Source organism: Eutrigla gurnardus (genome assembly GCF_963514095.1).
Source record: "Eutrigla gurnardus genome assembly, chromosome: 7".
NCBI classification, from domain to species: domain Eukaryota; kingdom Metazoa; phylum Chordata; class Actinopteri; order Perciformes; family Triglidae; genus Eutrigla; species Eutrigla gurnardus.
The window spans coordinates 22,218,647-22,335,435 of NC_139921.1; the positions used below are offsets into that span (position 1 = coordinate 22,218,647).

Consider the following 116,789-nt stretch of genomic DNA (forward strand, 5'->3'; position numbering starts at 1 on the left):
TATTGACTTATTTGCATAGCGTTTGCAGCAGGACCTATTTTTCCCATAAGAAAAAAAAGGAGGCTGATCATGCATCCACAGCTGCGAGCCTCCTCTATGTGCTCATCGCTTGGACGCCACTGTATGTTTTTTGTGTTCATGTTTGCATTACGTTAGCCGGATTTGTGCACTTACATGGGCGTGTTTGCATCCATCACTCGGAGAATATGTGTGTGTTTTTGATGTATTTGTGCGTCTGTGAATTCCCCACCCTTTTTCCCTTCTTTCCTTTCTTTCACTCTCCCTCTTAATCAGTTGTTTGTGTGCGTCTGCTCTTGGTGAATACAGCCACGGGATAAACAGCCGCACGATAAAACAATTACAATTACGCACATGTGTGGGAAGACAGAGAGAGATGGAGAGAGGCTGAAAAAAAAAACGAGACAAACGAAGAGGCGGCAAAAGAACGGCCAAGAGAGTAAAAGGTGTGAGGAGAAACAGAAAGTGGAGAATGTGAGGGAGATGCATATCACTTTGGTGGCTCGTCTGGGAGGCTCGAGCCGCTCCCACGTCCCTCTGCTCTCCCTTAGTTGGACGACCCTGCTCCCCTCCGTCTGCATTGGGAGAAAGGAAACGGACGAAGGATTTACTGTTGGGTCCTGACTTGTACACATTCCTGGTGTTGTTTTTCTCCCCTCGGCCCCTCGGCCATACCAAAGGCCTCTAAAACAACAGGCTGTCAGGTTGTGACAGCTGGCTTCAAACAGCTCCTACAGCAGCCCTGCACCCAGGTTCCCAGCCTCACCATGGAGCTGTGTGTGTGTGTGTGTGTTTGTATCTGTGTGTGCACAGATGGTTTTATATATATGTGTGTGTGTGTGTGTGTGTGTGTGTGTGTGTGTGTGTGTGTGTGTGTGTGTGTGTGTGTGTGTGTGGTGGGTGACTAAGTGTTTGTTTGGTCTGTATATGTGGATGTATAGCCTGAGTGTATCTATCACTTTGAGATAAGTAGGACTTCAGTGAGACTTAACATTTAAACCCCTTTGGTGTGTGTGTCTGTGTGTCAACCTCACACACACACACACACACACACACACACCGCTCCTTATTCCCAGCGATGAGCCCAGGTGGCAGAGTGGCTTTGAAGCACTGCGAGCCTCCTCATGATTCCCCTGGCCATCCAGGTGTGTGTGGGCTGGCCCGTCTGTCTCAGGAAGAGAAGGCCCTTTTTTGTCTGAGCTTTGTCAACCAGGAGAACACCATTGATCCCCCTGATTCCCCCCCCTACCCAATCAACTCCCCTCCAGAGTGCTACCACACCTCCCCAAGCTTCAGATGTGGGGAGAAACCAAAGCTGTCTGGAGGACGGAGGGGTTCGGCACGGAGGCGTGGGCGGGGAGGAGGACTCCTCTAGGTGAGCAGGAGCAGCCCCTCTCAGCACCAACGGGAGAATTGTTTTCACTCCGCAGGTGCTCGCCATCCAAATGAGGTCACAGCTCAAGTGTGGCTCTTCAAAAGTGGAGGAAGGTCAGATTCTTTTCACGGGGAAACAAACACGCAGGCGAGCACATGTAGTGGATTGTAGTATGCAAACGATTCAAACATATTTATTACATACCGGTAAATATAAATGGATACATCAAGACACAATGTAAATATGACACTTTTAGTCACACTTAATAAGACAGTAGGCTATTTCGATTCGCTAAATCACAATTTCTAAATGTTCTCCTTTAGAATGCCATAAAGACTATGAACACAAACGCATGTGTTTATTCCCAATGCTCACATACTAACAGAATCAGACACACTTACTTTAACTGTAGATGAAATTAACATCGTTTCTGTATGTTGCCATTCCTCTTTATCTCTCTCCAACATTGGCCTCCATTTTTGTTCACACCAACGATGTTCGAGCTCTGATTTCTAAGTGATATAATCGTTTACAGGCATTTTCAAATGTGCATTCTGGATGCAGGTGATTAATAATTGAGTGTGATATTACGTATATTTTGTGGTATTTAAATGACAGCGATTACCAAACTGTACAGATGTACCGATTTCTTGATGTGATTGATGTGAACGTGTGCATGCCAAAGTAGCTCTGTGGGATCAAAGGCACACACACACACACACACACACACACACACACATACACCCTCTGAAAGATGAACTCAAAGTCAGATAGAAGCCCCTAGTGTCATTGTTTGTGCCTTTAATGGTCCCATGCAGGTATTTTCCTCATGACTTGCTTCCTATGCTTTTGAATCTCTCATTGTGTGCGTCCCGAGTCTTCCGGAAAGCCCCGTGATATCTCTTTTTTTGGTCTTTTCCACAGGTATTTGCAGTACAGTCACATCATGTCAGTAATTCCCAGAAAAGAGTATTGGTTTTGTCCTACTCTGCTTTTCGTAAAGGGTTGTTTGGCCAATTAAAGAAAAGAAAACCTCCCATCCATTATTCCAAGGTGAAGAATGAACTGTCAAGCTTAACTTTTAGGCAAACATTGATGAGAAGTCCTAAATTGTTCAGAATTGAAAGCTCTGTAACAGGCGAGTAGGTAAGCCTTGTTTTGAGATGAACCCTCCAGCCACCGAGGCAATATGCAACCTTCTCTGCGTGCAGCTTTGTCTCTCATTGACCGTTAAGTTGCGAGCGATTTCCTGGCTGTTTTTCACTACCCTGTTTTCACAAAAGAAAGTCATATATTAACTCGCTCCCCTGTCCATAAGGAGGTCAAAGTCCCAGGTCAGCTACAGTCTTCCTCTTGCTCATTGACACGTCAGCAGGGCAGTTAAAGTTCAGACAGGAGAAGGAGAAGAAAAAAAAAAAAAGGTACTCTTAAGTGTTTTCTGCAGTGATTGTACATTAAAATGTGTTTAGATCCCTGAAGTGCACTTTGGAAACTATAATGTGGAATTTGAAAACAATCCTCCGGGCCCATCTCTGGTCCGAACGCTGCTTTAGGCCCGATGCCACAGTGCAGACTGAAGTCACAATGGGAGACATCACAGAGTCACGGCCTGTAAATGTTAGCTTTAGTTTCTTTTACATCAACAGTTTACCCATCTCTAATTGGAACATGCCCCCCCCCTCCCTCCTCTTTCTATCTAAACACATAGGCGCACACGCGCGCGTGCTCGCACGGTGCGGCACGCACGTACACATCCAGCGGTGCTATGGGAACATCTGGAGGAGCTCATCCAATGCACAGACAAACGTTTCCTGGAGAGCACCGAACGAACCATCAGAGGGAGCTTCAAACAGCCCGCCACTGCTAACACAAACACACACACACCTCTCGGCTGGCGGAGGTAAAAGGCCAGATCAGATGAGCGGAGGGAACAAAGAGCGTCTCTTTGCGCTCCAAGGTATTGCAGCACTTATGGTTAACTCTCCGAGCACAAGGCCGGCTTTCTTCTCCGCCGGTGTCTCATCTACACATCCTCATATATTCGCCGCCCTGCCAGGGTCCCGGGACCCACCAGGACACAGAGAATGTCCAAGGGGGCTTCTCGTGAAACAGTGTCAGGGTCTCGCTGTCTGGCCCCTGACAAGCCCCCACAACAGCCAGATCGCAGTAGGGAGGGAAGATCAATATGATGCATGTGTATGTATTGAGTAATGGCTGAGATCAACGTCTGCAGAAAAAAAATGTGTTGTTACCTTTCATCCAGACTAAGAAAAGCATATTTTTCTGACCAAAAATGTTTCTTTTCAAAAGCAGCATTTGATAATGTCACTCTCACGTTTCAATGGCAACAGGAAAAACTAGCTGATAAGTTATGATGCTCATGTAATAAATGATCCGTGAACATTGTCAACATATTTCTGCTTTCTGGACATATTTAGTTCATGTTATTGTGTTTCATTGCACACCTCCTTGTAAGCAGTAAGGCATCAGCCATGTGTTTAAAAAGGGCAAAATAACTTGAACTGCCATTAAACTATTCACATCGAGTCATTTTAACTTCTAAAGGTCATCAGATGTAGGATTTGATTTAAAAAACACGATGTTCTCAGGTCCGTGAAGTATTTTAACAACAAACACAAGACCGTGTTCTTTTCATTATAATAAAGTCACTTTTAAAAGTTTACTCCTAACCCTGCCTGTCCATTTTTTCCCTCCTTTTCCTCCATCTCTCTCTGTTTCCCTGTCAGACGCCACAGAAAAACACCGTTTATCATTATCACCTCCTCTCACCTGAGACCTCACCTCTTGTCTCCCCTCTCGCTCCACTTCCTGACACCCCCTCCCTCCACCCGCTCGGCCCTTTCACCCTTCCTCTCCCCTGCCACTGCCCATCCCTTCACACGTTCTCTCCTCCCCTCCCTCCCCCTCCTCACCTCCCTACCACCTAGTGAGCACATTTCCTTGCTCCCTCCCTGCCAACAAAGGGGGGAAAAAAAGCTTTTACTCATTAGTGGATGACCCTTGGCCCTAGGCCACATTTTAAGAGGCTCTACTTGACTCCTGACATGGCCGTCAGCAATCAAAACATGTGCGTCGGAGCATATAGACCTGGAAAAAAAAAAGCGGCGTGTATGGATGCTTGGCCCGATGTGTGTGTGACAGCAGTCTGACAGGAGACAGACAGGTTCACTAACTGGAGCGCAACCTGTGCGGTGGTTGGCCTGTCCCCGGGCCGGACGCTGGCAGCCGTTACCCACGATGGAGATGGATCACCCTCTCGCTCTCTGTCCCGTTAGCAGCAGCAGCCCCCATTAGCTTTATCGCCGATGTGTGTGTTTATTCATTGGGAAAGGTGAAGGGCCCGGGCATAGCGTGTCAGAGTTGCTGCGTAATTGTGTTGATGCTTTTCTAATCGCTCGCAGAAGTTGGATGTGGTAAGCTTGTTTAAGATCCGACGTGTTTGTGTTTCTAATTTCGCGGGACAGGATGCGAACGCACAAACGGCGTTTCATCCCGCTCTCGGCCTCTCTCGCGCTTCCACACATTCTGGTTGATTATAAAAAGATTAAAATCACATACGGTCTTGATTCATCTGTATATTCACTAGATTTTTTTTTTTGCAAAATGGCAGAAAAGCAGCAAAAGAGTCCAACCTGAAAATGTGAGCTAACCCGAGGCTCTCCCCTGCCCCGGTCAGTCTTTTAATGAGGAAGCTGACAGCATATTCCCTAAGGCAGGGTGCTGCTACTGTAGTAATAGCCCTTCATTGCTGACAGATTCATGCACACTCGCCGTTTGATGTGGCTTTCTCCTTCTGCTTCGACCTCTGCTCGTCTGCTTTTGGAACGTTTTCTTCCAAGGAAAACGGGCCTTTTCAAAGGACAGCAACCGAGCAATTAAGGTCCTCTTTAACCTGTTTTACTGTGTGGTGACGTGACATACGTCTGGGTGTCTCTGACACTAATATAGACATGTCTGCTCCCAATATGGCAACAGAGGGCTGATATTTCTTTTTTTTTTGCGGTGGAATTTTGCAAACACAATATGATTCAGATTATCAATAACAACATTTCAAAATGCTTTGAAGGAAGTCGTTTATATTTGAAACAGAGACAAAGCGAGGACAGCCTTGGGGACTGTAAAATATTAGGGGGAAGGTTACATATTTATTTTTTAAAAACATTTCAGAAGGGAAGGTAATCAGAAAAATATTATTTTGTCAGTCCAGATTCACTCTACTTGTGATGTTTATTGCAAATTTTACAACAAATTCAAAAAGCTACACCACAGATATATATTGTCATATTTAATGCTCTTATAAAGGCTGTGAAAACACTCCCAGAGATGTGACGCAACATTTAACTGAATCGAGGCAGTCAGACACCCGATCTCATAAAGATCAGGCTTCAGCATTATCTGATCCAATTCATCAAAGTGATCTCATCCCTACTCATCTTATCTTTCCGTTCGAGCAGAAGCCCCTCTGCGCTTTTTGCGTAGCATCCTAATGCAGAAAGTTCACATGTGGTTAATGTTGTGAAACGTGGCGGTTCGCTTGAGGCAACAAAACTACTTGGTTAGGCTTAAAATTAGTAGACTTGTAGCGTAACTCTTCGTGGACGTATCATAATAAAATCACATGACCATTCTCACTGATTCTGCCGCTAATTTAATAAGTAATGCAAACATCCGCTGCATAACGGACCCAGTATAAGAAGACTTTTGTCAAAGAGTTTGCTGTTCGTGTCACATGAAAACTGCAAGTAAAGTTGACATTTTTGTCACGTCAGTAGTTTGTAATGTGAAGTGTTAGTGTCGATAGTCATGTTAGTATAAACCACGCTGTTTTCCTAAACTAAGTGGTTTTCTTGCCTCAACCTAACTTCCTGTGAGTCGTAAGTAGTCAAATTTAGTGAAACAGTTAAAGGATCCCTCGCTGTTAACACAAGGCAACATACAAATTAAGGCTACGTTTAAACGACACCGGTCTTGCTAAAAATGGGAATGTTTTCCTTTGAGTTTTAAAAAAAGTACTGTTTAGGTGTAACTTTTTTGAAAACCATCCGCATGCACGATTTGCAAAAACAAAAGTGCTGTAGTATGCATGCCAGGCCACTAGTTGGCAGTGAAACTTTGTAATAGATGCTGGAGTGGCGTATTTGAAAGATTTCACAATATACACGGTTTGAAAAGTTTCTGTTTATGCCCCACAAAACGGCGTTGTCGTATAAACAAACAGCCAGAACGTTAAAAATACTTGAAAACGTTGCCTAAACGGCCCCTAAAGCGATCGATTGTGTCGCCACTACTCTCTTTATAATCTGTAAAATCTAATTTTAACATACCAGTCCATCAGCTGACCCTGCATCAGCTGACTCAGATGAGCAGAGCAGACTTGAAATCAGTCACATGCAAAAGTGACGCTAGAGAGGATGTGGAGCATCATAGTTTGAAGCTTTTTGCACTGAGCCAGGTTGTATCCAAATAGATTTTCATTTTAAGTGAAATTCGGGCTCAGAGTCGTAGAACGGTCGCAGAACGGTCCTCCTTTCACTAGTTCTGTGGTTGTAATAATCACTTTCATACAGTAGCAACTATTTTAAAATTCACCATTTTGTCATAATTTCCACAAACATTCATATATTATTCCTACTATTTTGAGGTGGTCTTGCTTTTGACAAATTGGAATATATGATTCAACCCCCAAGCCAGTCATTTTTGTATAGTCCCCTAGCTGACTGGAGGTCAGGGCCCGGAGGTCAGGGTCGTGGTTTGGGGCCCGGAGGGACCAAAGCTGGACGGATAAGGAGGAAGTTGTCGGTGGAAGTCTAGTCTGGGGCCTGTCTTCACCAGTCCACCACCCAAACCCTGTATTTGGACAGGGTTTATTTTCAGCCTTCTGCATCGGTGTTAAACACGAAAGCCTGATACGTCCGAGCGCTGAGCAGCAACGGTGACATGTGGCCACCAGACTGCTTCAGAGCTTTTTTTTCTCTCCCCCTCCTCCTCCTCCTCCTCCCCCACACTCCTCCACTGCTCCTGCTGTTCCTCTGAAAACACTGTGTCCCATGGCATGAGCAAACACGCTCGGACCATCCTTCCTATGAACCTGTAGAATGGCGGGACCCCCTTCTCTGCACCAGAGACCCCGACCTCCTCCCAGCGTAACTCCAAACTGTTGAGACAACAAACCTTGAAGTTTGGCTTTCTGTGACCTTTTAAAGGTATTTTAATGGCCCTATCTCCCCACGATTGAAATATTTGGTGAGGCGAGGTAATTTTATCTCTGAGAAGTGGAAAACAGCCAATCCTGCTTGAATAGGCTACCCTCTAGTGTTTAAAGTAGAGAAACCACAGTTGCACATTGGTTATTCCTACGTGCAGTGACAATAACCTTATACGTATAAATCATCTATCCATCAGATTAGTTGTATTAGTTCCCCCCAGATGCAGAGGTGAGTCTCTGCCTGAGCCTTTCCTCGCCGTCACCATCCAACAGTAAACGTGTTTGCCTGATGGATGCTTTCCAAACATAGCTATTTACTCACATCCAAAATAGACAGCTCGCACGGAGACTGAGAAGCTCTTTCTCCTCTGGCCCAGTGTCAGTGCACAGTGGGGTCTGTGTGATGGAGTCAATAACGTGAGGGAGTAAAGGTCAAGCAGAGCATTGACATTGCATACGACATTATGTTCTATTACAAGTGAATTAAAGGGTCTGAGCATGCATAGAATTAGGGTTTTTGCACAGATATATTTTATTTAATATGAACAGTTAAATTAAATAATGTGAAAAGTGTCACGACAGATCTTCCGACTCTGCTTTTTAGCCCCTTTTTGTTCTTTGTTTTGATTTTCTGTTCCACAAGAAAATATAAATCCACATTTTACATGCCCTGCAGCAAACAGGACTAAAAAGCAAGATAGAAGATGGTTGAAACTATAACAGGGCTAATCTAACAAACCAAATGAACTACCTGCATGACTAGACACTTAAAATATATGCTAACTTTTAGGTGAACTGACCCTTGAAAGGCCTTCTCCTTTGTTAAAAAGTCCCACCTCTGCCACGATATGTTTGTGTCCCTGAATCCCAAATTCTCTTTGGAATGGAGCTCCTGTCCTGCATGTACTAATGTGCACCAGGTTCAAAATGTGAGTTCAAATGTACGTCTACAGCGTTCATAATGACAAAACACTGCTAAGATATATGTCAGAAATATATGTTTGCTTTGGTCAGTCTCCCATGGATGCTGGACGGTTGTGTCATAACCATCGAGTCTCAACTCTGGAACCAGGTGATGACAGCATTATTGTAGTTAGGTCCCTGAAGGGTTATGGTCAGTGTGTTAAAGCGTTATATAGGCCCTGATGGCCCCGAGAGGTGAGAAACGACTCTTTTCACCTGCTCTCCGCTCACCAACGGCGGTTTGTGTGAGGTCTCCGCCGAACGCTCTCCATTTGTCTCCCTCACCGCTGATAGCGGGAATACAGTAAATATTTGAGAGTTATTGCCGGGATCGGATTAATTACATGCAGTCTTGAGTTTCTGCAATGCCTCCTTTGTTCCCGGAGAAGTCACACAACATTAACAAGCTGTCAAGCTGTGAGCTGACATGGTTTGTCTCAGTGACTTGTTGTCGGTTTTTTGCCTCGGCGTTCTCGTGTTTCTGTGCCTCTGTGTGAGCATGGAGCAACTTTTTTAAGATACCACACGCTTAGAATCGGTGAATCTTCACGTCCTTGCATGTGCATTGTGTGTAAGTCAAAAGGAGAATAAGGGAAGGAGACAGTGACAGTGACATAGCATGGGAGAAAGATGGGGGGGGGGGGCATAGTGGTGCTTGACGAAAAAAAAAAGCGCTTGTACATAAATTGACATGTGCAATTAGGGAGATGTACACAGTCCCCCTGGTCTGTTTAAGATCTGGAATAGTTTCCTAACAGCTTCAAGATGCCCTGTTTTGGCTTTGGTTTCAAATCTAAATCTGGTTTGACCTAGTTGAATAATGCCGCTGGTGAAGTTCCCTCTGTTCGGAGTTGGCTCCGGTCCAGCTCCGTACCGTACATGACGGCGTAACACGGAACACGGTTTTGGCTCGGCTAAAATCTGACGAACGGCGGAGGAAATTCTGACCTTTTTGCGTGAATTCCTAACACTGGATTTTGCAAGGTGGTCTCAAACACTTTGGGGTTTTCTGTTTATATGGTGTGTAAGGGGACATTAAAACTGGAAGAGCTGAGGTTTTAGCTAGCATACTTGGCCTGCGACTTCTCAGAATGAAATGCTTTGAGGCGGCTCTTGCTCGTTTCTGACTTTGCCTTTCTGCTTTTTGTTCCTGCACCTCTTTCATTAAGCCAATACTTATACATACTAGTACCTTTAGCAGCGGCTATTAGCACTTCAGGACTCCGGAGTGGCATCTCACGGGTTAAAGACAGCTGCCAACATCTGTAGCTGTGGTTAGCTTTTAATTGTGAGGCCCAGCAAGTGAGCGAGCAGCATGGTGGAGAGGGGGCTGGCAGGCCCGCATATTTCAGCCGAGTGTTCACAGAGCAGCTTTCCGGCCAGCCATGTGGACTCAATGATGGCGTCCAGGGGTTGTGCTTGTGCTCCTATGAAATATTAAATCTGCTCGGCCCCCAAGTGTGGACAGACCACCTGCAAGCAAGCGTGGCGTGCGGCGAGCCCGGAGATCAGATGTCCCTCGGCAACGCACATGCACAAACACACACGTGTACTCACGAGGAAAGAAATATACTCGCCAATGTCCCCACACAGGATAAAGCTGTGGGTCTGCACATGCTTACACTAATGGACATAAACACATACAAGGAGGGGAAAAAAGCTGAGAACATGGAAACAGTCAAACTGATGTGGGAAGAGAGATCCCTATAAAAACATGTTCCCTGCATGCAATAAAGAGAATGAATATCTTTGGTGCATTTTGGTGCATGATGCTTCTCTGATATATAAAAATATTTAAAACCATGGTAAAGGTTAAATTCTCGTGCATTTAGCTTGGATGAAGAATAAATACAATCATCAAAAGCAGTGATGAAGAAGAACAAAAAAGAGTCAGTTCAGGGTCCAAAAAGAAACTTAAACCTACTTGGAAAAGCAGCCAAGAGGACGACGGGTGTTTGTCGACTGCCGTCCCCTTCAGGGCCTCGTTCATTTACACGTCGTGCAGTCGGTACTCAGCCTCCCCTCAGCTCCCCCGAGGCATCTCTGCCTGCCCAGATGTGCAGCTGTTTGTGTGGAGCGGCGATAAAAGCAGCTGGCCCAGCCTCCACATCTTCAAGATGAACAGAGGGGGTCGCCAATCTCCAAACATGTAGCTGTTGAGGAAGGCACCGACTGGCTCACATAATCCGATTCAATTCTCAAAAGGTTGTTTTCAAAGGTTGTTTTTTTAGGATTATGATTTCAAAAAGACTGGAAATATCCTAACTACTACTTTGCAACTGATTCACATTGTTGTGGTGAATAAACCGAACAAGCAAAAATGAAAATATAGAGTGAGCCTCATTTTTATGGACAAATCATAGACTAAACCAGATAAAGGACATTATTGCACACAAAAAGAAAAAAGAAATGCATTCAGGGCCCACTTACATTATAATATAAGCCTTGTTGTTTAAATAAAATAATGTAATCTTCCAAAAGAAAATTCCTTAAATATTCCTAAAAATCCATAAAGCACGATAACAACAATAATAATTAAATGTAACAATAATAATAATCTGAAAACTATTGCTAATGAGAATATTGTGAAATAATTTTGGTTTAAATGACTTCATGCCATGCAAAATAATTGATTTCTAAAAGTCAATATAACTTTAATGGGAGCAGTTTATGTCCCTCAGCAACCTCCTAGTCATTCCATGGACACCAGCGACATCCTGTGGTCATTTTCGTCAATGCAGCCTTCAAAATAAAAGTTTTTCCCACAGCTGCACATGAAGGGTCCAGATGAGACGCTGCAAGGTTACAGTAAAAAAAAAAATGTTTCGGGAAAAAAGGATTATAGGTGTCTTAGTTTTTTTTGATGAGTTTCCATAGGCTACCCTGTGTTATAGAAGATGTTTATGAGTGGACAGGTTTTACCAAACCACAGCTGCTCATAAGAACATGACAATCTAATTGACTGGCTGTTGTTAACAGGCTGCAGTGAGACATCAGATGAATAACATCTGCACACCAACCGTAAGTCAACTCATATACACAATATATGTTGCATTGATAAATGCTGTTTCCACTGTATCTAACTTTTGAAGACCACCAACAAGGAAACACCTCTAGTCGGATAAAAGGAAAGACTTTCAGTTTTCATCAGCATAATTTTTTCTCCACTGAATGTATCTAAAATCTTTAGTTGTTACTTTGCAAATTCAGATAATTAAATAATATACTATACGTCATTCTGAAAAGGGAACAATTATACTTTAATGAATTCAGTTTTCTTGTGACTTTTCCATGTTCAAGCTCTGATAAGTGATCTAAATGGCTGCAGGTGTTTTCACATGTGCGTTCCTGGTGCAGGTGACTGATAATGGAGTGTGGTATTTCAAAGGCAGCTGTGAGTTTGACTATTTGAACAAAACAAAAACAAAAAAACATTTAATGTACAACAGTTGCTTTTTGAAGGGGTTAAAGAAAATGCAGCATTTTAAAATCAGATTCACAGAGTGCTTGTTTCCTCTCTGTTTGGCCTCCATGCCGGGTGTGTGTGTGCCATCTGGTGTCACCCAAGAGATTTTCCCAAAGGGCATTTTAAAAAACTGCCAGATTCGCTGAATCTGTGAGCTGCATTACAATGTCGTGTTCATGTCACCACAAAGATAACGAGGGAATGTTTTAAGATTTATTCTTCATAAAACGCCTCACTGTTTTACTGTAGATTTCTCATCATGAATGACAATGAGGGACTCGCCCTCGTCGGTCACAAGGTGGCAGTAGAGGCCTGCTGGCATTTTACCATCTACCCCTAAAACTGCAGAGCCTCCCTGTGCACCTGCCTTCTCTGAGCCAAATGTACATACAGTACACTGTGTGCAGGGAGGAAGACAACTGGGTGTTTTATAATGTATCAAGGTCAACTATGTCCTAAAGGTCCTGACAGTAGCACAAAAATCTGAATCTGAAAATCTGCTTTAGTGTAAGTCCAGGAGACCAACAGTGTGGTTTCATGTGTGCTCTGCATGCTTTGTTTTATATGAATAGCTATATTAAAACAGAATGCAGAAGCCACCATTCATTGCTGCAGAAATATGCAGTCATTGACTTGCCCTTGGAATATATTTGTGAATGAACCCAAAGGCGGAGGAGACGAGGAGCTTTCCCTCTCCTCATTTGGATAAATGTCACGGATTACCTAACCAGTGAGGTGTGTGTGTGCGTGTATGTGTGTGTGTGTGTGTGTGTGTGTGTGTGTGTGTGTGTGTGTGTGTGTGTGTGTGTGTGTGTGTGTGTGTGTGTGTCATTCAAGAGGAGCTAAGGCTGTCGTTGTGTTGCCTTGGAGACTACAAATCAATAGCATCATGCAGTATCTTGTGTCCATTCCCAATGAGAGGGTTCAGTCCCTGCTGTCGTCATCGTGGCTGGGCTCGAGTCACCTGCGCTCTGATTGGCTCCCGCTGATAACGCGCCTGCCATTGAGGATTTTCTGGGCCGCGCGGAGAGGGGGTGTGTCTCCCGGCCGAGCGAGCAACACGCCTCCCGCATAAAAACTCAACACAGCTGAGGTGATGAGCAGACGCAACGAATTGTACCGAGCCGTGATTCGCGCTCGTACTTTGTCGCACAGTCGCTTTCGGTTTACGCGAAACGTGCCGCGCTGCCTTTGAAGCGAGAGAGAAAACACAACAAAGTAGCGAGAAGTCCGCGGCTGTCATTAGATTCCCCTAATCAGCAGAATTGACAGCAGGTGTGAATTCATGTCTGTATTTCCCCCGCAGATATACTGGTGAGTACTCGCGGCTTTGCCACATTGCTTGCTTTTGTTGCTTGGAGAGACAATTAGCCTCGCAAACCGAGTCTCTAAACAAGTACATTTGTTTGCCTTTGCACCTGACGGGTAAGAAGAACAATGGAGTGCTGTGTGTGTAGTTGTGGTTTTGTTTTTGCGTGGTGATTTCCCACAGAAGCAGCAACTCTTTGTTACACCCACTGTTGTTTCCTCTTGAGATTTTCTGTGCGGTGTTGCCCCTGGAATTGGAAATGTCATGGCACTCTGATTTTGGGGGGTGGAGAACATTCTAGGTCTCACCTTTTTTTTTTCTTTCATTTTTTCCAAAGCGAATGGTTGAACTAATGCCACTTTAGAACGGTAGTGCTACTTGGTCAGCTATTTTATTAAGCAATAAAATGTACTTTTTAAATATATATGTCTTTAAAACAAAGGATACACTGCTGTATTGCAGTGTGACACCATTCTTTGGTGTTAAATGCTGCAGGTGCAGTGAAATTGGAGAAGGACAGATGCACTCTGCCCCTATTAATTACTCATCAGTGACACGTTCACATTTCCTTCAGTGCCATAACTGGTTGATTTACTTTTTTTTTTGGCCGAGGAACAGGGAGTGCATCTTAGGCCATTTCAGTTCTCTTTATTTGTCGAATGTGTTCCTGTCTGTAGAGAGGATATGCAAGTCGCTTTGAAGCATTGTGTTGTGTGACTGCTGTTCAAACCTCAGCAGCCTTCTGTCTCTACCAGGAAGTTCACGCTCTGCCTCTTTACTGTAACCACACTTTGCTCCCTCGCCTGTGTATACTTACAGTAGATCTCTGCTTCTGTTCTGCAACTGTTATTCTATGAGAAATTAAGATATGATGACAGATATGTGACAAACATTGCATGTGTAGAAAACTTGGTCAAGAAGATTTTTAAGTCCCTCACTAAATGTACCATAAAGAACAGGGGTGGTAAATGCTTCATGATGTTTTCAGTGGCAGATTCAACCCAAAGGCATCTGGATTCAACCCCAGTTCATTCCAGCGGTGCTGCTGGGGGGTCTTGCTCAGTCCCGCACCACCCACATACCTGCAGAGCTGAGTGACTTGGCTTCCACCAGCCAGGCGCTTTTGCCCTTTTGCCACACACTGAGACTTATGGTGGTGGTAGTAAGACCTGTGTGGTGACAGAGGGGGGAACCAATGACGCAACAGGCATATTCCCTTCTAGCTTTTTGACCATTTGGGTTCTTGTCGGCACCCCTGCAGCACAGAGAGGAGCCAGCTTGGCCTTGGCCTTTTTATAGTCTTGAGACAGGTGAATGAACCTGGTGTCATGCTTCGGTAATACCCGTCAGTCTTCATGCTCTATTGTTACAGAAGGTGTGTCAGTTTCCCGTCACAACTCACTCTGTTGAAATGTCACTGCTGCCCATTATTGTATGACCAGCTCTTGCATGAAGTGAGCGCTTCTGGGAATCATGGTTGCTATATAATGAGGGTAGGTGCATGTTTTACAAAGCAAAATTGAGGGAGGCAGCTAAACCTGACTCCTCCACTGGGTCAGTTGTCTGCCGCTTCAGTGGTGGTAATCCACACGGGGTTGAAAGGAGAAAAGATCACCGTCTTGTCATATTGGGTGGTAGGAAGTAAGGCGATTTTAAAAGAAATGTAGTGGAAAGGATCATACATATTGCATACGTTAACAAGCAGTTTTCATTATTGATGCAAATTATTCTCAATTACTCACTTCATGGTAATTATTAAATTTGCTATCAAACAGCTTCTCAAATTGACTTAAAACAATTGCTGCCGATAACTTTGCTGATTACCTACTTACCGTTTAAAGGCCTAAACTCCCTCCACTGTGCGTTTTGCCTGGACCTTACATCACACTGTCTTGTACCTGCTGACCTGTGCTATGGCTGGTTGTGGCATTAGTAGCGGGCGGCATTATCTTGACTGGGTCAGGAGGTAAAGAGCTTTACCGTGATCTGCCACACCATCCTGACACGTTAATCGATAAAGGCCATTTGACTTAAAATGTGGACTCTTGTTGTGGTCCGTGCTGTTATGTCGTACAGGTACGGATTGCTTCCTTTCTACAACACTTAACGACTCCTCTAGGAATCAAGTATTCCACTCTGCGAGAGGGGCACACTGTTCAGCTCTTCCGCTGACACTCGAAGCCGTAATGGATGTGACTGTAGTCCGTGGATGTTTGTTTCCTCCCAGGTTGTTACTTGTACACCCCCATTTCCTCTTCATTGTGCCCCTTTTATGTTTTATTAGGCCGATGTTCTGTTATTCTTAGCCGAGCAGGATGTTTATACGATCCCCGAACAGAAATATGACTGGCAAGGCCTGAGTGTTTATCTTTCTTTCCCTTCCCCTCTCCTCCTCTGCTCAGGTCTTCACTGTCACTGTTCAGCCTTCCGTCCCCACCCAGACTGTGTTTTGCATGCCTGCCTCGCCCTCTCTGCATCCCACTCAGAGATGAAATGGGTTCAGCCCCAGCTGACTTTTTTTTTTTTCCACATCAAACCTTTCGTAGCCTTTGAGCCTCTTTTTCTTTTTGGATATCAATGTATTGTTTTGGTAAAGTGTACTGTCGTCATACTGTCATCTGAGTGGTTACTGTGTGGTGATTCAGCCAGAAGCGTTTCAATTTTCTCATTTTTAGAGCCCTACAGCCTGCTGTGAAGTCAGTGTTTCCTCACGAAAGAGATGAGTAGTGTGTGTAAATGTAGAGATGGAAAAAGTGATTGATGGATACCTTGCTATAGGGTTTAATGATCTCCTAGCTGAGTGACTCATGTCACGTTGTTCTCTCTTGCTCAGGATGAATTTGTGTTAAATGTGCTTCTTTGAGTCTACCTGAAGACTTAATTAGGTGTATTTCAGAATAGGACATCTATGTGATCAACAGTGCTTCAGAAAGTTGTAGACGCACAAAGTGAAAGCCTATAAATCCTGCAGCCTTTATTGGAAAAGTGAAGAGAAAACCGTCAATGACTTATTGCTTGTCAAGTCAAGTTTAAAGCTTAAATAGTCTTGCTTTACAACCAAATTAAAGCCTTTTTTCCAGCACAATTTGCCAGAATACAAGATGGTTTTTTTTAAATTTAAGATAATTCATGTTCCAGTAAACATGGATATTTTAGAGTATTGTACATGTCTATAAACATGGACAAAAATACAGAACTGTGATTTTCCAGAGTTTCATAATGTAATTGCAGATGTTTATTTTTGTAGGCTCTTCTGTCTTCAGAGGTTATTGATGGATAAATACGACTGGTGAATGGTAAAAATTAATTTGGTGGAACATGTGATTTATATAACCATTGCTTATATTAGAGCCATGTTTTAATCGCTACCACTGTATAATTATTTTTGATACATTCTGCTGGATCAAAAACAGTTTAAGATTGAAAGTAGGTCGAGTTAAGCCCACACATCTTTCTCTCTCCCCCCCAAAAAAACCCCCAAGCCCATTGAACCAGATAATGTGAGGATCTGAGCGAGCCTCTTGCCTCGTGTATTCTGTTTTCTTTGTTCTAAATAGCCGACCACACAAACCACAGGCCTGTGGCCACTCACCACAAGGCACCAGGCTTTAAATAGAGAGCGTGAGAAGGCCGTTAGCATCTTGTCTCAAGACGGCGTCTATGTCAGTCCTGCGACCTGCTTCACATCATTTTCTTTCTTTCTTTTTTTTTTTTAAAAGCTTTACTTTGACGATGCTGGATAGTGAATGCTCCAAACATGGATAAACAAACTCTTGCTACTTTAATCTAAAATGGAAAGTTTGGCCGCACTGTGATGGAACTGAGTGCATCAAGTTCCACCCCAGTCAAATACCACAGCACGCCCCCAGCGTGCTCTCACAATGACTGTGCTCTCTGGTAGCTAGTGCAAGAGCACATCATCCTGTATTTAGAAACGGCCACCTTATGCAAGCCACATCATGAGCTGTGCAGCTTTGCAGTGCATTAGCACAGCGCAGCAGAGCACCCACTGGGTGTTTGGGGTGCTGTGGTCAACATGTGCAGAGTATAAACAAAACAGTTTTAACATGTGCTGGTACAACAACCATTTAACGCTGACTGTGTAAACATATAAACAATTTAATTGACAATTGATATGAATATCATGGACCATATTTATATTGTACTTTTCTTCTTCTTTTTTTTTAAAGTGCTAAATGTTTCGCTTCTCTTGAGATGTCGGACCATTGTCACCACCACTGCACAGTATCTAATCTCTCTTCTTCCACTTTCATCCTTGCAGCCCAGTGTTTTTGCCCGGCCAAGATATGACTGAGGTGATGATCAACAGCACCCCCATGGAGGACATGAGGCTCAGCCCCAGCAAGGACAGACTCTCCTTCCAGGTAGGACACGCATGCATATGACAGTCAAACGCCACTTGTGTCCCAATTCCCAACCTGTATATTTGTATGTGGCATGGTGGTTTTATACCCGTTGTCGTCCATTAATTAGCATGACTTGGATAACAGGAGGGAGCACAATACATGTACAATATATAAATTCATAAGCCTTTAAAATATTGGCTTACTTTTTGTTGAATTGGAATGATCTCTTGCCAAGCTAAACTGATTGTATATCAAAAGACATAATCGTTTTGGAACAGTTTGACCCCGTTTACCATGAAGTGCTGATGTCAACCACGGAAGTGTGCATCACACTGGGTTCCCTCGACTAAAAGCCAATTTGGGTTATTGCAGGAAACTGGCTCTGTGGCAAGCACTAGTTTTGATACTTCACACATTTGTTCATCATAATCATTTTCACAAATGAACTCCACTTTGTTTACATGAAAACAGCACAAGTATACAACAAGTATAATGACTTTTGTAGTTTAAAAAGTACAAAACCTTCATAAATTCATAAGGGGTATTTATTGACATATTTTTTAATAAAACATGAAAATCTCAAGGTTCAGGAATCTAATGAATTAATGTAGATGAATTAATAAAGATGCTAAAAAATTCCAGAAATGTACATCCCTTAATGTGTATTCTCTGTTGAAGACATCAGCGGTTATGGTTGATCACACCTTATGACATGCAGAGGAAAAGTGTATTTGTGTGTTTGGGGAAACTAGAAAAGAGAGATGAGAGAAGCAGCCATCAGGTGGCATTGACAAGGTGTTGTCATCAGCTTTGTTTTACTGTCAGCTCAATGGGGCCATCCTTGAAAGAAAACTACTTAAAACACACAGCTGCTTGCTTATTTTAGTGCTGCATTTGTACCTAGTGTGGAAAAAAGGGTTAATATGTAACCATTTTACTGTAAAAGATGATGAATTTGTCTTGAGTAAAGATGCTCTATGGTTGTGGACAGGAAGTTGGCTTAATGGTAATTGAATCTGTATAACTAGTGAACCAGTTACCGCTGATGTCATAGGAACCAAATATTCTTGAGGAAGTTCCACCTGCCAAAGCTTTTACAACTCGCGGCGCTCAAAGTCAATTTCCTTTTTTAAAAAAGGGAATTAATTTCACACAAGATTAATATTCATTTTAATGAAAGGTATGTTTTCATGCATTCATAAACCCAATGCCATGCTGTTTGTAGATGTTGACTGAGAGGATGTAGACTGACCCAGAGGAAAAGGCTGGCTTCCTCTCTCCACTGTTCACACCCCAGCTGTGAGTTTGTCTGAGAGGGAGGGGAGAGACCGCCACTTCTCCCCTCTTTCCATCCCCATTCTGTATTTGTCACCTCGGCCGTTTGCCCAAGGTCTCAGCCACTCCTTTAGAGTAGCACTGTATGAAGCAGTGAAGTTGCCACTTCCTGCATTATGGGTGCCAGGGGCTTTGACAAAAATTGTGTCACCATTCAAATCCAGCTGGATCTATAAAAGGTATTGAAATGAATGTGACCCACTAGTGGAGAAGGATGAGCAAATGGTTACTGATTTATTGAATTATCATCGCAAAAGGCAAGGTCATAATTCAGCCATATAGTGTGCACCCAAGAAGATCCTAAAATAGCTTGTATTGTGTGGCTGGCTGATGTGTCGTCGCTTCCTGCCACTGAAAGTGAAACAAGTTATGACACATTAGCTAGGGGTCCAAAGGCAAGGTCATTTACTGCCTAACTCCTCTTGGTGCTGACGCACAGCGAGGATTGGTGATGCAAGCAGGAAACGGAGCTGCACACGGGCATCGGACATGAACAGACATGCATGCACTCGAAATGTAATCGCTTGGCATGGTTCTATACGCAGCTGTTTTTCAGAGAATTCAAAAGCTGCAGAAACACACACACATGCATGCTTTTATAACCTGACAAATTGTCACATTCACGAGGCATATTTATAGCTTTTCGTCTTTTTCCTCCCTTCTCATCTGTCTCCTATGGAATTCATGGAGACTTGGACACAGCTGGATCCCCTCTATCTCCTCTCGTCTCTCCTGCCTCATCTAATGCTTTCTTTCCACTGGGCTCTCTGCCCAGACAGCGACATTGCCCCCCTCCCTCCTCCAATGTCTTGGAAGTGAAATATGCAGGTCTAAAAATATTCATCCACTTTATCCAAACAACAGCAAAAAATGCTGTTCTTGGACCAGGAGTGGCAGGCTTTTTCCCCTGGGCCATTTCTCTGGTTCCTGAGAACAGAGAGGCTGAGGTTGATGTCAAATTGTGCCAGGACAGGCATTGCATGTAATCTCTCCTGTCAGAATGTCCCTCATGCCCTTCAGTTTAGATCCAAACATTTGAGCGTGGCATGCTGCGTTTACAAGCGGACATATCGGTCTGGATTTGCAGCTAACGCAGTTGATTTTCATGTTCTTTCCTGTTTTTTTTTTTTCCCAAACTAGTCTCCACAGGAATATGAAATATTCAGCAATACCTTCTAACTATTAATGAAATGGATGTTTCATTTACACACAACCATGTTCCAGTAAACCTTTCACCTTTTTGTGTTTTTAAACTGTTGATTTTGAAATACCCCGATTATGCCCTTGTATAATCCTTCTCAGTAGTGGGTGATGTGATACTGGATGAGTTTGTAAGCAGAAGAGCTGTTTGGCACAATGCCTTGCAAAGCATTTAGATTAAACATGATGCAGCATTTAGTTCAAGTCTCACTAGACGTGCTTCATTTACCCATACAGAGCCACTGATGTAACAATTTCTTGTGCAATGTGTTTTTTGTGTGTTTTTGGTCGAGCATCTACGTCGAGTGCTAGTTTGGCTGTTAGAAGAATGTGGGCAGGGCCAGCGCAGGTATGCCACTTGGATTTGGAGAAACCACTTCCCATTCCAGATGTTTAGTCTTCAAATCACTTCCTTCACAGTTGTTTAGCCTTGTAGCGGTGCCTGCAACACTTCTACAAGGCGCAAGACTAAGTTCTGGTGTCCCTGAGCCAACCGCACACTTAGCACTGATCAGAAATATGCTCACCAATCATTTGTGTCTTTTATAACAGGGGACGGCTGATTCTACTTGCCTGAAATGGCTCTTCTGTTCAGAAAACAAACTCTTATGAATGAAAGATTAAAAAACAGTATTTTACCGTTATTCTTTTCTCTACAGATATTCCCTGACCCCTCGGACTTTGACCGCTGCTGTAAGCTCAAAGATCGTCTGCCATCCATCGTGGTTGAGCCGACAGAGGGAGAAGTCGAGAGCGGGGAGCTGCGTTGGCCTCCAGAGGAGTTTCTGGTCAGTGAAGAAGAAGAGGAGGAGGAGGAAGAAGAGGAGCAAAATAATGGCAGCATCCAAAACGGACAGCCAACACAGAATTCTCAGCACTAGAGGCTGTGTTGCAGCACCCATACTCCCCTTTGTTTCCCCTCTTTCTTGCTAATAGACTCTTCCTATCCCACACTGGTCACACTGCACCTGGCAGACACACATTCAGTGTCTTGTGACGCCATCTCGTTGCCCTCGACACCAAAGCATTCAAGCAATACACACAGGCAACACATACTCACACAATGGTTCATCCACCTGGACTGTAAACCCGCCAAATCGCACCTGAACAGAACAGACACGCACACCTCTCACCTACACTCACTTCCTACCAAGCCTACCACCGTGTGTGTCTCGGCCCAGAACGGATGTCCTGTTGGACAGCGGCAGCTCCAGTGCTCCATGGACAGCTCTTACACTGCAGGAGGTTACATCTGCTCTGTGCTTTAACTCCAAAATGGCTGGCGTCATGACCCCAGAGACTTCATGCACCCATACAGAATTGTTGTGGAACCCGTGGGGATTATCGTCTAGAGTAACACTGTCCATACCTGTGCTCAGTTTCTGGAGTGATGTGTTAATTATTGTGATTGCCACTGCTGTCCATAGATTTGTCCGTTTTCTGAGACGTGAATGTTTTTGTGTAAAATGTAACCAGGATCCCACCCCTCTCCTCTTAAAAGATTTTGGACCTTACGTCTGGCATTCAGTTTTAAAGGCAACCCTGAAATTTTAGAGAAGTGAGCAGAAAGCAAGTGGAAAAAAAATAAACCAGCATACCCTGTTATGCTTATGCATAAATCCGTTGAACAAAGGCTTGTTGTGCAGTGAGGGTAACAGTGGCCGCTAAGACCTCCTGTGAGCCGCGTGACAAACAGCACTTGGATGACGAAGCAAAAACGGCAACAGTGTTGAGAACAAAATTTGACAAAAGCAGGTTTATTCTTCATAAGGTCAAAGCTGAGTAAGGACTGCACATTGTAATTTTTAAAAAAAAGCGTTTTACGAAGGCTGTGTAAATACTTGTTCCCATTGAGTCGACCCCTGAGGCCTTGTATTGCGCTGATCTTGTTTGTACTATGGGTTTGGGTTAATTTTCCTTTTTTTCTTTTAGAGAGACAGACCAAGAATCGCTCTGAGCTGTACACACCTGAACGGAAAGTTTCCTAGTCTTCCTTTTTTCTTTTTGAAAACAGCCATCATTTTGACACCATGAACTTCGGGTCATGGTGAATTCACACTGTAAGACCAGAGTTCACAAATAAGGAAATAAGTAACAGTATTATTTGACAATACAACACTTAGTATAAAAATAGTCCTGGTGTTTGCCATAAGCTGTTGATGGGAAATTGTATTTGTTCTTTGGTAGTAACATCTGTTCTGCAATTTTGTCTTTTGTTCACTCTTTAAATCACCCCTGTTGTTTGTGGTTGAAGTCTAGTCAGAAAAATTCACATTTGTGTCCACAATATGAAATCCTGTTGTTCAAGCATGATTGCGATATGTCTTGTTATTTTTTGTAAATTCTCATTTGAGTGGCATTAGGGCTGTGTACAGAACATCTCTCTCTTTCTCCCGTCTGTCACCTACAGGTCCCACGTTGTTTTTGTAAAGCTCAGGGAGATTAGCCGCCATTTTTCTTTTTGTTTTTGTATTTAGACCACTTTTCTCTGTGACAGGCACAGAGGCTGTAAATAAACATTTGAATTTGCTATCCAACTGTGTCTCTGAGAATAATTGACTGAAGAATTACTAACATTTGTATGGTAGAAGATGAATTGCCCCCCCTTCTATTCCCCTCAAACTTCACCTGCAGCGGTTACAGAAAAGCAGCCTTACTTCCTGCCCGAGATCTCTCGCTTACAGAATCTCTCGAAGATCACGGATACATAGAGCATATGGCTGTATGTAGGTGACGGTAGAACAGGCCACATGCTACTTCCTGTCTTCAACTTGCTCACACAATCTTGACTCCTAAAGTGAAATCTAATTCCTTTGCACAGAACAGCTTTCGTTTGTAAGTTCTTTTAAAATTACACGTTTCAATGTTTAACGACACTATCCAGTATTATGGAAAACTTTGGTTTGACCCACCAATCTTTGGGCACTTTATACAATTACAGCAATATTGTGGATAGTGCAGGATATAAAAGTCTGTGGAAGCAACTCCTCACGCTCTACCTATAAACACTCACCACAATGATACAAGACTAATAAAATGTGGTTGAGTGGAAAAGGTCTAATGGGGAACTGGGGGGATTTACAGGAACAAACAGAGGGCTTTCTGATCATGGTTACAATGGAAACTTTTCAGGTGATTTGCTGCTCTATACTGTATTAGTGACCCGATGGGTCAAGTTTGATTGCCTTGTACCGGGAATAGTCCTTCAGAGTTGCTGCGGTAGGGCCTTTTGGGGGGCCAAGAGCCCGACAGATTGTGAATGGTGGTACTCCCGGGGCCTTACGGGCACTTCCTGGAAGGGGAACAATGAACTGACATTCTATCCTGCTTCCTTCTTCCTGGAAAATATGGAGCATAAAGAGTTATTAATACACCCCAGCTGATAATGGTGGTCAGCAGCCGAGGCTGTGTCTGGCCCCGTGGAGCCGGTCAGAGCTTTCTGAATAGGTTAGAAAAGGAATGTCCTTTGTCCCTTTCTTAACTGCTCCTTGATCTCAGTGGAAAATGTCATGAGATCATGGAAAGACGAAATCATACGAAGTTAGGAAAGGACAACCGCAGACCTCGGACAGACCGCCTGAACTTACATCCAGCTGTACAACCATGTGACGGCAGCCAGACACCTCTGAACTTTGCGCCATCTTTCAAATATTGCTGGAAGGAATAGCGAGGAAGCAATACATGTCGTTTTAAGAAAGAAGGGTCCCTGTGTTTGTGGGAGATATGAAAGGAAGGCCCTGAAGTATCTTTCCACTGCATTTTGACATTTTTGAGCAGCTCCTTATCTTCCCCTTCAGCCACTTCTCAGCTGATTAACTCAGTCAGAAGCATTTGCAATTAAAGACTCTTTTAATGCAACCAGTAATTGAAATGTGCTTTTCCCCTTCAAGACATGTTTGAAAAACTAAAACTTTTTTTTATGTATTTCCATCATTTAAGTTCCTGGAAGGATCTCACATTAAAGGGCCTGGAATGCTATTTTCTCTTACTGTGAATGATGGACTTCTACATCAACACAACATGTTGTTGCCATTTTGCGGTCTTTAATTCTTTTGTGCTGTTTTTCACTGGTATGAAGAGGATGGGACTCGGTTTGGAAAAAGGGAATGTCATGTCCTTTCATGCACCGATCAGGCTATTTAGCAATAGGTGAATCATGATGACTGTTGTGGGGGAATCTTGCCAATATGCAAAAACTTCAAAATGAAGGTAAGCTCACCAGCTACTGACTACAGTTTTATATATATATATATATATATATATATATTGTACAGATATGAGAGTGGAATCTCTCTTCTTATCTAACTCTTGGCAATAAAGGGAATGAGGCTCTCAAAATGTCCAACTATACTGTAAATGAATACCCATTCATCTTTCATGTGAAACTCATTTCTTTCCACTGTTCGTCTGTTTATCAGCCGCTCTGCTGGTGGTCAGAATTGGCAGCGTTCGCTTTGCAAGCAATGAGACGGGCGGGAGTCTCTGAGTGCTCGGTGACACGGGGGGGAACGGAGTGTGTCTCGCACACCACCCTTAGCACCCAGACACGGTGTGTCTTTTTAAATGTGTGTGCATGTGTGCCTGCCCGTGTGTTAAAACTGTTGTCAGAGCCGTCCGAGTGAAGTCACTGATAGCTCTTCTAGCTCATTCTTGGAATTCTTTCCAATGGAAACAATCCCATCGCTGATCCCAATGTGTCAGCAGAGTCTGACCTGCCAACCTCTGAATTCCCCCCCGACTCCCAACTATAGTCCACATTAACGCTGTTTCACTGTCACCCCCTCTACACGTAAACTCACACCATGTACCCATAACATAACCCCCCCCCCCCCCCCCCTTCAATCTAGTGTGCCAAGAAGAGAAAACGAATGCTTATCCGATTTACTTTTTCCACTCCCTCTCTTCATTCCACTTTTTTCCCCTCTCCGATGCCGTTGTTTTCTTGTTCTTTCTATTTTTCGCCCTCCCAGACTTTTCATCCCATTCTGTTGTTTCAGCGAGTTTCCCATACTTACATGACAGTAGAAATGTACTCTGCATTCCCACAGTGCAGGTTATGTAAGTCACCATTTCATTACAAACGCTCGCCCCATGGTCTTATAACCTTGCTATTTCAGTGCCGCAACCTTACTGTATAAGCCACCGAGGTTTATCCTGCGTGTGCACGCATTAACCGCGTCCGTGTGTTTGTGCAAATCTTGCAAAAGGGGGCACATGCGCTCGGAGGTTTCATGTATAACCGTGTCTGTTATTATGATGAGTGCCATGTGCGTAGGGGAAAGATTCTTTTCCCATGGTTCCTCAAGTGTGAGAAGAAAGTAGAGCTCTCAGGACATGCAGCGAAAAAACTCGAGCTGGTTATTTATAACCTGTCTGGAGACGGCCCACCGAGCGCAGACACATATCTGGCACCGTCAACAAGGGAAGAGCTAGAATAAGATATGCTGAGAGGCACACAACAAGGAGGAAGGATAAAACAGAGGTGAAGGGGTCAGGGAGGGAAAAAAACGGTAGAATACCTCAACCGTGACATGGATGAATCACAGGTTAGAGACTGCTCGTGTCAGTAGATAAGACTTGATGAGAAGAGGCATAATGCAACATAGCAAGAATGACATTTGGGAACTTGCTTAATGTCACCATACTCTCATAAAAGTGTACTTTCCAAATGACAAGGGGGGGAAGAAATACACAAGAACTGTAGAAGTCGTTGAAGTAAGAAATATTGTTGTAATCCGTCCTCATATATGATTTGATATTTGAAAAAGACACCATGCCATTTGCAGTGTTAAATTACAGGATAATTAGTTGTTATCAGTTACAGTTACTGAGAAAATACATGCAATTAAAAGACAGTTAGTCATCAAAATGTTGATGAGTGTAATTTTTGTTAAAAGAGCTTCATATAACAATCAGTCTGTTACTCCGTTCCTATATTAATTCAGGTCATGTTGAAGAACTTTTAATAAAAGTATGACAAATATCAGTGTTTTTGTGAGGTTTATATTCTTAGGAATTTTTTGAAGTAATCAAATGTAATAAATCGCAATGCTTTGATGACGTTTTTCAAATACTTATTACAAATCTGATGTGACACATCCGTCGAGAACACAAAGGCGTGATTGCTATTCCAAACAAAGCATCCCCAACATCACAATCAATCGGAGTCACGCATATCCGATAACGCTGCCAAACCGCTGTCAGTGCCTCCACGTCAACGGATCAGACTTTCAAGACATGCAAATTCACGGACTCACACCCACAGCACATATTTGGACAGATGAGTCAAAGCACCCAGGCACTCTTTCTCAACTCAACGGGGTGATGTAAGGTACATCGTCATCTCATCCTCACTCTCAAAGCTGCGATCAATACTCATCTGCCAGCATCCAATTCATACTATAGTTTTGTGTGTTAATGTGCAAAGCCACAGGCTGCTGTTCTCCCATAGGCTGCTGTTGATATAAAAAGACATTTTATGGCCCCCACTGCTCTAATTCCCCCGAGACCAGGGTGGAAAAAGGGGAGGAAAGAGAGAGAGGGGCGATGACATAGACATGAGATAAACTCACGCACATAACAGAAATGAAAATACAAAACTAGAGCTACGGGGCTGATAGGCGTGAGGCCGAGACGTGTTGTCAACGTGAAGGAGGAAGTGAAGTTGAAAGAGAAGAAGGCTCAAGTCAAAGCATCCATGTCCCCTCTTTGAACCACCACGAAAGCACAAGAGGTCATTAGAGGCAAGGATGTTGAAAGAAACAAACGAGAAGAGTTTTCTTTTTTTTTCTAATCAAGCCTCGTTAAAGTGCTATCAATAGGCGCCCTTAAAAACAAAACACAGTGTACAATGCCTCAAAAAAGTCTCTCCCACACAGATTTATGTATTTGGAATGTCTCGCATGACTTAATGTTGCCGGTCTCTACATTTGTCTGTCTTATCTGCATGTCTTACCTCCCATGTCGCTTTTATCAACAAACACAGCCAACGTGTACATGTTTTATGTTTTTCACGGATTTAAAACGGCCGTGATTCTTACCAGAGGGCTCAGATATTTGTAATTCCCCAAAGGGAATATATAGGAATACCTGATCAAATTGCTTTTTTTCCCTCCCCCCCCTTAAATGATCTTGGATGAGCGTCGTTAATCATGTGGACGTGCTTCTCGTTTGAAGGTGAGTTGGCACCAAAACTGAAAAAAACCCCAAAACAAACGAGAGCATGTTTCAAAGCCAAGTTTTTCCGTTCCCCCTCTGAAGTGATGCGTTGACCCTTGAGAAGTTTATACTGACAAAGCTATACAGTTCACTCAGTCTCTCAGATAGAGTGCATGCCATAGGGAGCAGGTCATGGAAAAGTCTCGAGTTTGACTAAGTGTACTCGCTCTTTTACCTTGTCTGTCAGTCCAACTCGACCTCACTCACACACACACACACACACACACACACACACACACACACACACACACACACACACACACACACACACACACACACACACACACACACACACACACACAAGAGAGTACATGCTCGGATCGGATACGCTCAGACACATTGACTAATCTAAGAGCACACATCACTGAATGCTGAGGTAATTTGTAACAGTAGAGCACCTCATAACTGTGGGTAAAAGAAACAAATGACACATGCTGGGGATTTATACTACTTTAAAAGGCTATGTTGGGGGACTCAGTCGAGAAGTATATCATCGGTACTATACTTGAGATTTGAATGAGTTCTGACATATTATTAACACTGGGGATCACGAGGAGGAACGCAACACCTATCGAACTCCGAAAGGAGCATTAGTGAGAACGAGTCACCCATATGGACGTGCGTTTCCAGCGACAGTTCATTTCAGAGAATCGGGATTTAAAGAGTCACTGCAAAGGTTACTCCAGAAATGAAGTTGAGTAGGCTTTTTGATGGAGTCTGTTGAAACAATGTGAAGGCTTCTGGACTCTTCAACACCTCAGCCTGAAGGGGCATGAAAGATGAACTTCTCAGTGTGCTGTAGACATGTTCACCGGTATTAATAGAACAAGGAGAAGAATGTATAGGCTACTTTATTAATCACGCAAGAGGAAATTACTATTGTTTTATGATAAAAAGGACGGAATTTTGACTAGTTAAAGGACTTTTAAAAAATATTTACCTGGTTATAAATGTTATTGTTAATTTAAATGATTATAATGTGATATTTTAACTGTATTTAACTTTGTCTAGGTACAATTGTGTGGTACCATTACTTGAGTGTTGACATTTTATTCTAATTTATACTTCTGGTCGATAATATTTTCAGAAGTAATTTAGATTTTTTTTTGCTCAGACATTAATACAACTGCAGAAATAATAAGCAAACAATATGATTATACTAATATGACACTCGCAGGGCCATTTACGTCACTCAATGCGTAATTTTAATAAGCAAACAATATGATTATACTAATATGACACTCGCAGGGCCATTTACGTCACTCAATGCGTAATTTTAAGGATATGAATACCTCTACTATGTCAAAACACTATCAATATGTGTAACTCACATAGCATTCACCGTTGACAATGCTGCTCCATGCTGTGTCTGCGGTTGGTTTACTTTCGCCTCCTCTACCCCTGCAGCTTGTACAAACAGCGCCCCCTGTTGACGGCTGAGTGTAAGGGCGGGTGAGAGGTAACAAGTTGAAAGGTCGTGTTAGCAAAACGTCACGGTGGCTACACTTTTGCTGCAGTCATAGTAAGTAAATGCATTTAAATAAAGTTGTCGTGGGCTAGTATGTCGTGTAAAAAGAAATTGTTTGGATAAAGGCGTCAGCTTCGACGACGAGTAATGCTGATAGGCGTTGCTTGCAAGATAGCTAACGTTAGCGAGCTGCTAGCTGGCTTGCTAACTTGTCGCAGCCAAGTGCTTGGAGTTATTGGAGCTAACGCTACTAGCTCACCTAACTGATATTAACTTCGATTCTGGAGGAGAAACACTAAAGGCTGGTATGTTGTCACCTAACAGTATATAAAATATAGTGGACATAGTCCGCTAGCCAGTGCTGTCTAAAACGTAACGTCTGCTAACATGAGCGAATGTTAGCTTCTGTTGTTGCTAAGTAAGTTAGCATTCGTGTTGCGAGTTGCAGATAAGCCTGACAGCAGGACGTTTTTCTTTCATTATTCCAAGTAGGTTAACGTTATTGTGTGACGTTATGGGCAGCGGAGTGGTACCGACGTGGCGTCCTTGTTTTCATTGTTTATCTACATGGATGTTAAATTACGGGCTGTGAAACGCTACTTATTTACGAAGCAACATGCTAACCGAAGGGTTATTATTTACAGACGGAACGTGGAAAATCTCGCTGAGGGCGTGTTTGTGTAACCGCTTAGTTCAAAGTTAAACTTTGACTAACCCTTTCCGGTTAACATGCTTGCTCTTTCTTTGACCCTGCCTGTGATTAAAAAAATGTGCAGATAGCGACTAGATTATTGCTCTTCATTAAATCCCATTAACGCGGCTTGGTTTAGTCCATGCTTCATAATCAATATATTAGGTCGGGAACGAAGCAGCCACTCCCAACCAGTTCTGACACACATACTCAGAGACTTTCAAAATGAGTCTTAACTAATAAAAACTGATTTCATGAAAAGTCATAACACTGGGATTACTGTCAGGGCTGTAGGTGGCAGATGCTATATTACATTTGTTTCCACACATTTGTGCCATTAGGATGCAACCCCCCCTGATGACAACAGCATCACCCCACCCTGTTAAGTCATCTGGGTTTTATCCAGTTATCCACAGAGAGTTTTCGCTTTTTCAGCTCATTTTTATTTATTTATTTATTTCGGGCATGTCAGTTAAATAGTAATAGTTTTAACCTCCAGTTGTTCATTTGGAAAGGCACGTGTCTCATAATGTTCTTGTGTTTTATTCCTCCTCTTAATGCTTCTTCCTTTTCCACCCATACAGTCTAAGAGACATATTAGATATTGCTCAGTTGTTTTCTTGATTTATCTAATGTAATTTAGCCTGTCTTTTTGTCAAAAGGATATCAAAGACTTATTTAAGGATTTCTGTGAAATTTAAGAAATATTGTGACACTTGTTTATAAACACATACTTACAAGTTTCCAATAAATCATATTTTTTTTAAATGAGTGTTAGGGCCAATGTTTTGGAGTATCGGAGCAACTTGTCAAGTTTTGTTCATTTCTGGGGGAGTTGTTTTTCTACAAGGGCCTACAAGGTTGTAAAATAGACCTGCACTTAGTATTGGCGATTCATTTTACACCATTATCTATTTAGTTCTTGCCCCCTATGCCTGTCTCTGTACACACACACACACGCACACCACTTAAGCTCATTGTTTAGCCTAGACATGCTTGAATTCTTCATTCTGGTCTCCTCTGTTGGGATGTCTGGTCTTGGCTTAAAGTAAGGAATGCAGAATGATTGCCAGAGAATTCAGACTAGGACTATGAAGAGGATTGCGTGTGGCGATGTGTTTGGGGAAGTGCTTTCAGGATCACTGCTATCTTGATCAAATGAATGTTAAACCAGCCCAAATGGATGGGACATAATCAAACCACAAGTGGTACTTGTTTTGGATTATGGAAACAAAAGTGTTTCCATAGATGCCTTTAAATAAATAGTGTTATGTCCCAGGTGTCCACTCCAAGCGGAAGAAAAGCATGTTTATTTAACACTTAAATGGCCATAATTCCATTCACTTGCTTGCTCCCGGTTTGTCCTACCTTTTATGTGTGAATAGGCTTGTCTGCTTGTTCCAGGAGCCACCCAAGGGTGTGCTATTTTGTGTGTGTGTGTGTGTGTGTGTGTGTGTGTGTGTGTGTGTGTGTGTGTGTGTGTGTGTGTGTGTGTGTGTGTGTGTGTGTGTGTGTGTGTGTGTGTGTGTGTGTGTGTGTGTGTGTGTGTGTGTGTGTGTGTGTGTGTGTGTGTGTGTGAGGACACAGCCTAATTGTGCTGAGCGAGCATGTTTTCTCACCTCTCTCGTGCCTCACATTTTCCGTTGTTAAAACCAGTAACCCATAAACCCTTATTGCCAGCATAATCATGCACGCAAACTCACTTACATCTTTTAAATGCACCTTCAGCCACTTTGGTGGCTGTCGTGCGACTTGCTGCGTCATGGTGCTGCCGAGGGTGTCAATGAGGGCAAGGTGATGGGAGTGTTGGGTGCAGGTAGTCTTAACTCAAAGCCTCACAACAGCAATTGAGGCGGAAAGTGTGAGCCGCAGTTCATCCCAAGAGAAGAAAGCACCTGCTGGATGAAACGGCTTCCTGTAAGCCTTAGCTCAGACAAATTATTGTTTTGTTAGTTTCTTGAAAAAAAGATTGCATTTTTTTCCAAACATGCATGCTATTTTTCATCAATATTCTGCTGTTAATTTATCACTCAAACTAGATCCAGATACAACGTAGGTAAATAGACATTTAACACACATAAGTTACAACGAAACAGGTGCAACAAAATGAAAGCCACAGTCCTGAGAAGTCTCATCAGTCAAGATAAGATAAGTGAAAACGTGTGTACAATACGTCAGAACATGTTCCACAAGTGTAACGTTACCATTGGAAGCTGAGGCGGTCACCACTGATGTCATTGAAATGACGAGGGATCCCCATTGGCATGTCCAGATGAGTCCCTTTCAACTTATCTAATATGTCATGGGTAATTCAAGGTCCCCTTACTTGGTTTTGCATTTCAGAACACTCATTAGAGGCTCAGTTCACCTTCCTCAAGGATCTAATGTCCATGTCGTATTTATGCTATGCTGCAGCTAACGTTACGAACATGCTTAACCATGCTTATTCAGTCTACGTAAATGGTTTCCATCTCTGTTTATCGAGAGCATTGGTGTCCATGCCGTCTGTTTGTATGTGTTTGTATTTCAAACCAGTTGCTACATTGGCTATTTTCAAAATTGCCTTGTAATGCCTAGACCTGCGTAAATGATAAGTAGATAACAGGCTTGTACCGAATCATAAGGACAATTATCAAACCAAGGATGTAATCAAATCATTCATGTCTTTTATCAAAGCACAATAAAGTTTAAGCCGATCCGTTTAATTGTACCTTCATTAGTGTGTAATATTTTCCATCGCTTTTATCGGGGTCGATGGCCCTCAAAGATAACCGTCATAGCTCCAGGTGCTGTGTGCTCTTTTCCACCACAGAAGTGGATCTCTTTTTATTTGGAGACAGGATTTTTTATTTTTTTACAGCTAGGTAAAACAGCCATTTAAATTAAACAATTTCAGATAGGAAAAGTGAGCAATATGAATGAGATACGGTAATTGTCTGTCTGTGAATTTGTCTGTCTCCTGGCCATATATGCAATTGTTTTTCCACTTATTGATATATTTTGTGATATAGATGATCTGGAAAATCTGAGAAATAAATAATGAGAAAAAATATCTTACATTGTCCTGCTTTTAAATCCACATTATTGTCTAATGTCTACAATGGCCTAGTGCACCTACAGACAATGAAGGGATAACTGCCATGGTCTAACAAAATGGTACAACACAGTAAAATGCAACACATGGCACAGTCTCTGATTTACATTTATATTCACTCATAATATCTACACATAGCTCCATATAATAGTAGCTTAATTGGAAAAATGGCCACTCATTAATTTCCTTAAACATTATTGACAAACTTCCGTGGATACAGCCAGAATATTTCACCATTTTTTAGTGTTAAGAATGTCATAAAAATGTTGCTCCTAGTTTGAATGTCACTCTACAGACTGAATCATTTTGAAGCCACAGCCACACTTGATTTAGTGACCACGAAGCCACAATTTCTTACCCACAGTCAGAACGGTTCCCCTATTTACATTCCACCCTAGGTATGTCTGCTCTGGATTTTCCACTGTTTGTGGGAAATATGTTAGAAGAACAACAGAACAGCAGTCGTTGCTATTGATGAGACTGTCGATACACACGTTTGTTTCATGTTACAGGCTCGCTCCACTTGAGCTACTTTCCGTAGTGGAAATCCAACTCAGGAATTCATTCCACGAATGTCATCATTTTCTGTTCTTAATACAACAACGTCGGCTTTGACCACTCCACGACCATTTTATTTATTAAGGACTCTTCAAGGTTAATCTTTCCTCCTTCATCTCTCCACAGATGGCTGTGTCAGTGCGGGGCCTGTACTTTGTGGTGACCCTGTTTTTGGGTAGTTTCTTCGGAAGCGTCTTCATGCTGGGTCCTGTTTTGCCCCTCATGTTGCTGTCCCCTGCCTGGTATCGTTGGATAACTGATCGCATCGTTGCTACCTGGCTCACCCTGCCTGTGGTGTGTACACCAGCTTAGCCTTTACTTGGCCTACATATGGGCGGCCCATATGATCTTAAGTTACCTGTGTTAGACACAGCCACGAAAGTCTCTGCCATCTAAGTCTTATTGCCTCTGTGTATAATCAGATTTTCTTTTTATCAGAAGTTAACTTGATTTATTTATATTGCCCTTGAGAGCAATGATGCAAATCTTATTTACAGTAACCACATGATTTGATGGCATTATTTATTTATTTTCTTCTCGCTCTCATCTCTCTTAAATGTATCTCCCCACCTTTCCTCTTGCCAGTCCCTCCTTTCTCCCTCTACATCCTTTTTCAATTATCATTCTTGTCTCCCCTTGATCATCTTCCCCTCCATTTTGCTCCCTCTCGCCGCCTTTTCCATTCTTCCCTCTCATGCACTTCTTCATCCTCCCTCCACCACGGCATCTCCCCCCCTCTGTAGTCGCTGCTGGAGCTGGTTTTCGGGGTGAAGGTGGTGATAACAGGTGATGGCTTCATTCCAGGGGAGCGAAGTGTGATAATCATGAACCACCGTACCCGCCTGGACTGGATGTTTCTATGGTGCTGTCTGCTCAGGTACAGCTACCTTCGTCTGGAGAAGATCTGCCTCAAGGCTGCCTTGAAGGCTGTGCCTGGCTTTGGTGGGTATACGTTGGATGCCCTGCACATTCACATTGCACACCTCTACACACTGTAATATAATGTATGTACTTCTTCAGTAACATCATTGCAAATCAATAGAGGAAGGGTTTCTGAATCTAAATATAAAAGAGGAACAGTATAACACAAATTCAGAGCAGTAGAATGGAAAATATCTGCTTTAAGCCTACCCTCAATGAATATACATGTGTGGACAAATTAATGCATAATAAAAGTAGCTCATAAGTTCATAACTGAATATAGTTTATAGAGACAATAAGATTTTCTACCTTTGAGGCAGTACATTACAAATCATATGCACTCTGATGGGAAAAGACCCAATGTCAGACACTTTTCTGGGAAACACAGGCTCTGCAATTTTTGAAAAGTCCTTCCAAACCAATTGAGCTTAAGACATAATCCGTTACACATGTTAAGACTTTGTATGTATTTTCAGGCTGGGCAATGCAGGTGGCCTGCTTCGTCTTTATTCAGCGTCATTGGGAGGAGGACAAGAAGCACTTGGGGAACATGCTGGACTACTTCTGTGACATCAGAGAGCCCCTGCAGCTGCTACTGTTCCCAGAGGGCACAGACCTCACCGGTAAGAACTAAACAATGCAACACTCCATCCATTCAGGGGACAGTTTACCCACAATTCAGTTGTTCTTCTCGAAATAAGCTACCCACCTTCCAGTTTCCCAAGCCAAGTGTGGCCCTACACCTGTCTGACACCTTTGCACTGACACTGTTATGCAAACACAATTTCCGAGTGATAAGGCATAGCAAACTTCCCACACACACACACACACACACACACACACACACACACACACACACACACACACACACACCAACCCCACACAGTCCTTTCTGCAAGAATGCTCTGATCTTTCAATCCGAGCAACAGCGACCCCAGTGTCTAAAGCCCTTTCAGACCCCAACTAAGCCAATCAAAGTCCCGAGCCCAGCTTTACTGGGGGAAGCTTAACTTCTCTTTACATATCATGATGTCATGAGAGGTCCAGTGAAGTTGCATCATAATTGGCCAGCAGATTTACGGCTTTAAAGATCGTTTCGCTTTTGGCGTTGCGTGCGTCTGTGTGTCGTAAACCTCGAGGCTTAATTTGACGTTAACAATGGGACGTATACAACATGTTTTGATGTCTTATGCGGAAGTTGTCATACAGTCCTCCATCTACATGATCAGGTCCGGAGTGCACTTAAGCCCCTTGAAACATTTCCCTGATCCCTTGGATCTTGTATGGCTCGTGTGAATTGAATGAAAGCTAAGGATGACCGATCACAGCTTTACCCTGATGGACAGTTCTGTCCATAGTCCTTTTGTCCTTAGCCTGAAGGAGCTACTTGTTACATAATATGACTAATGAGTCATGATATAGTTTACATGTTCCTGCAACAAGTTCCTGAAGAATGTTAATAAACAATCATCCTTCCTGTGTTTATGTCCCCCTGTGGTTTTCACTAATGTGTAAGCATGTGGATGCATTCCATGAATCTGGTCATATCCCGTAACCAACATTGATTTGTGCTATTTTTACACTATTTATAATAGCATACTGTTATTTTGGTATTGCATCCAGTTCTACCCAGTTCTACTTTGTATCAAGGATACCTTATATGTATTAACATTTCACAGTTAATGTAGTCATTTCATTTCACAGTACACATTAGATTGTAAGGCTACTCTGTATGTACGCAGCTGTTGAGTACGAATTAATCCAAATAGATGTCTAATACTGCGGGCTCGTTAATATAATTTAAATAAGCTTGAATTACATACATTGGATGTAAATATTGTGCATGTAATAATTGTCCTGTTTATTGTCTATCCGTGTCTCTTGCAGAAAATACAAGAGCAAAGAGTGATGCGTTTGCTGCCAAGAACAACCTGCCCAAATTTGAGTATGTGCTTCATCCCCGCAGCACTGGATTCACCTTCATTGTGGAAAGACTACTAAAAGGTTCATTTAATTCCAACCATTTGAAATTAAACATGAAAAGTATCTGCTCATAATACAAAGGTTTTTATTAGTTGGCAGAGAAACTTTTTGGTGATTGAGATGTTTTGGTTCTAGCCATCCTGTTGGAAATATCTTGTCAGCAAAAAACAAGGGGAAATGACATGCTATCATGATGATTGCAGTTAATCCACTGACTGCTGTTTTGCAGGAGAGGGGAACCGTACCTGTTATTCTTCCCTCTCCGAGCTATGCTTCATCTCACTGCTAGCCATAACAACACCCCAGAGATTCTCATGTTTCCCTATGAGCTAATTCTGGCAGTCCTCCAGAGTTCTTAAATACCACCTCTGGCCCTGCCGTCTCATCCCCCACTTGCATTGGATGCTGAGCGTGGCATTAACTCTCAACAAATCGCCGTGATGTCATCAGACTTATCTCATGCTCCGCTCCCTCCCTCTGCACTGCTGACTGACATATCGTGCATGTTGTCTTTGTCCCGAGTCCACGATGCCCCTCACAGCTCTATTTTTGCCGTGGTGGGGCTGTGCTGTACAGGAGCAGGCGCTGGCAGGTGTCATACTGTCCACTTCGTATCTCATTCAGCTCTATATATGTGTTGTTCGGGCGCTGCAGATCAGTAACGATGGTATAAAGCTCACGGCAGATTTGAAGGCAGAGAGGGGATGAAGCTCTAAGCCCCTGGATAATTAGAGGTACATGTGTAATGGAGCTCAGAGCTGGGCTTTTGAAGGGTGCATAAAATAACCAGTGTGAATGTGGAACAAGGATAATATTAAATCGCCCTGCAGTGTCATGTCTGAAACAGTGTATTTTTCAGTAAGCTGGGATGCTGTTGCAGAGTTTGCATGTTTTATTTAGCTTTTTTTTTTACTTGTTTTAGTTATTAAACAATTATATCAGCAATTGTTGTTCCTTTTAATCATTTAAAAATGTGTCCCTTTTCCTAGGAGATAACCTCGATGCCGTCCATGACATCACAGTGGCATACCCCAAGAACATCCCTCAGACGGAGCGCCACCTCATCCTTGGGGAATTCCCCCGTGAGATCCACTTCCACGTCCGCCGCTACCCAGTGGCTTGCCTGCCTACCTCTTCTCCGGACCTGGAGTCTTGGTGTCGAGAGCGCTGGGCCGAAAAGGAGAGCCGCCTGCGGGACTTCTACTCAGGCCAGCACCGGGGCTTCGACAGGGACGGCGTCGCTCGCGTGCCACCTTGTAAGACGGAGCTGCGAGTGTCTCTGATCAAAGCTGCATCGCTGCTGTACTGGAGCAGCTTCATTGCTCTGTGCTTCACTGGCCTGTGGCTGTGGGCTCCGTTCAGGCTCTACTGCCTGGTGATGGTGGGAGTGTATATGGCGCAGCAAAAGCTGGTCGGCGGGGTTGAGCTGCTGGAGTTGGCCTGCCATCGATACTGGAAGTCCGTGGCTGCCGACGTGGATGAAAAAAGCAAGGCGCTGGATGGGAAGATGCAGTGAGGATGGCGTTGACTGGACAATGATCTGTTTCCACCAAAGCGCAGGAAGGACACTGAGGACTCAGTTGTCTTGGCCTGTTCAGTCCAGAAGGCAGGAGGATCCTTTTGAGAGATCCAACGCTCCATGCCTTAGAAAGGGAGTAATGATTTTACTACCGGACGTTATGCATGGCTTCATGGCGAGAGCTTACCTTTCTGTTGGAGAACAAAAAGAGGAATGTTATTTCCATTTATCTGTGTTGGATTCAAGGAATTCATCACACGTAATGGATCACTTGCCCTTTGTACGTCTCTCCTCGTTCGACCTCTGTTATTTAGCCTGCCGACGTCTCATTTTTATTGTTTTATTGTAGTTTGTTCGTTCAGAACCACGGTGTTGACATGTGTCGTGAAACAATGTTAGTATATGTTATACTGTTGCCATGTGTTTGAAACTGTTTTTACTGTATGTCATGTTGCCCTTGGTTTTATATCCGTGTCATAAGTTATGGAGCACAGCCATAGTACAGATCACCTTTACATATGATGACTTGACTCAAAAGAATACTCAAATCAGCAATGTATTTTCCTGGACTAGACTGGTTGGGATTGTCTTAAATGGATTTGTTTCAATTAGTAGTCTCAAAGGCAAAGGGAAAAAAAGGATTGATGTAATTCCCAGAGAATTATTAAGGAATATACAGGTATATATGTGTACCATTGTTTACCTTTATCGGGTCTAATTAACATTTTATACAAAATGGGGAATTAAGCTTTCCCCAGTTAGTCCTTAGAGATAACATGTGATGATGTTTATTACTGTTTAAGTCTCGAAACATAAATTATGTTATTCTGCTTGTTTGTTTAATTAGCTTTTGCACATAAAAGCCAAAGGTGAGAAAAGCGGGTGTAATTGAAAAAAAAAAGTAACCAAACGAATGTATTGTGTAAGCTAAGGGGAGCCTCACCCACCACTGGCAAGGTTACCCACAACTACGCTGAGGTAACACTTGCAACCATCAACTCATCATCGTGTCTGTAGAAGCAGATGAGCTTTGTGCCCTTTCTGGGAATGAAGGGACGCCTTTTAGAGGCAGAATGTGGGTGGTGGTGCCGGGGTGGAAGAATGTCCTGTTGGGACAACATTACCCCTCGATGTGCAGGGTGGCACGGAGGACCAGACTTGGAGTGGAAAAAATCGGCCATGAACTCTACCTAATCCAAAAAAGCCCTGTAATGCCCACCTCTGCCCGTGTCCCTCTCTGGAGGACTGGCAGTGATGCGCCTGCTCAACTCAATTAGCGAACGACAGCTGAGAAAGCTGCTCCAAATGTGCCAAAAAAGGACCGAAATTGAAAACAAGATTGGAGTGGCGCTTCAACTTTTAGCCACGGACTCTCCTTGCAAGTCAGTACCATGTCACACCGTTTCAACTCTGGAAGTCAGGAAACGTGTGTGTCTTTGGACAGTCTGCAACCCTGTCTGTAACACTGTGCGATCTAGTAGATCACATCAACCCTGTTTTGTGAGAGCAATGACTTTTGTATGTCTTTTTTGTTGTTTTTGTTTATATGAATCTGAAGCTCCTGTAGTTTAAGTGTAAAGAGGCTGTTTCCAGTCACTGTGATCCAGCTTTTTCTTACCATCAGCATGTAGTAGTTGACCAAACATGGTACTTTATCTGTATGCTCTCAAACCCGAGCCAGCCACAATCTCCACTTATTGCTTTTTCACCTTGTGCTGTTTTCTGTCCCTCATTATACAATCACTTGCTGATGCTGGACCTCTTCAAAATCACTGTCCTCAGGTAAACAAGAGTCGGTCTGTGACAGGAGGAAATATATATATATGAATATATATATATAAATAAACACTATATCAAATCACATTACATTTTTGTTTGTTTAGTTTTGTGGAAATGAATGACTACTGACTTTACGACTAATGCTTGTATGCTTTTAATTTTAAAGTCAGACATTTGCTGACATTATAGTGTGATGTTATCACAATACGTAGGAATTGTGACTGCATTTTCTCATTTATTCATCATTCAACTCGTGTGTGTGTGTGGGGCCTTTAATCTCGAATGCACTGCAACAATCACTACGCTGCCGTGAACGAGTAAACAAGGCGCCGAATGCTCATGTTACACAACACCGCCGCCACGGTTTGCACACGTACACATTCTGGGTCTACCATACGACGACCAAAAAGGTCAGGAGTTTTGAAGGTGAAGTGCAGTCGCCATGGTAACCAATGTTGACTCCCCTGTCTCCTAGCAACGGGGATCTAAAGTGATGTCAATGGAAAGCGTGCTATTTTCTCCTGACAGAATGATGTCACTCCTTTTGTGTGAGAGTGAGCAGTGGAAAAGTGGAAGTTTATTTCTATATTCCATATCTCTGTCCTCCTGTGGGAATAGAGAGAGAGAGGGGGGGTGTGATGCTGACATCCCATGGAATCAAAGACAAGGTGAGGGTAAACTAAAATAGCTGTCTGGGGATGATGAATCACGGGCCAATTAAGGGTGCAATTATGCTCCCGGTGCATATTTTGGTCCCCCATCACCCCTCCGAATCATCTCTGCATCTGAATGGAACTCAAAATGTGCTCTGATAGGTTTGACAGTGGGTGGAAGGGAGATGGATGATATGAGAGCATCGTTTCCCTCATGTGGCGTATTTTCTGTTATTAGATTTGGTCCTATTTTGGAGACTGCGTCGCTTTGTAGGAGATTAGCTTAATATGTGTAGGATGCCTTATGTTTAAAGTCTTTAGGGAAACCTCAATGTCCTGCCCAAGAGCACTGTGGAAGTGTGTGAAGGGTAAAATAGCGAACACACTGTCACATACAGGCTATGTCACGTCTAGATTTGCCGAGAGGATCATGCCTATCCAATTGCATGCAGACTAATAGGATCACAGCGTAGTTATCTCATCTGACCCGATGGCTTTTTCAATAAAGAGAGCAGATAATCGTGAGGTTATGGAAGGACAAAGTCAAAGACTGAACGATGAATAATAAAGCAGGGCTGCGAGCTCTGTGGAGAGGAGCCTCCAGTCATGCCCGGCATTTAAATGGCTCTAGATATGGTCATAAAAACACCAATCTGCTCGACCCCTTGATGCTCCGGCGCTGTCAGAGACAGAACAAGTAGCCGCGGCGGATGCAAAAATAGCTGCGGGCCTGAAGTTTGTCGTGTTCAACGACCTTAATGTTTGCTTTTCTCTGACTTCGGTTGCTTAGTGTGAGGCGCAGAAAAGTGGACCTGTTGTTGATTCCACCACTGTGACACAGACACACCGAGAAAGAAGCCCTCCAACAGGATTGGAGCTATAAATAACTCTATGGCGGCACTGCAATATTAGTGGGTGGATTAGGGGAGAATCGTCACTGTCTATTTATAAACCCAATGCAGTCAAAGCTCTCTGTCGTGGGTGATTCACTGTGAGTGGGTGGGAATAAAATGGAATTCATAGTTTAGTTGTAGTCTATATTCGTCATAAACTCATTCCTTATTTGTATTGGGCATTTATTTAACTGCACTGCATTTGAATAGATATTTCTGCTCCATTGAACAATATGACTGACAGCTTTCAGACTGCAGTGACGCTCTACAGGCCCTGCCAAGCAGACTAACATCAGAGGTAGGAAGGGACTCAGCATCGAGCATCCTCGGGAAAACATTTTCAGGGATAATCGTGTCTCTCGGTATGCTGCTGCCACCTAGAGGTCATAAAGATCCCTTTAGGGACAAGGATGAACATGACAATACCCACACCAGAGTTTGTAAAGCCATGTGTGCTTACTTAAGCATCAGGTTAAGGGCAGATTTTGAAGTTTAAATGCAATTTGAGGACGAGATGAAAAGGAAGAGAGGATAAAAACATGATTAGGTGTCCACACCTCTCCTAACCAAACAATCAAGCAAAAATAAGACAGAGAAATGTAACCCAGCAAGACTACATGTTTATTTAGAAATCACATCAGAGAAAACCTCGCTATAGCCATACAAGAAAACTTTTTTTTTTCCAATCCTCCAATAAAGAAAATATACAATAAGATGAATGTATCAGTCAATAAAATAATAATCATGAAGTAAACAGCAAATAAAAACAATGGCCGAGCAATAAAATGGTAAAAGTGATCAAAAGATTGATAACAATATTCTGTCACGGCCATTGACGGTACACTGCATTGACTTAGGGATGTGGATGGTGTCAGTGTCCTTTTCTGTAGAGATGTCGACCTGCGCTGTCTTGCACGGCCCTTTAAAAGGCGAGCAAAAACATGAACAGCGTTGCTAGTAAAGGCTGGACCATTCTGGTAACGCCTGCAGGCATGCACATTCTGAAATGGCACAATGTAACACACACAGGGCCACGAAGCTGTGGTACAACCCATTCCAAGAATAACCCAAAATGTCAGGGAGATTGAGATGGTTTTTTTTTCACAATTTGACATTTTGATTGCAATCTTCACAGGACGCTGTTGATAGAAAACGAAGGCTCTGGCATAGTCAAAGGACAATGATTCAATTATAAAGAGTAGAACACCATTAAAGCTGGTTTGGATTTTGTGTTGTAAGAAACAAGTCATTTTATGACCAAATGTGCTCAAAGCCTAGGATTATAAAAAAAGAAGATGGGTCACTGTCGTGAAAGTAGTTTAACGATAGCTGAACACAAACATATTTTCAGTGTGTCGCTAACATTGTAACTGTTGCATTAACTGGTAAAATACTGCTATTTGTTATTTTTCCTTGCCGTTGTTTCAAAGACCACTTTCAAGCTCTTGCATGACCCATCCTCTCATAATCCTGTCCTCACACTGGCAGGCAGCCAGAGAATGTCTCCGTTACATCTCAAGACACATTCCTCCCCAGTCCACTGAAGACCCGTGGCTGGAAGGTACACGCTCCTCATAAGTCATCGAAGTGACACGCCGCTGTTCGCACGGCACACCACACGGGCACGAATCCATGGCAACAGATGGGAGAGTGGGTGAACTGAATTAAATTGTAGGATTGTTTGGATGACTGTCCGCCGTTCCGGTAATCCCCTTCACGCTATTAAACTCCAAGAATTGGACACTTAAACCCACGTTGTGTACATTTCATACCAAGATAAACGAACACGTTGTGAGCCGGATCTAAATGAAGCACCTAACGTGGTCAAACACGACGATGAATCATGACGCATGACATCAATCTGTGCGGTTCTTACTGTATCATTTTGGACGTTAACATAGATTTTTAAACACCATTACATTAATTACACTACCGGCTAATAAAAACTGATATAGATACAACAGCTATCATGGTCTCGACTGCATCCTGTGCTCACCAGTGACAGACAGAGTGAAAACATAGAAGCACGAGCTCCACGGAAGCAAAATGTAGAGTGACACCTCCATCGGTTCATGTAACGTCACGTTACTTTGCCACTGAACACACTCTCTACTGCCTCCAGTTTTCTAAATAAACAAAAACAACTAGGTGGTGGTACTGACGATCATCATGCATGTGTTTAATTACCATATGGAAAAGTGTGGAGCATGCCTTGTGAGGTGGTGAAACTTCTGTGAGTGCGTTTGTAACTCCCTATCTGTGTACCGAGCTGCTTCGGGGTGCTTCCCCATGACACACACAAACAAGGAAGTATTTTTGGGGATGCCTATTCAGCAGGGGTAGAGCCAGCGAACCATTCTTCTAATCAGCAGAGGTCGAAGGTCATAGGCCAGAGACAATGAAGGGGGTGTAGGGGTTGAAGCCAGAACTTCACTGACCACGAGGTCTGCAGGTGGTGGTGTGCAGCGCGGAGGCAAGCGGATAAAGGAGAGGGACAGGAGGACATGGGAGTGACCTTTCCCTCACAAGTTAATCCGAGGTTTAGGGGCTCATGAGTTGTCTGAGGGGATGTGCTCCTCAAAGCCCTCGCTCTCCCGAACCAGCGCCCTCTCCAGGATGACGCGCCCCTCCTTGTACCGCTGACTGTCCTCGGTGGCAAACTCGTAGATCCAACCCAACTTGCTGTTGCAGTTCTTGCAGCTGACGTCCCTCACCATGTGTCTGCCGGTGAGCATCACTCTGTCCTGCACCTCGCTGTACTGGAGGTTCACCACCTGTGAGGCACAAGCACAGAAATGTTGAAGCTGGGAAAAAGTTGGAGTCTGCGTACCCTGTTTGACATTAGAGGCAAACGTCATAGGTATATCTATAAATGCCTCTGTACCTTGTTGAAGAGGAAAGCTCTGCCCGTGGCTCCTGTGAAGCGTGTCGAGATGAGCTCTGACCTGTTGGTCAGGATGGTGTCACAGTTGGCACAGGAGAAGAGGCGAGTCCCGCCAATGTGGTCCAAGAAGATGCGTCCCATCGTCAAATCTGTGGGAGGGGCTGAACTAAGGCTAAAACAAGAGGGAGTGGAAAAAAGAGCTGTTGATTGTTGGAGAGTTCAATAAACACAGGAGTTAACTGTAAACAGTATATAGACAAGTATCACTTACAATACAATATCTTAACATTGGCCATACACAATTGTGAACTCTGAGGTTTTTTTCCATACCCTTTATAACACTCCTTTGACATAGCTGGGTATGTGGGGCTATTGTGGGCAATGTTGTAAATCAATGAGCAGTTTGTGACAGTTTTATGGTCACACTGGATGTTTAAGCCTGTGAAGATTCTCAGTCATCCGGGTCGTGTATATCTAGATGTGTCAAGTCAAAGGCAACTGCATTAAGTAACCACAACGCAACAAGGGCCATGTAAGGCATTTTGGGTTCGGTTTCGTTTTATAATGCTAAACTATCCGTGTAAATTCAATGCAAATTGGTAGAAGTTATCACTTTGAATATCATTTTTTTTGCAGGCGATACAAGGCAATATGCGGCTACTTAGCGAGTTACAGAAATACCGTAAGTTTATAGTTGAAAGTCGCAAAAAACAACATTATATTACAGTATGTCCTGTACTTTTAGGTTTTATTGATACCTCCTCTTGCCGTAGTAACTCTTTGTAGCGCATTTGACTGATTTCAACAAGTACTCTAGTTCCTGGCTGGCTTGTCAAGAGGACTGACTGTAGATGGCAGCTGCGCTTTGAATGCTGCTGCAAATAGACGTTATTATGAAGAATGATAAAATGACACCTCTTCAAAGGATAAATACTTTCGACGAAGTGACAAAAAGAAACTCGTTTGCTGTTTTCCGTCGAGGTTGGCAGAGTAGTTTCGTACGGATTAAGCAAGTCCGGCGAAGCTAACGTTACGTTAGCACGTCCAGCTAACAGCGACAACGACGGCAAACTGTGAACAACAACAACACGTATATTTCTGCTTACCTCCGAAACCACGGCTTACTAACTTTTCAAATTCGGTTTAGTGACACAATGTGTCCCCACTGGCGATGATGTCACCGGTGTTTAAGGTATATTTAAGACGATAATATGTTGTTTTTACCGTCGACGTCGTGGCTTTGTTGTTCTTTTTCAGCTGTTCCTGTCTGCTGCGCTGCTGCTCCGAGCCAGTATCAACATCCGGTCATGACGTAGCAGCCAGCGCTGTAGCGGCCTTCTACCACAAGGGGTCAGCAGAGCGGAGGAAAAACCTTCACGTGAGTCTTTGGTGTCAGATGTAAAACATATCCAAGGTGAGCAAAAAATACTCTCTCGTACAAAAGTATTACCATCAAAATATTATCTTAAATTTACCATGAACTACTGGGGTGCTGGAATAGAACCGAGTACCCATCGTTAGTATTAGTAGCAACTTTGCTTTTTGAGCAACCAGAGCTTTTTGTTTTTGAGCAATTTTTGCAAGTTTATTTGGATGCAACACGTTTTGCTGCTTGATGAAAATCTGATAACTCCACAACATCAAGATAACCTGTTATTTTACTCTCTCTTGACTCCAAGGGTCAGACTATCTACAAAGACAATCTAAGGACAAACTCATAAAGTATTTAATGATCATATCACATAACGTCTCCAAAACTGAACCAGTCAGTTTTCACTAAATTGCTCGCTGTTAAACATAAAATTATATAACCCCTGTCTCATGAATGTTCTGAACTAAATGTGAAAAAGCGCTACGTTAAAATGTGCTATCCTTATAATTTGCATAGTTTTGTCAATATTATTAATGGTGCACTTGGTCAGTAAGCAATATATTATTAAGAGATTAAGAAGTAGAACATTTATGGTTGTTTGAGCTTTTTTACACCCAAGTGAGTTTTATTATGAAAATGGAAAATCTCTCTGGTTACTATCACTGTGTCCACAAACTCTGTTCATTGTTCCTTGAAATAATGGAGCAGCTCCAAGTTGTGTCTATTTGATCATAATTTTATTTGTATATCAGGATGTACAGTGTTACTCTGTGTCCGTCAAAATTAACTTAATATCTCACTGGTTTAAAATCCATAATCCATAATATAGTGTGGCTTGTTGCAAATGTAAGGCAGTGAATAATCTTTTAGATTCACAAGAAATATGGTGACACAGACACACAAATGCAGAGATAGCAAAGGCGGTTGCATGACTTGTAATTTGACTGATTGTTATCCAGATGAGCTGATAAGAGGAAGACACTGCTGAGAATATAAAAGAGTGAGTTCTTCAGTGTTTAAGGGATTTTCCTCTTCTATTCCTCCCTAAAACTTTGCCCTCTCTGGAACTCTTTTTCTTCTCCACACCCTCCACAGGTGTCCTCTCACAGTCGGCGACAGCTTACAGTCATTCTTTCTCTGAGGCTGAGGGGAAAAAAACAGACCGTCAGCGTGGAAGGCACTCAGTATCTAACCATCATGACGAGATCTGCTCTCCTGATTCTGGCAGCCCTGGTTGGATCCTGCGCTCAGTTTACAGGTAAAGTCATGACATGTTTGATTTGTGGAGTGACTTATTTTCTGCTGATGCATGTTGTCCCCTAATTTACCACTCATTTGCCACAATGTAGAAAAAAAAAACTGTTTTCTTTCAACTACCTGTTGCTTAACTTGTGTATTACAAAGTGTTACACGATGTGAGATATATGTTGTTTGTTGCCGAAGTACTCAGTATAAAGTAAAGTTTATAATATCTCTTTTAGTTACATATACAGTAAATATCCACTGTCCTGCCATGGTTTAACAAAAAGATCATTTTTAGATACTTTACTATGTTAAAAAAGCTAATGTTTTTAGGGAAAAATAGAGGATTCAATGATTTCTCTTATCTATTCATTTTTTTTTACCTTTAAAAATGTTTCTTCTCTCCCCAAATGTATGAAGTAATTTTCTCAATTGTAATGTCACATTTAGAGGCCGCCAACGTTGACGTAGGAAAAGATGAACTATCAACAGAGAAGGTGCAGTAAACCTAATACATGTATTAATAATGTGCTCTACTGTATTTCATCTGATACTGTATCAACGACCGTCTGAGGAATTATTTTTCTTTGGAACAGACGGACACTTACATGCCAGTACTCTGCTCGCCAACACCTGCCTCCTTATCCCCGTCGACTTCAGGTACTCAGCAGTCATAATCAATAATCATGTTGAATGCTATTGTTTTCTAAAACCTGTTATCGATACCCAATGACATCGTCACCTCTTGCTGACTTCCCCTCCATCAGTTCATGCTCTCAGACCTGCCGATATCTCAGCTGTTCATGTCCTGGGAGCTCCACTCTCTCAAAGGTAAACACAAACACAATGTTCATGTATGTAAGTAATGCAAACACAATAAAACCTTCATCAACCCTCCATCACTCTGATGAAGTGTCTATCTTCATCATTAGGGATAAAGCATCCAGAGTGGTCAATCGAGTCACCGGTGAGTCTATAAACTCTCACTCACACCTTTTAAACACTGAAGCATGCGTATTATCATATATAATGCCAGTTTTAATACAATTCCTACTGTATTATATGTATCTATGTGTTATTTTGAAGTTAGTGATCAGTATAAAGTGTGAGCACTTTCAGTGTATTTGGATGATTTCCTATTCAGTTCAAGTTTCTGGTCCAGGGCCACGCTTTGTACACTTTTACAGTAAAGATAAGACGGATGGCCATAAACACGGGTTGTTGACCTTCATTTCACATAAAAGTCAGAAAAACTAGCAAAACAAATTTCACCAGCATCCTTTCTCACAACAGCAGTTTCCACATAAGCCACTGCCTGACTGCCTGACTGTGTCTCTGTGTGTCGATTAGAGTTGCTGTCCATGTTTAACCCCGATGTGATCACCCAACGTGTGGATCGGACCTGTAGAAGCTTGTTGGAGGAAGCTGAGGAACTGTCCCTCTCGTTTTCATATCAGGTATGCAACCTCGTAAAGCTTTTACACTTCAATCTTTCTAGACTAATTGCCTTTGGATTGAGCCAGGCCAGCAAGAAGCTTCTGGTTTAACGGGCGTTTTCTGTCTTCTCAGGTGACGGACTGGAAGCTTGTGCTGCTGTTTGTCTCGGCAGATTCCCTGTGTGCCTGTTCACCACATGTAAGACTCCTCACGAGAGCAAAATCCTCCTTGATGTAGCACACGTACGTGTTTGTAAAGGATGTGCTAAGAGCTTCTATGTCCTTCAGGTTGCTGCAGATGTTCAAACTGTTGTGCAGGAAGCAGAAGAAGCTCTGCAGTTGTTGCAGAAGAGGGTATTGTACATTTTGTTTTCCCCACAGCAGATAAAATGTAATGAAAAGGTAATTATATGCTGGGTTTATGTTTACAGTTGCATCGTGCATTAGTTCACGTTGTGGTCTGGAGCACGAACCATCAGCAGGACACGTGAGTGAACTGTATTTCTGAACTATAGTGACCTATAGTCTACATTTATTTTGATAGAAACCCTGATTTTTTCCATATTTCCACGTAGGTGTGAGTGTATGAGCGGTAAACGCCTAAACCAGCGACTTCACAAAGCAACTCTCCTGAAAACACTGCAGGTCAAATACAGTCAATACTTGTGCGCTCATGGCTCCTCCGAATCATATTTTGCTTCTTGCTTGACACGTCTCCTTTTGTTTTTCAGGACTCTCTAAGTCATGTCTTGGAAAATCCACAGCGGCACAGCGAAAGGGCAGACTTCACGGCTGTGTTGCAGCCTGCACCCGTTATCCTTGAACACATCCCAGATTCTGTAAGTAGAGAAAAGGCTACTTCCAGACGCCAGTTATCACCTGTAAACAAACTCCCGGTAACATTGGATGAAAGACCCTTGAAAAGGCTAATGTGTAACTAGCGTATATCGTGTGATTGTTTCCAGGAGAACACATGGTCTGACCTGAGCCAATTAGCTGTTCAGCTATGGACAAACATGGTAAGTTCTTATTGTACAGTGTGTTTATATATTAGACTCTATCCGACAAAACCAGCAAGCCTTAAAAATAAAACTAAATTGTAAAAATGAGCCAACAGGGAAGAAGTTATCAAAATCTCTGGAAGTAAAAGTAACGATGGCAGTGAATGTTTATGACTGTGAGGAGAAGATTAGATATGAGATGTAAAGATTAACTTGATGAGATTATCCTACAGGATGACTCTCTCCAGCTTTATTCATTCGGCATCTAAATGCCGATACAAGAGTTGTGTTATCAGTGCTGTTTGAAGCTGCGTGGTCATTGGCTGCGCACAACGGTCCCTACATCTTAACCAATCGTGACTTTTCCTCCTGCAGCTTCAGCCCTCGAAAGGTCAGGCAGAGGTCACGGACACGAGTGTTGTCAGTATTCCTTGCCCTACCCAGGTGAGACACGCCATCCCATAACACTGTCACATTTAGTGCTCAAGTAATAACCAATATCCAGATTTTAAATTTGAGAATTTGGTTGAAATTATGTTTATCCCAGGAGCGACCTTTCCTGCGGACACAGAAGAATTCCCCCACCGAAGGCCAAGTTTACAGCGAATCCTCCGCTCTCAACGATCCAGTAAATCCTTCAGGTTCAGAACTACAGATTAGAATGACACACACATTCAAACCTAACTGAATTCACTGTATGTTTCTCAGATTATGGGTATGGAGATGCCTTGCACCGACCGCAACCCGTCTCCGTCTACACCCACTTCAGGTAAAACAAACACATTTAGTTGTTATTCTGCTAATGTATCTTAGGAAATGAAGTTCAACCAATAAACCACTTTATTCTGTGTGTAGTTCATGAACTCAGACCTGGAGATATCAAGGTGGTGGCAGCAGTAGGCGACTCTCTGACAGTAAGTGCTTTTTTGTGTATATATATATATATATATATATATGCGATTGTTGAAACCCAATGAAACACTGAGGGCAGATTACAAGGCTTGAATGGCACTTAAATATTCACTTCAATACGGTGAAATGACTTGCAGACCCCCAGAGCTGTAGTATAAATGCTTCTTGTTCAATAAAAAAACATCCTCTAGTTCCACTCATGGTCTCACGATGTCACATCTGATGTTTTCCTCCAGGCAGCCAATGGTGTGGGCGCAAAGAAAGACAACCTCCTGTTAGTGATTAATGAGTACAGAGGACTGTCATGGAGGTAAGATAAAGATAAAGATAAAGATGAAGTACACCTTTGTTCGGATTTTGTCAGTGTGGGAAAATACTTCAGTTCATTTGGTCATTTTGTGAGCTGCATTTTTAACCTGACAAGCTGTTTCTTCCATTTTTCAGCATCGGTGGTGATGAAAACATAACCACTGTGACCACTCTGCCAAGTATGTTTATCTCTTATTTATCAGTTTTTGGTATTACCAAAAAATTCAAGGACATAAGAATTGCTTCTTTGAGGTTTATCTAATCAAATATCAGATGTCTATCTTTTGCCGGTTAACCTCTGTAATTATGGCTTTATAGCTTTATAGGCCTTACTGTTCAGCAGACATCATTTATGACAGGGTGACCTGAGACAGCTATATATTTTAGGATGCCTTTCATCATCAAGATGTCACACCTTAAAATGACATAAAACGCACAAAAATAGAAGCTGTAAGTTGCTTCTAGTATCATAATCATAGAATAGCACGGTGAATTCATCTGACCTGCCCTGTGTTTGTGGTCTGCAGACATCCTGAGGGTGTTCAACCCCTCCCTGACCGGCTTCTCAGAGGGGGTAGGTAACGAGGACTCTCCTAAAGCCTTCCTCAATCAGGCTGTGGCAGGAGCAACGAGTGGGTCAGTCATCATTTTACTCTCATTCTTATTTTTCTGCACACCAGAACTAGAATTCTACCATTCAACCGTTTCTTTTTTCAGTGACATGGTGCAACAGGTGCGCGTCCTAGTGGACAAAATGAAAAATGATTCGGTAAGTAGACAGTAGAACCACATGCAAATATAATCTGGTGTAAACTTTTATGTCCACCATTACCAAATTACCCGAACGTCTACCTCTTATCTCCTTGACAGCGCATCGATTTCCACAACGACTGGAAAGTGATCACCATGTTCATAGGCGGCAACGACATGTGTGACTTCTGCACGGACAGCGTGAGCAAAAAAAAAAAAAGATGAACCACCAAAATAGTTGTTTATGATTGGCCAGGTTCCATTTCATACTCTGGGTCTTCCCGACTCCCACAGGTGTTCTTCTCACCCAGGAACGTGGTTGGTCGTATCCGGCAAGCCTTGGACATTCTCCACAGTGAAGTATGTTCTCATCATCTTGCTCAAACACACAACCTCGCTGCATTTTAGTCACTTCAAAAGCAGAATCGAATAACAGCCTATAAACGTTTATGCTTTGTGTCATCCAGGTGCCTCGGGTCATTGTCAACCTGATAGAGCTGTTAAATATCGTACCGCTGCGTGATCTGCACACAGATACATCTCTGGGGTGTCCCACCTGGTTTGTGAAGTCAGTGAGTTTTTTTGGGGGGGTGATGAGTGAGACCAAAGAATGACATTATTTCACAGTTGTCATGTTTATACTTCAGATTAATTTGCCCCTGCGTACTGAAGCCGAAAGAGGGATCGTCTGAACTTCAGAAGGTCAACGACCTCAATAAAGCATATCAGGTACACTTAATCTGATCTACATCATTTAACATCCATTTCAGAGCCTTAATCATCGTCTGGCTGTCAACTCAAAGTGACCAACACTTGATGACACTTATGTATTGCTCCGTTTGCATTCTCTCCATCCAGCATGCTATGAGAGAGCTCATTGACTCCGGCCGCTACGACACGCACAACAACTTCACTGTGGTGCTGCAGCCCTTCTTCAGAGAGGTCTTCCTTCCCAAGTTAGAGGTAACGCGCGTGAAACATGATGTTTTTATTCATTCATTTGTTTTAGTGTTCTTTCTCAAAATGCTTCCTTTCTTTTTTAAAAAGGACGGCCGGCCCGATCGCTCGTTCTTTTCCCCCGACTGTTTTCATCTCAGCCAGAGAGCTCACACTCTCATGGCTCAGGCTCTTTGGAACAACATGGTACGATCTGCTTTACAAGAAGACATTTAATTCACCTGTGTATTGTGGCGTGTGTGTGTTTTTTTTTTTAAACTGACTGTCACAATCTCTAGTTAGAGCCGGTGGGCAACAAGACTTTTACACAAGACTTCGCGGCTGGCATCGATCTGAGGTGTCCCTCTGAGGTGACTGAGTGAAAAAAACGATATATAACATGTTTTTTTCTGTTATTTTTGTGTATTCATGTATTATATTAATTGTTTTCATTATTTCTTTATCAGACAAACCCATATTTTAGGACTGCTGTCAACAGCAACTACACCTTCACAGGCCCTCCCCCCACTCCTGCTCCTGCTACAGTACGTCATAGTTCATACACAGCACAACTTTAAACTGTCATTATATATGTTTATATATACTAAATAATTCATTTATTTATTTATTTTAGAATTGGGGCAGTGACTTTTCCTGTGTTAACACAGCTCCATCCAACTCTGTGCCCACTTCAGGTCAGCATTTCAAACTATTACCTAAAAGGAAGTAGAGATGTTTGATGTAAGATATGCTCATGTTGGTCTTTTAGCTCACAGGGTTCGACCAGCAGACATCAGAGTGGTGGCTGCTGTGGGAGACTCTTTAACGGTAGGTTTGAAATGAATTACTTCATGAGTGGTGCAACAAATGATGCAATGATTGCATTGAAAGAAGGACTAGATCAGTCTGTGCAACTAATGTAATACCAATCCAAAACTTTTGAGCCAGCACTGTTTAACATTTTCTTGTCTTGTCATTATCCACACACCATTTCTGCAAAATCCAGGTTGTCATATGTGGTATCTTTTATGTTTGGAGAGCATTATTAAAAGAGGGGTCAGAGGGCAAAACAGATCAATGATCAGTTCATATACCACCTTTTCTCTGCATGTAGGCCGGCTTTGGTGCCAAAGCAAAGACCCTCCTGCAGCTAAGAACGGAGTACAGAGGGGTGGCATGGAGGTGAGAGACTGCAAACAAACTATCTACATAATACGTCTATGCACATTGCATTGTTATCATTCTTTATGTATTGTTTGTTTTACATTCATAAAGCATTGGAGGAGACAAAACTCTTGAGACTGTCACAACTTTACCTAGTAAGTCCAAAGATCTATTGCTGTATATTGCGTAGCACCACTAGATGGCAGATTTGGATCATAACAAAAGTTCTCTGCAGTAATTTCCCTACTTTTTTAAAATAAGATATCTTGAAGAAGTTCAATCCTAAAATCAAAGGGATGTCAAAAGGACAAGGGAAGAGGCAGACTGGCTTCAACATGGCCGTGTCAGGAGCTAAGATATCGTGAGTTCGATCATTTCATTGATCTGTAAATCAGGTTTGAATGGTTCAATTTCATGTGTTGTTTTATGCATTTTATGCTGAAAAACTCTCACACAGAGGAGTGCCGGGGCAGGTCCGACGCCTGATCGACACCATGAAGAACGACCCTGTGAGTTTCATATCATGCCACCACACTAATAATACATGCACTGATGTCGCTCTGTGACCACAAATGTCCTCTTTGTTCTCTTTCTTTCTCGTTTTTGACCGAAATAGAAAGTGGATTTCGAGAACGACTGGAAGCTGGTGACCCTCTTCATCGGAGGCAATGACCTGTGTCAGTACTGCAACGACCGGGTGAGTTGCTCTGAGGAGTCGCCGTCGCATTGGAGAGGCAGGAGTGATCCAGTGGATGAAGGACACTGAAAGAATCTCCTGCCACGGCGCGGTGGCCAAATATCCCACAGTGTTGTGTGATGCCCTGTGTAGAGCCGTCTCATGATATCACTGTCCAAACAGGACCACGCACTGGAGCAGAATAATCAAGCTTTGTGAGCAGCCCCCCCCCCCCCCCCCCCCTAATTGTTTTATTGTGTCAGAGCAAGATGAGAGCAGACATGGTTTTCTTCTCAATGAGCACATTCTGTCACACAAACACATCCCCCTCCCTCCTCCACCTCGGCCTCTGTCTGCACGAAACAAGCACATGAGGCACAGTGTCGGGCCTTGTTCTCTAAGAGGCATAAACAACACAGAGGTCAGCGCAGACTCTCTTCATCCCGTCTCACTCCCTCCTCCTCCTCCTCCTCCTCCTCCATCTTCTTCCTCTCTCTTTCTCATTTTGTCTCCATTTCTCTTTTTAATCTCTCGCTCTCTCCTTCCATAATTCCCCTTGCAAAGCCACAGCCAGTGTAGTCTCTCTTTTAATGTTTGTGCTTTGAAGCAGAATATCAAAGCACAGCATCAATTTAAGATGAGCTCTGAGACTGTTGGTAGTGACAGCTCAGAGTTAGCTGTTGCTCGTGAGCTCGTACATGTTGCATGACACGGGCTCTTTTTGGTCGATGTGCACATTTTAGCTACAGACTTGGCCAGTTTCCCCCTGAAATGTGCCTTAATTATGCAGCTCGGCTGTGGCCACAACAGAGAAGACTTATAAGTGTAGGTAAAAGTGTGAGAAGCCATGTGGTCACTAGAGATTAATTTAAAAAAAAGCCTTGTGCATTGTGTTCATTTTATCATTCATTTTGTCTTAAAACTACAGGCGTCTTTGTCACCTCAGAACTACAGCTATCATATGATGACGAGCTTGGATATGCTTTACAAAGAGGTAAAGTAATTATGTTATCTACCAAGAAATAACTAATAAAAAATACTTTAATGGAAGAGAAAATATAAAGTTTTCCCTCCCAGATGAAATAGGCTTATTTCTTTTTGATTGTCTTCCCTTCTGGCTGTAGGTTCCCAAAACAATTGTCAACATCTTGGAGGTCCTAGAAATTGCAGGCCTTCGCAGGATCAAAAGGGACAGTCTCGGGTGCAATGTGTTGCAAAAGTATGCCCACCGCTACATGAATTAAGACCACTGGGTGTGAGGCAGATTGCTCCTTTGAATAAACAGCACTTCTCTTAATATTGACTTGATAACTAGTCTAGACAATGTTTATTGCAGGATACCTCATTACCGAATCAAATTATGTGCAAGAAGTAGCATCAATTCAGTGATTTAGTTTAAAAGTGGTTTGTTTTCCTAGATCAGCTGTTCATGTTTGCCCCTGATCCCCAGGTATATCTGCCCGTGCTTCTTGTTACCAGGAGAGGATTCCCTGGAGCTGGCCGAAGTCAAACGGTTCAACCGGGATCTGCAGGTTAGGCCAAAAATGTGTGACTTTTTGAGTTATTTCACTCACAGATTATTGAGCTTGTGTGCAAGATTTATGATGGATTGAGACATCTATGTAAAACTAGTCTGGAAGCGAATCATGGTCCATGGTACGCCAGAGGTTTAATTCATCTTTCAGAGTACTAGGATGCATACTATGTCTGCATTTTCATAGATTCTGGACCTTCAGGGAGGGAGAGAAGAATTTGATGGATTTTTTACATACTTGAACTTGTTGGTCTTTCTTTCAGGTTGAGACAGAGAAATTGGTGTATGGGAGCCGTTATGATAAGAGAGAGGACTTTGCCGCGGTCGTGCAGCCCTATTTTAGGAACACTGTCGTTCCTTTGAATGCTGTAAGTCTCACATGTAACCCTGAGCCTCCGCTGCACTCTACATACACAAACATATATGTGAGCTTTAGCACAGGAACAAGCCCTTCCTCCGAGGCGTCACAAGTACAGACATTCTATACTCAAGTAAAATACAGATACCTGAAAATGACAGCAATAAGTATTTGTACTTGGTAACTTCCCACCTCGAAGCACATCCTTCCTACTAATGCTGACTTTGTATTATGTCTTCTCCAGGATGGCAGGCCTGACAACACCTACTTCTCTGAGGACTGCTTCCACTTCAGTGAACGGGGACATGCTGACATGGCTGCAGCTCTGTGGAATAACATGGTGAGTCCGGCAAGGTGGACAACGAATGGCCAACTGGTCGACAGGTGAAGGGTTGTGTGTTATCAATGGGTGGATTATGAGACAATGACATGCAAAAGCCCCCCACCACCGTACCTACAAAGGAACAACACTTAATTGTTTAGTCTCTTTAGTCTCTTTTTGTTGATGTTTTCCTCCTCTTCGTGGTCATATTGTGTCTCTTTGTGGTTATTCTGTGTCTCTTTAAAGTTGATTTATGTCTCTTTGCGGTGATGTTGAATGTCTTTGTAGTTGTTCTGTGACTCTTTGTAGTTGTTTTATGTCTCTTTGTAGTTATTTTGAATCTCGTTTGAGTTGTTTTGTGTCTCTTTGTAGTTGTTTTATGTCTCTTTGTAGTTATTTTGAAACTCGTTTGAGTTGTTTTATGTCTCTTTGTGGTTATTTTGAAACTTGTTATAGTTGTTTTTTGTTGCTTTGTAGTCGTTTTGAGTCTCTTTGTGGTTCCGTTGTATCTTTGTGTGGTTATTTTGTGTGTTTGGTTGTTCTGCTCATTTGCATATTGAGAATATTTTGCTGTTTTGCATAGTCTTTTTGTGGCCTTTTCCCCGGTGGGCCCATTCAGTGATCCATCCATCTAAATGAGCACATCTCACTGCAATTTAGTCATATACTGAGCAGAAAATATACTGTTTTTATCTCTAGTTGGAGCCAGTGGGTAAAAAACAGACATACAACAATTTCACAAATTGCAGAAAAGGCATCAAGTGTCCAACTGAGGTAAGGAAACGGCAACAAGCACACCTCACATGCTGACCCTCTTATGATTTGACTGCATAATGTGTGCATAATGGCATGAATAAAATGTGTGTGATCGAATAGAAGACTTCCCCTCGTGTGTGTGTTCCAGGAGCATCCTTACATATTCACAAAAGTGAACAGTTTTCCCAGTTTGCCCATCACCACCACGACCACCACCACAGCAGCACCCACAACTCACAGCACAGCTCAGCCTCACATCCCTAAGTGCACGGACGACATGCCAGTGTGGCTTGCTGCTGTGCTGGCTGCAACAGGTCTTCTGATTGGCTGGGCCGTCACCTGGCTCCTCCTCTCCTGCAGAGCCAAGAGAAGCAAGCAGTTGATGACGGCTGCAGTGGAGATGAAGGGCACTGGGTTTTAAAGCGCTACTGTTTTTTTTTATTCATACTAGACTGTTCAAGGACTGCAACTACAAAACAACATTGCAATATTTAAAATGACTGTGGTGACAGTAAGGCAGATTTTCATAATAAGGCATGATGAGGTAGCTCTGTATGCTTATGACTAGAGATGTTATCGTCCTTGAACCAGAAAATAGCCCATTACTGGATGCAGAGGTGGGAAATTTACACCAGCCTTCACAAAGCCATGCAACAGAATGACAGCTATAAAATGTTGTAGCTGGTCTAACAACTTGACTTAATGAGACAATGCAGTCACCAACCACAACAAATCAGACACAGTAGATTTAATGTGCAAAATTAAAGACTGAAATTACTGGCTGCAAATTAACTTATTACTGCTGTATATATATTTAATTGTATTAAAAGGGTCTAAGGACGGAGGGCGTGGTATGCTGTACAGATTGTAAAGCCCTTGAGGCAATTTGTGATATTGGGCTATATAAATAAAGTCGACTTTACTTGACTTACACTTTTAACCAGGAAGTTGTGGAGTATACTCTTGGTAAATTTGAATAAAATTTTATGAGGCTATTTTGTGCAATGATAAATACTTGGAAAGACAATGTAATTATATATGTCTTCTTTTATATATATAATGCGTTTGATCATGATTGTATGATGTGTTTTTGGTTATTTGGAATAAATAATTTGCAAACATCCAGAGAAACTGTGATTGAGTTTGTTGGAGTGTAATCCTGACAGCCAGACGCTGACCAGTCCTGACATGTTGCAGCCTATCATTCCAGGAAATCTTCACCATTACACCATAATGGTATTTATTTTAGATACACAGGAAATACAGAAACACAAACCACCCATGCTCAAATGATTCTGCTTGGATCACAGCACACATCAGCCTGTATGTCTTAAACGTTTCCATTGAGATAACCCACTGATAAAATATAATAGAGGGTATTTTATGACATCCTTAGTGTTCTGTTTGTGTTGGAAATACAATCTACTGAAGTACAATTCTGAGCTATTTGTGCTTTGCTTGAGTATTTTAATTTTTGCCATTTTATTATTCTACTCCACTCCATTGTTTTTACCCCACTATATTTATTTTACAGCTGAAGTTATTATTGCAAATTTATTTTATTTTCAATCACTTTATAAAATATGTATTGCTACAAATAAAACTACCCAACAATGTATAAAATAGTTAATATAAGCCCCACTTGAACCGGCTACAACATTAACACATATGTTAACACATCAGTAATCAATAATTTAACTGTTATAATATAGTAGGATTCTTACAGGCAGGTTTTTTTTTTTTTTTTTTTTTTACACATTTGCATCCTACTGTATCTTTCTCCTACCCATATTTTTTTTTACATAATTTTCAAAAATAATAACATGGATGGATTTTGTATATTATTTATTTTAATATAAAGGTGAGTGGAGGGAAATAAAGGCCACTCTCAGGTTCTCTTAACAACAGCGCCTCCCCGTGTCCGCGAGAGGAAGCGAACCGTCCAACACTGTACCACATCAGTTTGAAGATGGCGGAGGGTGAATTGAACGTGGACAGCCTCATCTCTCGGCTCCTGGAAGGTGAACAATTTCAATACAGTCTTTCGTGTTACACACAGTTAGCGGCTTTTGTTCATTACGCATGGTGTAAGTTGTGTTCTGTAACTACCGCGGTCTGCCTCACGAAAACGCGAGGAAATGTGTTAGCTTGTGGGGCTAACGCCAGTCAATCGTAACGGTGTCTCCGGCTAGCTCTGGCTAACGTTTTCAGTTAGCTGGCCGTGTTTATAAACTCTGTCGGCGGTGAACGCCTACATGTATCGGTCTTCGCAGTAACTGCGACGTTACTTCTGGCAAGTCATTTTATGGTGTCGTGGCCACGTAATTAAACTTTCTGCCTCATGTTTTTGCCTTGTTCTGGCTTATTTATTTCTCAAATGTTGCACGGCTGGTTACGTTATGTCGACGGAAGGGCCATTTGTCCTGGCTGTAACGGTTATAACTGTTAAGTACGTTATTGTTAAGTTAGTTAATGTGTTAATCAAAACCATTAACACTGATTTTCACCTGCCCTTGACGTTTAATGTAAAGTTATGTTCCATCTGTGGTGCTGTACGTTGTTGTCATTTTATACTATTGCTATATCTATTGATGTTGCATTATTGAAGAGGGGAATCTTTAGACAGACTGGGTAAAGCAGTATAAATAGCCCCACATTAAAAATTAAAACACCAACATATGGATAACCCTTTCATGTGATATTGGATGCCACCATCACTACATCCCAGACTAATTTGAATTGTTGTGAGGTTGCATTTTTCACTTCTCTGTGTGTTTTTAGTTTCAGTATTGGGCACACGATTCCCTTTAAATTCTGTTAGTATTGGCACAGGTGAATAACAAAACACATAACATTGCAAAATTAGGTTTGAGCTTCTCTGACCTGCCCACAAAAAAACACACACATCTTATCTACAGTTTAAAGTTTGTCATCTTGTGTTGTTACGTCTCAGTATCGCTTATCGTACTTGGCAAATAAAGGGAGTTTTTGTTGCTGTGTGAAGGCTTGTTTTTGACAGAGGGAGGGATGTGCAAACATCATATTGTATTGGCCATCTACCTGTGCAAAGCGAAGGCAGGGAGTTTTTCCTTTTCCCCTGTGATATATCCTTTGAGTCAGGCCAGGCCACAAAATTCAGCCGTCCTTGGCATACTTTCCACCAGTATCTGTGACTCTGTTGGAGGGATGAGACACCAGGATGCCAGCATTGAAACACTAAGATTTGTTATTTATAGTAACCGTTGGAAAATACTGTCACACTGCAGCTGCCTTGTGTTTCTTGCAGTATGTTAACATTGCTACCAAAAAGGGAAAAAAAAAAATCCTTGCTTCACAGTCTGCAATCAACTTCTTGTTTATTTTCTAATCGTGAAACTTTTTTTTTTTTCTCAGATGGAAAGCTTGTTGATCCTTCACATGCTGTGCTTTCCTTGTTTCTCAGCTTGGATTGTAGTGACTTGTTGCTTGTGTTGCTCATATTTTGAATACAAGTTGGACGTGACAGCTTTCATAAGTGGTCAGTTGTACTGTGATCTTGTTGGTGGCTCATTAAGAAAAAAAACAAGTGACTACGTGTGACTAGCCTTATTGATTACATAATCCTTCAGCTTTGTTTTTGAACATGTGATCTTATGCTGGAGTTAGAATAAAGATGTGCAAATAAGTCTATTATGAATTGGCATTTTCTTTGACATTTTCGAGTGAAATGCCACTGCCTCCATGGAACTTGCTTCTTGGTGACTACGACGGGGGTGGTGATTTTTGTTTACTAAATTAGTCTCGATCAGTCCTCTTCAGTCTTGTTGTTGAAAATGCTCTCTGCAATTTAGCAGAAACCAAAGCCAGGCTCTCAAAATGGTCTGTAGGGCCTACCTTTCATTAATTCCGTTTTTTATTTTCACAGTATCCACATCTAGGTTTTCCTGTCTGGTGTACATTATTTCCTCCACGATTTGGTTCATTTTTTTTATGGATATAATAGCCTTTATGTAACAAAACCAGTTTTATCCTTGAACACATGCACAGAGTTACCATAACAGGAGACTAAATGAATTCTCTGCTGCTTACCCTCTAAACCAGATAACTTGAAAGGTCTGACTCGTAAGCCCTTATTTTGCCTCCCAGCATCACATAATAGCTTACTGAATGTTTTGCTGTCTCAGAAAATGTGAGAGTGCTTATTCATTGGAATTAAACTTTGTGAAACACTGTGCCACTCTCTCCAGACACATGGGCAGCCACACCATCACACACACAAACAGTGGTTTGGTTTATGATGGTTACAAATCATTGTCATTGCACCATTTTGGCCTTTGCCCCTCAATGCTCTAAAGAGTGTAATCTCTTTAAAAAGTGCCAGGCTGCAGAAGTGCGAACAGTGAAAGGTTGTGTGTTAAAGCCGGGCAAGGCTAAGCATCCGAGCTTAACTCACTCAGCACTGATGAGGCCTGGCCGTCGAGCGAAGAGCCCCACTTCTGCAATTTCATGCTTCACACCATGGCACATAGCTGTATGAAGCACTGCAGATACTGTAGATGGGTGATAAAGAAAATTGATGGTGTGAAATTAATGGTGTAGAGCAACGCTTGATTAAGGCTGGTGGAGCCCTAGAATAGTTCTTGGCACTTAGAACCGCCATCTGCGAGTCTCCATATTCCTTTAGGTCACTAATTTCTCTAAGATTTGGTTAGAAAGCATGATTCATGAGACAGTGAGGGGTGTGTAAGTAGCATGTGTATGCATATGTGTATGTGTTTGTTTTAAGCTTTTGGAATTGTTCTGCAAAACATCAGTTGATCCATTTTGAACTGCTTCCTGTTTGGTCATTTTAGACTAATCTGTCAAGCCTGAAGGAAACAAAATAATGAAGAAAAATGTGTTTTAAGAAACTTCCTCTCTTACCAAAGAGGCTCACCATCCTCGATTGGAGTCTTTAGTGTGCTTCTAGCTTTAAGGCCATACCAAAAAGCTTAGCTACTACATAATTCCTTAGCCATTGATTTGTTCAGCACTTTTGTTTCCATTCTCAGTGGTTCATATTCACGCAGATTGGTTGTTTGATTTACTTTTTGTGATGTCAAAGTGTGACTTAAATAAAGCTATAGGTGCCACCACAAAGCCCAATTAGGCACTGTTATGTCATCACTATACTACCACTGATAAATAAATAATTAATGATAATAATAACTTTATATAGTATCCTTTGAAACAAAGTGCTTCCTGGTAAAAACAAAATATTTTTAAATCTAAAAATGTAAGATACAAAACAAGTTTAAAATAATTACAAAAAGTAGTTCTACAAAAAGACAATATCTGAAATACTGCTTTTAAGCTTTCAAGTGGGAATGCAGTCTGAAGGGCAGGTGGATGATTTTGAAAAGTGTGTTCAAGGGTTGACTATGAGAACATTATTCAGACTAGTATTTATTTATTTGTATTTCTGCCTTTTATCTACCTTTTGCAAGGGTCACTTTTGCATAGTGGTTGCGTCATACTGCTGATTGTGCGCTTCTTTTTTGATGGAACCTAACTTTTGACTTATGCAAGCAACAAGGTGCCATAAGCATTTTTTTTTATGTATAATCTCACTTTTTTATATCTCTGATTATTTCAACTGCTGACTCTTGGCGACGTTTGCAAGTCTCGCTCTTCTTTTCGTCGTCATAAGATAAATCTGCTCCCAGAGCTGTGGCAGAATGCCAGAAAGTAGGCTTAAGCAAACAGTGCAACTACACAGCCAATAAACCCACACCAGTGCTGAAGATGCAAGCTGCTCTCATACTCTAAGCAGTGGGTTTCTTAAGCATGACTGAGACTTAGCAGCTATGAGCTACAGAGCCATTACACCCACAGCTCATCAGATTTTAAGATTGCCTACCGATTCGCCTGTTTTTCTCCCCGCTAGGTGAAAAATGATTGTATCATGTCCTCTTACTGATGACATTTTTCGGGTTGCAGGTGCTGCTGTGTCAACACTGTTGCTGATAGCACTGACTGTGAATTTTCTCTCCTCCAGTACGAGGATGCCGCCCTGGGAAGATAGTCCAGATGACCGAGGCAGAGGTGCGGGGCCTCTGCATCAAATCCAGGGAGATCTTCCTAAGCCAGCCCATCCTGCTGGAGCTTGAGGCCCCCCTGAAGATCTGTGGTCAGTGTTGTACATTTCTGGCCCTGTTTTAGGCCATTTTCTCACAACCTCATGTTTATTTTTGCTCCCCTGTCTCTCACTCTTGTAATCCTTTGAACTGTATAACATCCCTGTACTGGGACGTTTCTTCTATAACGGGTCAGAAATGAAAGTGTCAAATGTGTAGTGAAGTATCCCGACCGTATGACACTGCCTCAGCTAAGCTTGAGTCATAACAGGTCACTGTTACTCTCTCGACTTGACTACCCTGTAGTTGTTATAGAACAGGGGTCACCAATTCCTGTCCAAATCCGGACCAAGGGAGCACTGCCATCCAGAACGCAACGCTTGTTTACTCAAAAAGAAAAAAATTGGCGCCCTAGTTTGACATGTGACGCCAGCCCATTAGAGCCGTCTGGACCCTATGTGTTGCTCTCATACACTGTGTAGGTTGTTCTGCAGAGAGAACCAGGCAGATGTAGGCAAAATGTGGTGTTATCAAAAACAAGTTATCCGAGCAGAGTGGACAGAAAAGTATGCGTTTATTCTTCCAGCAATGAGCTCAACGAGAATGGTTTGTCTCATTTGCTGTTTGCCGTTTGTCTGTTGCGGTTGTCAAAAGCAATTTAAAACGCCATTGTGAAACTGAACACAGACACTTACCCGCAGCAGTATGAGGTGAGGACGCGGATCTTTAAGTGGTTGTTAAGCTCAGCTCAACCTAAAAGGGCACTTTATGTGTTTTCCTTTGAGGATGCTACATCTTTATGGATAAAAGGAATGTAGGCCTATGCAAATTCTAAGACAAAATGTTTATTGCACTTTGCATAGGCATTTTGTCAGTTTGTGTTCGAATTATTTTGTATCATTTTAAAAGGCGACTTTGTGCAATAACGTTTTTAAATTAACTGATTTAGTCTGGTAAAAGTCATGAAACCTGTATTTGTACATATCAAATTATCCCAACCCAAAAAGGGGAAGGAGGGTTGATTTCTCGACCTATTTTAGTTATAGGACATACACAGATTTTGTATCCCTGTCTTTCACACATATTATGGCCACACCAAATAACATGGAGTCCCTCTCTACAGTTAAAATGCTACCACTATAACACATCTCTGCACACTCCCACATGCTTTATCTCTTTCCCCAGTGTAGCGCAGCAACTGCAAACAACTCCAAACTGTCTAATATATGTACTAGTCCTTGAAAATACAGTACACAAGCACACATATAGTCTTTTACCTACACACAGTTCATTTGTTGCTGTCCTCATACCAGTTTCCTCCCACGCACATTTACTTTGAGATTGTTGTTATGTCGGCCTAATACTGTGTCGACCTCAGATGGCAGCATTTCAAGTGATCAGCGAGGTGATGGGAAGCAGTAATAGTAACCGTATTTCTCCTGAAATGTGTTGAGAGATGTCTGCGTTAGTTTATGAAGTGCCTTCTTCCAGGTAGACCTAACCCTGACTCATAGCTCAAATATAATACTAAAATATGCATGGTATTATTTGCCACTGGGTTTCTTTGTCTCTCCTTTACTTTCTTTGTTTTGTTGCTATAACCCTATCCCCAGACTGATTACTAGCCTTTAACCTACTGCTGTGACGACAGGCTTTCAGAGCGTCACCACATAATATACAGACCAAACAGCCAATGCTTTTAATCATTTACCAGGTCCACATGGATCAGGTTCTGCACGTACTCTCCCTCACGTTAACCTTAATATCACTGGCATACTTTTGCCCAAGTTGGCAGATCCAACACTGTTTACTTCCTCATTCAAACAGAATGTTATAACATTTGTGTGTTGTTGACAGTGGTGTTCCTTGTGCAGTGACATGTATAATAATAGTTGAACCTTCTTTATGAGGATGTGTTGAATTGGCACACGAAAGTCCACAAGCATGCATGCTATGTTTATACTGTTTATAGGTTTGCATTCTGTGGTAGCATCTATCATAGCTCTGTGTGCACTGTTAGGTCTGAGTCCAATAGACTGCCTTTAATTAAGTTAATTACACCTTTTTGAATGTAAATGCAAATTAAGAACTTTCTTACTTTATTATAAAGTTATATAAAAAAATACAAAGAACTACTTCAGCCATATTTTAACAATGATTTCACAGGCAGCCTGTTAATTCTTCCACATTTATTTTATTTCCTTTTGATGTGAATCAGGGGGTTCTATATTTATTCATTAGGAGACTGTTTTTTAAGTCTTAAATCAAACATGTAAAAATACTGCATACATTATTTTATATGGCATATTGTATTTTTTACAAAAAAAATGTAATTCGCATTTTCCTATTTTCTTTAATGCGTCATGCGGTCTACAACAGCAAAGTAGTCTTTATTACAGTAATGGACTGCACACTTGTGCTGTGGAGGAATTTATGGTTTTTTTTGTAATGTTTATATACTGAAGTGTCTCACAGAGATACTGGTATTATTGATCTGACTGCTTGTATTCTTGGAAAAAGTAGCTTTTCTGGTATAGAAAATCCAGGATACGATACCCTGAGTAGCATCGAGGTGCATGGAGAATTGTTGGCAGGTAAATTGTAATCTAATTGTGAGGTCAGCGAAGATTCACACATAATGGCTGGCATACTTGGGAGTCATAAGATGCACTGCTGTGCCCTTTTATTATAGAGTTCTATTCTCACCATTGTTTTTGTATTGGGTTGTCTTCTGAGACAAATTGTGTTCATTTATAACACTCACCTCAGGTCCAGCACTCCTTTTTTCTGCCAACTTTCAGCTTTTTGCTTAGCTCTTTAAACCCCAAATCTCTGCGCTGCTATTCTCGGACTGATTTACAACCGCAGAGGCCGTGCTAGGTAAATAATTCACTGTCATCATACAATTCTTTTTGAAAGGACAAGTGGGGAGCTGCCTGCCCCTTAGAAAGCCAGTGTCGGTGAATCTCTCAAATTCACTTTCAGTCATGCAACTCTTGGCGTGGAATTAAGGATAGTAAAACTAACCCGAGACGCCTTTTCTGGAGGCAGATGTTTTCAAACCGAAAGCCAATCAAATGGTGGTAGTTGATCTGGGTTTAACTGCAGAGCCGCAGCTAGCTCTGCTCATACAAAGTTCACCCAGCTCCTACTGTCTCTGCAGAGATTACAGTCTTTGTTGCCATGTCTCTGTGTTAAGCATTTATTTTCCAAATGTGGACTTGTTCCTGCATTTCTTTTCTGAGCAAACTTCCACTTAAATGAGTAAAAATGAATTGTTTATGCCTCATATCCTTTTTTGTTTTGATGCAAGCAAGAATTATTGTCCTGTGTTGTCCTCTGTATTTACTCAGTACTCTGTATTTACTCTGTTGTCCAGTATGTGTTGCTTTCAGCCTGCCAAGACTAAAAAAGACCTGTTTGTCAAAAACAGTATTTCCATTTTTTATGAAGTATTTGTAGCTTATAGCAGTTTCCAGCTTTATCTAGATAAGCACAATGCAGACATACAGTGTTATCTATGCCCATGAACAAAAAAACAAAGATATTGTTAATTTGCTATTGTGGCAGACTGACATTTAAATAATATTAATTGGAACACAAAAAGGACTGCAAAATCCTATTACTGTAAAACTGAAATCTTGTATAATTCTTCTGACACATGGATCCAGGGAAGTAAATTAGCACCTACCACCTGCCAAATATAGTTTAAATGCTGGCTATGGCAGAAAACAATGTTCAGCTTACTTGCCAAAATGCCACATAGGTTTTCCTTATTAAGAATTTTGCCGATCGCGATTTTTTGTCTGAGAACTGTCATTGAAAGCAACTAACTTTTTTTTTGCCAATGTCCCGAAAAGTGATTTCAACCATCCCGAATCCCCCAATTAATTATGTTATATAACATGCTTAGAGCTAGTATTAGGATGTTAAAATAGGTCATAATTGCCTCAAATAACTGCATTAATTAAAGTTTCTTTCCCAACAACAAAATGTGACAAGATTACATATGAACACATCATGAGAGTGCTATAATTAACCTAAACACTCAATGCTCATTAATAAGGAGCATTTGTTGAAGTCAATCACTCCTTTTTACTGAGTAGATCTTGAACGCATCATTATGCGAGTCAGTGCAACCTCTGTTAATGTTAGCGCCGTTGTAAGCAGAGACCCCGGCAGGTGAGCTGGTCACTGTGATTACTCTTAGCTGCATGCTGGGAATGTGGTCTGGTTCAGTTGGTTGCTACAAGCAGTTATAAGGTTTTTCCTCCGCGGCGGCCGATAGACCAGTGCATCTTAAATCGGACCTCCAAGCAAATGCTCTTGGAGCACTAGTGTTAACAGAGACCAACATTATCTGGAGCAGCAAGCAGTATCTGTTTGACAAAACGAGCCAAAATGAAGTCGCAGGCTTTAGGATTTTTAACTGAGAGGTGGGGTCTATGCATAGCCTTTCTGACCATGGGGACACTTAACAATCTATCACCAAGGCAACCCTTGATTGCTGCTCGACAGACAGCTGATTGAGATGTGTGCTTCCCTGGTTAAATAAAGGTAAAATAAAAAAAACATCTGAATCTGAATCTGAATTAAGAATGGGACATTTGAGCACAAAGCCCCGTTTCACAGCAGCCGTATTGACATGTCATGGCCGGGTGAACATGTTTGTAATTGATTCAATGAATTATGATCTCATTCTATATATCGTGTCACAGCCATTCTAGTGAGCCAGTATGCATAATGCCAGGGCCTAAAAGGAATAGGGCCATAATTAATTAGATTAATTGTACCTGTGTTTACTCTGCAATGACATGGCAAAATGTCTGGAATACAGCCTTTTCCTATCACAACCCTGCATATTATGGAATAACCATGGACATCAGACAGTCTGAATCTGTCAATTAAATGAAACTCTTTCTCAGTACCCTAATTTATGTCCTTGCTCCAAAACTCCCATTTGAATTTCCTTCATTACTCTGTTTTGCATCCTTCGTCCCTATTCCTACTTTCAACGATTCATACTACTTCAGCTTCTTTTTCATGCAATTTGAACTCTCATTCACTGCTTCATACTCATTTTGAGCCATAAACTATTCCACATCTTTTATACACTAACATTCACACCGCAATTTCCCCCAGAAATCACCATCTCTCATTTTAAAAGCCTTCCTGATTTCCTGACTATGTTGCTGGAGCAGTGTGTTAATACTTTAACATTTCCCTCATCAAAGTTTTTATATTGTATTATTAATGTGTGATTTTTAAGTTGTTAACATTGCCAGTACTTGCATCAAAACTCTTGATGGCAAACTGGGGCTGTGTGTCCAGGGCATTGATGGTGAAACAACCCAACTGGCTAAGGCACAACATGAGCCTTAGTATGAGACAGAGCTAGACTTCAAACGTTCAGACTTATACCTTTTAATCATTCATTTGCTCAGAAAAAAAAGTGTGTTTTTGCACGCCATCCAAAGACAGGCAAAAATAAGTACACGCCTGTTGCCATATAAGCTAGATGCCAGTTGTGGTTTTGGTTTGGTGCCTCGATCACTCCATGAAGTAGAAAACAAAATCATGCCAGGCACTCTCATGATATAAAGTTGCAATTTCTGTTGGTCATTTTAATCTCGAGGCCAGACATCTGCACATCTTAACAAGCCCTATTATTTTCAGTTTAATTTGTATTTGGTGCCATCTTGTAATGAAGTATTGCCATAAAAAGAGTGTGGCACATGAATTTGCTTTCTGTTTTGGTCACAATATAGCCTGTCATTATTGTCCTAGTCTTTATGGCGAGGCGCACTGCAGTCATCGCTGTCTGGAACATTTAGCCCAAATTAGAGCAGCTTGTGTCGGCGCGAGAAGATATAAAAGGAAGGAGGTCTTGGCTAGGTGATGAAGTGAGGCTCCCCTGTAGAGATCCTGTGCTTTTGGTAAGAGCTGCTCCGGCACATCACTGCTAGGCTGATGTTAAAAAGAGACGGGTTTGACCCTGTATCCTTGGAGAGTTGTTCAAATTAAAATTAGTTTGTGTGGATATGTGTATGTGCGTCCTCTTTGTGATTAACCTGGATTGTCAGCATTCTCTCCTGTCGGTATTTCCCGCGGGCCATGGCATTGATCTGGTGGCAGTTGTAATGGTTCATTTTGTGCATGTAGAGTTGCTGCTGTAGTTCCAGTAAAGGAGATGCATCGTCATATATATATCCCCACCAACCTGCATGTCTGTGTTCGGAACATCCAAATGGATTCAGGGAGATAGGGAGTTGGTGTGCATATATTCGTGGGAGTGAATATGTGGTTTGCAGATACAAACACTTTTTGCTTATGTTTTATGCCCTGCATTGGCTTTGATGATATTCTGCCATTTTCTGCATCCCTAATCTCTTCCCTTTAGCTCAACTATCATTAATTATTTTCTGTTTGCCTTCTGTCCCTCTTTTAGGTGACATCCACGGGCAATACACAGATCTACTGAGGCTGTTTGAGTATGGTGGTTTCCCTCCAGAGGCAAACTACCTTTTCCTGGGTGACTACGTGGACAGAGGGAAACAGTCCCTGGAAACCATCTGCCTTCTGTTGGCCTACAAGATCAAATACCCAGAGAACTTCTTCCTGCTCAGGGGCAACCATGAGTGTGCTTCCATCAACCGTATCTACGGGTTCTACGATGAGTGTGAGTTGAAATAAACCCTCACCCTGCACATATACACACAAAACAGCCCTGAAGCACATATAGTGAGGTTTTTATAATGTGTTTTTATGTGTTCCAGGCAAGCGCCGGTTCAACATTAAGTTGTGGAAGACCTTCACGGACTGCTTTAACTGTCTCCCCATTGCTGCTATCATTGATGAGAAGATCTTCTGCTGCCATGGAGGTAAGAGAACTCCCCTGGTCCCAAATGTAGACCGGAACTTATTATTCCCCGGTTCAAACCATAATCGCAGTAACTGTAAAATAACCTCGCTTATTTTCTATGTTAGGGCTATCGCCTGATTTGCAGTCGATGGAGCAGATTCGCAGGATTATGAGGCCAACAGACGTACCTGATACAGGTACTGTGTGTTTGTGTGTGCACGTAATTACTTGCATAATTACTGTGTTACATCAGCAAAATCAGCTGGCTCTTTAGCACCTTCTTTCCTCTACCCTTAATTTTCTATCTCTATCCCTCCTCTCCATGTCCATCTCAGGCTTGCTGTGTGACCTTCTGTGGTCCGACCCAGACAAAGATGTACAAGGTTGGGGAGAGAACGACCGCGGGGTCTCCTTTACCTTCGGAGCAGATGTGGTCAGCAAGTTCCTTAACCGCCACGACCTGGACCTCATCTGCAGAGCCCACCAGGTAATTATGAATGGAATGAAGGTAGAGATAATTGATGTGGAGTGTGTGAAACACATTAAGTTCAAGGCAAGCAAAATGACCTATGATATAGGACAAATGGTAAATGGCCTCATTTATATAGCGCTTTTCTCCAAAGCGCTTTACAGGAATGACTGACATTCACCCATCCACGCACACATTCACACACAGACGGCGGAGTCGACCATGCAGGGCGACAACCAGCTCGTCAGGAGCAATTAGGGTGAGGTGTCTTGCTCAGGGACACCAGGCACTCAGCTAGGAGGAGCCGGGGAACGAACCGGCAATCTTGCGGTTGCCAGCCAAACGCACATCCATTAGTTTGTGCGTATTTCGGCTGATGCAAAGACACAAACACAAGAGCTAAACCGCATATTAATATTCCTTGTGCAGCAGTGTTGTCCAGTGGATGTCTCTTTTCAACCATCAACTTAATTTAGCACTCAGTTCTAATCAGGCAAAACGTTTGCTGCAGTAGGTAGCATATAGCTACTTACTGCAGGTAAGCTACTGTTTGCATTTGAGACACTAGCATCTGGTATCTTTACCCGATGGATGACTAAAGCGATTATCAACATCGGAATGTATAACTTTTCTATAACACATTAGTTATTTCGGCACTGCGTTGGGCATTTCATATTGATTCAAGTGTGGGTGGTTATAGACGCTCAGCCACGGTAGCAAAGTTGGATTCTAGCTGAAGATCTGTGTCTTGGTATTGATCTATGTAGGCGGTGAGATAATGTCATGTGTCTTCTAACAGGTTGTGGAGGATGGATATGAGTTCTTTGCCAAACGCCAACTGGTCACACTTTTCTCTGCTCCAAACTACTGCGGGGAGTTTGACAATGCAGGCGGTATGATGAGCGTTGACGAATCCCTCATGTGCTCCTTCCAGGTAGTCTGAAACATAAGACTAATTTCCTGTTGATATTTGACTTAATGTGATCTCAGGGACACTTACACATGCATCTTCTCTCTGTGTTTGTCATTATTTAAAGATCCTAAAGCCCTCAGAGAAGAAGGCCAAGTATCAGTATGGCGGCGTAAACACTGGTCGGCCCGTCACCCCGCCCCGCACCACCCAAGCCCCCAAGAAGAGGTGAACGTACAGCCTTGGCTCTCCCCCTCCTTCTCACCCTGTCCGCCCCTGGTCTGCCATCACGGCAACCCCTGTAACTCCCCTGTATAGCGAAGATACAGGGCTTATCTAATTGCCCAAATCTTTCTCCTCTCTCTTCCCCACTCACCCACCTCCTCCCCATCTCCACTGACAGCTCTTTTCTTAATGTGTATGTGTACATAAATTTGCTGTGACCAATCTGTTTTATGTTTTGCCTGTTTTTCGGTATTTTTGATATTATTAACGGATAATCTTTCGTGGTTTTACTTCCGATACCATTTGAGGGTTTCTGAGGTTCTGTGTCGTGTGTGAACGGGGGCATGGTGACTCGAGTTCGAAGAATGCTTTTTCAGTTTAACAAAAACACAATAGATATTGAACATTGTTTTGCCTTGACCTCTCAAAAACCAGAGAGAATCCTTCGATTGTGTTTGCATAAGACTGAGGTTTCAGTGCTAAATCTACATTTCCTACGTTCCGGTTTAACCGTTTAAACATATTGCAGCATATGTGATGCACTTGCGGTTGTTGTAGAGGCGCACATTTTTATATAAAAGTGCACCACCCCATGAGTAGAAAAGAATGTGAATAGACCGACTTGAATGAAAATATAGAGGATAAATCGGATGCTGCTGGCAGTGGACATGATCTCCCTAAACCACAACGCCCTCTGGGCATCAATTCTCCACCCTGCTATAACTCTCTTTTGCCTCCACACCCTCACAAAACACAAGCCACTGCTCACACACAAAAGTATTGACATTTTCCTGGGTCTATTTATTATTTTTCCCATCAAGATAATTCTCCCCATATAATCCTCTTATCCTTTGGATATATGGTGTACTAAAAGTGCTTATAAAATTGTCCTTTCTCAGTGTTTGTATGAAGAAGCAGTTAAGGACAGAACATATCTAACTGTACTGTTTGCAAGTTTGCAAGAGTCTAATGTATCTTAGCCGTACATTGATTAAAGAAAAACAACAACATAAAAGCAAGCTTCACATAATGCTCCACAGTATTTGAGTTGTTTAGTGCTGTGTTCATAGAGCACACAACAAAAAAACACAATGAAGGAAATTTGCTCTTTGATGCTTTTAAGTAAAATGCCAGCTATGCTCCTGTCACATCACTCAACCTGTTCTGGTACTGAGTATGAAAACTGGAGGAGTCAGGAGTGGGTGGCAGGACCAGGCCGTTATGCTATGTGATAGTGATGCCATCTGGTGTATAAATAGAGTAGTACAGTACAAATCAGATTGCAAATTTCAAACTAGACGCTTCAGGATGGGCTTTCTTCTCAGCGTTGCCAGTAGATGATGCTGTCATTCATGACAAGGGGGTGCTGGCAGATAACGACCCTTTACTGCAAATAAGATGCAGTTGGACCTTTTGTGGAAAACAGTTGCCTCTTTTCTTTCTTTCTTTTTTTTTTGCTCTTTGTGATATTCTTTCTGTTGTATATCTTTGTTCTCTATTCACATTGTTTACTTTTTATTCACTTAATTTATTTCCTAATACTTATAATAAGAAAACAATGAGGTGTTACCAAAAGCTGTTTTGCAATTTGTACGAGTTTGTTTGAAAGTCTATAAATTCAATAAAATGGATGGAAACCAAAATTGTTGTTGTTTTTTATCGATGGCTTTGCGTGAATGCATGTCAAGAAGTTTGAGACATAGCAGAAGCTACTTTTCGTTACACTTCTTTTTACTGGTAGACATTATTGAAAAGCCAAAGGAATGTTTCTCTCCAGCGTATTCAAGCCATTGACACTTTATGCAACTGGGCCCCGAAGACGCCTCTTAGCCCAGTTCAGAGCTCGGTGCATCGGCCCTGAATACAACCAGAGGATCAGCGGCAGGAGAAAACATGGAGTACCCAGGTGGAGGAAGGACAAGGTCCAAGCAAATCCGATCCACAGTCCCACTTTTAGAAGGAGCAGAGCGTAGTAAATGATGCTCTCTCGGCTGAAAATAGAATTGACCTGGGGAAAGAATTGAATGTATTCATTTAACATGCTTTTAGGATGTCTGTTAATTTTAGTATGTGAACCAATAGCCTGTCTTGCCGAACCTGTACTTCCTCTATCTCCACTGGGTCAGTTGTCATCATGTCATGGCTCTCTTCAGACCGGATGTAGGGGATCTGATGTGACAGAGTCTTTTTTTTCTTCATTCGGCCAGAACACTTCCGTGGCTGGAGTTGTTCCATCGTCAACAGCAACCTGCCTAAGTAGACGTTTTGTTTTGAGCAGTTCATACAACTTTGGACTATTATAAACCGAAATATTAAGTTCAAACAGATCCATCTAACTGATCAAGCAAATAAGCCTAATGGCATGACCGTTACATTATTAGCAAAGCTCAATTACACATAACTGAATATAAGTTTTTAACATGAAAACAAAATTAAACAGATGGCGAGACAACGAATGCTTTTAACATACATAGAATAATGAATCAATGTAGAAAGAAGTTTGAGGGAAGCCTATACATATTTTATAGCCATATTTATCTAAGTAAATTTCTCATATACTTACAATCTGCTCCGCCTGATTGTAGAAATGAGCATGGGTGTTTTTGTTGTTGTTAGCAACCTGCAAAATGAACCCGGAATGTTTATTTTCGAAACAGGAATGTACATAAAATAATAATACATAAATATATGATGTACTTTTATGTATTTTTATAACATTTGTTTTATTATAATAAGTGATTCTTATTCTTATTATTATTCTTATTATTATTATTATTATATTAACATAATTTATCATTTTGGTGCAATACACCTTCCCAAACGGATGGGGGCGCCATGGCTTTCATCCGATTCAGTTCAACTGCCTCCTCGACCGTCTCTGATTGGACAGGACTCGGCGCGTGACATCAGCTTCCTATGTATCATAGATGGGTCACAGTCACTGCGCAGTCGCAGTCGGAGCATGTACAGATCTACGGCGTTTTTCGGAGCAAGCTGAGAACCAGAAGTGCAGGTTGTGTCCCGTCCTCCGCATCTCCGTGCAACTAAAATAATTTATGAGGAGTTCGCCGCAGCTGCTAGGACAGTTGATGTCCGTGACGCTAAGATATTGTATTTCAATGGCCCCCGTTTTAGCACTGAGACAAGAGAATTGTTCGACTGTCGGAGAATAAAACTAATATTGTGTCAGTCACCCTTGTTCCTCAATTGTGGCTGCTGTTGACACGTCCAAAGTTCACCAGCACAGGTAGAGTTGAAGTAGCTAACGTCGTTAGCTTGTTTGTGCTTTCTTTATGCGTCGCTAAACTGTATGCTAGTAGCTCTATAGCACTGTTAGCTAGCTCTCTGTCAGGGTTGTTACTGTACACCTGTCATAGTGTGCAGTCATTCAAGACAACCATAGCTAATACTCTCTCTCTCTCTCTCTCTCTCTCTCTCTCTCTCTCTCTCTCTCTCTCTCTCTCTGTCTCTGTCTGTCTTCTTTTATTGTCTGTTTTTTTTTTGTTTGTTTTTTTGCAGGTTGTTTGCATACATTTCCCAACCAAACGGTTTTTGTTTGCCCCACTTTTTAAAGTACACTGAACGACAGCTGCTACTGTTAGTCGACCTACATTAACGATTAATAGGCAAGTGTATTGATCATCTCTGACCCATTTAAGCCTAAAAATATATACATGTGCAGCTTTGCCTTGTCGCAACACTACAACTTATCTTTGGGGTTTGAAATGTTGATCAAACAACACAAGACTTTTCATGACGTCACATTGAAGTCTAATAATAATACATACAATTATTAGTCGAAAAAATAATTTGTTAGTTGCACTCTTAAACAACATTTTTGGACTGTTCATGGGAAATTCTGATGGGCAATTTTCACTATTTTCTGACCTTTTTTATAGACACATGATTAGCTAATTAATCACATAACTGATAGTTGCAGACCTAATGTTTTGCAAATCTGTATTTCCTTATATCCCGGCAGGCTGAAGAAAAAACTCCCTGCCAGAGCTTCAATGGCATCCTGTCCACAAACAGCCCGTCGCTGCCGTCTAAACAATGACCTGTGGGAAACCTCAACCACCAACTGAAGTATGGTGAGGTTAAGGCGCAAGTCTTGGATCGCGTTACTCACTTTGGTGTTGCTCGTGCTCATAGTGACGGTGGTGCTGAAGGCATTTACACCAGAGGACTCTCTGATCAACACGCCTGCTGGTGTGGAGCTGTCCCGGGACAGAAAGAATGAGAATCAGATCCAGAAAGAAAACAACAATAAACCCGACCGGACCAAAATTAATGACTCCGCTCAGTCGGACAAACTGGAAGCTGCACTGAGGAAGTTCCCTCCTCCGAACTACTATGTCCATGCCTTCTACTACGCTTGGTACGGGAACACCAAGTTTGATGGCAAATACATCCACTGGGACCACCCGCAGCTGCCACACTGGGACTTTAAGGTGGCTCAGGGGTATCCACAAGGGAGGCACGTCCCACCCGATGACATTGGGTCCAACTTCTACCCCTCCCTGGGGGCTTACAGTTCCAGGGATCCCTCCATTGTAGAGTCTCATATGCAGCAGCTACGCACAGCAGCCATTGGTAAGAAAGAGATTACCTTAAACTGTGCAGGACATTAATTCACATTCTCACTTTTATGTTTTCCAATTAAACGATTACTGTGATATTATGATATTGTTCGAATCTGATGAAACTCTACCTACAGTATAAAGCTAAAAAACTAATTTATTATCATTGCTTATGGTTAAACTGTCAATAAACAATGATATTAAGTTACCACCCACCCCTATATTATATATTATGATGCACGAATGAAAATCAGCAAACTGGTTGTTCACAGCTCTTTTGTTCACAGCTCTTTTGTTATTCATATATAACCCTATAATACCTTTCAGTAGTCTCACGTTTCAATTAATTATTAGCATTTTATTCTCATTGTATTAACAAAACTTGGATGTTGTGATTTAACATAGTTAATCTATATTTTGAGTGATATTAGAACAAATATTGTCAGCATTTTAATTTCTGTATAGTATATAAAGTCACATTTAATATCACTGCAGTATTATATTCATGAACAGTCATGCAAGTGTTTTTCTTTCATGTTTGGACTGTACTGTGTTTCTACCTAGGGGTCCTTGCTGTTTCCTGGTATCCTCCTAATACCCATGATGATAACGGTGATACAGTGGATGACATAGTGCCTTTGCTGCTGGAGGTGGCACATAAATACCAAATTAAGGTCTGTATGAAGATAGTAATGAGCTTAATAGTTCAGAGTTCTCTAAAAGATTGAATATTCTGAAAATAACCAAAAAAAAGTACCATTCATTTATGTAAGAATGTTTTGTGTTGTGGTCATTTCTGTGTTTACAGGTAGCGTTTCACATTGAACCATACAAAGACAGAGATGAAGCCAACATGTTCACTAATGTCAAATACATCATTGATAAGTGAGTGCGTTTCCTCAGTGTTGTCAGTCGAATGTTAGCGCCATAATATTCCCTTCCTCTGGAAATCATTCCGTCGTGTTCCATCACATGAATCAATAATTGTCATGTTCGTATTTTTTTAATTTCCCTGCCTTTTGTTTTGTTTGTTTATCTTGTGCTCTACACCTCCTCTTCTCAGATACGGGGATCATCCTGCTTTCTTCAGGTACCGGACGAACACCGGCAAGCTTCTTCCACTCTTCTATGTGTACGACTCGTATCTGATGAACTCGGAGCAGTGGGCCAAACTGCTAAAACACACAAAGAGTAACAGCATCAGGGATACCCCGTATGACGCCATCTTCATTGCCCTCCTGGTTGAGGAGAAACATAAGAGGGATATCCTGACTGCCGGTTTCGATGGTGTCTACACCTACTTTGCTACTAATGGGTTCTCCTACGGGTCCACTCAGCGGAACTGGGACTCCATTAAAGCTTTCTGCGAAGATAACAACCTGATATTCATCCCAAGTGTGGGCCCTGGGTACATTGACACGAGCATCCGACCCTGGAACTTGCAAAACACTCGCAACCGCATCAACGGCAAATACTATGAAACCTCACTGAGTGCTGCGTTACAAGCCAGGCCTGATTTCATCTCCATAACGTCTTTTAACGAATGGCACGAGGGGTCTCAGATCGAAATGGCAATCCCCAAAACGAGTCAGACTGTTTATCTGGACTACCTGCCCAATAAACCGGCACTCTACCTGGAGATAACTCGCAAATGGGCCGCGATATTTGGCGGCGAGCGAAGAAAATGGCAGGATTAATCTGACTGAGAGCCGCGGCAAACGTTTTATTGGTGGTTGTGTTATTAACTTGAAAACTAAATGAAGTTATAATTGCAGAATGCACTACAAAATGCAAATGATTAATCGCTCTGTGAGGACCAATGAGCCAATTGAGTTTTAAAGCCACAGGGCAAGTGGACTAAATTATCTTAATTTTGGATGCAGTAATAATGTGTGTGTTTTTTTTTATATACACTTGGGTAAATAATTGATAATTTAACTGATGTCTTATTACTTATGTTTACACAGCCTTCATCATGGGATCCGTAACGTAATCGGCATGTTTTATCACTAACCGCATGTTTTTGCCGTCCTGTAATCTGGGCCATCCATTCATTATACCTCAATATGAATAAATAAAGTGCACCCTGGAAAGGAAGGACAGGAAACAAAGCAGTGTGCTGGTATAAAGCTGTCGCCTTACTTTTCTCTCAACTCTGCTTCAGCCCAAAAATAACACAAGAAGAAGAAGCACGGCATTGATGTTTGAAAAGATGTGCCAACCTAAAAAGCTGAGATGACTCCAGGACAGCGGTTCGGTTGTTGAAAAGGGGAAACGAAGATGCTTTTTACCTGCAGAATAGTTGACCTTTTAAACTGTTGAGCACCGTGTTCACCAGCTGGTTGTTAACTTTGCTCTGCTCGGTGCTGAGTCGGCGGTCTGCATTGGGTTTTTAGAGCTTTTAGTTGGAACGCTGTGGGCATTTACCACTCAGAGAGGGGGTCTAATGAAAGACTCTATTGAGCTGCATTATGGGTATTGGAGGATCCATTGTTTTCCATAGAAAACTTAGCTTATTTCACTTTAACAGTTAATTAACAAAATGTATCTTTCTCTCAAGTAACTTTACGGACATGCAATAATAAATTGCAGGGGAGCCGAATCAAATGATGAATGAATTATTCAATAGGCAGGACTTGTGATGATTGTGATGAACGGTTAAAATGGTGTTAATGGTCACATTTGGAAGCTTAAGTGCATCTTTGTATGATCCATTTATGTGAATAACGGAGTTGTTGTGGGAAATGGGGTGTGCTTACTTAAATGCTGTGTGATTTAGTGGTTGTGTGGTCATAGTTCAGCATCACCAAAAGACACTTGGACCTCCTGTTGTTTTGTTATTAGGACAGAGAGGCATGCAGGGGGGAGGGAGGAGGGGGCTTTTGGTCCACAGCAGCAATGAGTCACCTGTTTATTCAGAGGAGAACCTTAAGCAGATGATTGAAGTGTAATAAGCTTGCATCCCACACTCTCTCTCTCTCTCTCACTCTCTCTCTCACACACACACACACACACACACACACACACACACACACACACACACACACACACACACACATTGGAGCTCCGCCACGGCCTGCAGCTGCATTGACGGTAAACAGAGCAAGGTAGCGCATGGGCAGCCAGCAGGGAATTATTCCACATCACATCACTGAGCATCCATGGCGTCCTCACACACCGAGCCATGAATTAAGTGTGCAGGCAGGACTGGGGGTAGCCGGCCGCCAATTCTTCCTTTCTTCCTTTTTTTTTTTACCCTCCCCTCCTTTTTGAGTGTGTGTGTGTGTTGTTGCAGCCATCATCCTTTGCGTCGGTGTGCAGCAGCGGGGAAGACTCGGCGCACATTGCTACAGTAGGTATCTTCCCCCCTCTCCCCCTATCTCTCTCTCTCCCTCTCTCTCCCTGGATCAAGACGATGGATGTGGGCTCATCCGGATCTATTCCAGCAAATACGGCGGACGGGCGCGATTTTTTATTCCAAACGCATCCGCATCTTCCGTATGTTGCAAGGTGTCTTTGAACGGGACCTTCGGAGGAAATGAGAAGAAAGGTCTATTTTGACTCACGCCTGTCTAGATGGTGAGTGAAATGCATGGCTTTTTTTTATTTATTTATTTATTGTTATCATATCCCATGGCTGAGCAGCCGCTACCTGCTTTTGACTGCAAACCCTCGCCAGCTAATTAGAAATGATGTCTCACTGCAAATTCACTGACCGGCGCCTTCCCCGTTTTTTTATTTGTTTTTACGTCACGTTAGATTTTCAACGTTTGCACTTCAGGGGAACGTAGCTGTGTTTGCATCGCACTGCACTGTGGGCTACATGTTTTTTTTTTTTACAGCAGCATCCTCTTACGCTATTATTTATATTCTTCGCGTTTTGTTGCGCAAAGGGGGGAGGGAGGGGGGTAGGCAGGACACATGAAATATTCCAGGGAATCTCGACATTCTCACCAACTTGCATGCGGAGTCACGCCTCAAGACAACCATTTTACACAGCGGACCCCGTAGCATCACGTTTTAAAATGACCTTCGGTGGTCGGTGGCTGGAAACCCACTTCTCTCACCTGGGATGGAGGCTCCGGTTTTCTAATCAGCGCGTGGCCTTTTTCCTGACAAGAATTCGCATCAATCAATGTGGGAAATAGGTGTGATTTGATTTGCAGGACACGAGCTCTTCTCCCTTTTGCCCTTTACCTGTTATTAGAAGCACATCAGTGGTTTTGATGCATGTCTGAGATTGATGATATCTGTGTGTGTGTGTGTGTGTGTGTGTGTGTGTGTGTGTGTGTGTGTGTGTGTGTGTGTGTGTGTGTGTGTGTGTGTGTGTGTGTGTGTGTGTGTGTGTTTCCCCGCCTCTCTCCACTCATGTCTAACGCTGCAGACTACTCACTCAGCGGTGCTCTGTGTGTCCCAAATACATCACAATGCATTTCAAAACCCCCCAGTTGTGTTTATTTAAAATCCGAATTGGAAAAAGAGCTCCAGGTCTCCATTTCCGGTGCAGGGATGGAAAAGAGAGCCACATTACAATCCTCTGACCTCAGCAACATCCATCACCATGGAGACACTATAGCCATACCTCATCGCCTGCATATTTAATGTCGCTGATTTTTGATCTCCTACACTACTGTACACATCAGCATGGCTGAATGTGTGCCGCATGTTTGACAGCACGTTAAGGTACGCTTCCTTCTGTTAAAGCACAGAGCTTATCAGTGCCGCTCACAGAAAACATGTTACAGCTGTGTAAGAGGATTTGCCTTTACGTGAAAATGTATTGATACCGCAAGCCTTTAAAAGGAACACACTGAGCCGGCTCTTATGTGCACCTAAGCCACTGCTGGGAGAGATAAAAGGATGCTGTCGGGCCAATATCATTCCCCACATGTCATATTGGACGGATAACAAGTTGAATCAGTGTTGGAGCTTGTCTTATTGGTCTATATGATCTTCATCGATGGATGGAATAAGGTCTACTCTTTATTCAACGTGCAGGTGTGTTGAGCCCCAGAGAGCTGCAGAGTCAGGGGGTCTTCCTACTCCCCTCAGCCTTAAGATGGCAGCATTCTCTTACACTACACAGGACATGCCCAAAAAACTAATAACACATCCACGCTTAACAAGCAAATCTGAAATAACATCCATGATTAGCTGGCGATTTTGCAATAGCTTTTGCTGTTTTCATTTGATTTCCCATCTGAAGGGTTTGTTTGTGGAGCTAAAGCTCGCCGTCATGCACGTTTATTGCAATATAACCTCACATGTGTGCTTTTTTCCCCAGTGGTGACGTTCACTCTCTCCGGAGCCCTAATTGATTCTCTCTGATTCTGTCTTTCTGCTCACGTAAAGGAGGCATCATTAAGAAGACCTGTGCATTCAAGATTAAGCGCACCTCGTTAGATCATTAAGGATCATTGTGAATCTGCGTAAGAGCAAAGGGGGGCGTCTCTTAGCTGTGACCCCCTTTTTTTTTTTTTTTTTTTTTTGTGGTCTATGAGCACTGAATCACAAAGAAGATTGATCCCACAGTTGACCCAATGTAGGAACTGCTCCCTCCGATTCCCACAACCTCCACTCTTGCTTGGATTTCAGCATTCAGTCAAATCCACCAGGTTTGTATTATAATGAGCCTGAGACATGACACATTTTACTTTTGCTTTATGAGTGTTTATCCAAAGTAGTGGGTGCCTTACGCACGGCCAACTGTGTTTAATAGAGGCACTAATGATGTTAATGTGTCAGGGTGAGAGTGTAGGTGGAAGGCCACCAAAATCTGACAACGCCACCTGGGGAATTTCACCCCAATATCTTATGGAAATCTGACAAGACCTCAATTACATACTGGACAACGCAAGTTTGTTTAACTGAGATAAGACAGAGACGTTCCAAAGTAAAGAAAAATGTATTAATTGAAGTGAAATAATGAATAATTGAACACGTCTGTGGAGAAGGGGGTTAATAACGAAAATGGATCAAATTATGAAAATATAACAATTTTATTTAAGTAGTCTTTGGTAAACACAGTAAAACTGTCTTTTTGAAACACATTCCAAAATCAACAAAAAGAGTGGACAGAAGCCAGCTAAAGGAAGGCAGCCTACTTAAGGATGTGTTCCAGGAGTGCAACAACTTACCCACCACGTGTGCGCATGGCAATCGGCAATCACTCCAAACTGTGCATCACTGCAAACTGTCTCCTGGTGAACTTTGAAACTAGACAGTGAGGGAACCAATGTGCCTAGCCTCCACTATGAGCCGACTAATGCCACTAAAAAGGAAAAAAAGGTGGTGGCTTGTTTCCCCATCACATTAAGAGCCAATGATCCAGTATAATAGACGTCATAAACACATGGTGGTAATGTGCCGTACCTGTGCGTGATTCGTCATTGTATCCTGTTGATCATGACTGGCTCTTTCTTCTTCTTTGCTGTCCCTTTTTTTCCAGGACAGAGTATGCCATCTGCACCTTTCCACAGAATCTTACGACCCCTTCTGCTCGGCACGTTCGTACTGGGATGCTTTGTGACTCTGTTTTTGATGTATTTTAAACCATCCACCAGCTGGTTGTCGGGTCCCGTGGAGTCGACGGCGTCCACGGACCGGGTCAAGAGCCTCTTCTCCACCAAGAGCGACAAAAACGTGACCACCGTGCTGATCTGGCTCTGGCCCTTCGGACAGACCTATGACCTGGGCGTGTGCAGCTCCCTCTTCAACATCGAGGGATGCCTCATCACCGCCGACAGGAACCTCTACAACAAGTCCGATGGGGTCGTCATCCATCACCGGGACATCTGCACCGACCTGTCCAACCTGCCGCCGGTCCAGCGACCATCCTTCCAGAAGTGGGTATGGATGAACCTGGAGTCGCCGTCGCACTCCTCCCAGCTGCCTGGGATCGAGAACATGTTCAACCTGACTCTCAATTACCGTCAGGATGCCGACATTGAAGTGCCTTATGGGTCCATCGTAGCAGCGGACGGCGAGGAGGACTTTGTCCCGCCCAGCAAAAACAAGCTGATCTGCTGGATTGTGAGCAACTGGAACCAGGACCACGTGCGGGTGAAGTACTACAACGAGCTGTACAAACACATCGAGGTGCACGCGTATGGACAAGCCTTCGGGGAGTACATCTCTGACCAGGACTACTTCCCCACCATCGCCAGCTGCAAGTTCTACCTGGCGTTCGAGAACTCCATCCACAAGGACTACATTACTGAAAAACTGTACAACCCGCTGTCCGTGGGGTCAGTGCCGGTGGTTCTCGGCCCGCCCAGGCAGAACTACGAGAACTTTATCCAGGGAGACGCCTTCATCCACGTGGACGACTTCACCTCGCCGAAAGAGCTCGCCGACTACCTGCTGCTCTTGGACAAGAACGAGGAGATGTACCTCAGGTACTTTGAGTGGAGGCGGCACTTTAAAGTAAAGAAAGCCTATTTCTGGGCAGAGCACACATGCCTGGCTTGTGATTACCTGCGTAGGCACAAGGAGTACAAGGCATTCAATAATCTCGATAAGTGGTACTGGGGCGGATAGTGCTTTGAAGGGCTATGCAGCGCTTTTTTGTTGTTAAAGGCAGTGCTTTAAGTAATTAATATCCTTCACTTAACGAATGAAGGTTCTTTACTGTTGTGTCCAGAGCTCCCAAATTATGGTTTTCTATTGGTTCAGTGGCCCAGTGAGACATCCATCTTGTTTTTTTGTTTTTTTTATTTGCAACCAGTTTTGCTAAGCCTTACTTTGCCTTTTTGTGTTCTTCATTTGTTCTTTATTTTTTTATTAAATCTAAAATGCACTACATTTGTTATTTCAACCCATGCTTTGCTTGATATTTGCTGCTATTTTTTTTATTTTTTTTTTTATTTTGTTTTATTATTAGTATGAATGCTTGAATGTATGGATGTTCCTGTTTAACAGATAACATTCACGATGCAAAGATGTTGTTTTTCTTTTATAAAATATCACCCTTTCATGAAACGGACATCAGAATAGTGTTGGCTGCAGAAAGAGACTGACGTAAAAAAAGTGGAAATATTTATGTAATATTTATTCAAGTGAGGCATTATGTAATAAAAAAAACAATCTCATCTGTGATAGTGATGCAGTCGCCTATGCATTGTTTACTGAACTCAAATGTGAAAGTAGTTCAATTGTGTCATGTACATATTGTGTATTTTTGGAATTATGTGGCTGTCTTTTTTTTTTTTTTTTCTCTCTTTCCATATTTTGTAAGTTTGCATTTGCACTGCTAATCCTGATCCCACCTTATCTTTACATATGTACAGTAACACAGACGGACATCGTGACACCGGTAGACTCCGACAGCAGATGTGACTCTGCTCTTGCGAGAGGGAGGTTACTATTTTAATCGTGCTGTGAATTGTTCATTGTCACAATGTGATGTGTCACCATGCAGTCGGATCCCGCGTGGACGATGATAGTACAGTACGCAGTCGATGTGAAACTCCGAGACACCTCATTATTCTTTTTTTTTTAATTGAACACAGTGATGGGAAAGAGCACAAAATGAACATATTGCTGAAGCTATTTTTGGCTGTGCATACTGTACTGTCATCCCACAATGTGATGTTAAATATTTTCACTGATCTTTTTTTTTTTTTCAACTATTTCAAGCAGATGTGGGTGGGAGCGCGTGCGAATTAGGATGAAATCTCATCAGGTGAGATCTGCCCACGTATTTGGGACTTAAATATGTGAAAGATGTGGAATGGTCAAGACTAAGGCGAGATGATCCAGGTATCTGTCTTTGAATCATCGTGTGGGCAGCTAGAGGTTGCATGTGAAAGATATTTTTCTGTTTTGTTGTTGTTGTTGTTGACGACACTCCTGTTTACAGTCGTGTGGCTCGCCAGCCAACCTACACCACTCAAGATCACACTGCAAAAAGCATCAGCATCTGTCGATGGCATCTCTTTTTAAATGTTGTCAGAACTGCTAACCCACTGAACAATGCATTTCAACAGCACTCAGCAGCTATTGACATGACGGTTGAGTTTGTACAGAACAAACTGACGAACTGTGCAAAAAAAAAAAAAAACAAGTCAACATTTTATGCAAGATGAGCCGGCGTCTTCTTGGTCAAAGTACTCAAAAGTGTTTCAGGTTATTAATATTATTATTATTATTATTATTATGATTATTATTTTGATATTTCCTCACTGTCAAAGGGACCATTGATGTAAATTAGGATTAATTCAATTATTTTTCTTATGGAATATGGTTCCAATTGCCATAGTGGAAACCTGTATATAAAACCTTGTCATCTGGATCAAACCAGCCCCCCCAGAGATCATTCCTGTATGTGCACCAGACTGGAGAGAAACTCCAACAGTGTTTTGGGGTCTTGGTGGGGAAAAGAAACAGTATGTTGTATATATTTTTAATGTTCAAATCTCTTTATAACATGCAAGCGTTGCCAGGCAGCGAATGTGATTAATCACTGCGCTCTGTAGGTAATGTCGGTGCTTTCAAGAGGCTGTGAATCAAGGCGCTAGGAGAGAGACACTTGAAAAGGGCCGCCAGTGTCAGAGGCGAGAGTTATGAAGGTGTGAAGTAGATGTTTTCATCAAGGGAGGCAATTTTACACCAATTTATTATTTTCCCTTTCTTTTGTTTTATTTTCGGATGTCCTCCTGTTGGTACGACCCAGTTGGAAAAAGTTGTGCCGATAGGCAGCGGCGGATATAGCACTTTTGTTTGCGTGGAGTTGTGTGACTCACTGTGCTGGTGGTCGTCTTTAGATGGAGCTGTGGTCGAGTTCAGAAACCGTCACCCTAGACCTCGGCTGTCCCGATTAACCATGAAAATGCCACTCATGGTTTCATATTGTACAGTCCAATCATGTATGAAAAGAAAGGTTCCTCGTCCAATGTTATCGGTGACTTTAAGGAACAAAAAGATATTTTTTTGTCTGTCTCATACATCCTCTCTCCCGTGTCTGTGATTGTGTCACAGCACCAGGATGTCTCTGGACACACGGCCGACCTGGCCTTTTTTTTTTTGTTTTTGTTTTGCTGGAGTCCTTAAAAACACTGTATACCAAGTGGGATGAAATCTTTGTGCGTGGTTGAACATGACGATTTCTCCAGAAATGCTCATTTTCTGCCTGTTCACTGAAATAATCGGTGAGTCAATCAGTACAAGTTTTTTGCCAAATCGTTGTATTTTGCCAAATTGTTGTGTTTTACTTGTAGATGTCTGATAGTGTCAAAGAAAATAAAGATATGGACAAATGAGCAAATGAGAGTGGAGCGTACAGAATTCTCTTTTTGTACAGAGACAGCTGAAAAAGTATTTGATGGTAAATGTTTGAAATCTTACATCTTTTTTTTTCTGAACAAAAACTAGAGTCTGTCTTTGCTCACCTTTTGGGGGAAAAAATATGTTTTGCTTTTGAGTTAGAAGGTTGATGGCACTCTCTTTTGTATTAGAGGCCTTAATGAGCTACAGCCAGTATGAGTTGGTTAGCTTAGCTTAGCATAATTAGTGGAAACAGGGCTAAGCAGCCCGCCTGGCTCCATCTGAATAATTAACGCATTGTATCTTTTTTTTTTTTTGTACCCGCAGTGTAAAAATTGTTGTTTTTGCAACAAAAACAATATGGCATGGGCTAGCTTTTTCCCACTGTTTCCAGACATCATGCTAAGCTAAGCTAAGTGGCTTCTGGTTCTTTGCATTTAGTACTGAGAATGGTATCAATCTTCTCATCTTTTCAAGACAGTAAGTCGGTGCATTTCCCAAAATGTCAAACTCATCATTTTTAAGTTGAGCTCTTCCATCATTGACCAACTAACTTTGTCTAACCTGAAGAATTGGAACATGTTTGAATTCAGGTTGGTTGGTCTGAACACATGTTAAAGATGCCATCTAACCTAATAAAGTAGTATTGCATCTTCTGTCTATCAAATATAATTTCCACAGATATGGCCCCCACTGTTCTCCAGTGCCATGTGATGCAGGCAGCGGTATAAATAGCTGTCCAAAAGCCTTGATAAGTGATTGACGAGAGCAAGAAGAGTGTGTTGTGTTGGATACGACTCGATCCTCTGGCTGTTGTTAGTTACCCCATATCCTCGCTAGTACTCTGGTATTTACCGTCGTATTCACTGCCTTTAGCTCAACGCTGCTGGTCAAAGTGTGTGTGCTTTGGCAGGATCAGTGGCGCGAATAATCCATCGATGTCAGTTGGGGATTAATGTTAAAAGTTCAGGTGGCCGGGGATTGTTGTGTAGTTTTCAGAGCTCAAGACGGCGTCGCAGATATCGTAATGTCAAAGGTGTGTCCGATAGTGACGAGCTGCACGGAAAATTAGAAACTGACACTGTGCATTTCCCCACAGCTTTTGAAAACCAGTGAGAAATTGAGCATATAAGTCACGATGCTTATAACGTCATTATCTGTGCAATCTACAGAACGTCAAATACCATGACATATACTCATACACATATGATAGCTTGCAGCCATATGCCGTTGCTGTTTTGGTTTAACGAGTGACCGCGTTGGTTGGAACGGGTGACTCCTTTAAGTCGTGGTTGCTCGTTGTGACAGCGTTTTGAAAATGCATACAGATCATGGTGTCCTCATGAAATCAATTTCAAATACTTAATCATCTGTGTATATTATCTACAAGCCACCCATTTGGCTTAAAGTCACCGATTAACACGGTCACTCTTTAAACTGAAACACCTGTTGCTCCTGTCAGAATCCGGTTGAACTCGAGTCATCGGCTAGAATAACAATTCTGACAACTAAACACATTGTCACGGTCTGGCGCTGTACTGGGCCCTCTGACTTTTTGTTCAACCTTAAAGACCACCTTTCATTTCCATTTTAGAGGCCTATGTTATTTTTGATTTATTTTTGTTTTTATTCATGTGTTTAGTATGTCCTGTTTTATGTCGTCACACACAACTTATGTGTCATCCCGTCTTTGTGATTATTTGTCCTTCCCTGATATGTTCCACCTGTGTCTTATCACCCTTGTGTCTGGGTGCTGTTTCATTGTCAGTCATCATCTCTCCTCGTGTGAATACTTGCCATCCCCAGTTTGCCAGTGTTCTAGTGTTCCTGTTTTCTTTTTAGATTTTCCTCGGTTGCCTGCCAGTTGTTGAACTCCATCCAGTAAGTAAATCTTTTTTCATCATTCAATCGTTGAACAGCACCTGCTGCTTCCTCATCAGTGTCTTCTTACCTATAGCACTTTGATCATAGCACTGTTGTACTTAAGGTATCCTTACTACTTTACAGAGATGAGGACCTAACACCTGTTTCTACTTTTTCGCTCTTACTTTATCGGTAATGATATGTTGTAGTTTCTTTCTTTCGACAAATGTGCTTATTGTAAGTCGCTTTGGACAAAAGTGTCTGCTAAATGCTGTAAATGTAAGTGTAAATGCTGGTAACAGCCACCTCTGTTGCCAATAGAAACACACGTCTTTGATGATGAAGACCGTAAAAAGGGTCCATCCAGCGACTCCACGCAGCTGTTTTCAGTAAAATTATTCCAAAAACTCATTGTCCGCTACCTGTCCAATATAAGACCAAAACAGAGCTCAATGAGAGAGAATATTTATCTTATAACATGACTCCAAATTAATGCTAATGTTGCTCAATACCTACTGGGTGTGTAAATGGACAAATGTTTGCCTTCATCTTAAAAGATTATAATATTGTATTGTTGTTGTTCGGTTAGTTTCCCTTGCACTGAACTTCATTGAAATTCCATGTTTTGAATCGTAGCAGATCAGAAAATAAAGCCCAGGTGAGATTCCTGCTATATTAATGACTGCTGGGATTTTTGGATCCAATTTAAATGTCTGTAACATTCAAAGCGAGCTTGTTTATTTGTGCCGTATGTTTTGTTATTTATGCTGTGTTCCAAGTTCACTGAGGACGACATTATTATTACTGGGAAAGCATCCTTGAAAGATAGAATAAAAAGTCTATTGGGGCTCTGAAGCTGTTGGTGGGGGTTTGACTAAAGATAGTGTTTCTTTCTTTTGTAGCTGGGATGTTATTTTTTCATTTCATATGCTACTTTGGTTTTGCAGGCTTGGAATAATTGATCAAAATCCTAGGTTTATAGGTTTATGGAAACATATTTAGGTGTGTTTTTGTGCTTTAGTTCATGCAAATCTGTGGGCTGGTGGATCGCACTGGAGAACATCTTCATGGGTTGTGCATTCCTAGGAGAGGACAACTTTCTCTCCTCTTTAGTGGTGGAGATTGCATGTCTGGCTATGTGACAGGTCTTGTCGCCCCCTCATACCATGACTCATTTTGGTGAGAACCGGGGAGGGGTCGGGCCGAGTCGGTGGAGGTTCGCCGGGCCTCCCTGAAGGGGTGTAAGGTTTTGCGTGATTGTAGACTTAGTAGATTGTATCTACTCACCCCTCCCCTCCCAGAAAACCCCCTATGTGGCTATCCTGTTCAGTCCAGAACGCTGCGTTGAAAGCAAAGCTCCCCACATCGCAGCAGAGTGCAGAGGCCTGCTCAAAGGGCCAGGTCTGTGTGAGTCCTCTCATTAACTCCTAGAGCCGCCCCTCTTCTCGACCTAATGGCTCCCACTTATGCTGTCATCACCATGCCAACCAGCTGTCAACTCTGGTGCGACGAGGCTTTTGTGCTTCTGAGAGACGCAACTGTGTTGCGTTGATCCGTCTCGGGTCTACAGCAAGTCACCACCTCAAAGGAGCCACCAAAAGTAAATGCCTCTCTTCTTCTTCTTTGAGATCACTCGATTAAGAGGAGGGAACAACAGCCACTGCCACCTTATTGTAAAGACTGAATGCATTAAGATAAGAGGACACCCGAGTCCAGGTCGAATAAAGGGCCTATTTATTGGGGGCCTCGACAGGCCGCGTACGAAATCCGCTGGCAGCCGCTCACTAGTTGACTTCTGAGGATTAAGCAGGCATAAAGGAATATGCAAGATCAGCAGGCTTTTTTGCTCTGCAGAGCTGGCGCCGTCCGGTGTAGAAGTTAATAATCCACGCGACAAAGACCAGCACCTGTTAGCCATCAGATGCAAATCAGAGCGGTTAAAACAAAATTACAAGCAGGCATGCACAAACACAGATTAACACTGACAAAGACACAATATACTATAATCTCCACTTTAATATCCAGCAAAACGCTTTCTGTTGACATGCAATTTATTTTCCCATGACTTTCCTATTATGTTAATATACTCCAGGAGATGAGGGGCTTTTTTGTCTGCTGGTGAATATAGGTCACCTCCACCCCTGGCTCCATGTCACATGATGATAGCCATAATGTGCAGGAAGCCACCAATGCAGAGAAGATTAGAAGCCTTTTTGCGAGGCAATGACTATATTTGCCTGCACAGTTGGTTCAGAGTTTATTTAAGGTCTGCGTGGCATCGAGATTTGGAGCCGCTGATCTGGACACCAGCAGGGAACAAGGGCACAATGCAGTGGTAATTTAATCCAGAGCAGCAGATGACTCTGTAATCCGGCAGATCCACCTACTTACAAATAAGTCAAACCTGAAGGATGGCATGACTTCACAACCAGAAACACTTCCAACACCTGCATTCCTGACATGATACGGTTATTTGGAAGAGGCGAATAACACACAGCTTGTGGGTCAAAAATAACAGTGTTACGTTATTCCTCAGAGGTTTTTTTGCGGATCCCACCTACATACAACTCAGGCCTGTGTTCCCACATCATCCGCTGATCCAAAAACGGATTACGTTTCTTGTATTCACAAGAGGTGCATTACTTTACAAGGAGCGGCACTGAAGTTAATGAAGCGGAATAGACAGGTTTGTGTAGACAGAGTTGCATTGCTGACAGCCTCATCCATGTCACTGACCTTCCTGTGTGTGTGTATGCGAGGGATTAGGCCTGTGGGCCGGGCTGGTGGTCTTCACGGGCTATTTTTATGAAGATGTCCGCCCCCCCTGATCCTTTTGGAAGACTGATGTGAGCACATGTTCCAAGATTCAAATGTAATTAGTCAACTGTCAGTCAAAGATGCTGAAGAACTGGGATTTTTTTTTTTTTACAGGCATCGTTTTTGACACCTACAACGGTGCATTCACTTGGTGTGTGGGTGACTTAGCCGTACCTAAATGTAGTCAAATCAGAGGTATTTGAATTCTATATTTTACTGTAATGACCTGCACAGTGCTAACAGGGTCAACATTGATTATAGCGCCATTGTTTTATATTGTTATTTACCCAATGTTTCTGGGTTACATGCCACTAGTCATAATATGTGTATCATTTGTAATTTGGGATGTCATAAACACATCATGTTATGCAACTAACAATACATTTGTGAGAGAGAGAAACTTGAGGTTGCCAAAACTGTCAAATGAACACTGCATGAAAGCGATCAATTGGTACAGTTTTGCATCAGTGCCATATTGATTCAATCCATAGGCTTCTTTTTAACAGAGTGGTTTTTATTGTGTATTTTACAGTCAACACACTCAATAGGGGTTTTTAATGAAGTGACAAGAGTGTCATTATTGGCAAGATGCTCGCCATCAAACTGTAATTTCTGCCACTCGTCCTTTTCATTTTTCTGCGGATGGACTGGACGTCCGCAGCCTCGCAGCTTCCCTCTTGTAGAGCTGCCAAGGCTCTCTCAATAGCTTCTGAGAGGCCCTGGCAATATATAGTTCAGTACCTGGCAACGACGAAGCTCTTGGCGCCTGACTCTCATAAGCCATCTGCAACTGCTTGTGTGCGTTGCAGGCACAGTCGAAGGCCACAAGTGTGTCCTGACACGTCGCAGCATCCAAATGGCCAACTGTCTCTGCTGTGGCACCGATATCCAAACTTTATATTTTTGTGCAGAAAAGAAAACAATATTCTGTGTATTTATGTCAAATGATTGGGCACTGACATTCAGTTCTATTGTAGGTTGCAGGATCATGTTACCCAACAATAATGGATCTTCTAGCCCTAAAACTACATGCATCACGCAGCTTTTTCACATTACCAGGGAGAAAACAAGCAATGATTTCAATCAGTCACAAAGCTCAGCGATCTGTGCACCATTGGCTCCCTTAAAAGGTGCAGAATGATGCATTGGAGCATGTCCATTCTCCCCAGAGATTTAGCTAATAAGAGGACCAGTATTTATAGAAGATCCCCCCCAGTGGATACCTCTAATCCTGCCTCACCCCCTTTTCATCCCTGCGCCTGGACCGCTAGCTCTCTGCAGCCCCCTCACCCTCGCCTCATATCAAACGAGGTAGAGACTTCTTTTAATACAACACTGCTTTTTTCAGATTCTTTTGAAAGAAAAAGAAAGGGGGTGGAAATTGCTCAGCCTCTTATCTTGCTTGATGAGAGAGATTGCTTGGACTATTACAAGGCATTTTTCCATCATTCCTGTTCTTCTCTATTGTCCAATTTGTCCTCCTCCTGCTCTCCTTGACCTGCAGCTAAGAAAACCAAACAACAATGTCCACCAGCGAACGCTTCGACTGCCATTACTGCAAAGACTCCCTGCTGGGGAAGAAGTACATAATGAAAGAGGACACGCAGTACTGCACTAAGTGCTATGAGAACCTGTTCGCCAACAGCTGTAAGAGCTGCTCTGTCGCAATTGGCTGCGACTGCAAGGTAAGGAAGCGCCACTGTTACTCTGGGAGTAATGGCTCTGATGACAGTAATGTTGTAAATATTAATATGTGTTATGTTTATTTATATTGTGATCTGTGGAGAAACATTTAGAATAAAAAAAAACACCATGCCACATGCACATTTAATAACCGATTTTACAGAATATTCAAATTGCAATAAATAGTGTGTTTGAATATCAACAGGACTTGTCCTACAAGGATCAACACTGGCACGAGCAATGTTTCAAGTGTGCAAAGTGCAGCCGCTCTCTGGTGGAAAAAGCCTTTGCTGCCAAGGATGATGTGTTGCTCTGCACCGAATGCTACGCTCACGATTATTCCTCCAAGTGCAGCACCTGCAAGAAAACCGTCATGCCAGGTATGTTGAGATGATGATGATGATGGCCATACATTTATATCACTTAAAATCTGTGTTATGTCACATTTACATTGCACAATGTAATAATATATATATATGTATATATATATATATATATATATATATATGTATATATATATATATATATATACATCCAAGATAGATTCATTTTTTGACATTGAAAACTGTTTGGGGGAACAAAAAATACTTGGCAGGTGATTGGATGAACCATCTGTCAATCAAACTGTTGCCAAAGTATTTTCCATTCAAACAGGCCAGCAGTGTTGTTCTTTGCTCTGTCAATGAGATGCACGGATATAGTTCCGATATCGCTGATGCTATCGCAGCTACGCTAACCTCTTGCAGCGGCCATATTTGTTTTGAATTGTTGCCACACATGCACTTAAGCTACGCCCGTAGGTGCCAGCAGCTCCTCACAGAACCCTGATTGGTCCAATCATTGACTGACTCGCCATAACATGTATCTTTGCTGGATTCTCGCATAATCTTGCGATAGGACAAGAATCCAGCTGCCGTGTGAGATAACCATTTAGCAGCTGTTCTGGACCTTTTGACCAACCAGAAGTCAATAAACTACTTTTCGACACCTCTGTCCAAAGGCAACAACATCCACCTACCAGCTCACTAATTAGCTTTGTTTACCTTGTTTTTGTTTTGTTGTCACATTTACCAAAATCTTCCTTTAATTACAGTATGGCCAGTTGATTGAGGACTTCTTGACTAGAATGTGAGCTGATTGATTGGTTATACGTCTAAGACATCATTGTTTCTCTCATTTAGACAGTTATTTTAAAGTTGTACTGTAAGTGGATAACAGTAGAGTTTAACAAAAAAGTAAAAGATTGGTTGAGATTGGTTCATTGTTGACTTGTATTCTATACTATCCTTAAAGTATTTAAAACATCAGACGGCAGTATTGTTTCTTAAGATTGCATCGTCTCCGCCCCGCAGATAAAGCAGGACTATTCTGGGCGGCAGTGTGTTTCTGTCATAGAGGTACCATATGCTGACTAAGCTGCTCTCATCCCCTGTGCCAGGATCCCGCAAAATGGAATACAAGGGGAACAGCTGGCATGAGACCTGCTTCCTGTGCCACCGCTGCCAGCAGCCAATAGGAACCAAGTCCTTCATCCCAAAAGACGACGGCTACTTCTGCGTGTCCTGCTTCGAGAAGCAGTTCGCCTACCAGTGCTGTGCTTGTAAGAAGGTATCGTGTTTTTTCCATGCAGCGAATCCCCTGATTCTTGTGTCTTTTAAATGTCACTCGCATGGCGGCTGCAAAGCATGATGAGAGAATGTGTCTCTCTGTATTTCACTCTTCCCTCCTCTGGATTTGCTATACCTCCAGGCCATCACAACAGGTGGGGTGACCTACCAAGACAAGCCCTGGCACCGTGAGTGTTTCTTATGCATCAGCTGCAGGAAGCAGCTGTCGGGTCAGCGCTTTACCTCCCGGGAAAACTACCCTTACTGCCTCGAATGCTTCAGCAACCTGTATGCAAAGAAGTGCGTGGGCTGCACCAAGCCCATCACCAGTGAGTCACACTCATGTTTTCATTCACTCTCCGACAAAGCAGCTCCCCTGCGCACATTAGAGGCCTTTTTCATGTGCATCCGTCAGATTAACGAGGTGAAGATGTCGCATTAACCCCGCGCATTTCATGTAAGCACATGGGTCTTTGTGTGATGTGTGCAGGTCTGGCGGGGGCCAAGTACACCTCTTTTGAGGAGCGCCAGTGGCACAGCGAGTGCTTCACCTGCGGTCAGTGCTCCGTGTCGCTGGTGGGACGCGGATTCCTCACCCAGCGCGACAACATCCTGTGCACCGACTGCGGTAGGGAGAAGTGACCTTTCCATGGGAGGGGGACACATGTTTATCCCAGTAACGATGAGGGCTCCTGTTCTGATAGTTCTTGTGTTTCCATGCATAGTTCTTCTTTGCACGCCTGGTACATTAACTCATTCTGAATGTAAAAATGCTTATTTGTTTGGTGTTATAAATGACCAATGGTTGTCTCACAATGCCCACACACAGAAAAACGGTGTTATTGCCATAAAGATGAGCATGTATCTTTAGTCAGGGTGCCGTTGTCCCTTCATTTGATGGATATCCTCTTTATTTCTTGAACCAGCTTTTTCCTTACAAAAATTTTGATTTATGATGAGATGATTTTAATTGATCATTGAATGGATTTATAGATTGACATTTGATTCTTCCAGCTCCTTATGAGTAAGGATTTATTTCTGATGTCGGTAAACTGAATATGTTTGGATTTTAAACTGTTCGTCAGATAAAAAAAAGATTTTGAAGATGTCACTATGGACTTATTGTTATTTTCTGACATGGACACAATAATTACTTGATTAATGAAGAAAATAATGTAATTAATGATAAAAACAATATATAGTTGCTGCACCAAAACACATTTAATACACTTGACTACAGGTCTGACTTTCAATGCACGTATTACTGCTATATGCTTAGTATACATTGATACACGATTGCCTAGATAAATGTATTCACATCACGGAAACAAAATGATGCATGATTTATGCTTCCCTTGTGACGTTAAAACATTTTTAGAATAAATGTTTTTCTATGTATATCATGCTGAAATGTATATCATTCAAGGCCTGCTACATATTATCCTAATGTGTCTTCTTCTGCTCCAACCATGCTAATCCTGAGGAGGAGTTAAAGGCAGTGTGGCTGTATCTTCATTCTAGAATTGACATACGTCTGTCACTACTGGCTGTTTGCTTCCCATGGTTGTACAAAGAGTTATTTTACTGTTCTGGTGCTAAAGCAGATAAGGTGGTCCTTGTCCCAGAGACAGCTCCCTCTATAGGACGCAAGGTCACCATGTCCCTGGAAGCATTTGGTTTATGAATGTATCCACCATACTGTTTCTCTGCTGCAGATTCTTGTATTAAACTATACAAGCAAGGACAACTGTGGCTCTACGGGTTTTTCTTTCTTCATCTTCAAGAAGAATCATCAACTAGTTTTCCACCACAGGCAGTCACAAAGTCCAGCTTCACAAATATAGGCTGTGATGGTAGGTTTGAAACCAACATCTTTTTTTATGACCATCACCATTTAGACAATCATTGCTGTAAAACAAACCTCCGTAGCCTCTTGAACTCATCGCGCCCAGCGAATTCCCGTTGTAAACTCGTCGAGAGCGACCATATATGCTTGGCTCAGCAGATATCTTGCCTTTATACTCGTCCGTTTTCGAGAATACGAGCGACTCGGAAATATCTGTCTGTCTCACCATACCTATTGTTGTGACACTTGTAAAAAGTTGGTTTTCTCGGGGAGGCCGCTGGAGTTGTGTAAGTGTCCTCACATGGCAGGATGAGCGGTGCAAGAAAACGCTGACACAGATTTCCTGTCAGGATACAGTCACATGGGGCGGTGAAACGACTTTACACTTCAGAAACTTGTGGAGGATTGAGAGAGAGCAGCAGAGGTAGGGACATCTTATTATTTCACAGAAAATTGTTTTAATTCAGGTCGATATATATTTGACCTTAAATCCGAGTTCTTTTAATATGTGCAATGGCTTTTAAAGCATTCACACAAACACATGTCTATGAAAAGCAATCGGCCTCAAAAGATAAGGACAAATCCGGCATCCAGTGCCTTCAGTGCTATGATCGGAATGTGTATATAGGGACCAAGGACGCAACGGTCCAGCATCTCATCCTTCCCGCTAGCACAGATGGAGACCTGAGTCCTGGCCAGAGCAGAATCAGAGAGGGTAGGCTGAGAAAACTAGGCTCAAGCAACCAAGTAACCCAACTGAGGGTAGTCCCACTTTTCAACCATCTGCTGGTCCTGTGGGACCGGAGCATCGCCGCCTTCAACATGTTCTCCTTAGAGCCCGTTCCGGCCCTGAAGAAGATTCAGCACGTGTCTTCATTTGAGGTGTGCGACCCGTCGCTTGCGGTCCGGGACGCCTGCGTGAAGATGGTGAGTTCCTCCAGCCGCAGGAAGTTGATCCGGATCCACGTGGTGGGAGTGGACAGGTGGGACGTCGTAAAGGAAGTCCCCCTGCTCCAGGATCCTGTGGCCTTGGCGGTAGATGGTGCCAGCGTGTGCGTAGGTACCAGCGACAGGTATCTCCTCTGTGACATGCGGACCGGCCGCAGTGAGGAGCTTTTTCCTCACAATCACAGCAGGCAGTGTGTCTTTGTTACCTCAGTGGGACGAGGGGAATTCCTCCTGAACGGGCCCGAATCTTTGGGTAAGACATCATTCATGTGACGTTATATTCTTCCTTTCAAAAGCGTGTATCCATCTTGCCAGAGGGTGTTTGTTTTGTCAAAATATCATTCCTCCATCCTCATCCCTCAGGCATGTTTGTGATGGAGACGGGGATTTGCCAGCGCCCTCCCCTGCAGTGGCCTCAGGAGGTGCTGGCGGCCGGATTATGTTTCCCTTACATCCTCACCCTGCAGCCCAAAGTGCTGTCTGTCTACAGCATGGTGGATCAGCAGTGCAAACAGACTGTGAGTCTCAGCGGAGGGAAGGGACTGCATGCCACACCAGGTAAACCGGGCAACATCGATTCATCACCAAATCATGGCAGATAGCAGACTGAAAAAAAAAGCTGTCAAATTGTGGTTTTGTTGATTAAAGGTGTCGCTGCTGTGTCTTCTCAGTTTGCACCGATTCAGTCAGTCATCCTTACACCTACTGTTCCTACTTGCGAGTGTTTCTGAAAACCCAAAACAAATCTCCCCTCAGATGGCGTGTTAGTGTTCACAGAGAGAGACATTTTCAGCCTGCGTCTGGTGCCACTCAAAGAGCAGATCCAGGCACTCGTGAGGCACGAGAGGGCCAAGGAGGCCTTATTGCTGCTGGATGGAGTTCAAGGCCACAGTCCACTCGACTCCTACGAGGTGAAATATCAATTTATAGACACTCAGCAGGATGCAATTATCCCTGCTTTCCAACAAATATATTCTACAGCGTACAAAACACATCCACGTGTATGCTATACTCCATTCCTTCCATCCTTACCAGGCAGAATTCATTAGAGGGGTACGTCCTGACATAAAATCATATCATGCCTCGTAACAAAATCCCATTTTTTAATGTTTGTATAATGATAGCTCAGTACGCTACAGGACAACTCATCCTGAGGAGCACATGAAAATCTGTACAAAATGTCCCCTCAAAAAACCCCATGCTGCTATAATTCCACCTTTTTCATAGATTCATACACACCACTGACGTGTAAATAATAACGCGTGCAATACAACCCCGTCTAGCATTGCATCATAGTGCCTTACTTTAATATTTCATCACTGTAGAACAGATGGAACGAGGCTGTCGAGGCACAGACCGACTCCATTGTCGCGAGCTGCTATTGTCGGTGGATTCCAGTTGGATGGAATCAAACCGAGGACGGCAGATGGTGTCTGAGATTTAGCGTAATCTGTGCCATATCTCAGGTTACAAGTTAGAGGTGAGAACGTTAGAACTAACATGCTGAAAAGGCCCTCGTCACAATATGGCTCGTTTTTGCGGATATTATTTTAATATCTTACGTCACATATTGGCCTCGAGATTTTAGGATAGTTGCACCCTGCTCTGCCTCAATGATTTTGGCTCATATATCGGTGCTTTAAATAAACTCATGCATTCCGTGGCTGATTCCTTTTATTTATTTATTTTACTGACAGGAGCTGCAGAAGGCCATCACTTGCCTGGCTGGATTCATTGACTTTTACCAGGAGGGTTTTTCTGAGGCCAGAGATCTATTCATGTGAGAGTAAAACCACTTCCACGACACTCCAAACTCAGAGCACACTAAATAAATCACATTCTGTGCAGTAATATGTGGATTTTGTAAAACAGTGGGTGTTTTCTGCTGAATTCGACACAAGAAGTCTAACACAAATCAATACTCATTACCCACTTGACACAGCGCAGGTGAGTTGGACCCCAGAGAAATCATCCGACTCTACCCTAACATGCAGTCGTGTCTCGGCGAGGACTTTCGATCCCAGCTCGATCAAGGGAACAAGGGCACGCATCTCCAGGTGCTCTGCCGAGAGGACAGGAACACATTTCATAATTACCTGGCCTTCCTGGGAGATTTCCTCAGAGCAGTCAGGGGGACGGAGCAAGGCCTGAAGTGCATTAAGGAGGTTGACTGCGCCCTCCTGAGGCTGTACGTAGAACTGGGAGACACTGAGAATCTGCAGCAGCTTGTGGCATTTCCCAACGTAGGCAGGATGGACTACTGTGTTCCTGTTTTGGAGCAACACAGCAGGTGAAACATAAATCATTATGTGTTGGTTGGATGATGTGTGGTGACGAATCATTATTGGAAGAAAAGGCACAAATTCAATATGTGTAATTTCCTCAAAATCTGATGGACTGAGTTTGGTCTTTTTTTATTTACAGATTTTTTGCATTAGGTTCCCTCTATCAAAGCCATGGAAATCACATTGATGCAATTAAGGTATAATTTCTCCCTAAACTATGTACATTTTATATCTAAACTTGAAGCATTAAACCTTTTATTTTCTTCCAGACTTGGGTGAAAATAGCAGACGGCTTCTACAAAGACCCCTCTTGCTCTGATGTATATGGACAAATAGTGAGGACTCTCAGTCAACTTGAAGACAGAGATGTCGTGTGGGAATTTGCAGACTGGGCGCTTCAAAGGAATCAAGAGGTGATTTTTATCCCTTTTTATACTCTCAATTTATCTGCAGAGGGCAGAGTTGCATAAAGCACCAATGTGTTATGGATATAACACTCAGCAAAATGCCACTTATATTGCTTTGATTATAAAACAATTATTGGTAATGTAAGGTCTAATAACAATTTCCCTTTATTTGAAAAAGATAGGGGTGCAGATTTTCAACAAGCGTCCACCAGATGATCAATTTGCAACAGAAGACGTCCTTGCTCTCTTGGAGAAGTACCCGGTGGCGTTGCTTTTGCATCTTGAGTTCCTAATCCAGGATTTGAACAGTGAGGTGGGTACAGCAGCGGCTTCCTCATCTAATATCCCTGACATTATTAAATGCAACCAAGACGTGATTGGTGTAATCTGCCCCCCAGGAGGAGAGGCAGCACAACCGTCTGGTCCTGGCATATGTAACTCAGACCCTGCGAGAGGAAGAGGAAGCAGATTTGAGGGAGACCAGAGGGAAGTTGCAGCAGCTGCTATGGGAATCCAAATTCTATGACGTCTCTGCTGTATATGGTTTGTGGATGCCTTATGAGAAATTAACCAATTGTTACTACATTATATTGCTGCTTTTTTTTTAATATGAATAATTATTCTCATCAAAGAGAGAGTCAAGTCGGCAACCCTGCACACAGAGGAAGCTATTCTCCTCGGTAGGACCGGTGCACACTCTGAGGCGTTGCAGGTGCTCGTTCACCAGGAGGGAGACCACCAGGCTGCAGAGGCCTACTGCTGCAGGGCTGCCCAAGGCCGGGACCCTCAGCTCAGGCAGTCTCTGCTGCTCACCCTGCTCCGGATCTACCTGAGCTCCAAGGATCTCAGCAGCGCTGCTGTGGATTTGCTCAATAAAAACCCCCGGGTCTTTGCTGCAGAGAAGGTCATCGAGGTTCTGCCCGATTCCTGGTCTGTTCAGCTGGTCTCCCAGTTCTTGGTTGGCTCCCTCAGAGAGACCTTCCACCAGAGGCGGATGGTGACGCTGCAAAGGGCTATGGGCCAGGTAGAGCTCATGCGGCACAAGGTCATTTGGGTGAGTTTAATGATACATTTCAATGTTTTTCTTCGCTCTAAGGACATTATGTGTATTGAATGTTTCCTTTTTATGGTTCACCCTGTTCCTCGTTCTCTTCCCTCTGCAGATGCAGGCCTCAAAAACAAAGTTCAGACTGGACAAGGGACAGAAATGTGAGGTTTGTCACAGAGACCTTGGAGAAGTGCAGTTTGCCTGTAACCTCGACGGGGAGCTAATTCACACAAGCTGCACTGGTGTTTCCTCATCTTAAAGACCAGTGACGGATATAGCAATCTATTATCTGGTTATGCAAATATGTGCATCTCTGCACACTTCGGGATCACGTTCATTTCGAGTGAGATAAGTATCTGCTTCCTACCCGATAATTTTTCTAGATTACACTGTGTCATCTGTACAAGGATTCAATTCATGGGCCTTAGACCACTTTCCCTAGTTAGAAAAAAGAAAATACATTGCGTAAATAACTGGTTTTAAGACGCAAAGAGCAAGCAGTGCACTTTTGCAGGGCGGCATGTCTGAGCCATTTCCTAGGGACATTGTAGACAGCAATAGCTATAAAGTGGGGGAGACTCAGGGACATATATTCACTGATCAGACAGTGGTGTTTAACATGGAAACCACCCGTGGTCAGCGGGAAGACCAGAGGGAATTTGACCATCCTTCCCGGTTGTACATATGCATCATGGTTTCCACTGACTGTGTATATTTGTCTGCATAGAGCTGGAAATAGAAAGTCAACAACTGAGAGGCTGCACGTGACAGACTTTTTTATTCAGCTTCTATATTAATATACATTTATTAGACCCCCACCCCCTAAAAGAAAATCACAATTACAGGGTTAAAAATGGAAAGTGCTGTGAATGGAACATGAAATCCAAATAAAATTTTCCAGACATCATCCCCATATCATTAAGACTTTAACTCCAGTGTGCCCACATGCAGATCTTGTATACCTATGGCACATATCATTAAGTTCTATAACCATAGCATTAACCCTAGGGGGGAAAAAAGAGTTAAAAATAACATCAAAATGAATCAGATATACATAGGACCGGTCTATTTTTCTCCTCACGTATATGATCTACATTTCAACTTCATGAAATGCACGAGAACATATTGAGATTCATGATAAAATGTATAAAGATATACTTTGGACATGTTTACTGTCTACATGTTGACCTTTTTACTGTGAGTTTAACTTCAAATCACTATTTATCTCCATAAAGCCATCTCACAAATAACACAAATCTCCGAACATTTTGAAATAGCAATAAACACAGTTAACCGCGATCAATACATTTTATATGACTGGCTGTAAATATGTTTATATCTGCTGTAAAGTTGGGCATTGAGAGAGGTCAGAGGTCTATAGGGATTGACTCGCTTTTGGTGCTAACCTCTAGTGGCCATTTGAGGAACTGCCTTTTTGGCACTCCCAGATTGGCTTCATTTCTCCGCACCGGCGGTTGCTGCTTGGTGGCCACAAACATCAAGAGCTCTTTCCTGTGAAGGGCAGTTAAATCTACTAAGATGGCTACTAACTCTTCTGCAAGGCTCACTGTGACTTCCCATCAGCCCAAGCTTTACTGTAGGACTGTAAGTAAATCGAATCTGTCATTTCTGGTGAATATAATATAACATGACATGAGTTTGTGCGTTTTGAGCCATGGTGTGTTTATGTTCTTACCGCAACACCAATCGTTGCAGACTCAGAGATATTTTTAACCCAATTTGCTCTTATATTATATTTGTACAACTTTATAGTTGTTCGAACTCTGAAAGTTGAAGACCCCATGTTGCAAAACAGTATGCATATCTTCCATAAATAAACCACCCGAATGTTTTGTAACTGCGCCACAGGGGTGAACCCACTGGGCCCGTCAGGCTCGAATGCACATCCAAGATGTATTTGTCTATTTTTTGTTGTATTTTAGTCATTGAGGCTAACCGTAGCTGAGATTTCTTTATCTTGATGCATGTTGGGACAGGAGTTCCAATTAAAGGAGCTGGAACAGTAACTGTTGTGCATTTGGCATACGTTTTTGGCCTGAGCTAAGTGATCAAATGCAAATTGCCTTTTGGATTAAAAAAAGTGAATTGTGAGTATGTTGGAAGGGATTGTCTCTTTGCCAAGATTTCTTTTCTCTAAGTTTTTCTCTACTAATGAAGTTTTTGTGGGTCTTTTTCATTGTTTTCACTGAAGATCTGAGAATTGTGCTCATTTCAAAGTATGGGTGTTACCACACAGGGCGCCCCTTCAATGTGTAACTAGGATTAAAGTTTACAAGAATACACTTGATTTAAGATTTTTTTAAGACTTTTGAATTTCTCACCGAGAGTGTATATATTTAACCCCTGACTCATATAAATAAACTGCCTCATAAAATCCGAGAAAACCACATTCCTTGCCTCTCTCTTTTATGTGGTCACAGGAAAAATGACCACATCCAACTCCTTGTAATTTTGATAATATGCATTTCATTTGAATCTCACTGTTCAGTCGTAATCAGTCCTGGATAAACGGCTGAAAGGTATAAGTGCAGAGAAAAAGGCAAAAGCACCAGCTTCTTTCTGGCTCGTTTTGAGACGTGAAGGGGCCTCTCACAGCTTATAAGGCCTTGCTGCGAGGGCTGCTGCCCTGTGACTGGCTGATCTTTGGGCCGTGCCTGATGACCAGTGACCACTGGGTGGACCCGGGGCAGGGATTATGTCCTCTGTTTCCCTCTCACGGACATCCTTCGGGAGCATTAATGTTGTTTTGAACACTTGTGGTTATGCTTTTCCTCAAAAAAAAATCTCATCTTTGATGTTGTCCAACAGACATAAGCCAGTAAAAGGTAAAAATATACAGACACAAGCACACCTTCTTCTACCTAAAGACTCCAGAAAATATTTTTGGTTTATTAATATTTATTTTACTTTTACTTATCTTACCGTATCCAATTAGTAGCTCCTAAGCAAGAGTTCAGTGCTTGATTAGGCGGGGGCTCTGGGTCACTGCAGGGTACATTTCACACGTGGGTGGGAATAGATTGGCTTTGGATGCAGTTATGGAGGAAAGTATGGTGGGGTATCCAGATGTTGGTCGACTATTATAAATATCCATGCCGCCACAGAGGGAAAACAAGAATGTTTTCTACTTGTGCTTTTCTAAATTTAGGACAAAATGTCGACTGTCTGGACTTTAGGATGTAATTGTTTACATGTTAAAATATTTATATTTAGGAAAGTAAAAGTGAAATGCATAGGGAATGGTTAAGACCCATCAACCCATCAAAAAGTCATATATCATGATTTTATCAGTTATAGAGAATTGCTTATGATGATTTTGAACTCCTAAATAAAACTTCTGTTTGGGCTCTTAGAGACTCCAGCTGTTAAACATGGTTAAATAAAATAACGACTATTAAAGAAGTGTTAGCTCAGGATAATGAATGTCATCAGGTATCTCACTATATAGAGCTCATGGGAAACACAATGCTTCTCAGTGTATCATGCATCATATTTATAGTCAAAGCCACAAATTGCTGTATCATGTCCCTTATGACGCATTTTTCAGTCTCTTAGTGGTTGCAGAGAGACAAGGAGAATCTTAATTTGCAACCCTTTTGGTAGCAATAATGGTAAGGTAGCAGAAAACCTAAACGATTGAACTTTAATTCCCACTTTCCCCCCACATAACTAATTCTATAGATATAGCAGAACAAGTATGGGAAGAAATAGCTGGAGAGGATGATCAAAACATAGCTTTTTTTAACCTCCTAAGGCAACACTCTCATTTTCGCTGCTTGCTACCTTGGGGTTTGGCCGAATGCCACTGGGAGAAATGGCCCACTGGAGACGCAGAGGGTAGAGACGGTGACCACAGAGTCACCCACCCTGCCGCGCTGCACGGAGGCATGGGTTATATACATCACACTGTATGGTAGTCGTGTCTTCACGTCTACAGGGTTAATATTGTACACCGTCTCACCGTCTCTTTCAGTGTTCAAAGCTGTTTTTGACTGGGCATTTTTAGGAAGATGATGCATAACTGCCACTTTCACAATAATTATCCTAACTGCAAAATATAACTTCCAGATAATTAGTTTCCCTAGGGGTAAATATATTATTACAAATATAGTTAAATTGCTTAGACGATGGTACCACAATTGCAAGGGGGGTGTAGACATTTTTAACACAGCCTTATAGAGTGCTGCAGGAATGAGAACCCAGAATGAGTCAGCATTTTTGCACTTCACTGGTCCCTTCACCTCAGAGTCAGTATAGATTTGAATGGCTTTTTGGTTATATGCTTAAAGTAATGTCTGTGGATAAGACAAGCATAAGATATTTTAGCATTTTTGCTTTATGACATAAAATACATCAGTAACGTATAACAAGAGGCTAAATAAGACTACAGCCTAGCCTTGTTGTGTAGAATTGCGCTTGTGCGACAACGGTATTAGTTATTTTACAGCCTAACGTTAGCTTTTTAATTCTGGCAATTGCCTTTGTATAAAAATCACAAATGTGGTGTTCATTTGTGAAGATTAAATCTCGTGGAACAAAAGGTGTAAGTGTCATAAACTTGTGTTTGTCACAGAGCTTATTTTCTGCAATAATCTAAAATTTGGCTTTTCGAGGGAACCAGTGTGATGATAACTTCCGGGTTTTGGCCTACAAAGTCACCCCTGAAGAACGTTATTTGTGTTTAATTAGATGTAACGATGAAGTTGAGTTGAAACCACTGTCAGCCGGCTAACTTAGGTTAGCATAAAGTCTGGCTCACAGCTGACATAGCTCTAAAATAAAAATATATATATAAAAAGTAAAACGCAAGCATCAGCACTCCTTCCCACCCTAATCATTTTTCGTACAGTCCATTAGGTGATTCCAAATCCAAAAGCTTCCAGAAATATCAAACACAGCTTCTAATGTACATGGAAACACTTCTTTCTCCAAGCTGAAGTCAACCATAAGTAGATATATTCCTTAACAACTTAAGTGGCATTAGCTTAATCACCTGTACCGCGTACAACTTAATGACTCACTTTTGGACGAAGAATAAGTTCATTTTTGGAAAGTGTGCAGGATTTCTGGCAGCCTAATGTGTTGACGGTGCTCTTTTTTCTAATGAGCGAATTTGAGGTGGAGAGTTAAGTAGCCTACTCGGCCCAGGGGGTTAACTTGTGGTCGTCCACCTGCATTTTTTTGTAATCTGGAAGCCTGTGTTTCATTTCCGGGTCTAGCACCTTTCATCTCTGGACCATTTGGATTTCTGGGAACAGAAACAAACAGACCTGCTGGGTAATCTAAAAGTCTGGGCGGAACCTGCAATCTGGCATTGAAATTGCTTTCGTTGTTCCACACCCATTCATTACAAATAAACTTCATTATCCATGTGGTGAGCAGTTTTTAGCAGCACAACATGCCATGAGACGAATAACACATATCAACTTTCATTAAGAATTAATGTCATACCGCTCAGTAGTCAATCAATCTTACTTACAAGTAGGCCTAATTTAGATTGCTTGTTATATCTTATCTTATACATCTTAATTCAGAGCATCTGGTAGCTGACACTCAAAGAGGGGCTGTTTATCAAGCTGCAGGTGATGAATATAGCACCGCAGAAAATGGCTCCAGGGTCTGCCCCGTGTAAAACAAACATAATTGAAGCTCCGACAACAGGAGGGACGTGTGTTCTGCACCACAGGGTCCCCAATCATTTCTGAGACTGTGCCTCATGCGATGTTTGACATCACTGATTACAGAGCATGTGCCATGTTACGTTACTCTTACTGTACCCTGGGAAAGTTGAGAACGTGGGCTTGGGCATAATTAGACATTTAGCGCCAATCCTCCCTGCAGATGAACACGCCTTTCACCACAACAGATAAGCCAGGGAGTTAAAAATGTCCCAGCAACCCCTGATATCAACCGCAGCAGTCAAACCCCCCCTGCTATCAAGAGCTGAACTTACTGTAATGTACACAATAAGAGCATGACGGAGCATGAAATCCAATACCAGCCCCAAAAGGCCTCATTCAATCTTTGTACAAAAGCTACTGCAGCAGTGATCCGTATTTCAGAACAGAAAATGTCCAATGAGCTATCATGAACTTAAAAATAGCAATCAAAGCTCCAAATCGGAGCTGAGGCAAATTAGAGGTATATCGTGCTTTAGCATAGAATTACAATTCTATTTCTACAGATCGAATATCTTTGGAAACATCGAACGAAGGATATTTCAAGGCTTTCATTAAGACTTTCATGAACCCTTAACAACCACAGGCTGCAGAAGAATAGAACGTCTCTCAGCTGACGTGAAGCAGCACGACGTCTCTGCACTTTGTGGTTTCATGCGTCAACACATAACCATACTTGAGGTTATTTCAAGCGTTCCTGAGCATCACTTTGCATCTAAAAAAAAAATGCAAGGAACAATTCCAAAGGAGTGCAAGATGTTCTTTGACCAAGATGTACAAAGGAAAAGCAAATATTTGTTCTTAAATGAAACGGTTTTGTGTCCCATTTGCCTTCATCTTTGTTCTTCATTCGTTAACTTGGTACCATTTGGTGATGTTTACAAGTACTTAAGACTTCTGCTGCATATGTAAAGAAAAGTTGTATAAAGCACTTTATTGCTCCAGAGGTAGCTGAGCAAAGTTTGATAAATTGCCTCAAGTCATGTCACGTGAGTGAGTGTCAGTTGGGGCTTAACACGTTTGTAAAGGAAAACAAAATGGAGTGGTGTGGAGTCAGAAAGAAGAGAACTTACCAAACCTCTGCAACCCGCTCCTCACTGCTGCTTGAGGCTAGCAGCATGAAGCTACATTAGCCACTGTTAGCATGACATGGGAGCATGTCTATGTTCCCTCAACCCCATGTTCCCCCAGCCCTATGCCCCCTCAATCCGGTTCCCTGAACCTTATGTTCCCCCAACCCTATGTTCCCTCAATCCTAATCCATCAACCCTATGTTCCCTCAGCCCTATGTTCCCTTAACCCTACGTTCCCTCAGTCCCAGGTCCCTCAGCCCTATGTTCCATCAGCATTATGTCCAATCAGCCCTATGTTCCCTCAGCCCTATGTTCCCTTAACCCTATGTTCCCTCAGTCCTAGGTCCCTCAACCCTATGTTCCCTCAGATAATAATAAAATAAAGAATTTCCTAACCCTAACTCCATTACTAATACTAATAAGGAAGGGCAATCCCTGTGCTGTGGGAATGTAATTGTGATGCGAGGAACATTTAATAGAAATTAGGGAACATAGGATAACCCCCATGACACACCTGAATCTCTGAGTTCTGCAGACTGTCTGAGGGTATTGTGGGAAGATAGCGAGGAATTAAAGCTCTAGTTCTTCTGCATTAATATCAATCCTTTGTTGAATACCCATTGACTGAACAACCTCACAGGGTATTTTTCTGCTTAACACATCCTTTTATAATTAGTACATTTTGCAAGTATACATATGTGCTTTTACACAAGGAGCATCTTTACAGTGATGTACTGGTATTTTAAGTAAAGATCTGATCCACATCTGTTTGGTCCATCCTGCCACTGAGACGCCAGCTTTATCTATGATGGATAATTAGCTGAATGACGTATATAGTCATCTTTCAGCATCTGCTAAAACCCTGTGGGTCCAGATAGAGCGGTAAATCAAAGAGGAGGCATCGTTGTGGTGAAAGCAAAGTGAATCACAGTGTCCTAAATAAAGCTGGTGATGTTAGCTTTCCATTGTCTCAACACCAAAACCAACCCAAGGCTCTATAACATAACATTGTGTATGCTTAACATGTTGCTTGATGAAGCAACAAAGCCATGGCAACACAGGCCACTATTATATGTGTGAGTAAACCAGAATAAACATGTTCGGTAAGCCCATAAAACTGGGAATGTAGACATCATCTACACGCTGCGTTCTAATCCTGAAGTAAAAAGGCACCTTAAATCATTTTAAAATCTTTTCTATGAAACTTTAGTGAATGATTCAGTACAAAATGCATTATTGAACTGGTTTATAATCTCTATCTGTCTATATTTTGTCATTTAAGATTCCCATTTATGGCAGGATGACTACCATTTTGTTACTTAACCTTGCATAGTGTGGATAGTTCAGAAAGTATTTTTCACTTTTTTTTTTTGCTGCAGCCATATGCTTAAATTGATGATCATAATTATTTATTTTTAAACTGTTGTGAAGTATTCAGACCCTTTGACGTGACACTTGAAATCTAGCTCAGGTGGCATTTCTCTGCAGATGTTTTTGCACCATGATTGGGGTCCACCTGTGTTAAATTTAAATTGATTGGACATTATTAGGAAAGGCACACACACACACACACACACACACACACACACACAAACACACAGTCTATATAAGGTCTCTGGCAGCTCGCAGTGCCTTTCAGTGCAAGGACAGTACTGTGTGGAGATAGATCTGGGGAAGGCTACATTGAAGGTTCCCAACAGCGCCCTGCATAAAATTTAACTAGTTTGGAACGACTCTTCCTGTAGTTGGCCACCTGGCCACACTGGGCAATTGGGGTAGAAGGGGCCTTAGTAAGAGAGGTGACCACAAACCTCATGACTCAGCTCCACAGATTCAGGGTGGAGATGGGAGAACATTTCCTCAGTGAAAGATGCATAAATGCCCGCTTGGAGTTGGCAAACAAGCACCTAAAGTCTCAATATGTTGTGCAGCACTAAATCACTAAACTTATTGCTGGGGTTTTGTGCTGAGCACTTGCACAGATGCGTACAAAAAAACTAATAAAACATCTTTTTTGATCGTAATCATGAATGAAAAGAAGAGGTTGTGGTTTGAAAATGCTGAAAAATACCTTCCAGCTGTCTGTTTTTGAGAATGTGTTAAAGTGTCTGTCTGTGCACCTCAGTGTGACTGCACTGTACTCTACCAGTTTTCTTTCCTTTGCTCCTATCCTCAGGTGATTGCTGACTTTTACAGTTTACTGCTGCATTTCATCACAAAGCAGAAAGCTTAAATTGTGGAGGAGAGCTAACCTCAGCTCAGCTGCTCTCTGTACAGACAGGAGGAGAAGGCTGATTTCCAGAAGCTGAAGCTTATGCTAAGCTTTCAGTTGATGTCAAACTGGGCCAGACTGACAGACTGGAAAGACTGGGCTGCCTTTTTTTTTTTTTTTACTACCAATAACTGCTCCTTTCTTTTAATGTCAGGTTTTGGCACATTTCCGACCTTTAATTTAGAGAGGGTGTTTCTCAGTCACAAAACCTTAGAGAGATAATAGCGGGTGAAAGTATAGCCTACAGTGGCTGCATGTGTACAGGCGTGGGGATATAATTAGTTTAATTCCAATGAAGCAAACCGCTTGTCTCAGTGGTATAGGTGGGATCAAACTCTGCACTCAACGCAGGGGCTTCAAATTGTGTGTTTAAAGTGAAAGTGAAGGGCTTTGAAAGACGAGTACAATCATGAAACTAATCTAATTTAGGTTTTAAATCTCTTATTTTCATCGGTTAGTAAATGTACGCAATTTACAGTGACTTAACAACAGAGCGACATGAGAGGATAAAACTCTGTCATTAGAAATGCAACGTTATACCTGACTACAAACATTGTTCATCTGGGTTGTATGCCTCATTAACCATGACCTTCAATTTGGGGTCAACATAAAAAAAATTAAAAAAATCTTATTCAGCATCAGTTCAAAGAAAAAACCTTCATAGGTGTATATTAAATAAGATTTCTCACTCTTTTATTTGCTATATGGCCCTGGGCTTTTATCATAACAGCATAGTGAAACCAAAAATGAATATACAACACAGTCCTGATTTGAGTAATAATTGATATCACATTTCAAATGGTTTTTTTTTTAAGAATAATGAAGCTTTGGCCAAAGCAATGGCTTTGGTTTATGACCAAATACCTGGAACAATGATGATATTCCCATCAGCCTCAGCCAAAGGACCCACTCTGTGTTTTGTGCTACTAAGCCTCTTGAACCCTTGACCCATGGGTCAATGAAGATAGAACACAATATTTAAAAAAAAAATGATGGAAAGAGATATAGAATGGCTTTTCAATTGCAAGGCTGCACAAGGTTGTTTGTTGCTGGAGGAGGGCAGAGCGCAAATACTCCAAATGCAAATTAAAAGAGACAGCTGGAATCGACTAAAAAATGATCCAGAGACATTTGATGTGCCATCAGCAGCTTTGATTTGCCCATAAAACATTTGATCACTAAACAGCAAAAGGTAGTGACATGATTGATAAAGTTGTAGTCAAATTCCTTCGACTGCTGGTTCAGTGAGTTTTGGCGGTAGAGTGATAAGACTTATGCTGTTGCTGAAATCTGTGGAGTCTCAGCTTTCATGAAACGTGCTAGGAGCAAAATCACTAGTTACGCTATGACTATGCACTATGCAATTGCTGAGCTTCATCCCATTATGTGGGTGTGCAGGATGAATGTGTTGCTAAATGTCCTCATGGTGTTAGTTGTGCTTTGGTTAGCAAATGTTAGCATGTGTTTAACAGCTAAACTAAGGAGTTGGTGGAGACCAAAAACAGAGCTAAAAGGAGAGTGACTATTGCATGTATCATCAACAGGGAACACAACTCTACATAAATGCTGCTCAAGAACTGGTGGGTGTGTGAAAAGGCAACTGCTAACATATTTGCCAACACGTTCACCATATCAATAAAAGGTATATATTCAGCTTTTTGCACATTCTCCAAGTGCCAGAAATGGAGGGAATTAATACATTAGTGCAGATTTAAAGATACTACTTTACAATTTAAAAAATTGTATTAGCATCCTAAAGCAATGCACACCTCGACCCACCTACCCCTGTTTATCCGAGAGACTAATACTGAGATGAGTGTGCTTAAAGCAACATGCGGCCTATTGCAGTTCCACAAGGTTTGTCTCATTTTATCTCAAGATTTCAAATAACATAAACTCCAAGATAATAAAAGAATAGGTGCACTTCTGTATTATAAAACAAATTGTTAGTAGAAGAAGAAACAGATGGGGTTTGGATAAAAAAAAATCTAATTTGATTCACTCCGGCAAACAAAGTGGTTACAGCCTCCCTGGAAATGGCTGGTTTGGCTCACCAAATCAGATGCACACAGCAGGACAGTCTGTGAGTTAGGTCCATTTCCATCTTGGGAAACATGTTTGATCAAATGTTCTGTCCCTTTCCGTAGACAGCCACTTGAGAAAGCTACTACTGCAGGAGTTTCCAGACACAGTCTGAGTCCACCTGTCTGCCTGGCATAAGATGGGACTCAAGCAGCGGCTAAGACCACAGTTTTATTCAACCACGAGCTGTTGCAACCCGACCAGAGTTCGACTAGACCAACGTAAACATGGCAGCAGGAAAGGTCCACCAGTATTAGCACTGTAATGCTCTCTTCTTCTACCGCAGAACCTCAAACTTCCACATTTAGAGAGTTTGTTTGAAATACAGAACTGCGAATAGCTGCGAAAAATACCAATTGGACACTCTTCAAAGTCTTATGTAGCAGTTCACCTTCTGCCATCTAGACAGGACTGTCCACCTCCAACCCTGTCACCAGAGACAGAGATATATACTTACAGGTTTTAGATGTGCCTCAAAAGCAAATCCTGTATCCCTTGGAAAATTGTATTTACGGGAGCAGCATTATCCAGGAAAAAAAAAAGAGATTCGGTACAGGAATTACAGAAGAGATTAACAAAAGCTCTTTGTTGAGAAAGAAGGTCAGAGACCTGAAAATAGTCATCAGGCCTGTCCTAGAAAGATCTTCCAGCAAGCTGCCATTGCCGTTAAACATGCTGCAATTGAGGGGAACGAGCTCTGGGAAGTGACATTATAATTATTATGTCAAAAAAGGAAGGGATAGTTCTACATGTGGATCAGTCTGGTTAACCAACCTGGTCTCACAGGCATCCGTGAAATAGCCACGGACCCTTAACTCAAAATCCAAGACAATATAATGGGTCAACTTGAAGTCACGTGACACTGGCTGTGGCCGCAGGTTTTTCCCAACGTAGCATTGTGCCCCATCATGTATGCGGATAACTGCACTCGTGGGAACATTTAATTGTATAGTTAGGTAATGTTATTATCTGAAGCTTTCAGGCAACATTATCACCCCTAAAAATACTATATTGGTGAGAAATAAACGAGCAGGAGGAAAAATGACGTGTAAACGGTTATTGATTTTTCTAAACGGTTATGATTTATTATCCCGTGTACCCGTTTACACGTGTAGACGTTGACAACCCTAATATTCACTTGCGGTGAGTTACCGGAGATCTGCTGTTGGTCTTCGTTGACCAACTCTTCTAAATTTTTAGACAGAGAAAAAACAATATGTAAGCAGGTGAGGTATGCACTGTGTAGAGTATGAGTGTTTTCTCAAGCTCAATTCAGGAAAAAGTTGAATACAGCAAGACAGCAGTAAGTAGGCATTCTCTGGGGCAACCTAGCAACGGTTGTTATGTTGGAGGAGGACGTCCAAGATCCGTGTTCATACGACAGAATAGGCTAATCTGTGTTTATTTCACAGAATTTAGTTTGGGCTATCCTACCGAGCTGTAAAACGCGATCAAACTGCGGTCCGTGTCTATGTCACGGAACCGGAACCTCTGCGTCCGTGTCTCTATCACGGAACCTCGCTGTCCGTGTTTCTGTCACGGAACCTCGCTGTCCGTGTTTCTATCACCGAACCTCGCCGTCCATGTCCCTATCACGGAACCTCGCTGTCCGTGTGAGTCATTACAGAGCACAATGACTCACACTCCTTCTGTGTTTAAAACCACAACAGGCCCTGCTTGGGTCCCGGCAGTAAAACAGGCTCTCTGCAGAGAAACTGTTGTCTCATCAAAATAACAAACTGTTTGTTCTGCTCTGCAACACTGGCCCCGCAGACCACCGGGGAGCATTTATTATTTTTTTCATTAAAGGTTGATCAACTCTAAGAAGAATGTGACCCCTTTAGACGCAGGAAGAAGGCCACAGTGGTGTATTTGATTAAAAACACGATTCATGAAGACCTCAAGATTTGCATTCATAAAATGACATATCCATAGCTTTCATCTATGTAACGCAGCTGAGTCGCATACATCATTTAATAAAACCCAGCCAGGATTCAGCCCATTAGACGCCTCAGCCTTTTATTAACAAGGGCATGTGAAGGTTAAGCTTAGAGGATTACAAATGTTACATTCCTGTACATCATCCTGAACACTGGCGTTACCTACTAAAAAAAGAGGGGATTTAACAGCTCATTTCATATAAATGCGGGTCTAATAGCTCCTTTAAAGATGCGTTCAATCTCAACTTTTCTTGGCGAAAAAAGGCTTTTAATCGCTTGTAATTTCACTGCATCCTGCAGAACCGCGCACACAAAAGTTAATTCACTGTGTTTCTGTTGCACGTTTGAGTAAATGTCCTCAAAACACGACATGGCCAAATTTAGCCTGTGTGCTATTTATTTTGTCTTAATGTCAGGGACAGTGTCTGATGACCCGGTTAGACATATTAAATGCTCTGGTTTAACTAAGGGTGGGTGTTCAAAAGATACACCGGAGGGAAGAAACACCCGGGAGACAGGCTGCTGTCAGACAAGCTCTCCAGCTCCACGTGAGGCTCTGGACAAACTCACAATGTGGGTTTTCTTACATTCGGGATCCACCTTTTTGGCATGGCTCTTCAAAATATCCTGCAAATATGAAGTCTGGCCCTCTTAACCCCATAAACAAACACAAGATGAAGCCAGCCAACCAACGGGCAAACCATGTGTATTGAAACCAACTTATTCTGGAATGTTCCCGTGTCTGTGGATGACCAATCACAAACTCCAAAACATCATTGTGGGGATTTTTTTCTTCTAAATAGTTTCAGATCGAAAACACATTGTAACATTCTTGGCCATATCTGAATCCAACTGACAAACGTAATGTTGAAGATTTTGGTGCATGTTTGATGCTTCTAATCATTTTTTTTTCAACCTCATTCACGAGGGGCTCCTAGTTAAGGTGTTGTTACCTAAAGGGTAAAAATACAACATGTATATATTAAAGGTGCTTGAGGTCATTATAACCGCTACCACTTGGAGGAAGCAGAAACAACACATTGACATATTATCACCCTTTAACTTGACATGGTAGACTTGAGGCTTGTTTGCTTGACTGACAATAACATTTTGAGAAATAACTTGCAAAAAAAACATGTTACGCATTCTTACTTTTACAGTCTTCTGGGATCGGTTCCATCCTCCCACAACCCTCCAAAATAAGGTACGGCTAATGGATTTTATTTTTTTAAAGAGTCGGCAGGATGATATTGTTTGTGTATATTATATAATGTGGAATGATTCCCATTCAGACTCAGTAAGGGCCACTGTTTCTGGCTCCGGACGCAGTATCGGCCCACACGGTGGCCATCGGCCAGCAAAACAAACCTCCAAAACCACACGGGATCGAGACGCGACCCCGCCATTGTTATGGACGTATGGTACTGTACGTTAAACCCTGTGGTCGTGTATTTTTTACATACAAACAGCATGAATATGTGAATTCTGTGGGCGCTAACTCACAGTTTTGTTCCAACTCGTATCCCCGAGACGGCACGGCTGCAGTCAAATATAGAGACGGTCTTGTCTCTCCACAAGTCATTATGGCGCAGTGCTAACTGTCTGAAGGTGAGGTGACACTGTGGTGTATAAACATTGTTTCTTGGTTGTCACTCTGCATTTCAGGCACAGAAAGTGACACACACACACACACACACACACACACATACACACACACACTCGCTGTTTGTGCTCAAGTCAAATGTAATTCTGAACTGACAAGTCAAATATAAATCCACCTCTGCTCTGGTGCAGTTTACTCAGCTGGGCGTTTTCATCCTCCTGTCTTTCTAAAAGCTTCTTCACACACACTGACAGGTTGGGGGATTTTTTTGGGGGGGTAGGCTATTTGTTGTGAAATGGCTGACGCTGCCTGATACAGACAGGCTCAGTGTAGCAGATTAGTCATTATCCTTAAATACAGGACTACGCCACCTACACTTAAGCGCTGAAAATCCCATTAATGTGGTTTTATTTAACTTTGATATCTTTAAATGATCCCACAATAAGCAGATACTTCTAGCAGTCTGTCATCTCTTTGACTGGAGGTTTTTTTTTTCTTATTTTTTGATAGAATTGTGAACAAGGCAAGATGATCCAGAGAATAGAGGAAAGTCATAACGTCAAGCAAAGATTCTTTACTTGCTGGAAAACAAAACAAGACTGAAAAAAACATCCATAGATGTTGTTCTGACCTTTTTACCTTTTGTAGTACATTGTCTGCACATGTGCTGTTTTGCAGCGCCTCATAAACTGTCTGGCTCAGTAGTTTGAGTTAAATTACTTTTTTGGCTGCTGCGACTCCGAAACCCTGATTCCCTCGGCTAAAGAAAGACTGAAAACGCAGCTTCAAACCAACAGCTGAGTCAGACCTTTCCAGAAATAAACTACGGACAAATTAACTATGGAAACTGAAACAATCAAATGTCACAGTCGTGATAAAGCCGCACTGGACTCGGCTGGCTATAAGCAAGTTCTCGCTTTCTGCATGTGAGAAATATTTTCAACTCATCAACTTAATTACAAAGTGAATTTCACATGTTTACACAATAAAACCCTATAAAGTTAAGATTTTGAACATTTCAGTGGCTTCTAGCTGTTTGTTTGAACCTCAGGAGAGCGCATGGCAACACGCTGCTTCACAAGCCGACAGCTACACACATTGGCACCTTGGGAGTTGTCGAAGGGCATCCAACCATCGCTTTCTCATCCACCCCCCCTATTTTCCTTCCATTTTGGGGGTTTTCAAACTGGTGACCTCCCAGACATCGGCCCTCATCTCTACGCCTACCACCGCCGCCATTTTTCCAGTTACTTTTACGCTTCCGGCTCCTTTCGGGTCCGTGTTTGTTTTCAGGACCCTGTAATTTATCCACCAATCACTCACAAGGGCCCCCGGCAAGTCTGCCATTCATAAAGTTTAAAGTAGCTCTTAGTGGTCCGTGGAGTTTATTGAAACATTAAATTTGTATCCCAGCCGTGATGGTGTATCTTTAGCCGTTGCTTGACTCACGTGCTCGGCCCGGGTCCCCTTACATCAACCACCAATTATGTTGTCCTCTTGGGTGTGGGCTGGGCCTTGGTC

General features: G+C 42.3%; 9 protein-coding genes across 12 annotated transcripts; 8 read left to right on the forward strand and 1 right to left on the reverse strand.

The window, feature by feature from the left end:
• The first annotated feature begins 13,141 nt into the window (after nucleotides 1-13,141).
• Nucleotides 13,142-22,796, forward strand: lbh (LBH regulator of WNT signaling pathway). Its single transcript, XM_084012751.1, has 3 exons — nucleotides 13,142-13,362; nucleotides 17,640-17,742; nucleotides 20,919-22,796. The coding sequence occupies exons 1-3, from the start codon at nucleotides 13,334-13,336 to the stop codon at nucleotides 21,138-21,140; spliced, it is 354 nt and encodes a 117-aa protein (XP_083868877.1). The 5' UTR covers nucleotides 13,142-13,333; the 3' UTR covers nucleotides 21,141-22,796.
• Nucleotides 22,797-28,900: 6,104 nt separating this feature from the next.
• lclat1 (lysocardiolipin acyltransferase 1) lies at nucleotides 28,901-39,540 on the forward strand. Its single transcript, XM_084013761.1, has 6 exons — nucleotides 28,901-28,999; nucleotides 33,415-33,582; nucleotides 34,032-34,230; nucleotides 34,686-34,832; nucleotides 36,097-36,213; nucleotides 37,182-39,540. The coding sequence occupies exons 2-6, from the start codon at nucleotides 33,415-33,417 to the stop codon at nucleotides 37,706-37,708; spliced, it is 1,158 nt and encodes a 385-aa protein (XP_083869887.1). The 5' UTR covers nucleotides 28,901-28,999; the 3' UTR covers nucleotides 37,709-39,540.
• A 2,094-nt stretch (nucleotides 39,541-41,634) lies between these two features.
• Nucleotides 41,635-45,269, reverse strand: LOC311015709 (protein yippee-like 5). Its single transcript, XM_084013120.1, has 3 exons — nucleotides 45,145-45,269; nucleotides 43,921-44,092; nucleotides 41,635-43,810 (listed from the first exon to the last, which is right to left on the reverse strand). Exons 2-3 carry the CDS (start codon nucleotides 44,059-44,061, stop codon nucleotides 43,586-43,588), a joined length of 366 nt encoding a protein of 121 aa, XP_083869246.1. The 5' UTR covers nucleotides 44,062-44,092; nucleotides 45,145-45,269; the 3' UTR covers nucleotides 41,635-43,585.
• An 815-nt stretch (nucleotides 45,270-46,084) lies between these two features.
• plb1 (phospholipase B1) lies at nucleotides 46,085-57,758 on the forward strand. 2 transcript variants are annotated; one of them, XM_084012701.1, is made up of 43 exons: nucleotides 46,085-46,292; nucleotides 46,388-46,550; nucleotides 46,985-47,031; nucleotides 47,131-47,194; nucleotides 47,302-47,365; nucleotides 47,467-47,501; nucleotides 47,885-47,991; nucleotides 48,104-48,169; nucleotides 48,259-48,324; nucleotides 48,402-48,457; nucleotides 48,546-48,615; nucleotides 48,702-48,809; nucleotides 48,936-48,989; nucleotides 49,347-49,415; nucleotides 49,519-49,599; nucleotides 49,680-49,740; nucleotides 49,827-49,885; nucleotides 50,120-50,193; nucleotides 50,328-50,371; nucleotides 50,720-50,828; nucleotides 50,910-50,961; nucleotides 51,063-51,143; nucleotides 51,237-51,302; nucleotides 51,410-51,510; nucleotides 51,590-51,671; nucleotides 51,801-51,905; nucleotides 51,990-52,085; nucleotides 52,178-52,249; nucleotides 52,346-52,423; nucleotides 52,513-52,573; nucleotides 52,648-52,706; nucleotides 52,993-53,060; nucleotides 53,154-53,197; nucleotides 53,304-53,403; nucleotides 53,500-53,551; nucleotides 53,659-53,739; nucleotides 54,647-54,712; nucleotides 54,843-54,937; nucleotides 55,169-55,250; nucleotides 55,516-55,620; nucleotides 55,855-55,950; nucleotides 56,632-56,706; nucleotides 56,837-57,758. In XM_084012701.1, exons 2-43 carry the CDS (start codon nucleotides 46,490-46,492, stop codon nucleotides 57,107-57,109), a joined length of 3,285 nt encoding a protein of 1,094 aa, XP_083868827.1. In that variant the 5' UTR covers nucleotides 46,085-46,292; nucleotides 46,388-46,489; the 3' UTR covers nucleotides 57,110-57,758. The 2 variants fall into 2 exon arrangements, 1 of the variants encoding a protein (XP_083868827.1); XR_014597357.1 differs by lacking the exons at nucleotides 56,632-56,706; nucleotides 56,837-57,758 and having other exon boundaries at nucleotides 55,198-55,250; nucleotides 55,855-55,879.
• Nucleotides 57,759-58,626: 868 nt separating this feature from the next.
• On the forward strand, nucleotides 58,627-72,892 carry LOC311015446 (serine/threonine-protein phosphatase PP1-beta catalytic subunit-like). The gene is made up of 8 exons (XM_084012687.1): nucleotides 58,627-58,709; nucleotides 62,705-62,836; nucleotides 69,232-69,462; nucleotides 69,560-69,664; nucleotides 69,771-69,842; nucleotides 69,981-70,132; nucleotides 70,914-71,048; nucleotides 71,152-72,892. The coding sequence occupies exons 1-8, from the start codon at nucleotides 58,658-58,660 to the stop codon at nucleotides 71,254-71,256; spliced, it is 984 nt and encodes a 327-aa protein (XP_083868813.1). The 5' UTR covers nucleotides 58,627-58,657; the 3' UTR covers nucleotides 71,257-72,892.
• Nucleotides 72,893-74,230: 1,338 nt separating this feature from the next.
• manea (mannosidase, endo-alpha) lies at nucleotides 74,231-77,951 on the forward strand. 2 transcript variants are annotated; one of them, XM_084012736.1, is made up of 6 exons: nucleotides 74,231-74,496; nucleotides 74,769-74,875; nucleotides 75,232-75,845; nucleotides 76,397-76,506; nucleotides 76,641-76,717; nucleotides 76,896-77,951. In XM_084012736.1, exons 3-6 carry the CDS (start codon nucleotides 75,341-75,343, stop codon nucleotides 77,527-77,529), a joined length of 1,326 nt encoding a protein of 441 aa, XP_083868862.1. In that variant the 5' UTR covers nucleotides 74,231-74,496; nucleotides 74,769-74,875; nucleotides 75,232-75,340; the 3' UTR covers nucleotides 77,530-77,951. The 2 variants fall into 2 exon arrangements, with proteins under 2 accessions (XP_083868862.1, XP_083868861.1); XM_084012735.1 differs by lacking the exon at nucleotides 74,769-74,875.
• Nucleotides 77,952-78,935: 984 nt separating this feature from the next.
• On the forward strand, nucleotides 78,936-84,896 carry fut9a (fucosyltransferase 9a). The gene is made up of 3 exons (XM_084013421.1): nucleotides 78,936-79,411; nucleotides 81,185-81,447; nucleotides 82,281-84,896. The coding sequence occupies exon 3, from the start codon at nucleotides 82,289-82,291 to the stop codon at nucleotides 83,369-83,371; it is 1,083 nt and encodes a 360-aa protein (XP_083869547.1). The 5' UTR covers nucleotides 78,936-79,411; nucleotides 81,185-81,447; nucleotides 82,281-82,288; the 3' UTR covers nucleotides 83,372-84,896.
• Nucleotides 84,897-91,907: 7,011 nt separating this feature from the next.
• On the forward strand, nucleotides 91,908-95,812 carry fhl5 (four and a half LIM domains 5). 2 transcript variants are annotated; one of them, XR_014597402.1, is made up of 7 exons: nucleotides 91,908-92,086; nucleotides 92,280-92,460; nucleotides 92,664-92,838; nucleotides 93,897-94,066; nucleotides 94,208-94,394; nucleotides 94,556-94,810; nucleotides 94,847-95,812. XR_014597402.1 is itself a non-coding variant. In XM_084013123.1 (6 exons), the coding sequence occupies exons 2-6, from the start codon at nucleotides 92,299-92,301 to the stop codon at nucleotides 94,705-94,707; spliced, it is 846 nt and encodes a 281-aa protein (XP_083869249.1). In that variant the 5' UTR covers nucleotides 91,908-92,086; nucleotides 92,280-92,298; the 3' UTR covers nucleotides 94,708-95,812. The 2 variants fall into 2 exon arrangements, 1 of the variants encoding a protein (XP_083869249.1); XM_084013123.1 differs by having other exon boundaries at nucleotides 94,556-95,812.
• Nucleotides 95,813-96,322: 510 nt separating this feature from the next.
• LOC311016051 (transforming growth factor-beta receptor-associated protein 1) lies at nucleotides 96,323-102,962 on the forward strand. Its single transcript, XM_084013539.1, has 11 exons — nucleotides 96,323-97,112; nucleotides 97,223-97,417; nucleotides 97,616-97,770; nucleotides 98,557-98,639; nucleotides 98,802-99,149; nucleotides 99,284-99,341; nucleotides 99,414-99,557; nucleotides 99,730-99,864; nucleotides 99,950-100,094; nucleotides 100,184-100,605; nucleotides 100,715-102,962. Exons 1-11 carry the CDS (start codon nucleotides 96,425-96,427, stop codon nucleotides 100,856-100,858), a joined length of 2,517 nt encoding a protein of 838 aa, XP_083869665.1. The 5' UTR covers nucleotides 96,323-96,424; the 3' UTR covers nucleotides 100,859-102,962.
• Nucleotides 102,963-116,789: the final 13,827 nt, after the last annotated feature.

What these genes read in the sequence shown, in the direction of transcription:
- fhl5 (XM_084013123.1), top strand. Translation starts at nt 92,299, where the DNA reads ATGTCCACCAGCGAACGCTTCGACTGCCATTACTGCAAAGACTCCCTG. An exon ending in CAATTGGCTGCGACTGCAAG is followed by an intron (nt 92,461 to 92,663) that starts GTAAGGAAGCGC and finishes GAATATCAACAG; the next exon opens with GACTTGTCCTACAAGGATCA. An exon ending in CTGCACCAAGCCCATCACCA is followed by an intron (nt 94,395 to 94,555) that starts GTGAGTCACACT and finishes TGATGTGTGCAG; the next exon opens with GTCTGGCGGGGGCCAAGTAC.
- lclat1 (XM_084013761.1), top strand. Translation starts at nt 33,415, where the DNA reads ATGGCTGTGTCAGTGCGGGGCCTGTACTTTGTGGTGACCCTGTTTTTG. An exon ending in CCTGGCTCACCCTGCCTGTG is followed by an intron (nt 33,583 to 34,031) that starts GTGTGTACACCA and finishes CCCCCTCTGTAG; the next exon opens with TCGCTGCTGGAGCTGGTTTT. An exon ending in TGTGGAAAGACTACTAAAAG is followed by an intron (nt 36,214 to 37,181) that starts GTTCATTTAATT and finishes CCCTTTTCCTAG; the next exon opens with GAGATAACCTCGATGCCGTC.
- LOC311016051 (XM_084013539.1), top strand. Translation starts at nt 96,425, where the DNA reads ATGGCTTTTAAAGCATTCACACAAACACATGTCTATGAAAAGCAATCG. An exon ending in GTCCACTCGACTCCTACGAG is followed by an intron (nt 97,771 to 98,556) that starts GTGAAATATCAA and finishes TTTTACTGACAG; the next exon opens with GAGCTGCAGAAGGCCATCAC. An exon ending in CGCTTCAAAGGAATCAAGAG is followed by an intron (nt 99,558 to 99,729) that starts GTGATTTTTATC and finishes TATTTGAAAAAG; the next exon opens with ATAGGGGTGCAGATTTTCAA.
- fut9a (XM_084013421.1), top strand. Translation starts at nt 82,289, where the DNA reads ATGCCATCTGCACCTTTCCACAGAATCTTACGACCCCTTCTGCTCGGC.
- LOC311015709 (XM_084013120.1), bottom strand. Translation starts at nt 44,061, where the DNA reads ATGGGACGCATCTTCTTGGACCACATTGGCGGGACTCGCCTCTTCTCC. An exon ending in GAGCTTTCCTCTTCAACAAG is followed by an intron (nt 43,811 to 43,920) that starts GTACAGAGGCAT and finishes TGTGCCTCACAG; the next exon opens with GTGGTGAACCTCCAGTACAG.
- plb1 (XM_084012701.1), top strand. Translation starts at nt 46,490, where the DNA reads ATGACGAGATCTGCTCTCCTGATTCTGGCAGCCCTGGTTGGATCCTGC. An exon ending in ACACCATGAAGAACGACCCT is followed by an intron (nt 53,552 to 53,658) that starts GTGAGTTTCATA and finishes TGACCGAAATAG; the next exon opens with AAAGTGGATTTCGAGAACGA. An exon ending in GGTTCAACCGGGATCTGCAG is followed by an intron (nt 55,251 to 55,515) that starts GTTAGGCCAAAA and finishes TCTTTCTTTCAG; the next exon opens with GTTGAGACAGAGAAATTGGT.
- lbh (XM_084012751.1), top strand. Translation starts at nt 13,334, where the DNA reads ATGTCTGTATTTCCCCCGCAGATATACTG. An exon ending in TTTCCCCCGCAGATATACTG is followed by an intron (nt 13,363 to 17,639) that starts GTGAGTACTCGC and finishes TCATCCTTGCAG; the next exon opens with CCCAGTGTTTTTGCCCGGCC. An exon ending in AGGACAGACTCTCCTTCCAG is followed by an intron (nt 17,743 to 20,918) that starts GTAGGACACGCA and finishes TTTTCTCTACAG; the next exon opens with ATATTCCCTGACCCCTCGGA.
- manea (XM_084012736.1), top strand. Translation starts at nt 75,341, where the DNA reads ATGGTGAGGTTAAGGCGCAAGTCTTGGATCGCGTTACTCACTTTGGTG. An exon ending in GCTACGCACAGCAGCCATTG is followed by an intron (nt 75,846 to 76,396) that starts GTAAGAAAGAGA and finishes GTTTCTACCTAG; the next exon opens with GGGTCCTTGCTGTTTCCTGG. An exon ending in GTCAAATACATCATTGATAA is followed by an intron (nt 76,718 to 76,895) that starts GTGAGTGCGTTT and finishes TCCTCTTCTCAG; the next exon opens with ATACGGGGATCATCCTGCTT.
- LOC311015446 (XM_084012687.1), top strand. Translation starts at nt 58,658, where the DNA reads ATGGCGGAGGGTGAATTGAACGTGGACAGCCTCATCTCTCGGCTCCTG. An exon ending in CATCTCTCGGCTCCTGGAAG is followed by an intron (nt 58,710 to 62,704) that starts GTGAACAATTTC and finishes TCTCTCCTCCAG; the next exon opens with TACGAGGATGCCGCCCTGGG. An exon ending in AACAGACGTACCTGATACAG is followed by an intron (nt 69,843 to 69,980) that starts GTACTGTGTGTT and finishes TGTCCATCTCAG; the next exon opens with GCTTGCTGTGTGACCTTCTG.